The 144179-nt window shown below is 32.3% G+C and overlaps 4 protein-coding genes and 3 long non-coding RNA genes across 9 annotated transcripts in view; 2 read left to right on the top strand and 5 right to left on the bottom strand.

The window, feature by feature from the left end:
- Positions 1-10623: 10623 nt before the first annotated feature.
- LOC148172207 (uncharacterized) lies at positions 10624-35747 on the top strand. Of its 2 annotated transcripts, none has more exons than XM_088039672.1 (4): positions 10624-11022; positions 16536-16691; positions 27898-28145; positions 33465-35747. In XM_088039672.1, exons 1-4 carry the CDS (start codon positions 10986-10988, stop codon positions 35697-35699), a joined length of 2676 nt encoding a protein of 891 aa, XP_087895798.1. In that variant the 5' UTR covers positions 10624-10985; the 3' UTR covers positions 35700-35747. The 2 variants fall into 2 exon arrangements, with proteins under 2 accessions (XP_087895798.1, XP_087895797.1); XM_088039671.1 differs by lacking the exon at positions 10624-11022 and adding an exon at positions 13350-14016.
- Positions 35748-38807: 3060 nt separating this feature from the next.
- ALiX (programmed cell death 6-interacting protein-like protein AliX) lies at positions 38808-71254 on the bottom strand. Its single transcript, XM_088039017.1, has 11 exons — positions 70823-71254; positions 70655-70773; positions 70477-70604; positions 63364-63517; positions 63180-63304; positions 62682-63127; positions 56680-56860; positions 56478-56630; positions 53875-54249; positions 53525-53822; positions 38808-39416 (listed from the first exon to the last, which is right to left on the bottom strand). The coding sequence occupies exons 1-11, from the start codon at positions 71026-71028 to the stop codon at positions 39079-39081; spliced, it is 2523 nt and encodes an 840-aa protein (XP_087895143.1). The 5' UTR covers positions 71029-71254; the 3' UTR covers positions 38808-39078.
- Positions 71255-77876: 6622 nt separating this feature from the next.
- On the bottom strand, positions 77877-78820 carry LOC148172205 (uncharacterized). Its single transcript, XR_015770249.1, has 2 exons — positions 78386-78820; positions 77877-78338 (listed from the first exon to the last, which is right to left on the bottom strand). It is a non-coding gene; the product is annotated as an uncharacterized LOC148172205 (long non-coding RNA).
- Positions 78821-79501: 681 nt separating this feature from the next.
- Positions 79502-81143, top strand: LOC148172204 (uncharacterized). Its single transcript, XR_015770275.1, has 4 exons — positions 79502-79838; positions 79893-80149; positions 80213-80884; positions 80937-81143. It is a non-coding gene; the product is annotated as an uncharacterized LOC148172204 (long non-coding RNA).
- Positions 81144-91827: 10684 nt separating this feature from the next.
- LOC148172203 (uncharacterized) lies at positions 91828-102282 on the bottom strand. Its single transcript, XM_088039686.1, has 7 exons — positions 102177-102282; positions 102076-102124; positions 101874-101978; positions 100148-100249; positions 96328-96501; positions 93100-93204; positions 91828-91846 (listed from the first exon to the last, which is right to left on the bottom strand). The coding sequence occupies exons 2-7, from the start codon at positions 102098-102100 to the stop codon at positions 91836-91838; spliced, it is 522 nt and encodes a 173-aa protein (XP_087895812.1). The 5' UTR covers positions 102101-102124; positions 102177-102282; the 3' UTR covers positions 91828-91835.
- Positions 102283-109694: 7412 nt separating this feature from the next.
- On the bottom strand, positions 109695-126098 carry LOC148172202 (uncharacterized). 2 transcript variants are annotated; one of them, XM_088039032.1, is made up of 3 exons: positions 125501-126095; positions 112954-113058; positions 109695-110147 (listed from the first exon to the last, which is right to left on the bottom strand). In XM_088039032.1, exons 1-3 carry the CDS (start codon positions 125793-125795, stop codon positions 109846-109848), a joined length of 702 nt encoding a protein of 233 aa, XP_087895158.1. In that variant the 5' UTR covers positions 125796-126095; the 3' UTR covers positions 109695-109845. The 2 variants fall into 2 exon arrangements, with proteins under 2 accessions (XP_087895158.1, XP_087895159.1); XM_088039033.1 differs by lacking the exon at positions 112954-113058 and having other exon boundaries at positions 125501-126098.
- Positions 126099-144143: 18045 nt separating this feature from the next.
- Positions 144144-144179, bottom strand: part of LOC148172201 (uncharacterized) — a 422-nt gene continuing 386 nt past the window's right edge. The window contains exon 2 of the long non-coding RNA XR_015770285.1: positions 144144-144179. This exon is cut by the window's right edge and continues 295 nt beyond it. This is a non-coding gene — a long non-coding RNA (uncharacterized LOC148172201).

Genomic DNA, 144179 nt, shown 5'->3' with positions numbered 1-144179 from the left:
AGTTATTCATATAACCTTCAGCCACGGCTTGGCTTTTCCATCCGCCATTAAATCGCCTCCTCCATCAACCAAAATTGTCGCCGAAGAACGCCTAAAGCAATGGCCTGTGTATTGCTCTGGAATCTGGATGCTCCAAATTTAAAAATTTGGCAATGATTTTTGGTTGATCATCTAACTTGTTAATGCCAACCACTTGACGAGTGCATTTCCCATTATGATGGTTTAAAAAGTACTAAGAACTGTCAGCATTTGAGGGTCGGAGGCTCATATACCTCTTACAAATATCATAGAAATGTCCAAAAACAATAAAAGATCTTTCTGTTTTATTTTTACTGTCAGGGATTTTGATGTAAACTTCGTTTCCCATTTCTTTCACATGATGTACTTGCATATCTTTTAATTCCTTTTTGCGACATGCACCGGAAACAGCCAATAATCAGTGCAACCTACAAATAGATAACTATAATAAAATGTCGCGTTTATATGGATGAATTACCTTTGAAAACGAATACTTTTCGTCTGGAGCTTCCTCAATAAAACGTTTAATTTGTTCAAAATTTGGTAATGTCAACGTTTTCCTTGATGTTGAGAGTACTTCTCAACATAGAATATGTCGCCCATAATGACGAAGGTTTCAATGTTTTACCCAAAGCCTTGAGTATTAAAATAACAGAGGAGCCACGCTTATGGGAATTTTGTAACCGCCAGTATGTGGTAAGGAAGTGGTGTCACCTTTCTTTGAAAGTTCCACACCACCATCAAAATTACAGTTCCTTGCTACGAACGAAGTTTCTTTACAGGTTGGTGATAATGGTCCACACATGTAATATGATATCATGTTGGGTTGAGATAGGTTCAGGTCAGATAAACAGTATGGATTGAATTTTGCAGAACATATCGTTTCAACAAACGAATATTCGCAAGAAGTAAAAACAATTTTGGAATATGTAGGTTGTTATTTTTCAAAATATGAAATACAAGAAATTACAAATTGCGTTAAACAGACATAATATAATTTACCTAATATATAAATTGACAATTGACAATTGACAATTGAAAAGTTGCCATAATAGTTATTTATGTATTAAGGGCATAATGTGGATGTTTATGTTCGACGGCAACTAGATTACAAGGTCGAGGGCCTTCGGCCCGAGACTTTGTAAGTTGCCCGCGATACATAAACATCAAGTTATGCCCGTGGTACAGACAACGTTTTATGTCTTACCAATAAATTTTGATTTTTCAAAAATAAATAATTTCTCCACAAATACCAATTTCTGTTCTTAAATCTACATAAAGACTTTATAAAAAATACTTTACATGTCGTTTTGTGTTAGTTTAAAGATTTAATCATTTTAATTACTAATGGCTTTATATACAATTTCTGATTTCTACACTGTTTATTTGCGATAATTGAAACCACAAAATACTATTGCAGTTGATTTATAATTTATTAATCATTAGTTAATTCGTTAATTACTAAGAACTATATTATTAGCATTATTTTTATTACTGTTATTAAAACAATCTAGTGTCCTGCCAATGAAATTAATCTTAGAACGCTTTACAAAACAATTGAAAGCGTATCAAGATGGCAGGTAAAATTCCATCTAAAATTGTTGAAAACGCTGCAAAAGCCACTGAAAGTTTATGTCAACAAAATCTAAAGATTTATACGATAAAGATTACGAAAAAGTCACAACGTGGACAACCCATTTGACATAACCTCAAAAAAACACGCGCACAGTGGAGCATGGCTATGCAATGCAGCGAACTGCAAAGCATGAATGTGTTACAGCCTCAAAACGGAGAATTAAAGACAAAAAAACATAACAACCAGTTTATTTATTCAGGTACCTTTTGAATTTGACTGTTTGATGATAATTAAGTTTAAATGCAATTTGAATATAGCGGGCAATTAAAACAAGTCGATTCGTAGCCAGTCGCTGTTTGTTGTGAGGTTGCATGACACCTTAATGCCCTAGGGCGTAATTGTACCTCCAACGTACCGCCAATCCGAGCCATAAGGAGCCCATAATTAGACGGTAAGACATAAAAGTGAAAATGTCTCAGAAAACAATACATTATTTTCAAACATATTATACAAACATAACATATAATAATAAACATATTATTAGCTATTAGTTAAGATATAGCACATAAAAGTCTTTTTTAAAAATTGCTGTTATGTATGAAAAAGAGTTTTCAGTTTTCGTTTGCTCTGTTTGACATTTTTTACATTTACGTTCAGCTGTTTATTAACATTAAATAATTTAGTTCTAATTAAATTGTCTATTAAATATTGTCTATGCGTTGAACAACCTTCGTATTGCAATAACCATTGCGCTACTTTTTGATGATCATAAATAACAGATAATATGGTGTTTTTGATGTAAGAAAGACAAAGAAAGTCCCTTGAAATATTTTTAAGCAAATAAAGACTATTTGAAAAGTTTCATCTTTTGGTTTCTTCAAATATTCAATGTGTGGTCTTTCAGAATAATCGCGTTTTAATGTTAAAATTTCAATTGGAACAATGTCTTCACCATCATCTTGTAGTAACGAACTTTTACAATTGGTACATGTAAATTTTTTAATTGTCTTACAACAAACGTAACCTGTAAAATAATTTACCGAGTTAGTTTCTAATGCAGGATTGGTCAAAATTGTTTCACTGACGGTTACTTCTACAGGAGGCACTAAAGGAGATGTGGATGACAAGTCTCTTTAGTAAACTATTGAAACAAAAGGGTTTATATTTTTGGACTGCCCAAGATTTTATCCATTCCGTTGAGTCTAATAAATTCTTTTCGATTAGAGGATTATCATCGGAAATTGGCACATTTATTGGGATTTCTGTGATATTTTAAATTAGAATTAAGGTTGTCAAATAGATTGTTCATTTTTAATAAAAACTCTGCTGTGTTATTACATGTCGAAGAATTAATTTCTTTTTTGAAAATTGTTTGGCGCAATATGTTTTTCTTTTATTTTTGTGATTTTATTTAATATTTTATGTTTGCAAATATTTAGCTCTATTAATTTTTTTATAAACAAAACTGCCTGTTTATAAACTGTTTACAAAACTGGTTGTTTTGTTGATCTTTCTGTATTTTCGTCTAATCACGTGTGTTTGAAAAAACGTCTCGACGCCGTCGAAATCGTCTAGGTCGACGTGAACGCTTATTTAAAAAAATGGAAAGCACCAATTAAGATTCAACGGCTAAATTGCAAGAAAACAGCAGAATTCTGCACGAAATCATGAAAATTCTTAGAGAAAACCGCATATTTCGATGCAAAACGACGATTTCTCGCTGATTTTCGTTGTTTTCTGGCTTGAAATCGCAAAGAAGAGCACGAAATCTACAAAATCATTACTTTTTACCAAGATTCAACGGCTGAATTGCAAGAAAACAGCAGAATTCTGCACGAAATCATCAAAATTCTTAGAGAAAACCGCATATTTCGATGCAAAACGACGATTTCTCGCCGATTTTTGTTGTTTTCTGGCTTGAATTCGCAAAGAAGAGCACAAAATCTCCAAATCATCACTTTTTATTAAGATTCAACGGCTGAATTGCAAGAAAACAGCAGAATTCTGTACGAAATCATCAAAATTCTTACAGAAAACCGCATTTTTCGATGCAAAACGACGATTTCTCGCCGATTTTCGTTGTTTTCTGGCTTGAATTCACAAAGAAGAGCACGAAATCTCCAAATCATCACTTTTTATTAAGATTCAACGGCTGAATTGCAAGAAAACAGCAGAATTCTGTATGAAATCATCAAAATTCTTACAGAAAACCGCATATTTCGATGCAACACGACGATTTCTCGCCGATTTTCGTTGTTTTCTGGCTTGAATTCACAAAGAAGAGCACGAAATCTCCAAATCATCACTTTTTATTAAGATTCAACGGCTGAATTGCAAGAAAACAGCAGAATTCTGTACGAAATCATCAAAATTCTTACAGAAAACCGCATATTTCGATGCAAAACGACGATTTCTCGCCGATTTTCGTTGTTTTCTGGCTTGAATTCGCAAAGATGAGCACGAAATCTACAAAATCATCGCTTTTTACCAAGATTTAACGGCTGAATAGCAAGAAAACAGCAGAATTCTGCACGAAATCATCAAAATTCTTAGAGAAAACCGCATATTTCGATGCAAAACGACGATTTCTCGCTGATTTTCGTTGTTTTCTGGCTTGAATTCGCAAAGAAGAGCACGAAATCTACAAAATCATCACTTTTTACCAAGATTCAACGGCTGAATTGCAAGAAAACAGCAGAATTCTGCACGAAATCATCAAAATTCTTGACATACAACCGCCGCCGACTCCAAGGTGTCTATTGTTAGCAGAAAACTTGAAGCTGATTGTGAAAATTCGTTTCAAAAAGAAACAGTTGTTGCAATTAAAATTGCTTTTGCTATTTGGTTCTGATCCGGAATGGTAAATATGTTTATTATATTATATCATTCTTTTAAACGCTTTAATTTTTCAGAACGCTACTTCCTCAAGTAATTTTTAAATTTATTTAAGTTTTTCAAATGTTCTATTTCAATTTTTAATGTTAAAATAAAATATTTTTTTCTAATTTCTAACTAATTTTCTATACATTATTAATTTATGACTCCAGAGTTCATTTAAATTATATTGTATAAAATTGGCAAAGGCGGGGCCTAAATTCAGTGACTGATTAATAAAAACGTCTCATCTCATTTTAAAAAAAATCTGTACCAAATAAAATTATAAATTCAGATCATTTTTTAAAAAATCGTCCATTACAATTAAAAAAAAAATTAAAAACCGTGTAGTAAAATCTGTTTTGCTGTTATAACGCTAAATCCTATGTTTTGGCAGAACACAACCAGAACAAAGTATAAAACAATAACCAATTTTCCTTCAAAGAAATCACGTCATCACAAAATAAGATTAGCTTCTCATTATAAAATCTTGACCACTAGATGGTGTGTGACGACCATCTTGAACGATAGGTGGCGCTAGCGTTTTTTTGTGGCGCCCACTGGTGTTGAAGTCGTTCGTTTGGTTACAAAAATTAGCATTGGGTGGTTTCTCTGTTATTTTTATACCCAAAGTTACAAAATAGGCAAAAATAACGTTTTCAGAAAATGAGGTTATATTTTTTTTTCTTCTCCAATTCATGAATTTTTCATAATTATATTCATACTTTTCCTTCGACTTTGGCGGCAGCAAATTACTAATAACCATGTTGGCTTGGGCCGTCAGACATTGTATTAAACTGCGCCACGAACTGCGCAACACGAGCTATCGTTGACACTTGCAAATTATCACCCCACTAGATCTAATGCCAATCCACAAACCATACACAAACAAATTCACTAAAAGTTGAATATTTAAATCGATAATCAAGTTGATTTAAAGCGATTTTACTTTTAAATATCTCTTGCGAACGCTTTAATGAACTGACCAAACTGAATTACCAACCAAAATTTTGAATACGTCGTTGATTTGATTGTCAAATACGTAATAAATAATTTGTATTAGAAGGAGTAGAAAAATGTTATTTAATTGGTTTTCGAAAACAGTATTGCACGATTCCATGACTTGGCAACTTTTCAAAATAAATTAAATTTATGGAGCATAACCTAAAAATTTCTGAAACTCAGATTACTTCTGAATCCTAATGTCTTTCACAACATTGCCAAAACTTGTTAAATCTCTATAAAAATCATTCTTTTGCAACAAATTTTTAATTAGTTATTGATTAATACACCAAACTTTGCAACGGGTTAACCTCAAAAATCGCTAGATTCAATTTTCCCCTTATTTTCTCTCTAATGAATTGACGCCTGATTTACACAAAATTTTCGAAAATTTACACAGAAGATTGGACTGACAGCAATGAGCTGCACTTTAGATGGCGGGAAATGTTTTGATTCATTCCACTTGCGATTTAACCGCCGATAGTTGGCGCTGAAGTCAAATGTGCAACCTGCCTATATGATGAAAACTGTCTTGAAATGCAAAAAATGGAAAGCAAAAGTCCGTGTTGTGATTAGTTTTTCATAAGAGAACTTTTTGTAATGTGAATCAAACAAATCGTTCATTAAAATTTTCACAAAATTTACAGTTTGAAAAGGTCAAATTACTTGTTTTGATAATTAACTTGCAAACCTTGTCAATTTCTCCTATATTTTTTGTTTTTTATCAGGTGATTTTGATTAAATTTTTTTTAACTATTTTAAACAACTCGGATAAAAAAAATTATAATGTCAAATTATTTTATCGATTCAAGGGTTAGTTTTTCACTCGATAATATTTTTTATTTCCTCCTATCAAAGCCCTGTAAAATTTAGATTTAATTTTACAATATTTTCTTTAAACAATAAAAATGTAAATAAGGAATAAATAGTTATTTATGGTACAAGTGGATTATTTTAGATTTCAACCTACTTAAATTTTTGCAATTTTTGAGACAGTTAATAAACTTTAAATTAGAAACATCCTTAAATTTGATTCTGTGGCACTAAAATTACCAAAATTACGAATTTCAGTGAAGAAAATCGAAAATTCTTGCCTCGTTTTATGAATAAAAATTTCTAAAATTTGCGGTTTTTGCTTTATAATGATTGGTGCAACCTAATAGAGTTAATACACGCCTTAAATATAGTAATTTTCTAAATTTATTGCTGCAGCACTAAAATTACCAAAATTACGAATTTTAGTGAAGAAAATCGAAAATTAGTTTTACCTCCCTGACAGTTTTGAAATTTAAGACAGTTAATAAGCAATTTCAAATTAGTAACCTCCCAACATTTTATAGCTGTGGCGTCAAAATTACTATAATTACAGCCCTGAACATATTTTTTCAAAAGCTTCGATTAATTTTCAAAATAAAAAAATCCAAAATTTGTCTCTTTTAATCTAAGATTTTGCAATGAAGCACAGTTACTAATCAAGTCTAAATTAGTGAAAACTCCAAATTTGTTTGACGTAGCATTAAAATTAGCAGAGTTACAAGCTTGAATAATTTTTTTGGTAATTTTTTCAGATTAAAAATTCCAAAATTGGGCTGGTTTGACTTAAATTTTTGCAATTTTTGAAACAGTTAATAAACTTTAAACTAGAAACATTCTTAAATTTGATTCTGTGGCACTAAAATTACCAAAATTACGAATTTTAGAGAAAGAAATCGGAAATTTTTACATCCTCTTACTAAATGAAAATTTCTAAAATTTGTTTTGCTTGACTGACACTTTTGAAATTTAAGACAGTTAATAAGCAATTTCAAATTAGTAACCTCCCAAAATTTTATGGCTGTGGCGTCAAAATTACAGGCCTGAACATATTTTTTCAAAAGTTTCGATTAATTTTCAAAATAAAAAAATCCAAAATTTGTCTCTTTCGAACTAAAATTTTGCAATTAAGCACAGTTACTAATCAAGTCTAAATTAGTGAAAACTCCAAATTTGTTTGACGTAGCATTGAAATTAGCAGAGTTACAAGCTTGAATAATTTTGCAATGAAGACATGGATTTTTTTTAACAATTTTCCGAAGATCTATGGCATTGTCGGATCGTACAGAATCACGGCGGTGCGCAACTTTTCGGACAGCCGGTATACAGGTGTTCTAAAATTGTCTCAAAAAAAATTACAAAGAATAATAAACGGTGTCAACGTTAACGAAAATTTACAATTAAAATTTTATTTTGTTCTTTCAATCGCTTCAAGTAAATAACTAATTACTACTTAACGTGATAGTAAACATTCTGAATCGTAAATTTACATTTAAAAAGGTGGCTAAAATTGTATTTTCAACGGTGAAGTAGTTTAATTAGCGTCAAATTAAGCCTCACGTATTCAATAATCTTTGCTTTAAATTTAATTAAAATCCGTTCACAAATTACAAAGAAATTGGGCTCGGAAGTTTTAGTTTAATTTGATGATTTTGTGCAGATTTCTGCTGTTTTCTTACAATTCAGCCGTTGAATCTTGATAAAAATGGGTGGTTTTGTAAATTTCGAGCACTTCTTTGCGAATTCAAGCCAGAAAACGGCAAAAATCAGCAAGAAATCGTTGTTTTGCATCGAAATAAACGGATTTCTCTAAGAAATTTGATGATTTCGTGCAGATTGCTGCTGTTTTCTTGCAATTCCGCCGTTGAACCTTGAGTAGATTTCGAAATCTTCTTTGCGAATTCAAGCCAGAAAACGGCAAAAATCAGCGAAAAATCGTCGTTTTGCATCGAAATAAGCGGATTTTTCTAACAAATTTGATGATTTTTGGCCAATTTCTGCTGTTTTATTGCAATTCAGCAATTCAGCCGTTGAATCTTGATAAAAATTTGTGGTTTTTTAGATTTCGAGCTCTTTGCAAATTCAAGCCAGAAAACGGCGAAAATCATCAAGAAATCGTCGTTTTGCATCGAAATAAACGGATTTCTCTAAGAAATTTGATGATTTCGTGCAGATTTCTGCTGTTTTCTTGCAATTCAGCCGTTGAATCTTGTTGAAACTTGATGCTTATGTAAATTTCGAGCTCTTCTTTGCAAATCCAAGTTAGAAAACGGCGAAAATCAGCGAGAAATCGTCGTTTTGCATTTAAATAAACGAATTTCTCTAAGAATTTTCATGATTTCGTGCAGATTTCTGATGTTTTTTTGAATTCAGCCGTTGAATCTTGATAAAAATTTGTGTTTTTTTAGATTTCGAGCTCTTTTTGCAAATTCAAGCCAGAAAACGGCAAAAATCAGCGAGAAATCGTCGTTTTGCATCAAAACAAATGGATTTCTCTAAGAAATTTGATGGTTTCGTGCAGATTTCTGCTGTTTTCTTGCAATTCAGCCGTTGAATCTTGATAAAAATTTGTGGTTTTTTAGATTTCGAGCTCTTTTTGCGAATTCAAGCCAGAAAACGGCAAAAATCAGCGAAAAATCGTCGTTTTGCATCGAAATAAGCAGATTTCTCTAAGAAATTTGATGGTTTCGTGCAGATTTCTGCTGTTTTATTGCAATCCAGCCGTTGAATCTTGATAAAAATTGGTGGTTTTGTAAATTTCGAACTCTTCTTTTCGAATTCAAACCAGAAAACGGCAAAAATCAGCGAAAAATTGTCGTTTTGCATCGAAATAAGCAGATTTCTCTAAGAAACTTGATGATTTCGTGCAGATTTCTGGTGTTTTCTTGCAATTCAGCCGTTGAATCTTGATAAAAATTTGTGGTTTTGTAGATTTCGAGCTCTTTGCGAATTCAAGCCAGAAAACGGCAAAAATCTGCGAGAAATCGTCGTTTTACATCGAAATAAGCGGATTTCTCTAAGAAATTTGATGGTTTCGTGCAGATTTCTGCTATTTTCTTGCAATTCAGCCGTTGAATCTTGATAAAAATTTGTGGTTTTCTAGATTTCGAGCTCTTTTTGCAAATTCAAGCCAGAAAACGGCAAAAATCAGCGAGAAATCGTCGATTTGCATCGAAATAAACGGATTTCACTAAGAAATGTGATGGTTTCGTGTAGATTTCTGCTGTTTTCTTGCAATTCAGCCGTTGAATCTTGTTAAAACTTGATGCTTATGTAAATTTCGAGCTCTTCTTTGCAAATACAAGAGAAAACGGCGAAAATCAGCGATAAATCGTCGTTTTACATCGAACTAAGTGGATTTCTCTAAGAAATTTGATGGTTTCGTGCAGATTTCTGCTGTTTTCTTGCAATTCAGCCGTTGAGTCTTGATAAAAATTGGTGCTATTGTAGATTTCGAGCTCTTTGCAAATTCAAGCCAGAAAACGGCGAAAATCAGCAAAAAATTGTCGTTTTGCATCGAAGTAAGCGGATTTGTCTAAGAATTTTGATGATTTTTGGCAAATTACTGCTGTTTTATTGGAATTCAGCCGTTGAATCTCGATAAAAATTGGTGCCTTTGTAGATTTCGAGCTCTTCTTTGCAAATACAAGTCAGAAAACGACGAAAATCAGCGAAAGATCGTCGTTTTGCATCGAAATAAGCGGATTTATCTAAGAAATTTGATGGGTTCGTGCAGATTTCTGCTGTTTTTCTTGCAATTCAGCCGTTAAATCTTCATAAAAATTGATGCTTTTGTAAATTTCGAGCTCTTCTTTGCAAATACAAGTCAGAAAACAGCGAAAATCAGCGAGAAATCGTCGTTTTGCATGGAAATAAGCGGATTTCTCTAAGAAATCGATATGGTACTTTATTTTTATTAGTGCATTTTGGAAAAGAGCTCAAATTACCTTTTTTTTGTAATCAAAATTTTTAATTACTCTTAATAATAATTTTTAATTTAGTTCGGTTAAGTGAAATTTTTTTGAAACCGTTTTTTTAATTTTACTCAAAACTGTGTTGTCACATGTAGCGTTTTTTTGGAGAACTTGTGACTATAAAAAATTAGAAAATAAATAAAATGATAAATTATAGAACGTAGATAACGCGAAATTTAAATCTCGCGCCTTGCACTTCCTGAGTAATAAAACCGGTAATTGTCATATCGCCCATAAAAATAATTTCTCATTGTTCGTTTTCGATTAACAATAACAATCGTAATCGCAATAATTGCGAGGTACTACGTCGACCAACTGCAATTAGAAGTTTCTACGCTTTCGCGTCAATAAAATCCGTCTTTTTGAGTTGCTAATTTCCGATAAAATATACGCGAAACATAATTACTTATTGTGGCTACCATTTAGGTCAAGTTTTTATGAATATTTATGTAAATAATTCGAATTTGTGAAAGAAAATTGTGCTGCCATAGAAAGTTCTTCATGCTCTTTAAGCATTAACGAGGAAGCCAGATATCTGTTGCATTTAAGACTTACTCTAGCATGTCCTTAGAATGTGTTTTTACATTCATCGTGTCTGCTTGCTCTTTATTTTTGCGTCGTCGTTATCAAAACATTTAGTCTATCCTCGAATTTATACACGTTCAAACATGTGCTAAAACAAACAGTCCTGAAGGAAAAGAAGTGCAAAGTGTTGATCGATAAGCGGGATGATTGCAGTTGTATTTTGGATAATTACAGCCACTGGTGAGTACCAATTCGTAAGTGAAAATCAATGTTATCGCTGCCAATAAAAAGTCGTGATTTCGAACGATCGTGAGAATTTTCTGCGTGCATTAGTCAATTTAATTGTTTTAAAACCATAAATAGTTTAAACAAGATAAGGAAATTATCTGCAATATCTGATTAGGCTAGAAATAGGTCAAATTACGGTCCCAGCGGGCTTTGGAACTAAATTGTCTTGATTTCGAGAGTTTGAGGTTAGACGCAAAACGTCCAATTCGACAGGTGACAGAACTACTAACATTGCTTTTTATAAATTAATTGGATCTTCATTCTTCGTTAAAATAAAAATTGCCAAAATCTGCCCCCACTCCTCGAAAACCTTGTATTTTCTGATATTTAATAAGCAAGTAATTAGCTGTGTCCTCCCAAAATTTAATTTGCATGGCGTTAAAATAACCAAAATTAAATTCTATATTAGAAATGAAAATTAAAATTGAAAAATCAGTTTTTATAAAAAATAAACATTTGAAAATTTTTGTTTCGTCGTCAAAATAATTATTTTTAAAAATTGTCGTTTTGGCCTGAGAGTTTTGTCGTTTGACTCAGTTAATAAACAACTTATTAACTTATCATTTTCATTGTCATGGTGTTAAAATAAATAAAATTACAGCTTTTATCAAAAAAATTAAAAATCGGCCTTGTGTGTTCGTTAATGGTATTTTTCCAAAATTTTATTTCCATGGATTTAAATTTACCTAAATTGAATTGTAAATTGAAATTGAACAATTTTTATACAAAATAAATCAAATTATAGTTAAATTATAGTTAAAATTAAAAAAAAAATATGTAAATTAACACAAAAACCTGTAATTTTTGATATTTTTGAAGTTCCAGACTTGACACATAAATGGCGCCACTTTTGAATCAAAATAAGCGCTAAAATTAAAAAAAATATATGTAAATTAACCTAAAAATCTGTAATTTTTGACATTTCTGAAGTTCCAATAAAAATTTGAAAATTTTTGTTTCGTCGTCAAAATAATAATTTTTAAAAATTGTCGTTTTGGCCTGAGAGTTTTGTCGTTTGACTCAGTTAATAAACAACTCATTAACATATCATTTTCATTGTCATGGCGTTAAAATAAATAAAATTACAGCTTTTATCAAAAAAATTAAAAACGGCCTTGTGTGTTCGTTAATGGTATTTTCCCAAAATCCCATTTCCAAGAATTTAAATTTACCTAAATTGAATTGTAAATTGAAATTGAACAATTTTTATAACAAATAAATCAAATTACAGTTATAATAAAAAAAAAAATATGTAAATTAACCTAAAAACCTGTAATTTTTGACATTTCTGAAGTTCCAGACTTGACTCATAGATAGCGCCACTTTTGAATCTAAATAGGCGCCAAAATTAAAAAAAAGTATGTAAATTAACCCAAAAACCTGTAATTTTTGATATTTTTGAAGTTCCAGACTTGACACTTAGATAGCGCCACTGTTGGGCCAGGTCAGGTCAAATTATACTTAAAATTAAAAAAATATATATAATTTAACCTAAAAATCTATAATTTTTGACATTTCTGAAGTTCCAATAAAAATTTGAAAATTTTTGATTCGTCGTCAAAATAATTTCAAAAAACTTTTGTTTTTGCTTAATAATTTTGTACACTGATTAACAATATGCTCGTTGATCGTTAAAATTTCCCAAATTGGTTTTATATAAAATAAATAAAAATCGAGTTTTTGTGTTAAAATGAAAATTTTAAATTTGTTTCCTGAGCTCAATAAAACTAGTCGACAAATTTTGGATGAAATTTGTACTGGTGTAATGAAAAGTCATTGAAAGTCAATGAATTCCCGCACAAATAACTGAATTTTTAGAAATTTAGGTAGGCGCCAGAGGGCCAAAATTATTAAGCTTTAGAAATTACGACATATACATAAAAAAGTACGCTTATCGAAACCGTTTTTCTCGCACTTTTGTCGCTTAAAATTCTTTAGTTTTTAAGCGACAAAAAATTTTGAATTTGTGGTTTTTTTATCGCTACTCGTTTCTATTTGACCTATCGATCTGAGATTTGACCAGTTGATAGATCTCGAGCAGATCTTTAGATGTTCCCCACCCTGAAATTGAGAAACGTGAAATCACCCCAAAACAACCCCTTGAAAACAGTTTTTGATCAATGTCTCATTAATTTATGAAGCAAACTTAAGTTATTGGTGCTCATTTTACGCAGAATTTCACACAGATTTAAAACCCAAAAACTTCTTGAAAATGCCCCAAAAACACCCTATGAAAATCTGTTTTGGTCGATATCTAGTTTATTTGTTAAGTAAATATAGGTCACAGTAGTTTTGATTTCGAAGGAGAGGCGATTTTAAAAATAAATAAAAATTGCCCACTTTCTGAAAAATTCAAAAGTTTGCGTCTTCTAAAAAAATTGTATTGTCATAGTGGCTCTAGAAAGTCTACAAACGTCCACAAACCCATTGAAAATAGTAAACGCAAAATAAACTTTAAATTTAGCGTTTAAATATTCTAAAAGTAAATATAAAAAAGAGGTATGATAAGAAAATTTATGAAAAAGTCCTGGAATTTAAATGTAAAGAGAAAACAATAAAATAAAAATTATGAATATATTTTGCAACGTATGCAGCAGGTTTGTGTATTATTTATGTAATTTAAACATTTCTATTTGATTTTGCATTTACAACTCTAGACCGCCACATGATTCATTCATAGTTTTAAAACATATGAATTGTTGATAAATGAAGACCTTCAGGTTAATTTCACCCATTTGCATTTACCACTTTGTTTTAATGTTGCTTTGTTTATCAACACAACGAAATTTGTGGCGGAATTCAACCACTTATGTTTTATAGAACAATTTATAAACAATAACAAGTGTTCTATCAATAATCTCTTATCTTGTGACAGCAAATTAAGAAACAATGCGACAGTTATGTGTAAACGTGTCGACGCGTCAAAACAAAATATGAAACCAAGAAGTAAGAAAATAGTGGCTAAGTTACCTAAACATGAATTTGTATTGTGCGTTTATTAATATTCAGTTTTATACCATTGGCTGCAGTTTAAATTTAAAGTCAAGATGGCGGCTAGACAGGTGAGTCGCCATCTTGAAATAAATTTTAATTTTTTCGGCACGATGTTATGAGTGTTATCAGGTAAATATGAAACCAAGAAGTAAGAAAGACAGAAAGAAAAAAAATAGTGGCTAAGTTACCAAAACATGAATTTGTATTGTGCGTTTATTAATATTTAGTTTTATACCATTGGCTGTAGTTTAAATTTAAAGTCAAGATGGCGGCCAGACAGGTGAGTCGCCATCTTGAAAATATATTTTGATTTGGTCCAAATTTTTTTTGCTCTCTTGAAATTTTTCAATAATCGGTCAAAAATTTTATCAGCAGGATGTCATGAGTGTTATCAGGTTATCAGAAGCGACTGAATTATGATCTACTTTGATATTTAATGTAACTAGACCGGGTTTTAAATTTTAAAAAACCTATTAGGTAATCTGTTGATCACTTTTAATTGACTGCTTTCTATTAATTACAAATTATTATCTTCAATGCGCCGACTTTCCTATAACTAATTTTGATTACTCCTAATTGAAAATTAATCAGTTGATTACAAATTATGACACTTTCTTACACGTTCTGTATATGCTATACAGGTGTTCGCAATATAACGCATTTCTTTAGGTGTTTTTTAGGCCATCTAAGTGTCAAGTCTGGAACTTCAAAAATATCAAAAATTACAGGTTTTTGGGTTAATTTACATATTTTTTTTAATTTTAGCGCTTATTTTGACCCAATAGTGGCGCCATCTATGCGTCAACTATGGAACTTCAGAAATGTCAAAAATTACAGATTTTTAGGTCAAATTACATCTTTTTTTTGAATTTTAACTATAATTTAACTATAATTTGATTTATTTTTTATAAAAATTGTTCAATTTCAATTTACAATTCAATTTAGGTAATTTTAAATTCATGGAAATGAGATTTTGGGAAAATACCATTAACGAACATACAAGGCCGTTTTTATTTTTTTTTGATAAAAGCTGTAATTTTATTTATTTTAACGCCATGACAATGAAAATGATAAGTTAATGAGTTGTTTATTAACTGAGTCAAACGACAAAACTCTCAGGCCAAAACGACAATTTTTAAAAATAATTATTTTGACGACGAAACAAAAATTTTCAAATTTTTATTGGATCTTCAGAAATGTCAAAAATTACAGATTTTTAGGTTAATTTATATATATATTTTGAATTATAAGTATAATTTGACCTGACCTGGCCCAAAAGTGGCGCCATTCAGGTGTCAAGTCTGGAACTTCAAAAATATCAAAAATTACAGTTTTTTGGGTTAATTTACATACTTTTTTTAATTTTAGCGCCTATTTTGATTCAAAAGTGGCGCCATCTATGCGTCAAGTCTGGAACTTCAGAAATATCAAAAATTACAGGTTTTGAGGTTAATTTACATATTTTCTCGAATTTTAACTATAATTTAACTATAATTTGATTTATTTTTTATAAAGATTGTTCAATTTCAATTTACAATTCAATTTTGGTAATTTTAAATTTATGGAAATGAGATTTTGGGAAAATGCCATTAACAAACACACAAGGCCATTTTTAATTTTTTTGATAAAAGCTGTAATTTTATTTATTTTAACGCCATGACAATGAAAATGATAAGTTAATGAGTTGTTTATTAAATGAGTCAAAAGACAAAACTCTCAGGCCAAAACGACAATTTTTAAAAATAATTATTTTGACAACGAAACAAAAATTTTCAAATTTTTATTGGAACTTCAAAAATATCAAAAATTACAGGTTTTTGGGTTAATTTACATACTTTTTTTTAATTTTTGCGCCTATTTTGATTCAAAAGTGGCGCCATCCATGTGTCAAATCTGGAACTTCAAAAATGTCAAAAATTACAGGTTTTTAGGTTAATTTACATATTTTTTTTGAATTTTAACTGTAATTTGATGTATTTTTTATAAACATTGTTCAATTTCAGTTTACAATTCAATTTAGGTAATTTTAAATTCATGGAAATGAGATTTTGGGAAAATACCATTAACGAACCCACAAGGCCGTTTTTAATTTTTTTGATAAAATCTACCAATCCTTAATATTCTGTAGTCCTGAATAGCTATTAATCTAATTGTTTTAATAATTAGTTAAGTAATCAACCAATTCCTAGGTGTTAGCTATTCCCCGCTGTAATCACCCCGCTCTCATCTCTAAACTTGTCCTGTTGATTTAGTGTCAGCCGCTTTTATAATTGGCCGGTGTTTGTAGCAGGCATTCTGCGGGAGCCAGGATTCCCTATAAATTATGCGGGTTTTCTAAACAAAGAAACTGTTGTGTACTTTGAGATTTAAAGCTTTAATGTGATGTAACACCGGCTTAATAAAATTAACGTTGCGACGAAAAATTTGCCAGAAACATTTATCAAATTTGTGTTAACTTGAATGGTTTGCAGAAAACGCTGAAGTTCAAAAGGACGAAGATGAAGAAGGAAGAGGATTCTCTGTTGTGCTGCATGTGCTCTTGCCGATTGCTGGATTAGCGCTGCTTTGGGGGCAGAGGGGGATTTTTGCCAAATTGCTACTTCAGCTGGACAGAAGCTGCGTCTCGGGTAAGCAGAATTCTTTGCATTCTTTATTCGGTTTTTCATTTCTCTAAATTACATTAAATCAGGGACTTTTACATCGGTTTTTTATTAATATCGATTTTGCCAAAAAAAAATAAATTAATACATATATTTTTATTTTCGATGTATCATTGAAAATCGATGATTGCGGTTTCGATGTATGTATTTTATTTTCGATGTAATGATTGAAAATCGATAATTGCGGTTTCGATGTATGTATTTTATTTTCGATGTAATGATTGAAAATCGATAATTGCGGTTTCGATGTATGTATTTTATTTTACACTATAGATTTAGTGATATTTATAAAGAATTTCATTTAAGGAAGTTATATTTTAGAATTTTGTTTATTCTTATTTATTTATTCTTATTAGTTATTTCGACGAAAACAATCATTTCTCTAAATTACATTAAATCTGGGACTTTTACATCGATTTTTCATTAATATCGATTTTGCCAAAAAAAAACAATTAATACATATATTTTTATTTTCGATGTATCATTGAAAATCGATGAGTGCGGTTTCGATGTTGTATTTTATTTTACACTCTAGATTTAGTAATATTTATAAAGAAGACTGGAATTTCATTTAATAATATTTTAGAATTTTGTTTATTTTTATTAGTCTCGAATTTGTTATTTTTTATAATTTTTTTACTTATTATGTTGTTTATTACTTGGTGTTTTTGTTTTTCCCGTATTTGCTTATTATTTTGTTGCTTTATTAGGAATTTTACTTATTTTTGTTTTTCACAATAAACTATGCTATATTGAGTTTTTTATTTACTATTTTTTAAAATCGATATTTTGCCCGATGTATTGGAAATCGATGTAATTATGCTCTTGTTAAAATTGAGTTCAACATCGAATTTTTACTCGATGTTCCCAGATTTAAATTACATAAACGGTTTATAAAAATGTTTGAAAAACTTTAAAATTAGTCCATGTTTAATTTGGTGGAATTATTTTAATTCGGAATTGAAACGAAAATATTTAAAATTTTGGATTCTATCAAAAATGTACTATTTTTTAGATATTTTTTTTGGTCCTACAATTTTGAAAGCATTTTCTCAGTGACGTTTGTGCGAGAAAGTTGACTATAATTTTTTAGTCAGAGTCCTTTAATAAAAAAGATTATTGATCCTTGCACTTGACGTCGCGTCTTTCTGTGCAAACTTGTACTGATGACGAAAAGAGACAGCCTAGGTAATAGAAACGTTTTCTGCAGTGGAACGAATTACGCAACAGTCCACAAAAATAGCCTTGTTTGTGTGCCGCTCAAACTATAGCGAAATGATTAAAGGTCAGGTCCGATGTGGAAATAGTCTATTAACGCACCAAAACGAATGTGAAAATAGCTAAATTTAGGTTGGACTTAAAAATGAAATTTTTTGTTTTTGGTTATCAAATTTCGTAATTTATTAAAGTTAATAATTATATAAATATGTCAATGACGAAAAATTTTATGTTCTCCAAATTTGATTCTTGATTAAAATTTAAGTCTAATCAAATTATACAATTTATCAGAAAAAAAATGTGAGTGTAAATTTCAATTGTTACTTGGTTTTTCCTAGAATTTTTGCCGTTTTTAGAGAATAACATTTGACACATTGAAAAGTCACTTTTAGTGTAAATTTCAAAGGTTACTTGATTTTTCCTAGAATTTTTCTATTTTTAAAGATTAACATTTGACACATTAAAAAGTCACTTTTAGTGTAATTTCAAAGGTTACTTGATTTTTCCTAGAACTTTTGCCATTTTTAAAGGTTAACATTTGACACATTGAAAAGTCACTTTTAGTGTAAATTTCAAAGGTTACTTGATTTTTTCTAGAATTTTTACCATGTTTAAAGATTAACATTTGACACATTGAAAAGTCACTTTTAGTGTAATTTCAAAGGTTACTTGATTTTTCCTAGAATTTTTGCCATTTTTAAAGATTAACATTTGACACATTGAAAAGTCACTTTTAATGTAAATTTCTGTAAATTTCAATTGTTACTTGATTCTCTTAGAATTTTTGTTATTTTTAAAGATTAACATTTGACACATTGAAAAGTCACTTTTAGTGTAATTTCAAAGGTTACTTGATTTTTCCTAGTATTTCTGCCATTTTTAAAGAATAACATTTGACACATTGAAAAGTCACTTTTAATGTAAATTTCTGTAAATTTCAATTGTTACTTGATTCTCTTAGAATTTTTGTTATTTTTAAAGATTAACATTTGACACATTGAAAAGTCACTTTTAATGTAAATTTCTGTAAATTTCAATTGTTACTTGATTCTCTTAGAATTTTTGTTATTTTTAAAGATTAACATTTGCCACATTGAAAAGTCACTTTTAGTGTAAATTTCAATTGTTACTTGATTTCTCCTAAAACTATTGCCATTTTTAAAGTTTAACAATTGACACATTGAAAAGTCACTTTTAGTGTAAATTTCAATTGTTACTTGATTTCTCGTAAAACTATGGCCATTTTTAAAGATTAACATTTGACACATTGAAAAGTCACTTTTAGTGTAATTTCAAAGGTTACTTGATTTCTCCTAGAACTTTTGCCATTTTTAAAGGTTAACATTTGTCACATTGAAAAGTCACTTTTAGTGTAAATTTCAAAGGTTACTTAATTTTTTCTAGAATTTTTACCATTTTTAAAGTTTGACATTTGACACATTGAAAAGTCACTTTTAGTGTTAATTTCAATTGTTACTTGATTTCTCCTAAAACTTTTGCCATTTTAAAAGTTTAACAATTTACATATTGAAAAGTCACTTTTAATGTAAATTTCTGTAAATATTAATTGTTACTTGATGTCTCTTAGCATTTTTGTTATTTTTAACGATTAACATTTGACACATTGAAAAGTCACTTTTAGTGTAAATTTCAAAGGTTACTTGATTTTTTCTAGAATTTTTGCCATTTTTAAAGATTAACATTTGCCACATTGAAAAGTCACTTTTAATGTAAATTTCTGTAAATTTCAATTGTTACTTGATGTCTCTTAGCATTTTTGTTATTTTTAAAGATTAACATTTGCCACATTGAAAAGTCACTTTTAGTGTAAATTTCAATTGTTACTTGATTTCTCGTAAAACTATTGCCATTTTTAAAAATTAACATTTGACACATTGAAAAGTCACTTTTAATGTAAATTTCTGTAAATTTCAATTGTTACTTGATGTCTCTTAGCATTTTTGCCATTTTTAAAGATTAACATTTGCCACATTGAAAAGTCACTTTTAGTCTAAATTTCAAAGGTTACTTGATTTTTTCTAGAATTTTTGCCATTTTTAAAGATTAACATTTGCCACATTGAAAAGTCACTTTTAATGTAAATTTCTGTAAATTTCAATTGTTACTTGATGTCTCTTAGCATTTTTGTTATTTTTAAAGATTAACATTTGCCACATTGAAAAGTCACTTTTAGTCTAAATTTCAAAGGTTACTTGATTTTTTCTAGAATTTTTGCCATTTTTAAAGATTAACATTTGCCACATTGAAAAGTCACTTTTAATGTAAATTTCTGTAAATTTCAATTGTTACTTGATGTCTCTTAGCATTTTTGTTATTTTTAAAGATTAACATTTGCCACATTGAAAAGTCACTTTTAGTCTAAATTTCAAAGGTTACTTGATTTTTTCTAGAATTTTTACCATTTTTAAAGATTAACATTTGACACATTGAAAAGTCACTTTTAGTGTAAATTTCAAAGGTTACTTGATTTTTTCTAGAATTTTTGCCATTTTTAAAGATTAACATTTGCCACATTGAAAAGTCACTTTTAATGTAAATTTCTGTAAATTTCAATTGTTACTTGATGTCTCTTAGCATTTTTGTTATTTTTAAAGATTAACATTTGCCACATTGAAAAGTCACTTTTAGTGTAAATTTCAATTGTTACTTGATTTCTCGTAAAACTATTGCCATTTTTAAAGATTAACATTTGACACATTGAAAAGTCACTTTTAATGTAAATTTCTGTAAATTTCAATTGTTACTTGATGTCTCTTAGCATTTTTGTTATTTTTAAAGTTTAACATTTGACACATTGAAAAGTCACTTTTAGTGTAAATTTCAATTGTTACTTGATTTCTCCTAAAACTTTTGCCATTTTTAAAGTTTAACAATTGACACATTGAAAAGTCACTTTTAGTGTAAATTTCAATTGTTACTTGATTTCTCGTAAAACTATTGCCATTTTTAAAGATTAACATTTGACACATTGAAAAGTCACTTTTAATGTAAATTTCTGTAAATTTCAATTGTTACTTGATGTCTCTTAGCATTTTTGTTATTTTTAAAGATTAACATTTGACACATTGAAAAGTCACTTTTAGTGTAAATTTCAAAGGTTACTTGATTTTCCTAGAATTTTTGCCATTTTTAAAGATTAACATTTGCCACATTGAAAAGTCACTTTTAATGTAAATTTCTGTAAATTTCAATTGTTACTTGATGTCTCTTAGAATTTTTGTTATTTTTAAACATTAACATTTGCCACATTGAAAAGTCACTTTTAGTGTAATTTCAAAGGTTACTTGATTTCTCCTAGAACTTTTGCCATTTTTAAAGGTTAACATTTGTCACATTGAAAAGTCACTTTTAGTGTAAATTTCAATTGCTACTTGATTTCTCCTAAAACTTTTGCCATTTTTAAAGTTTAACAATTGACACATTGAAAAGTCACTTTTAGTGTAAATTTCAATTGCTACTTGATTTCTCCTAAAACTTTTGCCATTTTTAAAGTTTAACAATTGACACATTGAAAAGTCACTTTTAGTGTAAATTTCAATTGCTACTTGATTTCTCCTAAAACTTTTGCCATTTTTAAAGTTTAACAATTGACACATTGAAAAGTCACTTTTAGTGTAAATTTCAATTGTTACTTGATTTCTCGTAAAACTATTGCCATTTTTAAAGATTAACATTTGACACATTGAAAAGTCACTTTTAATGTAAATTTCTGTAAATTTCAATTGTTACTTGATGTCTCTTAGCATTTTTGTTATTTTTAAAGATTAACATTTGACACATTGAAAAGTCACTTTTAGTGTAAATTTCAAAGGTTACTTGATTTTCCTAGAATTTTTGCCATTTTTAAAGATTAACATTTGCCACATTGAAAAGTCACTTTTAATGTAAATTTCTGTAAATTTCAATTGTTACTTGATGTCTCTTAGAATTTTTGTTATTTTTAAACATTAACATTTGCCACATTGAAAAGTCACTTTTAGTGTAATTTCAAAGGTTACTTGATTTCTCCTAGAACTTTTGCCATTTTTAAAGGTTAACATTTGTCACATTGAAAAGTCACTTTTAGTGTAAATTTCAATTGCTACTTGATTTCTCCTAAAACTTTTGCCATTTTTAAAGTTTAACAATTGACACATTGAAAAGTCACTTTTAGTGTAAATTTCAATTGCTACTTGATTTCTCCTAAAACTTTTGCCATTTTTAAAGTTTAACAATTGACACATTGAAAAGTCACTTTTAGTGTAAATTTCAATTGCTACTTGATTTCTCCTAAAACTTTTGCCATTTTTAAAGTTTAACAATTGACACATTGAAAAGTCACTTTTAGTGTAAATTTCAATTGTTACTTGATTTCTCGTAAAACTATTGCCATTTTTAAAGATTAACATTTGACACATTGAAAAGTCACTTTTAATGTAAATTTCTGTAAATTTCAATTGTTACTTGATGTCTCTTAGCATTTTTGTTATTTTTAAAGATTAACATTTGACACATTGAAAAGTCACTTTTAGTGTAAATTTCAAAGGTTACTTGATTTTCCTAGAATTTTTGCCATTTTTAAAGATTAACATTTGCCACATTGAAAAGTCACTTTTAATGTAAATTTCTGTAAATTTCAATTGTTACTTGATGTCTCTTAGAATTTTTGTTATTTTTAAACATTAACATTTGCCACATTGAAAAGTCACTTTTAGTGTAATTTCAAAGGTTACTTGATTTCTCCTAGAACTTTTGCCATTTTTAAAGGTTAACATTTGTCACATTGAAAAGTCACTTTTAGTGTAAATTTCAATTGCTACTTGATTTCTCCTAAAACTTTTGCCATTTTTAAAGTTTAACAATTGACACATTGAAAAGTCACTTTTAGTGTAAATTTCAATTGCTACTTGATTTCTCCTAAAACTTTTGCCATTTTTAAAGTTTAACAATTGACACATTGAAAAGTCACTTTTAGTGTAAATTTCAATTGCTACTTGATTTCTCCTAAAACTTTTGCCATTTTTAAAGTTTAACAATTGACACATTGAAAAGTCACTTTTAGTGTAAATTTCAATTGTTACTTGATTTCTCGTAAAACTATTGCCATTTTTAAAGCTTAACATTTGACACATTGAAAAGTCACTTTTAGTGTTAATTTCTTCAATTGTTGCTTGATGTTACTTAGAATTTTTGCCATTTTTAAAGTTTAACTTTTGACACTTTGAAAAGTCACTTTTAATGTAAATTTCAATTGTTACTTGATTTCTCCTAAAACTTTTGCCATTTTTAAAGTTTAACAATTGACACATTGAAAAGTCACTTTTAATGTAAATTTCTGTAAATTTCAATTGTTACTTGATGTCTCTTAGCATTTTTGTTATTTTTAAAGATTAACATTTGCCACATTGAAAAGTCACTTTTAGTCTAAATTTCAAAGGTTACTTGATTTTTTCTAGAATTTTTGCCATTTTTAAAGATTAACATTTGCCACATTGAAAAGTCACTTTTAATGTAAATTTCTGTAAATTTCAATTGTTACTTGATGTCTCTTAGCATTTTTGTTATTTTTAAAGATTAACATTTGCCACATTGAAAAGTCACTTTTAGTCTAAATTTCAAAGGTTACTTGATTTTTTCTAGAATTTTTACCATTTTTAAAGATTAACATTTGACACATTGAAAAGTCACTTTTAGTGTAAATTTCAAAGGTTACTTGATTTTTTCTAGAATTTTTGCCATTTTTAAAGATTAACATTTGCCACATTGAAAAGTCACTTTTAATGTAAATTTCTGTAAATTTCAATTATTACTTGATGTCTCTTAGCATTTTTGTTATTTTTAAAGATTAACATTTGACACATTGAAAAGTCACTTTTAGTGTAAATTTCAATTGTTACTTGATTTCTCGTAAAACTATTGCCATTTTTAAAGATTAACATTTGACACATTGAAAAGTCACTTTTAATGTAAATTTCTGTAAATTTCAATTGTTACTTGATGTCTCTTAGCATTTTTGTTATTTTTAAAGATTAACATTTGACACATTGAAAAGTCACTTTTAGTGTAAATTTCAAAGGTTACTTGATTTTCCTAGAATTTTTGCCATTTTTAAAGATTAACATTTGCCACATTGAAAAGTCACTTTTAATGTAAATTTCTGTAAATTTCAATTGTTACTTGATGTCTCTTAGAATTTTTGTTATTTTTAAACATTAACATTTGCCACATTGAAAAGTCACTTTTAGTGTAATTTCAAAGGTTACTTGATTTCTCCTAGAACTTTTGCCATTTTTAAAGGTTAACATTTGTCACATTGAAAAGTCACTTTTAGTGTAAATTTCAATTGCTACTTGATTTCTCCTAAAACTTTTGCCATTTTTAAAGTTTAACAATTGACACATTGAAAAGTCACTTTTAGTGTAAATTTCAATTGCTACTTGATTTCTCCTAAAACTTTTGCCATTTTTAAAGTTTAACAATTGACACATTGAAAAGTCACTTTTAGTGTAAATTTCAATTGCTACTTGATTTCTCCTAAAACTTTTGCCATTTTTAAAGTTTAACAATTGACACATTGAAAAGTCACTTTTAGTGTAAATTTCAATTGTTACTTGATTTCTCGTAAAACTATTGCCATTTTTAAAGATTAACATTTGACACATTGAAAAGTCACTTTTAATGTAAATTTCTGTAAATTTCAATTGTTACTTGATGTCTCTTAGCATTTTTGTTATTTTTAAAGATTAACATTTGACACATTGAAAAGTCACTTTTAGTGTAAATTTCAAAGGTTACTTGATTTTCCTAGAATTTTTGCCATTTTTAAAGATTAACATTTGCCACATTGAAAAGTCACTTTTAATGTAAATTTCTGTAAATTTCAATTGTTACTTGATGTCTCTTAGAATTTTTGTTATTTTTAAACATTAACATTTGCCACATTGAAAAGTCACTTTTAGTGTAATTTCAAAGGTTACTTGATTTCTCCTAGAACTTTTGCCATTTTTAAAGGTTAACATTTGTCACATTGAAAAGTCACTTTTAGTGTAAATTTCAATTGCTACTTGATTTCTCCTAAAACTTTTGCCATTTTTAAAGTTTAACAATTGACACATTGAAAAGTCACTTTTAGTGTAAATTTCAATTGCTACTTGATTTCTCCTAAAACTTTTGCCATTTTTAAAGTTTAACAATTGACACATTGAAAAGTCACTTTTAGTGTAAATTTCAATTGCTACTTGATTTCTCCTAAAACTTTTGCCATTTTTAAAGTTTAACAATTGACACATTGAAAAGTCACTTTTAGTGTAAATTTCAATTGTTACTTGATTTCTCGTAAAACTATTGCCATTTTTAAAGCTTAACATTTGACACATTGAAAAGTCACTTTTAGTGTTAATTTCTTCAATTGTTGCTTGATGTTACTTAGAATTTTTGCCATTTTTAAAGTTTAACTTTTGACACTTTGAAAAGTCACTTTTAATGTAAATTTCAATTGTTACTTGATTTCTCCTAAAACTTTTGCCATTTTTAAAGTTTAACAATTGACACATTGAAAAGTCACTTTTAATGTAAATTTCTGTAAATTTCAATTGTTACTTGATGTCTCTTAGCATTTTTGTTATTTTTAAAGATTAACATTTGCCACATTGAAAAGTCACTTTTAGTCTAAATTTCAAAGGTTACTTGATTTTTTCTAGAATTTTTGCCATTTTTAAAGATTAACATTTGCCACATTGAAAAGTCACTTTTAATGTAAATTTCTGTAAATTTCAATTGTTACTTGATGTCTCTTAGCATTTTTGTTATTTTTAAAGATTAACATTTGCCACATTGAAAAGTCACTTTTAGTCTAAATTTCAAAGGTTACTTGATTTTTTCTAGAATTTTTACCATTTTTAAAGATTAACATTTGACACATTGAAAAGTCACTTTTAGTGTAAATTTCAAAGGTTACTTGATTTTTTCTAGAATTTTTGCCATTTTTAAAGATTAACATTTGCCACATTGAAAAGTCACTTTTAATGTAAATTTCTGTAAATTTCAATTATTACTTGATGTCTCTTAGCATTTTTGTTATTTTTAAAGATTAACATTTGACACATTGAAAAGTCACTTTTAGTGTAAATTTCAATTGTTACTTGATTTCTCGTAAAACTATTGCCATTTTTAAAGATTAACATTTGACACATTGAAAAGTCACTTTTAATGTAAATTTCTGTAAATTTCAATTGTTACTTGATGTCTCTTAGCATTTTTGTTATTTTTAAAGATTAACATTTGACACATTGAAAAGTCACTTTTAGTGTAAATTTCAAAGGTTACTTGATTTTCCTAGAATTTTTGCCATTTTTAAAGATTAACATTTGCCACATTGAAAAGTCACTTTTAATGTAAATTTCTGTAAATTTCAATTGTTACTTGATGTCTCTTAGAATTTTTGTTATTTTTAAACATTAACATTTGCCACATTGAAAAGTCACTTTTAGTCTAAATTTCAAAGGTTACTTGATTTTTTCTAGAATTTTTGCTATTTTTAAAGATTAACATTTGCCACATTGAAAAGTCACTTTTAATGTAAATTTCAATTGTTACTTGATGTCTCTTAGAATTTTTGTTACTTTTAAAATTAACATTTGACACATTGAAAAGTCACTTTTAGTGTAATTTCAAAGGTTACTTGATTTTTCCTAGAACTTTTGCCATTTTTAAAGATTAACATTACCTGAGTTAGTTTCAGTATTATTAAAATTTTTGAAAATAATTTCATAAATCTGTTCAAGCTTCAACTTGAAACATCTCTGTGTAATCTTTAAAAACTTTAAAACGGATTTTCACAAGTCGATCTCTCAGAAGTAAGTGTAATCTACAACTTTGGTAATTCCACTCGTCAAGATTAAATCTGAATTTTTTGCGTGCACTGATTCATCGGCTTCCCCAGCGTCACGTGACTTTATACAGGGTGAACCCAAAAAAAAAGTGAACATTTTTCCCGCGCCAGCCTAATGCGTTTTTTATTCACCCCATCCTTCATTCTCTCACTTCGTCCATACGAGAAATCAATATTCCCATCTAAAATTTACAAAAACTGAAAGTTTCTTGCTACAATAAATATCACATCAATTCAGATGATTGAGTTGCATCTGTACATTTCTCTTGCCCCAGTGGCTCCGGATATATCTTTTGATCTGTTTCCGGATATTAGCCGCCTTCTAAACGCTCTCTTTTGTCTTCGCTGGACGTAAAAGTCGGCCGAGCTTTGAATTTACGCTTGAATTGCATGTTTTCAATTTTTGTGTAAAATTTCTAACCTGACCCTGCAATAAAGCGAATTACGATGTAACAGGAACACACAGACATCGTGGGAAGCAGAGGATCTCAAACTTTTAATTAGAATAATTGAGTTTTTCAAAATTCGTAAGACCTGTCACTTCTGACAATTATAAATTTTGCCAATTCTGTAGTTAGTGCACAAAAAGTACACAAGATGGCGCTGTATAAAAAATTCCAATTCGATTTTAAAAATAAAAATATCTGAATTTATAAAATAATTTGAGTAGATACCACATTGTTACCAATAAAAAAAATTAAGGCACTAAAACAGTTTGAGGACTGCTGCTCCAAGCTATTGAAACGTTCGAAATTTAGTTAATTAATGCCGTTTTGAGCGAAACTAGAACTTGTCTGTTTACCTCCATCCCAATTTAAACAGAAATAACCGGGCGTGGCATGCTAGATTAATAATTTCAGGACTAATCGTAGAAACGATAAAACACTCATGTCATAAATTTCGAATTAGTAAACTAGGATGCGGTTCAAATTGGAAATCGATTTCCCTCGAAAAAAGCTCATCACACTCATCAAATTTCAATTAGCGCTTGAAGATATTAAAAAATATGTTGGTAACACTGAAAAAGCAAGTATGGATTGACATTCAATGTGTTTTTTTTTTCAGTTTATTGTCCCTCGCTCAGTAAAAGGGAGAAACTGTTGAAATGGGCAGGCGATAGATTACCAACGACATGGTCATCGCAGGCAAGAACTTTATCTAGTGGCATCCCTGAATTATGGAAAGATGGATCTCTTTTGTGCACAATCATCAATTCTGCTGTTCCAGGGGCTTGTCCGAATCCGCACAGACATTGGAGGAAATCGCCGCTTCACGCACAAGCTCTTGCATACAAATACTTGGGATTGATTCCGGTAATTACCAATGAAATCTAATTTTTATTTCTGACACTTTAGCCGAGTAATCTGTGGAAATCTATTTTATCGAACTTTGTGATGTAAGAAATCTATCATGTCGTTCCAAGAAAAATACTTGTCAATATGACTTTTCAGTTGACATTGCCCAAAATTCCATAACCGCAAGTTTACAATTAAAGTCTTAATTTTTCTCTGTCTCGTTTTTTTTTTTAGATCCGCCTCTTTATTCTTCTTTATTTTTGCTGTATTCTCCTCTAAATTATTCTTTAAATTTCCTCATTTTCCTCAAGATTCCTGGTTGGTCTGGATGTTTTTCCTTGCATTCAGCTCAACATTCTGCTTAAAATCCTCTTCTAGATTGATTTTAAATTCTGTTCCAATTTCTCCTCTAGACTACCAACTATATCTTTATTTTCTTCTAGACTTCCTTTCAGCTTCTTCTTCACATTCCTTCAAAATTCTCCTCTTAATTCAATAGATTATCCTCAATATTTGCTAAATCTACATTCCTCTATTAGTTGACTATTTTATTCTTCCCTCGATCCTCATAATTCTCTCTTTGATTTTTACTTTCTAGGCTATCCTTATGATCCTATTTAAGGTTGAGATCCGCCTGTTGATTCTTCTTAACAAGATCCGCAAAATTGTTGTCGACTTTCACCTCTCGGTTCTCTTCTAGATTCTCCTTTATTTTATATTCCTTGTCTTTTAGATCCTTTTTAGATCCTCCTCTTTACTATCCAAAAATTTTTACGGTAGATTCTTCTCTTCATTTTCTAAATTGTTGTCTTAATATTTTCCTCTCGATTTTAATCATCATTCCTGGTTATGTTTTATTCTACCACCTTTCCTTAATTCTCATTAAAATTCTCTTTTACTCTTCTACTTCTAGATCGTCTTCTAGGTCGTTTTTTAAATCCTCCTCTAGATTGATTTTGAATTCTGTTCCAATTTCTCTTTTATATTTCATTCTTTATTTTCTTCTAGACTTCCTTTTAGCTTCTTCTTTACATTTCCTTCAAAATTCGCTTCCTAAAGCTCTAGATTGTCCTCAATATTCACTACATCTACATTCCTCTATTAGTTGTCTATTTTATTCTTCCCTCGATCGTCATAATTCTCTTTTTAATTATTCCTTTCTAGATTATCCTTTTGATCCTATTTTGGGTTTAGATTCGCCTGTATTCTCTTCTAGATTCTCCTTAATTTTATATTCCTGCTTGTCTTTTAGATCCTTTTTTAGATCCTCCTCTTTATTATCTTTTGTAGATTCTCCTCTTTATTTTCTTTTTCGTATTTTATTTTCAAAATATTTTCCCTTCGATTATTCTTTCATCATTCCTTTTTCCTGCATTCAGTTCAACATTCTTTTATTAATTGTCAATGAAATTCTTCTCTAGATTTGTCCCTTCTTTATTTTTTTTAGGCTTCATTTTAGCTTATTTTTAACATTCCCTGCAAGATTCTCCTCTTAATGCTCTAGATTGTCCTCAATGTTCACTCAATTTTGTATTCTTCTATTAGTTATATTCATTATTCTTCTTTTGATACTCTCAACATTTTCATTTTAAATTCTTTAAAAATTTAAATCCTTCTGTTGATTCTTCTTAAAATTATCCCAAATTTTCTTTTAGATTCTCTTTTACTTTCCCTTCCCGGTGGTCTTTCTAATTCACTTTTAGATTCTCTTCCAAATTTTTCTCTATATTTTTCTTGTTATTTTCCTGTATATTTGCCTCTTGACTCTTCTGTAGTTTGTTCTCTAGACTGTCCTCTACATTCTTTACAAAATTGCCTTTTAGATCGTCATTTACATTATCCTATACATGTTTTTTATTCTCCACTCGATAGTTTTGTAGATTTATTAATATGTAACTTTAATTTTTTGGAATACTCAGATTTTTGCTGTTTCACTTATCTATACAATAATTTTAGAAATTGGTGACAAATAATTTTAAATTTCAGTATAAATTTTCTTCTACAATCTCTTCTAGATCGTATAGGCGTTTATTAAAATCCTCCTCTAGATCGTTTTTAAATTCTGTTCCAATTTCTCCTTTATTTTCCTTTTCATTTTCTTCCTTTTACCTTCTTATTTACATTTCCTGCAAGATTATCCACTTAATGCTTTAGATTGTCTGTAATTTTCACTCAATTTTACAGGGTGATTCATTGCAATATTAATCAAAGGCGGTATTGAAATGTTTGGGTGTCATTTTTTACACCAGTTTTTGGTAAAAATTGCACTTTTTGCAAGAATAAAAGTGATGGAAATGTTTGTCGAACCACAATAATTGATTATTTCCGCAAAAACGGATAAAATCTCTTTTGATAATCGCAATCCGTCAAATCAAATATGAAAATTCAATTTGACAGATCTCGGGAGGCATTTGCGTATCATGTAGCAACAGTTTGCCATTAAACAATTTTTTTTTTATTGTGCTAACCTGTTTTGAGTTCAAAATGGCACTCGTTCGGTGTTTTCTGTTGCCAACTGACAAATACTTAAATTACGCCCTCTGGCGCCAGTTGTTTTTACGCTTATGCGTCAACCCTTGCAAAGCCACCTTTAATTAATATTAAAAAAAATCACTCTGTAAATTCTTCTATTAGCTGTCTTCATTATTCTTCTGTCAATCTTCTTCAACATTCTCCTTTTTATGATTACTTTCTAGATTTTTCTGTTGATTCTCATTTAGTTTCCCTTCCTGATTGTCTTTCAGATTCTTTTTTAGGTCCTCCTCGTTATTATCCAAAAATTTTTATGGTAGATTCTTTTCTTCATTTTCTCAATTATTGTCTTAATATTTTCCTCTCAATTTTTTATCATCATTCCTGGTTATGTTTTATTCTACCACCTTTTCTTAATTCTCATTAAAATTCTCTTCTAATCTTCTACTTCTAGATCGTTTCTAGGTCGTTTTAAATCCTCCTCTAGATTGATTTTGAATTCTGTTCCAATTTCTCTTTTATATTTCATTCTATATTTTCTTCTAGACTTCCTTTTAGCTTCTTCTTTACATTTCCTTCAAAATTCTCTTCCTAATGCTCTAGATTGTCCTCAATATTCGCTAAATCTACATTCCTCTATTAGTTGTCTATTTTATTCTTCCCTCGATCGTCATAATTCTCTTTTTAATTATTCCTTTCTAGATTATCCTTTTGATCCTATTTTGGGTTTAGATTCGCCTGTATTCTCTTCTAGATTCTCCTTAATTTTATATTTCTGCTTGTCTTTTAGATCCTTTTTTAGATCCTCCTCTTTATTATCTTTTGTAGATTCTCCTCTTTATTTTCTTTTTCGTATTTTATTTTCAAAATATTTTCCCTTCGATTATTCTTTCATCATTCCTTTTTCCTGCATTCAGTTCAACATTCTTTTATTAATTGTCAATGAAATTCTTCTCTAGATTTTCCCTTCTTTATTCTCTTTTAGGCTTCATTTTAGTCTCTTTTTAACATTCCCTGCAAGATTCTCCTCTTAATGCTCTAGATTGTCCTCAATATTCACTCAATTTTGTATTCTTTTATTAGTTATATTCATTATTCTTCTCTTGATACTCTCAACATTTTTATTTTAAATCCTTTAAAAATTTAAATCCTCCTGTTGATTCCTCTTAAAATTATTCCTAAATCTCTTTTAGATTCTCTTTTACTTTCTCTTCCTGATTGTCGTTCTAATTCACTTTTAGATACTCATCTAGATTCTCTTCCAAATTCTTCTCTATATTTTCCTTGTTATTTTCTTCTTGCTCGGTCACATGTTCCTCTACATTCTGCTGTTTTATTTATATGTAACTCAATATTTTTGTATGATATTCAGATTCTTGCAGTTTTTTTTTCAACTTCACTTATCTTTACAATAATTTTGCAAATTGATGACAAATAATTTCAAATTTCCACATAAATTTTGATTTTCTTTTAAACTAAAGGGTTTTAAATTTTATTCTTTTTGTTTAATAACTAACCTTTAAAAACAGAGTTATATATATCCAATAAATAACCAATGAATTAATTTCTGAAAACTACATAATTTTTAGTTTTTTAAAAATTAAAAAAATCTGATTTCTGTTTTGTCTTTCCAAATAAACTTGCGAAGTAAGTTCAAAGTATTCTTTGCAAATTTATATGTCATATCTCTGTAAAATACTCCTCTAGAAAAAATCCTACTTTTCGAAAAATTTTGGACAAAAAATGTCCGGTTTTCCAAAAATTCTGCAATTTTAAGTTAATAAAAAGATAAAAGTAAAAAAAGTGAATAACGAAGCACTTTTTGAAAATTGTCTAAAATGTCTAGTTTTCTTTGTAATTTTGAAATTTTTGACAGGATTAACAGTAACTTCCCAAACTTATCGAGTTCCATATTACCTCATTTATGGAAATATTTTTGAAATTTCAAAATTTTTGGTTGTCTACAAAATCCAAAATTTGAAAATCTGCTAGCTTTTTAAATTGTTTTGTACTTTCGATATCTAAAAAGTAAGTCTATTTCAGTAATTGTAAAATGTTCGTGCAAATTACATATGGAAAATTGCTAAAATCGCGTTGTACAAACTTTTTTGAATTTGCCGCTTTAATAGGTCCATTAGAGTACTCAATTTAGAGTCGTTTATATGTATCTACAGTCCAGCTCATTGCTATCAGTCCACTCTCTAGTGTAAATTTTCGAAAATTTTTGGGTGTAAATCTGGCCTTCAATTTCATAGGGAGAAAATTAGGGGAAAATTGAATGTAGCGATTTTTGAGGTTAACACGTTGTCAAAGTTGAGTGTATTAATCAATAACTAATTAAAAATTTGTTGCAAAAAATGATTTTAATAGAGATTTAACAAGTTTTGGCAATGCTGTGAAAGACGATTAGCTTCTGCGCATGCCACAGTTGCGTCAAGGTCAAACGCTTTTGCTGCTAATTGTTACCGATAAAAGTCACTAAGGGTTGCTGTCGACTTAACTAAAAAATGTATCAATATAATTGAATTGTCCTTTGCGGCCAACAATAATTGTACCTAAATATGATAGATGTGAATACTGGCTGTGAGGTTAGGTTTAAATTCAGTGATAGTGAAACTCAAATGTCAAATTTTAAATTGAATTTGAAAATCAAGTGGCAAGTCGTGGTTACAAAACCGTTACCAATCGTGTAACACGAAAACTTATTAAAAAAAGGGTGCAAATTCGAAAAAATAGTATAAAGAACTTGTTTTATAATGGCATTGGTGCACCAAGTTGGCCATTATAAAACACGTTCTTTAAAATACTATTCAAGCACTCGTCCTTTCCCACACTCGTGTGTTAATACAATTTCGTAATTTTCAGATGTTCACAGAGGCCGACTTTTCCACCGACTTCAGCATAAATCAAGAACGCAAATTTATCCAGTATCTCCACAAATTACAAGAAGTCGTCACCAAATGGCCAACAAACCACACGTTAAACCACAAGTTTTCATCGCAATATGTCGCACGAGGAATGGGCTTGTACACGGGCGAGCAAAATCGAAAAACGATTTTCTACATCTACTCCAACGGAGGTGGAAAAAAGCGCAGCAACGTGTTTATGTACATCCGAGGGCCGTTCGGGTCGAAAGGATCCGCCACCATCTCCCCTTTTCACAGCTTGCAGAAGATACCAGTGGTCAACGTGCTGCAGAATCAGCTGGAAGCCAGTAAGACTCTACCGTTTAAAAACGAGGAGCAGAAGTCATTCCTGAAGACGATCTCGTTGGATTTCACTTCGTTGGTTGGGAACTTGGAGGAGAAGAAGGAGCAGAATGAAATTCCCATTCAAATTGACATGGAGATTGACAGGGCGAAGATTACTTACATCCCTAAAGACGACGGAATGTACGAAATTACATTGATTTGCGATGGGGAGATTTTGAGAGGATCTCCTTATAGCGTGCAGGTTTACAGCAACACTTCTGGTAAGACTGATAGCTTTGAAACCACCTATGAGAATGTTGAAGAGAAGATCATCTTCACCAAACGCAAGGTTATTTCGAAAGTCATCGACTGCATCGACGAGAAGATCTATATTGGCAATACACCAAATGCGAACAGTCTTGAGAACGACGAAGTTACGATCATGGCGGTGACCAAGAAGGAGGACGAGATTCTAAAAACCGAAATCAGTTGCACCTTGGAGGATATCATCGAGGAGATCAACACCAAGGCTGAAAACGACACTTTGGAAGAAATCAAGAAGATTACCGAGCACTTGAAGACCTTACCTGATGGTACTGACGAAACTGACCAACTCCAATTGGGGACTCTACACAAACTGGTGAAAAACAGCGAGGAAGTCAAAACGGAAATCGCCAACTTGCTTCAACCCGACGAAGTTCACTACAACGTCGAAAAGGACGTCGATAGAACTCGCGTCTCGGAATTCGACTTTGGAAGTGTGGAAAACAGAAGAGACGAAGACGAAAATAACAACTCCCCGGTCAAGAGGATTAAAAGTAAAATTTCCCTGGAGATTTCCCCTAAGATTCCTTCGGCAAGTGTTACTTCCCCGATATGCCCCAGCCATATTGCCCCAGAAGTAGAACTAAGCTATCCGAACCAATTCACTTTAGCGCAGAAACGGAAGGTCTTCTCGAGACAAAACAGCATTAACCTACCCGATAGTGACGTCACGTTTTCTTTGGAAAACGGAGATTCGTCGAGATCCCCAAATTTTGGCCAACTTAGTGTCCTCAACGTTTTGAACAGTCTTAAACAATCAAGGAAGAACAGTCTTTCGGAAGGGTCAGAGCACTCCGTCACTTCCACAGTTAGTATGTCGAATGTGGCCAGTGAGACCCACGAGGAGTCGTTCAGGGCGAGGAAAGAGTACTGGGAACGGATGTCTTCGAGGAGCTCCAGTAGTGCTAGTTTAGTCAACCTTGAGCCCAAAGCAATCAAGAGGAAGGAAACGATGGACCACGTTAAGAAGGAGAGGAAGATTTCCAACTCTTCCGCAGAGTCCAAAGCGAGTCGGTACAAGTCAGACACTTCTCTAGATGACTGTTCTCTAATACCCCTAGAGGAACGAAAAAAAAAGCTATTGAAAGAAATGTACGAAAAGGAAACTCATCACAAAAAAACAGACAGTTTGAAAAAAGTTCCCACTGTGTCCGACAGAGTGGAAACTTTGACAGACAAGAAGAAAAAATCGTCGTTCAAAACTCAGTTCAAAAACGCAATCAGTTTTTTCAAAAAAAAGGAAAACATTCCGAAAACCGACAATTTGAAAAGAAGGTTCTCTTTGGACAACCAGAGGAGAGCCCACCGGAAGGTTAGAGGAGGAAGTTTGAGTCTACCGTACATCTCCGATCGCTTCCAAGTCAGCAATTTGTACGAAGATGTCTTTGGGAATCGACGTGGAAGTTTTAAAGGAACTCCGAATAAGAACGAAGTTGCGAATTCTTTGGCTTCTTTTTCACCAAATGGGGGCTCAACAGTTCGTCCATCGCAAGACGAGGACGATATTAGCTACAATTTGTTTGTAAATAAAGGAAAGACTAAAAAACGTAAAGGTATTAAGGCCATTTTTTATGTAAACTATTGACTCGTTGTTATTGTATTTATTGTTACTTAATAAAACTAAAGAAACTAGTGTCACTTGTTTATTTGAGGATAAATTTTCTTCATTCCTCTTTGGATTTTTCCATTTAGGCTTGTTTTGTTTTTGGTCTAAATTCTCTTCAAATCCTTGACTTTTACAAACAGATTCTCTTTTTATTTTCCTTGGATTCTCAAAATTTCTTATGGAATTTTCTCAAATTCTTACTCGAATCTCATTGTGTTTTCAAGATTTTGTATAATACTAATTCTTATTGCATCTTTTCTCAGTTCTCTTTAGCCTACATTTTTTAGTTCTTAGCTAATTTTCTAGAATTTCTTTTGATCCTAGATCCTGCATAAATTCTCTTAAGCATTTTTCTGTGATTTTCTTTGATTCTTTTGAATCTTCTTTGGATTCTAAGCGGTAACTTGAGGAATACAAAAATCGGAAAATATTCTTTTAATTCTCATCCAATTTTTCTTAACCCCCTAAATTTTCCTTAAATTTAGATTGTTTCTAAGAATCTTTGGCTTTCTTTAGATTCTGTTTTGAATCTCTAAATCCATAGATTTTCCATAGATTCTCTAGACAGCTTCTTGGTTCAGTTTAAATTATCTAGATTCTCCTTAAATTTTCATTTATTTTTCCAAAAATGCTCTTTAGTTCTAGAAAGATCCTCTTGATTCTTCTTAGAAATAATTATATTCTATCAAATCTTTGAAAAAAATTGATTGGCTAGTTTTTTATTTTCTTTGGTCACTTGTTTATTTGAGGATTTGTTTTCTTCATTTTCTTTATCCTTCCTCAATTTTTCTAGTTTCTTTTTGGATTCATCCAATATTCCATTTAGGTTTGCTTTATTTTTGCTCTAAATTGTTTTCAAATCCTTGACTTTTACAAACAGATTCTCTTTTGATTTTCCTTGGATTCTCAAAATTTCTTTTGGAATTTTCTCAAATTCTTACTCGCATCTCATTGTGGTTTCAAGATTTCCTACATTTTTTCTTAGCGTATTTTCTAGAATTTCTTTTGATCCTAGATTCTGCATAAATTCTCCTTAAAATTTTTCTCTAATTTTGTTTAAAAGGGCATTTAGATTCTTGTTGTCTTGTCGAAATTCTTTTGAATCTTTGGATTCTAAGCGGTAAATTGAGGAATACAAAAATAGGAAAATAGAAAATTCAATATTCTATTTGAAATCCTCCATTCTTAATTTTTCTTAACCCCCTAAATTCTCCTTATATTTAGATTGTTTCCGAGAATCCTTGGCTTTCTTTAGATTCTGTTTTGAATCTCTAAATCCATAGATTTTCCATAGATTCTCTAGGCAACTTCTTGCTTCAGTTTAAATTGTCTAGATTCTCCTTAGATTTTCATTTTTTCTAGATTTGACCATTAAAAAAAAATTATTCACTAGTTTCTCATTCTTCTTTCCTTTTCTTGGGATTTTTCTCAAATTCTCTCCCAATTCTTTTTGCATTTCACACGATTTCTCTTGAATTTTTTTATTACTCCTTAGTTTTCCTAGATTTTCTATATATACTCGTATATATATTATATACAGGGTGATTTTTTAAAAACGGCAGGCGTTGTAGAATTTTTATTTATGAACCGATTTCAAAAATTTAAAAAACAGATTAATAAATGGTTTTAAATTTCCAATAAACTGATGATTTTAAAAATTTTCTAAATGTCTTAGTATTTTTTGGGCGATACTCAACTTTCTTATTTTAAATTGGAACCCATATTTTTTTTTTCATAATTTGGAAGATATTAATTTTCTTGATTCAGAAATGTGTAATATGTTCTACTTTTAACCAAAAATATTTTTTAAAAAATTATCAAAATTGAAAAAAAAGCAACAAAAGTTAATAAAATCTAGGTGCATGGTGTCAAATAAAAGAATGCCGTTATTGTAATGTCAAAAAGCAGCAAATAACATAAAGGATCGGCATTTTTCTTGAAATTATTAATAACAAAAGACAATAATAATTACAAATCAGAAAGACATTTAGAAAAATTTTAAAATCATCAGTTTATAGTAAATTAAAAACCATTTAATTTGTTTTTTAAATTTTTGAAATCGGTTCATAAATAAAAATTCTACAACGCCTGCCGTTTTAAAAACTCACCCTGTATATATATATATATAATATATATTTCTCTTAATCCTCTAAATTTCTATATTGTCTATGTTTTAGATTCTTCGTCGTCCCTCTTGGTTTCTTTCAATTTTGTTTCCTACATTTTCTTAATATATTTTTTTATCTAGATTCTGCTTAATGTCTTAATTTGCTTTAAGATTTTCTACTCCGTTCTATTTGTTTCCTATTTAAATTTTCTAAATTATCTTTAACTTTTTTTTATATGACCTCTTAACTCTTCAAATTCCGATTCGTTTATCATTAGATTTTCAACAATTTGTATACTTATTGTTAGCTTGTCTTTAAAATCAATAATTCTTTTCAGGTTGAATTAGGTTTCTAATGCCTATAGATGTACTAATAAATGCTTTAGATTTTCACGATTTTCTTTAAATTTTGTTTGTTTTCAAGATTCTCCTTCTATTGTATAGATTTAAATCGAATTTTCTCTAAACTGTCCACAGTTTCTTTAAATTCTTGTATTTTCTTTGGTCTCTGCGTTTTTTAAATTTTTACCACCTGTCTCTTGTTAGAATCTGTCTTTGTTCTTCTTAGATTCTGTATGTGATTTGATCTGTTTTTAACTCTTTCTTTAATCCTTCACTTTAGATTGTTTGTAATTTCTTTCAAGATTCTTGAAATTACCTACATTTTTATGACATCCACTAAAACAGTTAAAAAAGAAACCGAAGGAAAAAATCGATTAACAAACAAAGAAGTATATTATAAAAAAATGTAAAGATGATAAAACAGGTTTGAATAGATGAAAAATAAAAGAAAGAACTGTCCGAATTGGTAAAGAATGCACTCTAAATAACTGCTGATACAACTTAAAAAAAGGTAATAGATTTTCTATAGTGCTACTTGGCGATAAAACTGCTGAAGTAGAACGCAAATTGATTCCCCCTGCAGTTCCGCGTTTAGGAGGCAATAGGGAGTCAATAGTGAAAAGGTCTAATAAAACATATTTTGATTATTTTTCATAATTAATAATAATCTAACTTTATTACAAATTACAATCGTGATTCCTAACAATACTTACAATAGTAGAAAAATATTTAATCAAATGAAAAGCATTGAAATTAGGTTCTTAACCATCGATTAAACAACAATAAGTGTTCATAATAATAAAGATAACGATAAAATATCGCAAATAAATTTACAAAAACAGTTTTTATTTTATAAATCTATTTGCATGGTACAACATGAAGGCTAATCTCATCTCAATAACTTCGAATTTACCACGGATTGGACGGGTACCCACCTTGAGGCTGTTGTGGATATCCAGAAGGTGGCTGCTGCGGATAATTGCCCGGGGGTGGTTGTTGACCGTAGGGGGCGGCGGGAAAGCCACCTGGATAGTTGTATGAGCCTGGATATGGCATCGTTCCGTATGGATTGTAACCTTGTGGCATTGGAGGTGGCATGTACGATGGATAAGGAGTGCCTGCAGAGGCACCATATGGGACGGGCATTCCTTGAACGTACACAGGATACGGAACTCCAGCTGGCGCTTGTGGCGCCTGCGCCGGTTGGGATGGCTGCGGAGGTCTTGGAGGGGCTTCTTTTTTCACTTCTAAACAGAAGAAATAGTATTTTACTAGGTGGCCCTCGGAATTCTGCGGATCTCGCTTTTTTCGTGGACCTCGCTTTTCCCTGGCGTTGGGTATTAATTTATGATTGTTGATTCGTTTTATTATGAAACAAAAAAGGCGAGTGCTACAGAATTACAACGGCCACCTAGTTAATTGTACTTTGTTATTTAACATTAGCACAAAAATTTTTTCTATTGAAAATTTAACAGTACTACGTAGAAAAATCATAAATCAGACGCCTTTCATGGTTTCTGAGCCCATTGCAAATTCTATTGCAATGAAAAAAGAAAAAATATAAGACACACGGTGTAATCTCTCATTTGGCCATCACGTCATAGCAAGAAAAAAGATACAACAGAATTTCGCAAATTTATATAAACTAGGTGGCCCTCGGAATTCTGTAGATGTCGCTTTTTTCGTGAACTTCGCTTTTCCGTGGCGTTGGATTTTAATTTGAGATTGTTTATTTGTTATACTATGAAACAAAGATGGCCTCGGAAAAATTAGGTTCCCAAAAAAAACGAGTTCTACAGAATTCCGAAGGCCACGTAGTTAATTGCATTTTGTCATTTAACATTTAGCAAAGAAAGTGTTAAGATAACTTCATATTTTTTGGTCTTTGTTTTTTGAAACTCTGATACAAATAATTACGCATGTCAAAATTTGGATTTTCCTTAAAATTTTAGATTCAAAAAAAGAATATAAGGTTTTAAAAACCAACGGGCTTCGCTATTAAAAATTTAACAGTACCACGCAGGAAATTCATAAATCAGACAGGCTGCGCCTTTCGTGGTTTCTGAACCCATTGCTAATTCTATTACTCATACAATAAAAGAAAAAAAAATATAAGACACACGGTGTAGTCCCTCATTTGGGCACCACGTCATAGCAAGAAAAAATAAACGACAGAATCTCGCGAATTTTTATAAATTGTTTCTATAAAAAGTTTCTATGAATACAGGCGATTTCTGAGTTGGTGTGTGAGTTAACCTGATTTCCTCGTTGATTGTCTTGTGATTTTGTCAAACTTTCTCGATTTCCTTGTGATTTCGTCTAACTTCAGCTGATTTTATTTTGATATCATCTAACTCCTGATTTTCAAGTAATATTCTCTGATTTTCCATTGATTGCCCCCGATACTCGTATCTTACTAATTTTCCCTTATTGATATCATATTGATTACTTAATGACATAACTTGTCAGAGGTTAATGCTTCTCAAAAATTGTATACACATAACTTCTTCTTATTTCCTCGCTAATTTCCCCTGATTTCCTTTTAAATTCTTCTAACTTTCCCTGATTTTCTTGTAATTTCGTATGATTTTCCCTAACTTCCTATTGATTGCTCCTGATGTTCTAATGATTTTCCAGTGATTTCGTCTAATTTTGTTTGATTTTTTTTTATTTCGTCTAAGTTTTCCTGATTTCCTAACGAATTCCTCTGATTCATAGTGATTTCCTAATACTGATACACTGATTTTCTAGGAAATCCCAAAGGTTAATATTTTTAAAAAATAGCATACGCCCTTAAGTTCCTTGTGTTTTCGTTTAAATTCCTCCGATTTTCTTGTAATTTCGTCCAAATTTTCCAGAGATTTCGTCTTACTTTCTTTGATTTTTGTTATTTTGTCCAAGTTTTGCTGATTTCGTAACAAATTCTTCTGATTAATAGTGATTTCCTAAGACTTTCTCGGATTTCCTTGTAATTTCGTCCAAATTTCCCTGATTTCCTTGTGATTTCGTCTGAATTTCTCTGATTTCTTAGTAATGTCCTCATATTTCCCATCGATTGACCCCTGATGTTCTAATATTTTTCCCGGATTTTTTAGTAATTTCGTCTAACTTCCCCTGATTTCCTAATTATTTTCTCTGATTTCCTATTGGTTGCCCCTTATGTTTTAATGATCTCAACTGATTTTCAAATTATTTCCTATTGATTTCCCTGATTTTCTCGTAATTTTTTAAGAGTAATACATCGATTTTTCTGGGTGGTTAACCTCTCGGGTATTAATAAGCAGATCCGCTGTTTGCAAAAAAAGGTTTATTTGCGTTCTTTTTGAACTCATGCAATCACACAATAATAGATTCTCAGTTTATGAAGAAAAACTGCTGTTGATAATTTTTGTGAGTTTTTTGACTCATGGAATTCTACAGTTACCTTCCGAAACATTCTTTTTTTACCCAAATAAAGACCTAAAAACTCATTTAGCACACCCAAAGCAAATACTTATATCCCAAATATGCATGAAAAATCATATTTTTTGTAAATTGAGAGTACGGTTTCGTAATTAATTAATGTCAAATTATGTTTTTTGCAGAGCTCGGATTGATTTTAATAAGTGGCGTTTCTTTCGAGAAAAATAATCCGCTACCGTATATTATATTTTATGTATTTAAACATTGTGTAATTGTAGACGTACGTTTTGGGGTATTCAAGGGTTCTGATTTTTTTTGTTAAACTATTATAAAACGAACAGGATGTCCGGTCTTAATCTTCAGAGATTTCGAATTCTTCATTCCTTGTGGATTTATTGTTTTCTTCGAATTCATATTTATTTATCGGTTCATTCGTAGTGAACATTATTTTATCCAATCCTTATCTCCGCTTGAACAGTTGTCGGCATGACTTTATGGCTTAATTGGAGTACTCACTACACAATAGTACCGAATAGCAGATTTTGTTATCGATGAAAAACATCGGTAAAATGCCACCCGACTATCCCTGTCTGATGGTCGGTTTTTTTCTGGTGAAAAACGGTGTGAAGTGGATAATGGTCATAAATAACGAAACTGCAGTGATGGTTTACTCCTTTTGTGTAATAAGTACCCCAATTAATCATACACACTTGCCTTTTTAGTCTCTCTAATATCTAGTTACTGCCAGAGATTTGGGAATTAATAGATGGGGGGACATAGTCAAAAGTCTTAGAAACATATCTACGACTAGCTTTACAACTTTCGTCCTTGTCTGTTGCACGCATTCACTGGATACAATGTATACCTATCTCTCTCGCCAGGATGGAGAGTTTTTGATTGGCTAATTTTAAAACTTGACAACAGATTGACAACAATTGTAATGTGTGACAGTTCACAGCAAAATGAGTAATCCAACGTACTGGAACACAAAAAGTTCTCTCAGCACCATAAAACTACCGACGTCCCATACTACAGACGGCAGAAAGTGAGTTCAAAGAGGAATTTTTGGCTCAAGACGCATTTGAACAAATTTGTGCGAGAATTGTGGAAACAGATTTTGTAATAAGCGTAGAATAGAAATGGTACAAATAAAGGCTAACTAGTGAAATAAAAATCAATGGAATATTACATGTGGCATGTTTCTGAACTAAATCGTCGTCTGTGGAGAAATTGAGAAGCAAAATATGAAAATTAACCACAGACTACAAAGTGCAAAGAAAGTAAATTATTATGCGATTAGCAGATGATTTATAATTGAAACGGAAGTCACCAAACATACGGAGAGGAAGAAAAACATGGATTTTGACGAAGAGAGAAAAGATCAAGATTCAATTGAAAGAAATATCCTAGTTAATAAAAATCCAAGGTGTACCTAACTAAATTGGATGAATGGAGAAATGTTCAAAGTATTGAAGAAAAATACATGAAAGCAGTAAAAAAATACATTAAAAAGGGACAAGTAGATTGTTGAGAACATCAAAAGAATATGAAGCTCAGAACTGGTTAACAAAATAATGGACAGCTCTGACGACAAGTAAGAACAGAAAGAAGAACACGCTAGGAAACCTGTGACATTGTAGCAAATAAGATTCTGTTTAAGATTTGGACAAAGGCAAAAAGTTGACAATGAGTAGAAAGGAGTAAAAGAAGATCGTGGCAGACCGAGAGAAAACTGCGCTTTTTTCTTACACTCGGACGACGAACAAAATCAAATTGATGTAAATAGTGGCAAATACATCTTAAAAGAGACTTTCTGCATTTTCTTCTTTAGAAGTCTGGGTCTAATGTAAAGTTTTCTATGTTCTTACAATTAATCTAGGCTGTTTGAATTAAGGTGTAAGGTTTCTGGTGTCAGACTAGAAAAGTGTTAGTCACACGTTGGAAATTTTGATTTTGTCATTAGTGTTTGACCTTAAACCTATTGAAAACTATGTTATGCACACTGAGAATTGTATCAATATCGTTTAATTGTGGAGCTATAAATGATCAGTTTTACCGCATTCATATTGTGGGAGTCTCCACTTGATGTAGAAGAGCTTCGGCCTATTAAGGAATGAAAGTTTCAACATTAAAAGACAGCAAAACGAAATCAAACTAGTGATGAAAGAGGCTTGTCACAAAATTTAGCAACATAGAAGAGAAATAACGTCTAAAACCTTTAAATTCACAAAACTTTGCATTCAGAGTTCTTTACTGACATTAGCTATGACAATTTGGATTTGCCGTTTGAAATTCGAGTAACGATCTACGTCATGATCTCTGATTGGTTCCATCCTGACGAGAGAGACAATACTGCATAAGCGTATCAGCGATAGGAATCAGTGCAATAGGTAGAGACAGAAATAAAAATTATTGTTGCACATGTTTTGTGTAACGTATGTCCAAATTTCCATATGGTAACCGGATCTATTATTTTCCAAATCTCTGGTTACTGCTTTGGAACGATTAAAAGTCGGCCGAGTCGTAAATGGTACTTACGTTTAGAGGTGTTTATGATGAACGGTTTGTTTTTTTTTTGTTAAAATAAAATAAAACGACCATCAGGACGTTTCGCATTCTTAATCCCTTTTTAATTTATTGTTTTCTTTTAAATTTATTGCTTTCTTTATTGTAAGTACCACTTACAACGATTAAAAATTGACCGAGTCGTAATGGTCACCAAAATTTGAATTCGTCGCATCAATTTCATTTATCTGTTAAACTTTTGTTAACTCTAAGTAGTCTCCTTTTTACGTCTGCCTTGATTTTCGATAAAAACGTGTAAATCTGTTTTTTGATATTTTGTCAGAATTGATACTTTGGAAAAAATAGACTGTTACATGATATTGAAAGTGTAGCAATATTGCGTAGTAAATATTAAAATTAACAGTTTCCATTCTTTGTAAATTTATTGTTTTTTTCGTGTTGTTTATCGGTTCATTCATTATTATACCATCAGAACAGAATAAGTTAGGATTTATTTGTAGATATGATTTTTTTTCTAACTTTTTCCCGTACCAAAATCACACGCTTGCAATAAAATTTCCATCGGTAACTGTTTCGAAAAATATCCCAATTTGCGAAAAATTAATGAAAAATCGTATTGTCATGATACGCTACAGTTTCAGGAGACAAAAGAGTACGACTTTGTTGTAGTAGGTCGGGAATGGATTGAAATTTAGAAAAACGAAATTCATTACACGTTCCTTTCTTTAATTATGCTTTAAGTAGTAAAGTCTTCGTCACCTGAAAGGGGCGGTCTAGTTTGTTTACCACTTCAGATCCCAAGAAAAGAGGTAAAAAATACTCGGGCAGTATTTGAAGCTTCGCTGTCAAGTTAGAGTAGTTGCAGCAGGTACCAAATAGTTTTAAGGCTTAATTAGAGTTCTCACTATACAAAAGCATTAAACCGCTAAATTAGCAAATTCTAAAATTTTCTTATTTTTTACTCCTTTTGTGTAAAGAGTTTCCGCATTTTTAGTCTCTATAATATCTACGATTAAAAATCGACCGAGTCGTAATAAAATTGGATAATCGTCGCGTCCATTTCATTTATCAGTTGTACTTTTGCATAAGTGCCCTTAAAAAGAGCCTGTTAGATACTTAGTAATTATGCAAATTTTTTATACAGAGTATCAAGAAATGTTTGTCCATCAATTGATGATCTGTGTTTAAACAATGAATTCGCACTTGTAAAGAGAAGTTTCCAAACATGCTTCCAAATTTTCAAGTTTTAGTTACGCTTACATACCGAAAACTCACCTTGCTGATTACAGAGATCCTGTATTAAAAATAAGTCGAACTCGATAAATAAATCAATCTCGGACCGATTTAAATAAGTGGTAAACATCGGTAAAATGTGCCACCCGACTATCCCTGTCTGATGGTCGTTTTTTTTCTGGTGAGAAAGGGTGTGGAGAGGATGCCGGTACTTATAAATACTCATAAATAACAAAACTAACTCAAGTGTTGTGATGGTGTATAGTAGGCAGCTTTTACCATGGCGTACCTGACTTTTAGAGTCGAATATTATCTTATTGCACTCATAATGTGGAGGGTGTAAACAGGCTATTGTGTCCGAAAATTAAAATTTACGACATCTTCAAGTAGGTAGAAAAAGGTAGAGCCGTGCCTCTTCTAGGTATTAGCGCGGGGGCTTAAGATGATTGTTGATCTCTTCACCGTGTTTTATTTTTAATGACGTTGTTAAGCTTTTAATTTTTGTTTATTAATTTAAATTTTAAACAAGTTAAAAAATCGAGGGCTATCAAGTTCTCAAAATTTTACAATGAGAACGAAAAAATTAGCATCATTTTAATGTTGGAACGTGTATTTTATATAATTATAAAGAATTTTCGAATCATTTTTGACATGGCAATGTAAAGCAACCTTTATTGTCATTGTGACTGACATTCAAACTAATTTCTGACACTTGCTGTGCCGTTTATAAATTTTAAGGTTATAAAGACAAAGGACAGTTTACAATCAATTTGATGTGCGAAATTTTAATTTCGCGATAGTAATTCAAAATTTAATATCAACAATATGTTTCTGAATTTGCGAAATAAATTATAAACATTCGTTTCCTTCTCATTGTTTTTTCCCAGAACGGTACCATTTGCACTCGTATTTGACATATGCAAAATTAGATTTCTATCGCAATCCAATTTTGCTGTTTAATTAATCCACAAATAGGTACTTTCCAGAATCTTTTGTAAGAAGTCTGTTTAACTATTTGTTCTTAAGGCGGCGATTTACCCAGAGCATTCTAGGTTTGCTGTGTCGCTTCTCTGCTGTAATCTTATAGTGTTACACACACATCCATCCCTTCCACGAAATTCAAGGACAGGGTGATGCTTTCGGACATATCGGCAGTATACTAACCATTTCGGACTGGGCAAACAAAGCGTTTTTAGCATAGCATTTTATTACTTGGACAGCTCAGAAAAAGTAGACATTGAAGACAGCGATACAGCAAAAATAATAATATAAAAATAAAAACAAAAAATATAAAAGCAACAACAAACAAATTATTTAATAAAACAAAAAACAAACAAACATAAAATTAGCCGAAATTATTAAAACCAAGGCATTCCTTTGTCGCAACGCGAATTCACAAGCTCGGGTACCAAATTGGTTCAAGTAATGTTAAAAACTACAGTGAAACCTGTATAAAAAGGAATTGCAATCCGATGTTTACGTTTAAGCAGTTTTCCGTTTTATACAATTTTTTTTCAAAGCATTGTCATGTCTTCCGCAAAAAATTTCCAGCCAACAGTTTGAAGCTTTCAAATTTTGATGTTCAAAACGTTCGGCGATAAATTTGATTTGCGATTATAAAAGTAGACCTGATACATATAACTAGTTTAATTACTTCTTCGTTCTTGGTAACACAAATTTTCCGTAATAATTTTTCGTTAAACTGATTTTTATTTTTTTTTCATATTTTTAAATTTAAATTGAGTTATTTATTGTTAAACACTTAAATTATCACATTCTTGAACTCGGTGTAACTCTATTTATTCTTTTAAAGTGAACATGTTTTTTGTCCATCCATTCATTGCTCTGAATTCTCAATATCTAAATTTTTATTTGGAAGTAAAATTTTTGTTAGCTATAATAAAAAAAAATATAACCTAAAAACCTCAGCTTGAAGTACAATACGAGGTAATCAATATATACAAGACAGTCGGCGTGTGACTTGTTTTCTAAACAATTCCCAATTGTTTCTAAGAAAATTTAAAAGAGTAAACAAAAGATTTCCCTTTTAAATAAGTAATAGTCCGATTTTTGGCTTTCGTGTTTGCGTAAATTCTGCTGTTTTTTTTTAAAGGTTTCAGGTCTTTAAAATAGTCAATTTTGTAAAAATCCAAACAGTTTTACAATAAATATTTCAAATTATAAAATAAGTTATAGTAAATACAGACTTAACATAGAAACCGATCTAAGAGCCAAAAATTTGAAAAATTAGATGATGTAATAAAATAATCTAAATAATATCGCCCATATTTGATAAAAAAAACTTTCAATCCCTTAATAAATTAAAATTGCAAGGCAAGAAATATGTAACGAATACCGGAAAGAAGGTAAAAGAAGAAAAACTAAGTGGAATGTGCGATGTATTTGTTAAGTGTTGTATGCCCTCGTTCTAAAGAATTCAATCTGTAAATAAAAATTTGCTTCTTATCTAACTGGACTGTGAATGAACCGAACAACAAGCAGAAAAATTTGATGATGTCTAAATTCATAGTAAATAATAAATAAAGCCAAGACACAAATCATTTTTGTTGTTCCTGACACTTTGGCCAATGGTCAACTTTCAACAAAGACATTTTTACATCAATTAATCTCTTCAAATTTTGACACAACGTGAAAGTTATCCTATCATATCTGTTTCAATTTATTATAATTGTTAAAAGTGTTATAGGTGTATTGTAAATGTGCGCTAGCATTGGGACAATTGAATATAAACAACCAATAAAAATGCAAGCAAAATAACAATCTTCAGCAGATTTTATCATTTTTTAAGCCTGCCAACAAAGAGTTTTTTAAATAAACTTTTAAAAAATTAGTTATTAATTTTACGATTTTTTAATAAGAAGACAATATTTCAGAACTCTCAATATCAAATTGCAAGTTTATTAACAAAGCTTAATAATATAGTTTTTGCAGTCCGGTTAATGTGACAATGTCAAATGCATTTTGAATGATTTGGTGTTTTGAAGGTCATCGTATCGTTGCAGAAACCCAATGTCTAGTTTAAATAATTTCTCAAAATATGTGACTTGCTGCTGAGCCCCTTATTTAGGTATGTCAAGTCTTTAAATTTGAATGGACATCGAGTCGATCTCGAGACCAAATGGGCAAAGAAAAGAAAGTTAGTCGTTTATTATCGTACAATTCGTTCATCTCACTTCTCGGACACATGTTATTTTTTCCCCCCACCATCATGGTCACAGAGGGTTGGTTTCAACCTAAGATGTACGCAATTTATCCACAATTTGGGCGATGCAGGCTTCATGTAAATTAGATCCTACATGATTATAAAAGAATTAACAGTGGAACGAACATGATATTCTTTTTGTTAAAGAATGGTTCTGTGTCGGGACGAAGAGCTTTTTACAAAAAGAATGTTATTTCCTGAGATATTTAGTTCTAAACTTGGCCAAATTTAACGATTTTCAACTTTTTTTTTATCATACTGTCATTACTTTTTTTCAAAAAAACTCAACGTCCCGACATTAATTACTATCTTAACTGCAGTTTCACAAAATTTGAACTGATTTTTTTCACAGACAATGGAGTAATATCGAATTTTGTGAGGCCTGAAAACATACATTTTTCTGGAGGTAAATCGCCGCCTTAATTCTATAATTTTTAGAAAAGTGGGGACTTTAAGTCGAACATTAAAATGTCGTTAAACTAAATGGTTTTTTAAACAATCTATTTGGAGTGATAATATGTATAAAGACGACCAGTAAGTATGAAAAATCATTTTGATGTTAACTGTTTGGCGAATTTTGTTCACTTTGTTTTCTTTACGACCTATTTCATGATGTGGCAACCTTGGTTAGATCAATCTAATGAGGAAGTTTGAAAAATTGATGTCTCTCGGTTTTTTCAAATTAATAAACAAAAATTAAAAATTTAATAATGTTTTTAAAAGAAAACATTGAAGGGATCAATAATAATCATCTCGAGCTAATACCTGGAAGAGGCCCGGGTCCACATTTTTCTACCTACTTGAAGATGTCGTAAATTTTAATTTTCGGACACAATAGCCTGTTTACACCCTCCACATTATGAGTGCAATAAGATAATATTCGACTCTGAAAGTCAGGTACGCCATGGTAAAAGCTGCCTACTATACTCCTTTTGTGTAATAAGTACCCTAATTAAGTAATACACATTTGCATTTTTAGTCTCTCAAATACCTATTTACTGGTTTAGAACGATTAAAAGTCGGTCCAGTCGTAAATGGTACTTAGGTGTTGGGGTATTTATGATGAACAATTCGTTTTTTTTGTTAAACTACAATAAAACGACCATCAAGACTTCTTAATCCCTTGTTAATTTATTGTTTTAGTCAAATTCATATTTGTTTATCGCGACTATCGCTGTGTGATGGTCGTTTTTTTAATTGTGTGAAGGGCAATGGGGTGACGTCGATTTAGAATTAAGAATTAAATTATGAAGACTATTTTATTTATATCATCAGAACAGAATAAGTTAGGATTTATTTGCAGATATGTTTTTTTTGTAACTTTTCCCTGTACCAAAATCACACGCTTGCAATAAAATTTCCATCGGTAACTGTTTCGAGAAATATCCCAATATGCGACAAATTAATGAAAAATCGTATTGTTTCGATACGCTATTGTTGTAGTAGGTCGGGAATGGAATAAAATTTAGAAAGTCGAAATTTAGAAGGAAGGGGCAGTTTGTTTAGATACCACTTCAGATCCCAAGAAAAGAGGTAAAAAATACTGGTCATAACACTCGGGCAATATTTGAAGCTCCGCTGTCAAGTTATACAGTTGCAGCAGGTACCAAATAGTGATTTTATGGCTTAATTGCAGTAAAAGCATTAAACCGGTAAAGTAGCAGATTCTTAAATTTTCTTATCTTTTACATCTTTTGTGTAATGAGTTCCCGCAATTAAGTCTTTCACACTTGCATTTTTTGTCTCTCTAATATCCACTGCCGCCGAACAATTAAAAATCGACCGAGTCGTAATAAAATTCGATACTCGTCGCGTCCATTTTATTTATCTGTTCTACTTTTGCATAAGTACCCCTAAAAAGGGCCTGTTAGATACTTGGTATTTATGCAAATCTTTTATACAGACTATCAACAAATGTTTGTCCATCAAATGATAATCTGTGATTGAACAATGAATTCGCGCTTCCTGATTTTTAAGTGTAAGTTACGCATACATACGGAAAACACACCTTGATGTCGAACTCGATTAAATAAATCAATCTCCGCTAATGTTTCCTTCGTTGCTCGGACCGATTTAAATAAGTGGCGAGACAAAAAAAAACCGCTACCGTACATGTTGTGTGTACAAAAAATCAGACCCTTTTGAGATGTTTATGACTGAGTCTCTCGACTTAATGGTCATGGTTTTGTCCCTACGAACATTAAAGCATTTTGAAACATCTACCACGTCAGCAAAGCCGGACGAACGAAAACGATTTTTAAAAATTTATTTCTCGAAAACCAAACGGCCGAAAAGGACGAAAACCGGCCACTTTGTTAGTTTGGAAACTCGTCGATTTTTCTAGCGGAGCAAAAGGAGCGAGAATGGTACGGTTCGGGAGGAGATAATTTTGAAAGTACGTACACGCTCGAACTCGAACATCTCAACTTTTAGAGTGAGGGTTACCCTACACGTTTTAGTATAGAGTTAATTTCTATGGATAAATTCGTTAATTCGCAAATAAACATTGCAATGCAATATCCTCGATAATTAAATAATAATTAAAGGATTATTATTCATACAGGGTGTTTGAGATTTTCGCAGCCAGATTTAAAATGGACATACGGAAAAATGGCCGAGTCAAAAAACTCTAGAACATTTTGAGATTTCTGCAATGTAAATGAGCTACAATAACTCCTGATTTTCAAGTAATATTCTCTGATTTCCTATTGATTGCCCTGGATTTTTAAAGGTTTTACTTTATTGTCTACTGATTTCTTATTGATGACATGTCAGAGGTTAGTACTTCTCAAAAATGGCAAACACTTAACTTTCTCTGATTTTCTCGCTAATTTCCCCTGATTTTCTTTTAACTTTTGACTTGCTGAATTGCAAGAAAACAGCAGAAATCAGCACGAAATCATCAAAATTCGTAAAAAAATCCGCCTAATTCGATGCAAAACGACGATTTCTCGCTGATTCTCGCCGTTTTCTGGCTTGGATTTGCGAAGAAGAGCTCGAAATCTACAAAATCACCAATTTTTATCAAGATTCAACGGCTGAATTGCAAGAAAACAGCAGATATCTGCACGAAATCATCAAAATTTTTAGAGAAGTCCGCTTGTTTCGATACCAAACGGCAATTTCTCGCTGATTCTCGCCGTTTTCTGGCTTGAATTCGCAAAGAAGAGCTCGAAATCTACAAAACCACCAATTTTAACCAAAATTCAACAGCTAAATTGCAAGAAAACAGCAGATATCTGCACGAAAACATCAAAATTCTTAGAGAAATCTGCTTATTTCGATGCTAAACGACGATCTCTCGCTGATTCTCGCCGTTTTCTGGCTTGAATTCGCAAAGAAGAGCTCGAAATCTACAAAACCACCAATTTTAATCAAAATTCAATGGCTGAATTGCAAGAAAACAGCAGATATCTGCACGAAAACATCAAAATTCCTAGAGAAATCTGCTTATTTCGATGCTAAACGACGACCTCTCGCTGATTATCGCCGATTTCTGGCTTGAATTCGCAAAAAAGAGCTCAAAATCTACAAAACCACCAATTTTAATCAAAATTCAACACTGAATTGCAAGAAAACGGCAGATATCTGCACGAAAACATCAAAATTCTTAGAGAAATCTGCTTATTTCGATGCTAAACGACGATCTCTCGCTGATTATCGCCGTTTTCTGGCTTGAATTCGCAAAGAAGAGCTCGAAATCTACAAACCACCAATTTTAATCAAAATTCAATGGCTGAATTGCAAGAAAACAGCAGATATCTGCACGAAAACATCAAAATTCCTAGAGAAATCTGCTTATTTCGATGCTAAACGACGATCTCTCGCTGATTATCGCCGTTTTCTGGCTTGAATTCGCAAAGAAGAGCTCGAAATCTACAAAACCACCAATTTTCATCAAGATTCAACGGCTGAATTGCAAGAAAACAGTAGAAATCTGCGCGAAATCAACCAAATTCTTAGAGAAATCCGCTTATTTCGATACCAAACGACGACTTCTCGCTGATTCTCGCCGTTTTCTGGCTTGAATTCGCAAAGAAGAGCTCGTAATCTACAAAACCACCAATTTTTATCAAGATTCAACGGCTGAATTGCAAGAAAACAGCAGAAATCTGCGCGAAATCAACAAAATTCTTAGAGAAATCCGCTTATTTCGATACCAAACGACGACTTCTCGCTGATTCTCGCAGTTTTCTGGCTTGAATTCGCAAAGAAGAGCTCGAAATCTACAAAACCACCAATTTTTATCAAGATTCAACGGCTGAATTGCAAGAAAACCGCTGATGTTCTAATGATTTTCCAGCGATTTCGTCTAACTTTCCTTAATTTTTTTTTAAGTTCGTCTAAGTTTCCCTGATTTCGTAACAAATTCCTCTGATTCATAGTGATTTCCCAAGACTGATACCCTGATTTTCCAGAAAGGTTAATCCCAGAAGGCAATATTTTTCAAAAATGGTATACGCCAAACTTGAATTCCTTGTGATTTCGACTAATTTCCTCTGATTTCCTAATGATTTTCTCTGATTTTTTATTGATGTTGTAATATTTTCCCCTGTTTTTTTAGTGATTTCGTCTAACTTCCCCTGATTTTCCTGGAGGTTAACCTCTCGGATATTGATAAGCAGATCTGCTTTATTTGCGCTCTTGCTTGAACTCATGCAATCACACAATAGATTCTCAGTTTATGAAGAAAGACTGCTGTTGATCATTTTTGGAAGTTTACGGAATTCCACAGTTACCTTCCAAAACATTCTTTTTCCTGCCTGATGGTCGGTTTTTTCTGATGAAAAATGTCATAAATAACAAAACTAACTCAAGTGCTGTAATGGTTTACTCCTTTTGTGTAATAAGTGCCCCAATTACTTGCATTTTAGCCAGTTTGTTAGTTTGGAAACTCGTCGATTTTAGGAGCGCGGCAAAAGAGTCAATAATGTATCAAGTGCGTAAATAAAAAATGGTTTGGCGTCTCACCTGGATCCGTGTAATAAGACGGCTGAGTGGGTGTGGGCAACGGTTTTGGCCTACTAGACTCCTGGGTAAGATCCTTGAGCAGCTCCTCCTTCTCAGTTTTCCTAGCAAAGCAATAATCGGAAACTTTATTTTGAAAGGATAGCAATAACTGGGTAAGATCGTTATAGAACTTCGTCCCTTCCGTCAAATTGTTCAATAAATCCCTAAAAGCATCGTGCGCAGCAGCCAGCTCACACATTTTACTTTCCCGACCGCCAGCCGTTGATCCTCTTTCTTGAACAAACTGCGAGTGCGCTTGCTAAAACCAACCTTCCATCACCTCTATTTCAAGAAAAACAACAAAATATTACCTGCACTCTTCCAATTAGCGCCTCTTGTTTTTCAATGCTCTCCCGCACTTGTTTTTGCAAAGGACCGTACACTTGCCCAAGATTTTCCACAGAGAGAGCGGGTTCACTGACAGCCCCATCTTTGGCCAAAGCCGATAAAAATGTGGTTTTCATATCAAAATTGGTGTTCTTTAACTCCGACTCGATGACATCTCTTTCGGCTTTGATGGTTTCCACTTCTTCCATGAGCTGTCTTAATGTGCTGACCGCCGAGGAGTTGGCGACGTTGCCTGATGAGCCTTGAGGCACGGCTGCTTCTAGCTCGTTCGGTGGTTTGCTCAGTAAGAGGATGCCGCTTCGGTGGGACTCAAACTTCTCTCTGACCACCTTGTCGGCCTGAAAAAAAAATAATAAAAAAAATGTTGACACCCGAGGCAACTGAACTTCTTTCTCTCTGACCACCTTGTCGGCCTGAGAAAAAAAAATGTTGACACCCGAGGCAACTGAACTTCTCTCTGACCACCTTGTCGGCCTGAGAAAAAAAAAAACAGATGAGGCACTGAGGCAACCCGAGGCGGCTGATTAAAAATACATACTTCAACTGCATTGTTTATAATCTGCCGATATTTGGCGGCGTTGGACCGAAACGTATCGTTATGTTACATATAACAAAATCTAAAAAAACTTAGAGATTAAAGAATCGAAGGAAAAATATAAACAGAATTTAAAGAAAAACTAAAAATGTCAGAAAAAAATCTGCAGAGTATCAAGAGGATTTAGGAAAAAGAGAATTTATGCACTCGAAAAAATTATGTTAAAATCTAGGAAAAATCTGAGAAAAATTGAAAAAACACTACAGCATCTAAGGACAATAAATCGAATCTAAAAAAAAATCAAGAACAATCTAACTAAATTAAAAAAAAATAGAAACTACTAATTCCGAGAAAAATGTAAAAAGAAATAAGCAATTATTATAAACAAAATCTAAAAAAGCATTTAACAAAATTGAAAGGTTTTGAAAAGATCCAACAAAAACCATATAATCTCTGAAAAATTTAAGCCAAATATGAAGAAAATCTAAAAAATTTAAAAAGTCTAAACAAAAATATAAAGAGAATTTAAAAAAAATTAAAAATGTCATAAACAATCTGCAGAGTATTAAGAGGATTTAGGAAAAAGAGAATTTATGCACTAAAGAAAATTAAGTTAAAATCTAGGGAAAATGGAAAATCTAGAAAAATCAGAGGAAAATTAAAAAAAAAAACTACAGCATCTGCAGACAATTAGATCGAACCTAAAAAAAAAATGTTGACACCCGAGGCAACCGAACTTCTCTCTGACCACCTTGTCGGCCTGAGAAAAAAAAAGTTGACACCCGAGGCAACTGAACTTCTCTCTGACCACCTTGTCGGCCTGAGGAAAAAAAAATGTTGACACCCGAGGCAACTGAACTTCTTTCTCTCTGACCACGTTGTCGGCCTGAGAAAAAAAAATGTTGACACCCGAGGCAACTGAACTTCTCTCTGACCACCTTGTCGGCCTAAGAAAAAAAAAACAGATGAGACACTGAGGCAACCCGAGGCGGCTGATTAAAAATACATACTTCAACTGCATTGTTTATAATCTGCCGATATTTGGCGGCGTTGGACCGAAACGTATCGTTATGTTACATATAACAAAATCTAAAAAAACTTAGAGATTAAAGAATCGAAGGAAAAATATAAACAGAATTTAAAGAAAAACTAAAAATGTCAGAAAAAAATCTGCAGAGTATCAAGAGGATTTAGGAAAAAGAGAATTTATGCACTCGAAAAAATTATGTTAAAATCTAGGAAAAATCTGAGAAAAATTGAAAAAACACTACAGCATCTAAGGACAATAAATCGAATCTAAAAAAAAATCAAGAACAATCTAACTAAATTAAAAAAAAATAGAAACTACTAATTCCGAGAAAAATGTAAAAAGAAATAAGCAATTATTATAAACAAAATCTAAAAAATTTACATTTAACAAAATTGAAAGGTTTTGAAAAGATCCAACAAAAACCATATAATCTTTGGAAAATCTAAGTCAAATATGAAGAAAATCTAAAAAAACTTAAAAAGTCTAAACAAAAATATTTATAAAGAGAATTTAAAAAAAATTAAAAATGTCATAAACAATCTGCAGAGTATGAAGAGGATTTAGGAAAAAGAGAATTTATGCATTAAAGAAAATTAAGTTACAATTTAGGGAAAATGGAAAATCTAAAAAAATCAGAGGAAAATTAAAAAAAAGCTACAGCATCTGCAGACAATTAGATCGAACCTTAAAAAAAAATGTTGACACCCGAGGCAACCCGAGGCAACTGAACTTCTCTCTGACCACATTGTCGGCCTGAGAAAAAAAAAGTTGACACCCGAGGCAACTGAACTTGTCTCTGACCACTTTGTCGGCCTGGGGAAAAAAAAATGTTGACACCCGAGGCAACTGAACTTCTCTCTGACCACCTTGTCAGCCTGAGAAAAAAAAAAGACACCCGAGGCAACTGAACTTCTCTCTGACCACCTTGTCGGCCTGAGAAAAAAAAATTCTAGGAGACGAGGCACTGAGGCAACCCGAGGCGGCTGATAAAAAATACGTACTTCAACTGCATTGTTTATAATCTGCCGATATTTGGCGGCGTTAGACCGGAACATATCGTTGAGTTTGTCGGAAGGTGTCCTCGTCCAACGCTCTTTAAACTGTTGACGTAACGAGTCATCGGCTTGCTTCTCTTCGTTCAGCATTCTATCAGTCTGCAAAACAGAGTCAGTAACCAGAGGAAGCAACCAAGAGCACACATACTTCATCTAAAATGTCTTGGTTCCTTTTTAAAGCGTCCGGGAGTTCGCGGATCATCCGCTCCAATTCAGAAACTCCACCCAATTGATTGACTGTATTGGCTTTTTCCAAAATGGACGGCGGCAGATTCGAAGTGCCATCGGTAATTTCTATTGCTGCTGGTAAATTTAAGGAGGCTAATATCCTGAAATGGGATTTTATAAATTAAGGAAAATCTTAAGACAATCTAATACAAAGAGAAGCAAGTATATAGAGACTCAGAATAGAATGTAAGGTAAATCTGCAGAATATAGAGAATCTAAAAATAAAGAGGATTGAAAAAATTTAAAGAGAATTAGGAGAAATTAAGTTCATTTATGAACTATAGGAAATCGAAGAAAAATCTAGAAAACGTAAACAAAAGAAGTTATATAAAATCTAAAGAGAATTTAAGAAGGAATTAAACAAAATAGAATGGTTTCAAGAAAAGATTCAACAAAGTCCACAGAATATCTGAAAAATCTAAGCCAAATACATATAATATAAATCTGGGACTTTTATATCGATTTTTTATTAATATCGAATTTGCCAAAAAAATACGATTTTTAATACATATATTTTTATTTTCGATGTATCATTAAAAATCGATAATTGCGGTTTCGATGTATGTATTTTATTTTACACTCTTGATTTTGGTGATATTTAAAAAGGAGACTGGAATTTAGTTTAAGTGAGTTATATTTTAGAATTTTGTTTATTCTTATTCTCGAATTTGTTATTTTTTATAATTTATTTACTTATTATTTTGCTTATTACTTATGGTTTTTATTTATTTTTGTTGTTCTCGTATTTGCTTATTATTTTGTTGCTTTATTAAGAATTTTATTTATTTTTGTTTTTGAAAATAAACTATGCTATATTGAGTTTTGTATTTACTATTTTTCAAAATCAATGTTTTCTCCGATGTATTGAAGATCGATGTAATTGTGCTCTTTTTGAAATTGAGTTCAACATCGATTTTTTTTACTCGATGTTCCCAGATTTAATTTAACAAAAATCTAAAAAAAACTTAGAGATTAAAGAATCGAAGAAAAAATATAAAGAAAATTTAAAGAAAAACTAAAAATGTCAGAAAATTTATACACTCGAGAAAATTATGTTAAAATCTAGGAAAAATCTGAGAAAAATTAAAAAAAAACACTACAGCATCTAAGGACAATTCGATCGAATCTAAAAAGAATCAAGAGAAAGTAAGTTAATTTATAAACAAACTAAAAAAAATCCAAATTCTGAGACCATAGAAATCTAAGCCAAATATAAAGAAAATCCAAAATACTTAAAAAGTCTAAATAAAAATATAAAGAGAATTTAAAGAAAACCTAGAGAATCTAAAAATTAAAGAGAATATACAGGATGTTCCAGAACTCATGAGCCAGAGAGCAAGAGAAGATGCCGATATCAATACAGATCGATAGATATACAGGGTCCGGCAACACTTGTGTCCACCCCTAAAATCGTCTTTAATTTTAAAGATAAAATTTTGAAAATTTGCATACGCTTATAGTTGACAAGGCTCTAGAAGCTGACACAAAAATTTGTTTTGATATCACGGTTTCTTTGGCGTTGCGACGCCTAAAAGTTTAATTTTTAGCGAGTTTTGGGTTTTTTGAGGTAATATTAGCGAATTCAATTTTTTTCAACATAACTGTAATACAAATATTTGAGTTTTTATTTTAAATTTACTTCAAATGGTGTTTAAAATTTGCGAAAAAAACGCTGTTTTATCAAGTTAGTTTTCAACATTTTAACGGTGCAGTGACAAACTACGTTTACACCAAAATTTCACAATTCACTTCATTCACTCATATGAAGGTGAATTTTGATTAGCTCGGGTATGTTGCACGTTTTGGACACTAGAAATCGTTAATTAACATCGACAAAGCGACAATTTCGCCAAGTAAGACTTTTGTTACCTTCTAAAACGAACCAAAGAATAGATGTCATTTGTGACACAAGATGTTGACAGATGGGTGTAAACGTAGTTCCCAATTTTGACGTAATAAAATTGGAAACTAACTTGATAAAACAGCATTTTTTCCTCAAATTTTGAATACAATTTACATTAAATCTAAAATGTCAACTGAGATATTTTGAACACATTTATATTGAAAAAAAATTAAATTAAAGGTTCATTTCATAAAACTTCACAATTAGCTAAAAAATACACTTTTAAGGCGTCGCGACGCCAAAACTATAAGTGATAAAAAATACATTTTTGCGTCGGCTTCTAGAGCTTTGTCAACTATGAGTGTATGCAAATTTTCAAAATTTTATCTTTAAAATTAAAGACGATTTTGGGGGTGGACACAAGTGTTGCCGGACCCTGTATAGATATATATAGACTCTAAAAGAATATAAATAATAAAAAGATTCCCCACAGTCTGTAAACAGAATCTAAGAAGAATCTAAAGAATATAGTAAGAGAATCTAAAAAGAATTTTTAAAATCCAAGGAAAAACTGCAGTAGTATATAAACTATTAAGAGAATGTATGCACAATCTCGAAAAGATTAACATAAAGTACAGGGTGTCCCAGAACTCGCGCCCCAGAGAGCAAGGGAGGGTGCCGACAGCAATACAGATGGTAAATTTCAAAACAAAAATTGACTAAGTTTAATAGTATTCGAGAACTGATAAAAAGTTAACAACCAATCCCAAAAGCTTATTCGACAAGTGGAGTAAATGGCCATCCCAATTTCCTAGGCAACGAGAATCTAATGCTTAACTGACCAATGGATGATAGTACGTGTCCATAGTTACCAATTTTCAAATTCTGTTCGGCTTCGGGATTGGCTACAGTTTTTTTGTCTTATCTCGGTTATTTTTTGAGTTAAAAAATTATGGTTTTAAAATTTTGATTCAGAATTGTTGCCTCCATAAGCCCTTTCTCTCTGGGGCGCGAGTTCTGGGACACCCTGTATAAAAATAAAATCTAAAGCACTTAAAGAATCTATAGAAGACTCCAATGAAAGTCTAATATAATTTAGAGAATTTAAGATATAATTAAACAAAATAGAATGGTTTTGAAGAGATTTAACAAATTCCACAAATATCTGAAGAATCTAAGCCAAATACATATAACAAAAATCTAAAAAAACTTAAAGCGATTAAAGAATCGAAAGAAAAATATAAACAGAATTTAAAGAAAAACTAAAAATGTCAGAAAAAAATCTGCAGAGTATCAAGAGGATTTAGGAAAAAGAGAATTTATGCACTCGAAAAAATTATGTTAAAATCTAGAAAAAATCTGAGAAAAATTGAAAAAAACACTACAGCATCTAAGGACAATAAATCGAATCTAAAAAGAATCAAGAGAAAGTAAGTTAATTTATAAATAAACTAAAAAAAAATCCAAGAAAAATCTAACTAAATTAAAAAAAAATAGAAACCCTCCTAATTCCAAGAAAAATGTAAAAAGAAATAAGCAATTATTATAAACTAAATCTAAAAAAAGCATTTAACAAAATTGAAACGTTTTGAAAAGATCCAACAAAATCCATAGAATCTCTGAAAAATCTAAGCCAAATATGAAGAAAATCTAAAAAGCTTAAAAAGTCTAAACAAAAATATAAAGAGAATTTAAAGAAAATTTAGGAAAAAGAGAATTTATGCACTAAAAAAAATTGAGTTAAAATCTAGGGAAAAATCTAGAAAAATCTGAGGAAAATTAAAAAAAACCTACAGCATCTGAAGACAATTAGATCGAATCTAAAAAAATCAAGAGAAAGTAAGTTAATTTATGAACAAACTAAAAAAAAACAAAGAAAATCTAAAAAAATTTGAAAAAAATAGAAACTCTACTAGTTCTGCAGAAAATGTAAAAAGAATTGAGCAACTATTATAAACAAAATCTAAAAAAAGCATTTAACAAAATTGAAAGGTTTTGAAAAGATCCAACAAAATCCATAGAATCTCTGGAAAATCTAAGCCAAATATAAAGAAAATTTAAAAAACTTAAAAAGTCTTAAGAAAAATATAAAGAGAATTTAAAGAAAAACTAAAAATGTCAGAAACAATCTGCAGAGTATGAAGAGGATTTAGGAAAAAAAGAATGTATGCATTAAAGAAAATTAAGTTAAAGTCTAGGGAAAATCTAGAAAAATCTAAGGAAAAATAAAAAAACCTACAGCATCGAAAGACAATTAGATCGAATCTAAAAAGAATCAAAAGAAAGTAAGTTAATTTATGAATAAACTAAAAAAAATCCAAGAAAAATCTAACTAAATTAACAAAAAAAATAGAAACTACTAATTCTGAGAAAAATGTAAAAAGAATTGAGCAACTATTATAAACAAAATCTAGAAAAAGCATTTAACAAAATTGAAAGGTTTTGAAAAGATCCAACAAAATCCATAGAATCTCTGGAAAATCTAAGCCAAGTATGAAGACAATCTAAAAAACTTAAGTCTTAATAAAAATATAAAAAGAATTTGAAGAAAAACTAAAAATGTCAGAAACAATCTGCAGAGTATGAAGAGGCTTTAGAAAAAAAAAGAATTTATGCATTAAAGAAAATTAAGTTAAAGTCTAGGGAAAATCTAGAAAAATGTAAGAAAAATTAAAAAAAAACTACAGCATCTAAAGACAATTAGATCGAATCTAAAAAGAATCAAGAGAAAGTAAGTTATTTATGAACAAACAAAAAAAAATCCAAGAAAAATCTAACTAAATTAAAAAAAATAGAAACTACTAATTCTGAGAAAAATGTAAAAAGAAATGAGCAATTATTATAAACAAAATCTAAAAAAGCATTTAAGAAAATTGAAAGGTTTTGAAAAGATCCAACAAAATCTATAGAATCTCTGGAAAATCTAAGCCAAATATAAAGAAAATCTAATAAACTTTAAAAGTCTAAGGACAAATATAAAGAGAATTTAAAGAAAAACTCATAGAAAACACAGAGAATCAAAAAATTAAACAGAAGAAATTTGAAGAGAATATACAGGTGTTCCAGAACTCATGACCCAGAGAGCCCATCAATACAGATAGATATATATATATATATATATATATATATATATATATATACAGTATATACAGTATGTCCCCGTATTGGGTTCACAAAAGGGAAAAAAAATATTTTCCATTTTACAAAAAAATAACAAAGAAATAACATTTTTTGCTTATTTCAAAACAGATAAATCTGCAATTAAAATTTCAAAATTACTAGTTTGTAATCTTAAAATTAATTTGTTCATTATTTATTAAATTTTGTAATCGTATTTATTTTTTTAAATAATAGCAGGCTGTGGATTCACAATATCAAATAGTGCGTTAAAGATTAAAGGAAAATTTACCCACTAATGTGTAAGTATTAAAAAATTGGATAAGAAATGCAGCTGCATCTTTAACAATAATTGAGAAAATTCGAAACAGTCTTAAAGAATTACGAGTTAGAATTGAACAATGTGAGTCAATCAAATAGTGGAAATTGATTTGAATTAAGGAGCAAATTTCATTCCTTTGACATTTTTTGCAAAATTAAAAATCAAAAAGTTCTTCGTTATTTTTTGTTTTTTTCGATTTTAAGAACACAGCTTGATAATATTAAAGTTTTAATTAAATATATATATATATATATATATATATATATATAGACTCTATAAGGGTGTATAAATAATAAAAAGATTCCCCACAATCTGTAAACAGAATCTAAGAAGAATCTAAAAAATATAGTAAGAGAATCTAAAAGGAGAATTTTAAAAATCCAAGGAAAAACTGCAGTAGTATAAAGAGTTTTAAGAGAATTTATGCACAATCTCGAGATTATTATTATTATTATTATACATAAGAGGGACAATTAGACCTAAAATGATCTCCAATAGAATTTATGCAACCCAAATGAAGCCAAAACAAAAAAAAGGGAATTTTTATGTGTATTTGCGTCAACTAAACTGTTTAGACAATTCGCTTGTTGATTAAAAATTTGCCACTTAAAAATAATCGCTCAGAAGCTGAAATTCGTACCCATTTAGCGTAGTGGTGGACTCTCTTAACCGCCCAATCTCCGCGTTGACGATCTCGGTTTTCCTCAAATCGTAGGCCGCCAACGCCTGGTGAACAGCCACCGGTACCAATTCAGTGAAAAGATCCTTGAAGTTTTGACTCATCGGTTGTGCCAACGGCAGTACTTTAGCCGGCTGAGCTTTGCCGATCGCATCGATAGACTTGACGTCAGGAATTCGCTCGTGGTAGATAAAGTCATTATCTTTTTTGGCTTCGGTCAAATTCCGCTGGACTCGATGTTGCAATTCTTGGAAAAAAGTCTTCCCCGAACGCTGTTGGGCTTTTTCCAAAAGGGAGGCTGAATGCTCGAGTCTTGCGATTTCCTCGCCGATGATTTTCCCGCTTTTGCACACCAAACTTTGGTAGAACTGGGCCACTGCATGTAAGGCCGCCTGTTTTCCCGCAATCTACTTGTAACGATAATATACAATGTGATTAAAAAACAAACGGAAAACTCACCGTTGGTATCCAGTCTTTATCCCATATATTCTTCAAGTTTTCCCTCTGGAACACTTTTAGACATTCCCCGTACAAATCTTCGCATTGTGACGCTAATTTCGCAACGATTAAATCTTTCATGTTATCTAAACAAGACAATCGTTTATTAATTATTTTCATTATTAAAGAACAATTTCGTTCTTACCATGAATGGCCTTGTGTACAAAAATTTCTTGTGCTTGTGCCAACATCAGAGATGATAAGGCACCCAAAGTGTCAGGATTTAGGTCAGGAGTGGGGTCTTGTTGGATGGCCAACATGACGGTGGACTTGAGATGGGCAAAAATGCCTGAAGCTTGCTGAAAATTAAAAAGTTCTAATTATTTAAAATGCAGAAAAAGTCTAAAAAAGGAAGGGAGAAAAAGTGAAAAAAAACTAGGAATTAAAAATACACAGAATCCAGGAATCCATAGATTCTAAATCATCTAAAAAAGAATCTAAATGATGTAAAGAAAATGCAAGAAAAATAATATAGAGATCAAAGAGAATCTAAAATGAATCCAAAGGAAAGCCCTGCATGTTGACCATTTAAATAGAACCTCAGAAAAATCTGTAGAAAATCTAGAACATCACTGAGTTAAATCTAATATAAAGTGAATCAAAGAATTTACAGAATTTAGATATTATTTGAGGTAAGTCTAAAAAGAACTAGAGACAACGTAACGTTTCTTGCAATTCAGCCGTTGAATCTTGATAAAAATTGGTGGTTTTATAGATTTTGAGCTCTTCTTTGCGAATTCAAGCCAGAAAACGGCGAGAATCTGCGAGAAATCGTCGTTTTGCATCGAAATAAGCGGATTTCTCTAAGAAATTTGATAATTTCGTGCAGATTTCTGTTGTTTTCTTGTAATTCAGCCGTTGAATCTTGATAAAAATTGGTGGTTTTGTAGATTTCGAGTTCTTCTTTGCGAATTCAAGCCAAAAAAACGGCGAGAAATCGTCGTTTTGCATCAAAATAAGTGGATTTCTTTAAAAATTTTGATGATTTTGTGCAGATTTGTGCTGTTTTCTTGCAATTCAGCTGTTGAGTCTTGATAAAAATTTGTGGTTTTGTAGATTTCGAGCTCTTCTTTGCAAATCCAAGCCAGAAAACGGCGAAAATCAGCGAGAAATCATCGTTTAGCATCAAAATAAGTGGATTTCTTTAAGAATTTTGATGATTTCGTGCAGATTTCTGCTGTTTTCTTGAAATTCAGCCGTTGAATCTTGTTAAAAATTGGTGGTTTTGTAGATTTCGAGCTCTTCTTTGCGAATTCAAGCCAGAAAACGGCGAGAATCAGCGATATTTCGTCGTTTAGCATCAAAATAAGCGGATTTCTCTAAGAAATTTGATGATTTCGTGCAGATTTTTGCTGTTTTCTTGTAATTCAGCCGTTGAATCGTGATAAAAATTTCTGGTTTTCTAGATTTCGAACTCTTCTTTGCAAATTCAAGCCCGAAAACTGCGAAAATCAGCGAGGAATCGTCGTTTTGCATCAAAAATAAGTGGATTTCTGTAAGAATTTTGAAGATTTCGCACAGATTTCTGCTGTTTTCTTGCAATTCGGCCGTTGAATCTTGTTAAAAATTTGTGGTTTTCTAGATTTCGAGCTCTTCTTTGCAAATCCAAGACAAAAAACGGCGAAAATTAGCGAGAAATTGTTTTGCATCAAAATAAGCGGATTTCTCTAAGAATTTTGAAGATTTTGTGCAGATTTCTTCTATTTTCTTGCAATTTAGCCGTTAAATCTTGATAAAAATTGGTGGTTTTGTAGATATCGAGCTCTTCTATGCAAATCCAAGCCAGAAAACGGCGAAAATCAGCGAGCAATTGTCGTTTTGCATCAAAATAAGCGGATTTCTCTAAGAATTTTGAAGATTTTGTGCAAATTTCTTCTATTTTCTTGCAATTTAGCCGTTGAATCTTGTTAAAAATTTGTGGTTTTCTAGATTTCGAGCTCTTCTTTGCAAATCCAAGACAAAAAACGGCGAAAATTAGCGAGAAATTGTCGTTTTGCATCAAAATAAGCGGATTTCTCTAAGAATTTTGAAGATTTTGTGCAGATTTCTTCTATTTTCTTGCAATTTAGCCGTTAAATCATGATAAAAATTGGTGGTTTTGTAGATATCGAGCTCTTCTATGCAAATCCAAGCCAGAAAACGGCGAAAATCAGCGAGCAATTGTCGTTTTGCATCAAAATAAGCGGATTTCTCTAAGAATTTTGAAGATTTTGTGCAAATTTCTTCTATTTTCTTGCAATTTAGCCGTTAAATCTTGATAAAAATTGGTGGTTTTGTAGATATCGAGCTCTTCTATGCAAATCCAAGCCAGAAAACGGCGAAAATCAGCGAGCAATTGTCGTTTTGCATCAAAATAAGCGGATTTCTCTAAGAATTTTGAAGATTTTGTGCAGATTTCTTCTATTTTCTTGCAATTTAGCCGTTAAATCTTGATAAAAATTGCTGGTTTTGTAGATATCGAGCTCATCTTTGCAAATCCAAGCCAGAAAACGGCGAAAATCAGCGAGAAATTGTCGTTTTGCATCAAAATAAGCGGATTTCTCTAAGAATTTTGAAGATTTTGTGCAGATTTCTTCTATTTTCTTGCAATTTAGCCGTTAAATCTTGATAAAAATTGCTGGTTTTGTAGATATCGAGCTCATCTTTGCAAATCCAAGCCAGAAAACGGCGAAAATCAGCGAGAAATTGTCGTTTTGCATCAAAATAAGCGGATTTCTCTAAGAATTTTGAAGATTTTGTGCAGATTTCTTCTATTTTCTTGCAATTTAGCCGTTAAATCTTGATAAAAATTGGTGGTTTTGTAGATATCGAGCTCTTCTATGCAAATCCAAGCCAGAAAACGGCGAAAATCAGCGAGCAATTGTCAATTTGCATCAAAATAAGCGGATTTCTTTAAGAATTTTGAAGATTTCGTGCGGATTTCTGCTGTTTTCTTGCAATTCAGCCGTTGAATCTTCATAAAAATTGGTGGTTTTGTAGAGTTCGAGCTCTTCTTTGCAAATCCAAGTAACGTCTAGAGAGAAGAATAAAAAATCCAAAAAGAATTAAGAGTTTGAAGAAAATTCAAGAAAAATCTAAAGTAAATCTAGATTCACCAAGAAAAATCCTTGAATGAATTTTAGGAAACTAAGAAAATCTGAACAAAAAGTATCTAAAAAATGTTCAATCATCAAATCTACAGAAAATATAGAGAATACCATGTGATTAAAAAATCAGATTTAGTTATATTTGAAAACTTAGGGCTTGGTTTGAACTACACTGTTCTTCAACAATAAATAAATCTGAATTCGATTTAAGACAAATTGAGACAAGTAGAAACTTAAAAAAAATCAAAAAAAGTTTTCAGCAGTCTAGAGCAAATCAAGATGAAACCTAAAAAATCTAAAGAGAATCTAGAAATTTTGAACAGAATCTGAACAAAAAAAAATTCGGGTAGTCGTCGAAAAGCAAAATTTTGAAGCAGAATAGTTTTTCTTCCGATTCTTTAGCTTAGAATCCGATCCTAAATATCCCGATTTTAAAAATCTATTCTTTATTCAATATAGAAGGGTATTTTACAGTTTCTAAATTTCTAGAAAATGACCTTATAAAATGTATGCAGAATATAGAGACAATCCAAAAAAAATACAAGGATAATCTAGAAAGCATCTGAAGATAATTCGAGACAATTTGAAATTAATCTATAAAGCAGCTATGTATTTATAAGAACAACCTGAAAAACATCTAGAAATAAGAAAGTTGGCAAGCAATCTAAAAGATTTTTAAAAATGGGACATAAGTAAAATCAAAATCTACTTAAAGATTGTAGGAATCTAAGTAAAATCTAATGAAAATCGGTAGGACCTAAAAATAAGAGAATTCAAGCATAATCTATAGAAAATCAAGATCAAATTTAGAAAATCCAAATCCAAACAAAATCTAGAAATTTTGAAAAAAATGTGAACAAAATCTTAAGAAAATCTAAAGCATCTATAAAAAAAGACCGAATCCAATAAGAATCCTGAAAATCTAGAAAAACAATGACAAAAATATCATCAAGAAAGTGTAAAAAAAGCCAAAAAAAGCATCCAAAAATGTAAAGAACCTGAAGAACTTAAAGAACACCTAAAGAACCCAAAGAATTTAATAAACGTTAAAAATCTTGAAAAATTTATAGAATCAGAAAAAAGAACTGATTAATACAGGTGTTCTAGAACGCTCGCACTTACTTTTAATAAAAAATTCTCCATCAAAATTTGAGTTGATTGTCGTATCGCACAATGTTCAAGCATTTATAGAGTATTCAAGGCACAAGAATTTAAAGTTGACCATTCACAGTGCACTTTTGTGCAATTTAAAGAAAATTTTTCACATGTAACGTAGCTCTCTAGCGATTTATGGTCTCTAATTGGCCAACTTAAAGTGATTTTATTTAAATTTTAAATTTAAAGTGATTTAAAAAAATTAAAAAAAAGTGCGAGCGTTCTAGGACACCTGTATGTCAGCCAAGAAGGAAAAATTAACTGTCCAAATAAAGAATTATACAGGGTGATTTTTTAAAAACGGCAGGCGTTGTAGAATTTTTATTTATGAACCGATTTAAAAAATGTAAAAAACAAATTAAATGGTTCTTAATTTACTATAAACTGATGATTTTAAAAAATTTCTAAATGCCTTAGTATCTTTTGGTCGATACTCAACTTTCTTATTTTAAATTGGAACCCATATTTTTTTTTTCATAATTTGGAAGATATTAATTTCCACTTTTACAAAAAATATTTTTAAAAAAATTATCAAAATTGAAAAGAAATTAGCAATAAAAGTTAATAAAATCTAGGTGCATGGTGTCAAATAAAAGAATGCCGTTATTGCAATGTCAAAAAGCAGCAAATAACAGAATAGATTGGCAGTTTTTTTTTTGAAATTATTAATAACAAAAGACAATAATAATTACAAATCAGAAAAAACATCCACCTAATTTCAAAGAAAATTTATTGGATCAATTCTTGGTGTTGACAAATTATTAAAATTACAATTTTTTCCCAAACACCAAATTTTAACAAAAAATGCTGACGCGCGTTTCGTTTAATCATCGCTCTGATGATGATAGCATTGCTATCGAAACGCGCGTCAGCATTTTTTGTTAAAATTTGGTGTTTGAGAAAAAATTGTAATTTAATAATCTACCTAATTTAATTAAAATACTGTTGAAACAATGAGTTCATAAATAAAAATTCTACAACGCCTGCCGTTTTTAAAAAATCACCCTGTAGAATAAAAAAAAATCCACATGCTAAAAAATTTAAAGAACAATCTGAAGAATTTCACAAATTCAACAAACAAAAGTAGAACAAGAATCTAAAAAAAGTCGCTAATTAAAGAATCTGAAGAATTCAGACACCTAAAAATTCAAAAATTAACTAAGGGCTCGATTTCAAGTGTGACTTGCGTTACTGCAAATCCCATTTGCAACATAGCAACACCAATCACATTGCTCATACCTTGGCAACGGTTGCAAATTTGCGTTAACGCAGTGACTTGAAATCGACCCGTAAGTAAATAATTATTTTAATTTTTAACTACTATATTAATTTAGACGAATTCTTTTTCTGTTCCTTTAGCTTCTTAGATTTCTTTGATCTTTTGAATCCTCGGTCAGTTTAAGATACAGAGTGATTTTTTAAAAACGGCAGGCGTTGTAGAATTTTTATTTATGAACCGATTTCAAAAATCTAAAAAACAAATTAAATGGTATTCAACTTTCTTATTTTAAATTGGCACCCATATTTTTTTTTCGTAATTTGAAAGATATTAATTTTCTTGATTCAGAAATATGTAGTATTTTCTACTTTTACAAAAAATATTTTTAAAAAAAGTATTAAAAATGAAAAAATTTAGGCAATAAAAGTTAATAAAATAGAGGTGCGTGCTGTCAAATAACACAATACCATTATTGTAATGTCAAAAATCAGCAAATAACAGAATAATATCAGAAAGGATTGGCTTTTTTTTTAATTATTGATAACAAAAGACAATAATAATTACAAATTTGAAAAAACATCTACCTAATTTAATTAAAATACTGTTGAAACGCCATTCCGTTTATTTCATTGCACAATTGACACCATGCACTTAGATTTTATTAACTTTTATTGCCTATTTTTTTCAATTTTGGTAATTTTTTTAAAAATATTTTTTTGTAAAAGTAGAACATATCACACATTTCTGAATCAAGAAAATTAATATATTCCAAATTATGCAAAAAAATATGGGTGCCAATTTAAAATAAGAATAAAAAATAAAAAATTTAAAATAAGTTGAATATCGCCCAAAAGATACTAAGACATATAGAAAAATTCTAAATTCATCAGTTTATAGTAAATTAAAAACTATTTAATTTGTTTTTTTAATTTTTGAAATCGGTTCATAAATAAAAATTCTACAACGCCTGCCGTTTTTGAAAAATCACCCTGTATTAAGAAAAGTATTTTAGCTACTGGAAGAAGATTGAGAGGAACATCAAAATATAAAAAAATAAATTAAGAAAATAAGAATAATATGATAATCAGAGCTGGCCATGAAAAACATGAATATCGTCCTCATTTGTTTTGAAAATTTCAAGGTCATAATTTGCAAAAATCGTGGAGCTCAACGGAACACAATTAAATTGTCTATAAAAAGACAAGTAGGCTGTGGTTTAAACACTGATAAAAACCGAACTTTGACAACCGTTGATGACATCTCGTCTCAGTAAACAAAAAACAGTTCAAAGCGAACTAAGATGAGTTTCTGATTGATTGCATAAAAAAGAAAGACGATGAACTCTGCGCCATACGTCTTTTTTTCCACAGCCAACTTTACTTTGACAACTGTTGATGAAATCTCGTCTCAATAAACAAAAGACAGTTCAAAGCCAACTAAGATGAGTTTCTGATTGATTGCATAAAAAAGAAAGACATGAACTCTGCGCCATACGTCTTTTTTTCCACAGCCAACTTTACTTTGACAACTGTTGATGAAATCTCGTCTCAATAAACAAAAGACAGTTCAAGGCCAACTAAGATGAGTTTCTGATTGATTGCATAAAAAAGAAAGACGATGAACTCTGCGCCATACGTCTTCTTTTCCACAGCCAACTTTACTTTGACAACTGTTGATGAAATCTCGTCTCAATAAACAAAAGACAGTTCAAAGCCAACTAAAATGAGTTCCTGATTGATTGCATAAAAAAGAAAGACGATGAACTCTGCGCCATTTTTTTTTCCACGGCCAACTTTACCTGCAACAACTTCGCACTCAACTTGAGCCCCTCATCGTTCTCAACGCTCTGACTGGCGGCAACCGCACTTTGCAATGCCGCGATGTTGAACAGAACGCAGATTCTCTCATAGCTCAAAGAAGAAATCGCTGCAATTCGTCGAAATTAGTGATAAGGCGGCTATGATTATGCGTCATACTTAAGCTGATTCTTGACCCAAAAATGGAGCCCTTGTCAAAGGCGTCTTTCCATTTGAACGGAACTTGGAGCTCCTGGACGGGAATTTTGGTCTCCAATGCTACCAACTGATCATAATACCTAAAAATAAGACTTTTATAACAGAACTCATTGCTGGGATGATTCATACCCGTATATGACGTCCAATGAACTCTCGTACTTTTCGAATGCCTTCCAAATAGCGTTGTTTCTTAACTTGGCGAATTCGTTAATTGCTTCATTGCAGTCTTCCGGTTTGTCTGCGGTGCTGTACCTTGATTGAATGAGGTTTTTGAGGGGAGACACTAAATCAACTTCGGAGGGCTTTTTCAAAGGAACTGATAACAATTCTGCCATTGTGAGGCCCTTTTTTGTGCACTGACACCGACACGCGGGTTCACTGGTGATGAAATGGCGGCGGATTTAGCCAACTAAACATGAAAGAAAAACGCACTTCTGAACACGGCTAAATCGGTTTAATTGTTTAGAACTGATTGTTAGAGATGCAAAATAGACATGAGTCATGAACTGTCAATGTCACGTTGAGTGACAGATAGATAGGGTGGTAACCCAGTGCTGCCAACCAGCACTGACAAGTCACTAGATGCAAGAGATGCGAAAGTCGACCTTATGGTAAAGTTTGTACGGTTAGAGATTGAATGACAGAAAAGTCACTAAATTTACGCGCGAAATTTAAAATTACAAAATAAGCCCACTTACTGTCAACCCGCCATTGACTTTAACTAAATAACCTAGATGGTGCAAAGTACCCGCCATGATGTTCCTACTCACCAGCCATATTGGAAATAGTGGATTTAAATTTTTAGGCAACCCGCAATTTTCAAGTGTAATGTTTTACTCTAAGTTTAAATAAACCACCGAAAAAAGTCTAAAGAAACATGCAAAATTTGATAAATTATGACTAAAGTTGTATAAAACCAAACGACCAAAATTATAAACAAGAGCTTTAATTAATAACTAGGTTTTATTTAACCATTTTAAAATTTTTCAAAACTGATCACTCCTACAATTTTAACTATTTTTATACATTAAAATTATACATTATACATTATAAAAACTACAGACCATTTAGTATTTACACTCAATATCATTGGATTTATCAAAAATCACAGAGAATTCTACAACAAAGAAAAGAAAACAGAAAACATTGACTTCTTACAAATAAATTATTATTTAACTCATTATTTAATCAATAACGACGCTTGTCAACTTATTTTAATGCCATCGTTGAATAAACATCTTAGAAAAGTTATAATAACATTTTTTTTACCTTTTAAAATGTAAAACAAATTTTGCAATATAGGCAACATTTGATACGCCGGTGTATCAGATTTATATCATTGCATACACAAATGCTATTTCCAAGATGGCCCATGCTAGGAACACGGATTTCTACCCCCACCACTAGCTTTTCACCGTCTAGGTATATTATAACATGTCACTGCAACCCGCGTAGGAAGTTAGTGTTTTTAGTGTATTTTGTGGCATAATTTGCTGCCAACCTAAATGTCAACTGTCAAAATGTCTCAATCTCGCACCGGATACTATCCAATTCAACCTAATTTGACATTTGTCTAATATATACTTCTTTTCAATTTATAGCGAGGCCCCCATTTTAATGTCAACTAGTATACATGAGTGACCAGTATATTGTATTATGTTAGTAAAATGCATGAAAGTTGGTACTAATTGGGATGTTTTGAAGAAGAGGGGGATATCGTGTCATACGTCAATTTGTCAAAACACATTTGTTTACACTAACCTACAAACTTAAATTTTTCTGGCTCTTAAAAAGTGCACTTTAAGTTGAAAGTATGTATTAAAACACTAAAAAGTCAGATACCGGCCATTTCTTTAACTGGACCGATGCGTGAGCTGCCATTGAAGACTTCGCAATGATAGGTTACGTCCAGTACAAAGAAGTACCCCTAACTTATACAAAGGCAATTTGGGGCAAGATTATATCAAAATATATCAAAATTCTTCAATCCTTTAATTGAGTAAGCATTCCTGTTTCAAAGAGTCAGCGAGATTTTATTACTTCTCTGTTAATAACCAACAAAGAAACCACTTATTTAAAAACCATCTCAATTTGTAAGACAATAACTTCATATTTTCGGAAGAATTCAACAGTTTTTGATATTATTCCAACGCGAAATGTAAATGTCTCATCAATGTTTACAATTATGACGTTCCTGTCAAAATGCTGTCATACATGTCGGCAACTTTTGGTGTTTAAAAATGTCCCCAAAAAGTACATTCGTCGACACAGTTTTTGGGTACAGTCCCAAATTTCGGACCAGGTTCGACCTTTGGACCTCGCTAAGAACTGAAATCTAGTATAATTTTTGTAGTTTTTGTCATCAACTGTAAGTTTAAGTGTGCTCTATGTTTTACCGGAATTTTGACATTTTAGGAAATTAGAATTTTCAAGATTGACTTATTAGTATTTGATGCCCAAAATAAATCTGCTAGCGACTCTAGTTATTGTCATTTATTAAGTTGATAGATATGTCACTCTAGTTCGTACAGCAGAGAGTTGAGACTAATATTACTAGAGGATGAAAAAGTGGTGGTGGGGATGTTTTAACAAGGGCGCCATGTTGAAAATAGTCTTTCTTGAAATGTATGCAACCAAATTTGATTCAATGTACTGATTAAACAATTTATTTCCATGTTTTTAAAGATACGGATCAACCACATCAATAGACAGTTTAATTTTAAATTGTCTGGGGAAAGTTTTAGACAAAAATTAACCAAAATTGATTTATTTAAACACCAGTAATAATAAATTAAATCAATTTGATATCACTTTTATTCTTTCTACTGAGAGCGGTTCAAATTTTATGCAAAGTTTTGGTCTACAGCATGTACAAATTAAACAATAAACAAAAAAATAATTTTTTTTTCGTAATTTAAGAAGACCTGTGTATCATCATAATTGTTGCGATTCATTTGTTTTGCTACCAATTTTTAAATCAAGTAGCTTATGACTTTGTAAGTATTAAACTTTGTTGTTTGCAAAACGAAATACTTTACACTGCTTAAATCCAATTAACTCAAAAGTAATGTAAAAAGAACGAATTTTTGTGAGCGCAAAAGTTTGCATCAAAGTTGGCGGTCAGATAATTTATGATTTATGATCTGCATAATAATTTCTTTTATTTAATTGTTCTAAAATTTTCGTTTTTCTTGATATACAGTATGTCCCCGAATTGAGTTCACAAGAAGGAAAAAAAGTTTATTTTAAATTTTACAAAAAAATGACAAAGGAATAACATTTTTTGCTTATTTCAAAACAGATAAATCTGCAATTAAAATTTCAAAATTATTAGTTTGTGCACTTAAAATTAATTTTTTCATTATTTTTATTTATTAAATTTTGTAATCGTATTTAAATAATAGCAGGCTGTGAATTTACAATATTAAATAGTGCATTAAAGATTAAAGAAAAATTTATCCAATAATGTGTAAGTATTAAAAAATTGGAAAAAAATGCAATTGTATTCTTAACAATAATTGAGAAAATTCGAAACAGTCTTAAAGAATTACGAGTGAATTGAACTATGTGCTAAAACAGGTAATGGGCCAATCAAATCGTGGAAATTGGTTTGAGGAACAAATTTCATTCCTTTGACATTTTTTGCAAAATTAAAAATAAAAAAGTTCTCCGTTATTTTTTGTTTTTTTTCGATTTTAAAAACACAGCTTCATAATATTAAAGTTTTAATTAAAGATTTATTTATTTTAAATTAAGCAAAAAATATTATTCCTTTGTCATTTTTTTGTAAAATGAAAAATAACGTTTTTTTTCTTCTTGTGAACTCAATCCGGGGACATACTGTAGTTTAAATATTTATTACAATAAATTTAATACATTAACCTGCAAAAACAACCTCTTTTCTATATTTTTTAACTATTTTTTCAAATTGACATATTATGGTTGTACGTGATACGAAGGTAAAAGGTAAAAAAATTGTTTTGTACTTTGTTTAAATCACAAAACATTAACTTTCAAAAAGGGCAGATATTAAAGTTTGAATTTATCGGGCAGTGTCATAATTAGTATAATATTTTTATAAGTTTATTTAAGTTAAACAAAATATTGAACTGTTTATCAATTTTTGATAAAAAATAATAATGAATTTAATGATTTATAGACATGTTTCTTTTCATAAAACAACAGTTTTATTTACTTATCTTGTATGCACCCCCTTATTAGTAGGCAACCCCCATTTATACTATGCCCAAAACACAGCATTTGGCTATTTCCAATATGGCGCTCTTCCATAAACAGTTTTGGTTACCCCCTCTACCATCTTTTCATCCTCTAGTAATATTAGTTTCAACTCTCTGTCGTACAGAGAGAGATTGAATGACAGAAAAGTCACTAAATTTACGCGCGAAATTTAAAATAACAAAATAAACCCACTGAGTGTCAGCCCAGTTTGCGTAGGAATTTAGTGTTTTTAGTGTATTTTGTAGCATAATTTGCTGCCAACCTATATGTCAACTGTCGAAATATCCCAATCTCTCACCGGATATGCTATACATTATAAAAACTACAGACCATTTAGTATTTACATTCATTATCACTGGATTGCGATAAAGTAGAAACTAGTTTATCAAAAATCACTGAGAATTCTACGACAACAAAGAAAAGAAAACAGACTACCTTTGTCTTCTTACAAATAAATTATTATTTAAATCATTATTTAATCAATAACGACGCTTGTCAACTTATTTTAATGCCATCGTTGGAAAAACATCTTAGAAAAGTTTTAATAAGATCTTTTTTACCTTTTAAAAAATGTAAAACAGATTCTGTAATATAAGCAACATTTGATACGCCTGTGTATCAAATTTATATCATTGCATACACAAAGATCCAAGATGGCCCATGCTAGGAACACGGATTTCTACCCCCACCACCAGCTTTTCACCGTCTAGGTATCTTATAACATGGCACCGGATACTACACGGTATTTCAACTGAAACTGTGGCCCCAATTTTTGTGGGTAATTAGCTGATGTTGGCAATTCGTTTAGAGTGGTGGGGGAGTCATATTTGTTTTGTGTGATCTTAACCTAACAAGTCATGAACTGACAACTTGTGTTCTGCTATGCATTTTTCTTGGACATTTAAAGAAAAACACAATCATGGTAAGTACAAGTTTGCATTAGGACATTTCCCTTGAAATGATTGGTAACATAGTTCATTTTATTTAGTTTTCTACTTAAACAAGGTGGGGAAACTGCACGGCAAATGATTTCAAGTGGCTAAATGGAAACCAAAATGAGACAGTGGACACTATAGCTGCGAGGAACGACTTTCTAAGTACACAAAACCATCCTGGTTACAATTATACCCACATTATTAAAATTAATAAAAGCCTCCACTTTGTTAATGATTTTATTCTGGAATAAGGATCAAATCCTTAAATTTTAAGCACAATGAAACGAAAAACAATACCACTTTACTAACTGACTGGTTAAGTTCATAGAAAGTTGCAACACTCATTGTTTTGACCACTAGCTTTGAGAGCTTTGACAGCTGTCAGCTGTAGATTTGCTGTCAGTGTCAACAAAATCCATACCAACATGCAATCGTAAAAATACCCTTGCACTGTACAATCGAATACATAAATTTGACGTACAGTCCCAAAATTTGATCGTGTGTTAGACTTTGGACCACAGATTCAGTTGAAATATGGTGTATACAATTCAACCTAATTTGACATTTGTCTAACAAAATTTTTGTAGTTTTTGTCATCAACTGTAAGTTTAAGTGTGCTCTATGTTTTACCGGAATTTTGACATTTTAGGAAATTAGAATTTTCAAGTTTGACTTATTAGCATTTGACGTCCAAAATAAATCTGCTAGCGACTCTAGTTACTGTCATTTATTAAGTTGGTAGATATGTCACTATAGTTCGTACAGAGAGAGATTGAATGACAGAAAAGTCACTTAATTTACGCGCGAAATATACAGGGTGGCCCATCTAAGACTTTCGGGCTCAATATCTTTGTCATTTATGAACGGATTTTTCTAAAATTAAAAATATAATTTCTTGAATAGGTAAGGATGATGTGACATTACCAGCGTCATCCTTGTCTTAAAAATGTTAATTTTACTTGTCTTATTTTAAATTTTAATTAGTTAAGATTTATGTCATTTTATAAAACATCAATAATTATCCGAGTGTGCCGAAACTCAACCGTCTAGCTAGTCAAGTTGCCGAGAAAAAGAGAAAAAAGACCCTCAACATTTCCAAAAGATGCAAAATCATAGTCGGCTATGAAAAAAATAATTTCCCACGCCCAATTTTGGACATCCCTGCGTTCGGTTTGTCAATAATCGCTGACGTCAGTGACGTTCTTGACATTTGTAATATTGGGCAACCCGAGAGATCGACGCGTCGTGCAGCGGAAAAAATCTGAACTGTCCGTTGAAGGATAAACACGTGTTAAAATTTCGCGTTTTTTGCTGTTAATGTGTGTTTTTTCATGTGAGGAGAGTTCTGTGGGGTTAGAAGTGGGTTTATAACTTGATTTTTTGTGTTGTAAACGTCCGGAAAGTGCATCCTTCAATGGGCCGACATTTTGTTAAGGTCACTAGATCAAATTGTCTGTTTTATAAGGTACCGCTGTTAGTTTTCCAGTGCGCAATTCAAGAGAGACAGACATAGTCCATAAATCAATGGGTTAGAACGAGACGCAAGATTCTAGGGAATTGTCATAAAATTGTTGACGTAAAATTTGTCATTGACAAAATGTAAGGTTATCTTAAATTTATTTGTTTAAAATACACTTAAATAAACCGTGAGTACAAAAAGAAAATTGGTTCCAACATTATAACAGACTATGTGAATACGTAAGAGGTGAGCGAACCGACATTAGAACCGATTCCATTTTAGCACGTTAAGGAGGTGCAACACTCAGAAACGGTCTCGGACTTCAAGCACTGTCTTTTCTAATCTTCAACGATTCGACTTGTATGCAGTAACGCCCTAATTAGAATATGCTATTAGCACTTATTATATTGTAGCTTCTCCCGACGATGTAGTAACAATGATGAGATGTTAAAGTAACTGAGAGAAAGCATTGCACAAATGGAAGTAGCAAGTACATGAGCAGAAAATGAAGTACATGAGATATTTTAAAGGGGCTATTAAGAAGAAAGAATTTACAAGTTTGAAGAAGTAGACATGTTTAAGATCTTGAATGAGTTTATGCAAAACAACTGCAACAAAATGAATGAATATCAAGAACAAATATTAAGGTTATGTTAAAATTATTTACTTAAATCACCCTGAAATACAAAATTACATCTATTTTTAACACTACAGGAGACCATTTGAATGCGTTTTAGGACCTTCGTACGCCACATTAAACTATAGAACCAGTTTTGCATATCTTATGTATATTTCATGTCCCATTGCATTTTCAGTTTTCACATTCATTATGAGGAGGTAGCAGTGGCTTCAAACCAACCATCTTCTGCCGCTGATGTTGAAAGCGATGGTGTGTCTTCCTTATGAGACTATGTATCTGCACTGTTCAAGTGATGAGTGCAATGACTGTGTCTTGTCCACCTGCTAGTTTATGAGGCCCCGCTGTTACATTAAGGATAGCAGTCAGTTGGTCCTACAACACATTTTGAGAACGTTTACCGTTGAGGCCGATATACTTACACTTTACAATATCATTGCTTGTGTTTTAGGCATTTGAAATAATATTTCTGTCCATAACGCAGGTTTTGTGATGTACCACATGTGAGTGGCCTTCCTTCTTCCATTTTCTTGCCCATAGATTTGATTTTCAACTCATATTAACAATAAGATGAACGAGTTATTCGCCTGAATGCAAGAAGTTGGTATTGGGGCTATTGAAACACAAAAGCGATTGAAGACAAATTGGGGGTACATTATTTAAATTTAGTTCACGGAATTCGTAAACTAGCAGGTACAAAATTCCATAACCTTATAAGAAGTACTCAAGGGTTCATATACAAAAACCAACTTTAGTATTCCTCCAGTACGTACTGCTTAACCAATGTCACAATGATTGTCGGCTTCGATAGGGCCATCTACCTTCTATTTGGAGTTTTCTGAAATTTGTGGAAAGTCGTCGTACATAAAACGTCAAATAGTATTAACTTACGGCGGAGGAAACAAATACACCATAACGATTCGTGTTGAGAAATCGCACATTCAAACCATTTTATTACAAACGATATTTGACAGGAATTGACAGTTCATAAAGCAATGTGTCCACACAAACAACACAAAATTTAGTGCGCATGTAGAGATAGACAGAAGATATCGTTGTCTTTCATTTTGTCACTAACAGCGGTACCTTATAAAACAGACAATTTGATCTAGTGACCTTACATTTTGTTGTTTAACAGCTCCACCTATAGCTAGTTTGCAAGCCCAATTTCTTATTTGAGGTTATGTTTACTTTTGAGCATGATGATGAAAATCATTGATTTAAACTTGCGCAGAACGATTTATCTCGATCTTTTGGAAATTGGAAACTAATCACAATGCATCAGGCAACGTTTTGGTGCAAAAAATGCGTAGGCACAAGGAAATGTGAGTAAAAAAACTTGTTGAAAGTTGGTTATCACCAGAAAAATGATTGCAGATTGGTTTGCTATGAGGTGCAACTAGAATTCACGACTTCTTTAGAAATGTCACTGGTTTATTGGAAATGGAAATTCAGTGACACGTATGCAGTGAAGCGATTTGACTCATTTATGATTGCATTTCCGTGAAAACAGTTATTTCAGTTATGATGGAGACAGAATTAGCTGATTTCATCCTTTTTCGGCAAACTTCTTTACTGCGCCTATAAAATGTATGGTACTAGATACTTTTAACATTTTTCTTTTGTTTAATAATGTCATTAATCCAAAGTAGATTAAGCTCGAAGCTCCAATATGTGAACTGCCGTAGTCAAGAAGTCAAAATTGGTTCACAATACGTATGAAATCTAGGACGTAGTGCTGCTATCGAAAAATGCTCGTGCAGTCGGTATAGTTGGTATGCAAAAGTAACGAAGAATGCTGTATCGTTGAGTGGCTTAGAACCTACAAGAGCAACGGCAAAGACAAGCTTACCCATGTCAAAACGGAGTTTTGTGGTATTTAGTGGTTATGCGACTAATAAATTCGTATGTTTCAATTATGATTTGTAGAAACAAAGTCGAATCGACAAATGTAGGCACAATTCTGCACACTTTCAAGACCGCCATGCTAAAAGGTGTTATCATGAAAGTTTTTTCAAGTCCAAATTGGTCGTACAGTACCATTAATATTCCGTTTCGAAAGATTAGCAAATGAAACTTTGAATAGGAAACCAACTAATGATACCAAGAAGTATAAGTAATATGGAAGTCAGATACATGTACTTACCGACAACTAAGCGGTTTTGGATCACCAAAAACGCATAATAGTGAGTTACATTTTCTAAGGTCATTGCAAATTGTAGGAATACTGTTTACATCTGATATTTCAGATTCGTGTTTTCGAACTGAATATGGTGCATGATGTTGCGAGTTGTATTTGTTGCTTCAACAAGCCTTGCGAACTACCTAACGATCTAGGACCACTATACCCCCTCTATTATCATATGAAAAATGTGCTTGCACGGTATCAAGACAATTTCTCACTAAGAAAGAATAACGAGTCAAAGAAGTAGTGCAAGAAAAAAATGAAACAAAATGACAATGAACATCATTTATAACTGCGTTCTAATGAAAATTGCACACATGATATTTCTAACAAAGTATCGTCGGTCGACTCTTTCAATGGGATAATTCTTTAAACAACCAATTAATAACTTGGACGAGTGAAAAAAGACGAACAAGACTGAAAGCAACACACTGAAAATGATGCAGTACTTCAACACGGACTGTTACTTTCAATATTGAACCTGTTTTTTCTCAAGGAACCGCCAAAAGATGCAAACATGTAAATGACTCTTATTGACACCCTATCGTACCCTGCTGCAAGCATTAAGAACGATTGCAGAACGTTCTGGACGGTGTTGTTGACTACCATGAACGACTATGCCACTTGGATTCTTCTAACATGGGTGGATATGTTTGACGGACAGTAACCAAGCTGCTAAAAGTGCAAAACCCTGCTTGTTGATGAATTCGATGAAGAGTCGCCGCAACATTACGTGGTAAGTGTTCAGCGAAGGAAAATGACTAGTATCATCGAAGCAATTGTTTCAGTTGAAAGCGACAAGCGATTTGCTCGGACCAAGGGGCCTCAAATTCATTCTTCGCCATCACAGAACATATCCAAAAACTTATGTTGCCCCTAATTGTTTGTGTCCATTTCGTTACAAGAAAGTTCAAGAAATGAGTTGCTAGTAAAAAAAAGCCAAATCTCATCGCATCGCCAACAAACAAAATGACAGTGACCAAACGCTTACAATATTCCAGCATTATTTGCACTTGTTATAAATGTTCAAAGTACAGACACATGTTGTAACAGTGTAAATATCTGATTCATTTGTAAATTTTTGTACATTCGTTCATTACTATTGTAGAAAATATGGTGTTACATTGCTATAATTGTCACTGGTATAGTTTATTCACTGTTAAAACTTTGTACCTTACAATAAAATACCTTGTAACAAATTATTTGTTAATCAAAGTAAAGTAGTTTCCTGAAAAAGGACGAAATCTTGTGATCATCTAATTCTGTCTTCATCATAAATGAGATTACTGTTTTAACGCAAATGCAATCATAAATGAGTCAAATCGCTTCACTTCATACGTGTCAATGAATTTCCATTTCCAATAAACCTGTGACAGTGCTAAAGAAGTCGTAAATGCTAGTTGCACCTCATAACGAACCATTCTGCAATTATTTTTCTGGTGACGACCAACTTTCAACAAGTTTTTCGCTCACATTTCCTTGTGCCTATGAAATTTTTGCACCAAAACGCTGTCTGATGCATTGTGATTAGTTTTCAATTTCAAAAGATCGGGATAAATCGTTCTGCGCAAGTTTAAATGAATGATATTCATCATCATGCTTAAAATGTCTATGGCTTAAAAGTAAACATAACCTCAAACAAGAAATATCACAAATGTCGAGAAACGATGCTCGGTTCAATGCATTGTGATTAGTTACTAAAAGATCGAGATAAAAAATCGTGAATGTGCATGTTTAAATCAATAGTCCTCATCATAATGCTCAAAAATAAACATAACCTCAAATGAATGTCACAAATGTCATGAATGTCACGCATAGAAAAGGTTTTTGTTTATAAAATAGAACGTCAGCTTCGTAGTTACCGTTGTCTTCTATGAATGTGGCGCCACCCAATTTTTGGATATGGAACTAAATTGAAAAAAAACTGTCAAAAGTACGCGCTCTCGCCGGGATTCGAACTTGATACACTTGTACTGCGCTTTTGCTATTGTCTTCATTGACTCCTCCTTCCCTCCTTGCTCCGTTACAGATTCTCCCTAATAGTAATATTTTCATGGAAAATAACATGCTTCAATTTTTCCCATAAACATGAACATATCAAGTAGCCTTTTTAGCAGCGCCACATATTTTTTGGATATTGCACAATTTAACAATGGAACATCAATTAGGTATCTCCGTTTTGGATTTTTTTTATTGCTTAACGTAGAATAACATTAAATACTGCACGCACTAATAAAATAGGAAGAGGTAAGCATAACAATAACACAATAGATCAATTTTGGACATCCAAAAACGGAAAACTTACCATGTTAAATTAAAAGGTGTGGGTCAAAATATCGTCAGGTTTCTTAATAATTTTTGCGGGAAGAGTAAAAGCAATTTTGGGAGAAAATGTCTTTATTAGCCTTTTTTACTGTTTTTGAATCAGCAATATCAATTATTAAAAACTATAAAATAAAATCCTTAATTTTTAAAACTAAGTCCGGTTTACAAAAACCAAATTTAAAACTTAAATTTCAATGAACTATACTTAAAATCATGTTAAAGGGATCGTTTTTCCGACAATCAAATGTCAAGAATAATCAAATTAGCAGGATTAACTTAATTTTAATTCAATTATTGTGTAAACCGACTCTAAATGTAAAAACTAACAACGAACAAGTGCTTAGATATAAAACAGTTAATGTGTATAATAAATGTTTAACACAATTAATTAGGGGCAAGTCCAGCTCAGGTGTCAATATTTAAACGTCGCAATAAATACCAACGATTGAACAAAAAAATCTTTTATTTGGGGGCTTTTAGAACAGAATGTTTATTATCTGAATGTTGTCTGCAATTGAAATTGATGTGTCTCCCATGGTGCGTCTGCGTAAAATGTTCTAAACTCGTTTTATGTTACTGCGCAGGACAGTCATTTAAATTTGAAGCATTTAAAAATTTTTTCTTTACTACATAACCTAGTTCACCAAATTTAGACAAAAAGAAACTGATTTGCTAATTTAAAGCGTTTAAGTCAGTTAGAGCGTTCACAGGTATAAAAATGTCGTTAACAGACGTTAATTTAATTTTTTGACATTTTATCCAGAATAAAAACCTGCATTACCGACATTTGACATTTAGATAACGTGCAGCGCCCCCAATTTTTGGATATTGAACTAAATTCCTGGCACCGAGTTTTCATACTTTGAGTTGACGGACCCTGATGTCACGGATTCATCAACAAGTCAGGGATGTCTAAAATCTAAACTCGCTGTAGAAGTCAATTGTTTCATAGCCGACTATCAGTTAGTATCTTTTGGAAATGTTGAGGTCCTTTTTTGTCTTTTTCTCGGCAACTTGACTTGCTAGACGGTTGATTTTTGGCACACGCGTATAATTATTGCTGTTTTATAAAATGACATAACTTTTAACTAATTAAAATTTAAAATAAGACAAGTAAAATTAACATTTTTAAGACAAGGATGACGCTGGTAATGTCACATCATCCTTACCTATTCAAGAAATTATATTTTAAATTTTGGAAAAATCCGTTCATAAATAACAAAGATATTGAGTCCGAAAGTCTTAAATGGGCCACGCTGTATATGTCAACTGTCAAAATCTCCCAATCTCTCACGGATATACTCAAAGATGTTTAAGTATAACAGATTCGGGGATAAGGTCTTAACTCTGGGCCAACATCATCGAACAATCTCAGAAAAGCACCATTGGTTTTGTCCCTTTCTAACACATTGAAAACTGACAACTAAATAAGTCTATCCTTTTCTACAGTATCTGAGAATTGATTGGTCAAGAGAGTTGGCGCGTGATTTGAATTTAAAAGCTGAGAAACCTTTAAAATAAGAGATTAATACAAATTTAGCGTAAAATTGCTCGCTTTAGCGTTACACACTACACACACTAACATAGTTTTTAAATAAAGTCAAATCCAACACAACACAACACAAAACAATCAAATATTATGTTAATCGGTTTGCAAATGAACCCAGAACAAATGAACGCAACCTCTAAACGCAACGGAAAGACGCTGTCCTGTCCAATCCTGTCACATTTTTGGCGTCAAACAGAAATAAGTCACGACTGACGAGTTCCAACGTTATTGGCTGGATCTTATAGAAAAGGAAAGACTGAACATCGATGAAAATTTCAATGTGAAAGAAAGAGAAGTTTTATAAAAGTACGTTGTACATGTTGGAACTGAACGTAGGTTCTATTTACACTGTATGCCCGAATCTGTTATACTAAAACATCTTTGGATATACTAGTTCGTACAGTGAGAGTTTGAATGACAGAAAAGTCACTAAATCTACGCAATAAAAAGTGTACCATACGCGCGAAATTTAAAATAACAATATAACCCCAGATACTGACAACCCTGTCAACCCATTTGATTGATTGATTTTGGTGATATTTATAAAGAAGACTGGAATTTAAATTAAGAAAGTTATATTTTTGAATTTTGTTTATTCTTATTAATCTCAAATTTGTAATTTTTTTAAAATTTATTTATTTACTTATTATTTTGTTTATTACTTAAAGTTTTTATTTATTTTTGTTTTTCTCGTATTTGTTTAATATTTTGTTGCTTTTTTAAGAATTTTAATTATTTTTGTTTTTCACAATAAACTATGCTATATTAAGTTTTTTATTTATTATTTTTCAAAATCGATGTTTTGTTCGATGTATCGGATATCGATGTAATTGTGCTCTTGTTTAAATTGAGTTCAACGTCGATTTTTTTTACTCGATTTTCCCAGATTTACATAAATCTGGAACTTTTATATCGATTTTTAATTAATATAGATTTTACCAAAAAAACGTCGATTTTTAATAGATATATTTTTATTTTCGATGTATCATTAAAAATCGATAATTGCGGTTTCGATGTATGTACATATTTTATTCGACATGCAAGTTAACTAGTAATAAAATGGCCGGCGGATTAACCCAACTAAACATAAAAGTAAAAATGCACTTCTGAACACCGCTAAATCAGTTTAATTATTAAGAACTGATTGTTAGAGATACAAAATAGACATGAGTCATTAACTGTCAATGTCACGTTGAGTGATAGATAGATAGGGTGGTAACCCAGTGCTGCCAACCAGCACTGACAAGTCACTAGACACAAAAGATGCAAAAGTCAACCTTATGATAAAGGAACTTACAGATCGCGCGCATTGACGTAATTTGAGTTAATCAACGAGATGCAAAATTCCCTGCAATTAGTGTCAGATTTGAATTTATTTTGTGAGACTCCGTCATTTTTCATTACATTTGTGCGCCTCCGTCATTTTTCATGAGATTTGTGATACTCGTTTGCGGCAAGAAAATCACCTTTTGAATGTCTAGGTAGTCAAACGTGACGTTTCGAATAGTTGGTTTTATTTTGCAGGTTGACATCGCTGCATAAATGTCAATTTGTGTGCCGATTTAAAGGCCAATGACCTTCGAAAATAATAAAGGTAAATTAATTAAGTAGATAAGACAAAATTATGCTGAAACACATTTGAATTTAAATTAATCTGCAATCTTTTGTTTTGAATGGGGTGCTACCAACCTATTTCCCAGCTGATAAAATTCCCCTAAATGGGGGATTGATGTTTCAAATTCAAACCAAAAGTCAAAATAAATAACTATTAATAATTGTCGGCGCACAAAATTTCGTGTTTGACACGGCTAGAAAGCCCGGGCTCGGATTTCAGTACTTTCCTTGCATTTTCAAAAGATCATTTTCTAGCCTAGTGAAACAAATAACTATTGTGATTCCCATTTGCGACAAGAAAACCACCTTTTCGAATACATAAAGTCCGTTTTTTTTTTTTAAAAACCACCAACACCGCAATTTTCCCCTGCATTACAACCGGCAACGTTGCATAGGGAGATTTTTGGTGAGAAAATAGTTGTCAAATTTTTGACATTTCTGAAAATTAGGCAGTGTTTCCGTTAAAAACGTTTCTTTTACAGCCTGCTGGATTGCAAATCAAATGATTTAATAGTGAAAAGACTCGGCACAGCCTGAAAGGCCGATTTGTGTAATCAAATTGTCAATTTTTAATAAAAAAATGGACTTTAGTTGGTTTTATTTTGCAAGTTGGCATAATGCATAAATGCCAATTGTGTCAATTTTGGCCGTTTTGGAGATCAATGACCTTTGAAAATGAAAAAGGTAAACTAAATAAGTACAGTTACAACAAAAATCTGCTATAACACATTTGAATTTAAATTAATTTTCAATCGTTCAATTTGCCAACCTATTTCCCTACTGATAAAATTTCCCCAAATGAGTGAATAACGTTTCAAATTCATACCAAAAGTCAAAATAGATAATAAAAAACAACAAAATTTTGTGTTTAACACGCTTGAAATTAGTATATTATGATACGAGTTCTATACTTAAGATTTTGTCGCAAGCACGGGTTAGTGTATGAGTAAGTGCGACAAAATCCAGTATAAACGAGCTATCATACACTATTTTTTTTATTTTGAGTATTTTTAAACAAAACAAGCATATTTCAAAATTTAGGGAATTTAAACACCTTTCTCGCATATCCAACAGAACATTTTCCAGCCATGTGAAACAAATAACAATTCTGTTGAATAGAAAAGTACTGCCTTTTTGTCAAAATTTGCTTTTTCTCCAAATGTCACTATTTTTTAGTCGTTTTTGGGCAATAAAATGGGCAATTTTGGTATAAGTAATGAAAAGCGCCCGTTGTTAAGGAAATACTTCTTCCGCCTAGGCAGGAAGTTATTTAAGCCATAAGTCATAAGGGACGTAAGGACACTACAGGGTCCAGCAAAATTTGTGTCCACCCCTAAAATCGACTAAATTTTGGAAATTTGCATTCGCTCAAGCTCTAGAAGCTGACACAAAAATTTGTTTTTTATCACCGATAGTTTTGGCGTCGCGACGCCTTAAAAATGTAATTTTTAACTAATTGTGAGAGTTTGTGAAATCAAACGCTAATTTATTTTTCCGGCGATGGTCTGTTTTTAGGTACTATTAATGCATGATTCGTCGGCTTAAATCATGCATTAAAGTGAGCTATTAATGAATGATTTAATGTGTTTAATTTAATGTTGCATAAATTGATTGCGAGCACCGCCTAGCGGCGGACTTTGACATTTGTGCTTAGCAATCACACCAATCTCACAATAATCCGTTTTTTAAAGTAAAAAGGAATTTTTTGAAAATATAACATAAAAAAGTTGATGTTTTTTTGTTCCATTTTTCGTGGTAATAAGTGGGCAAATAATGTTTGCCTTTGCATTCAATTTAAAATAAAAACCCAAATATTTATATCACAATTGTGTTGTCAAATCCTGTATACCTACAGTTTATCAAACGCTCTAGTGCGGTTATGGCTTTGACTTTTTAAACCGTTTATAGCCACCTTACCGCAAACCCCCATAATCATAATAACCCTCAAGTGGTTGGGTCTCATTTGGCTTGAAATGAACCGTAATAAATATTCTCAATCTCTTTTCAAATATGCAATTTAAAGCGCATTGCGAGTTATTGATGACTATTTATTTCAAATCCTGCGTAATAGTCGTAATTTTTGATCCAAAAATATTTTTTGGGCATATTTTTACACTAGGTTCCTTATGCTTCTAAGAAAAATTAGATTATTTAAACCTAAGTCCCTCTTAGTAATAGAAACTTTCAAAAAAAATTAACAATGTTTTTACAAAAATAAAGATAATACGTTATTAGAAATAATGGCTAACAAAGATATATTAAAATTAACTAAAATTCAACAACTTTTATGGACTATTTAACCTTAAAAATAACTGGAGCCCACAAATTTCGTTCTTGTAACACCAAAAATGTGGAAATTAAACCGCGTTCAAGTTTTTTTTTGTAATTTTTTTTAGCTACTCGAAATAAAAATTTCTACAAATTCTTCTTTTCGCTCTAAATTTTTGTAAATCGGCACTGTAAATAAGACAGTCAAGAGTGATAATCTTCACAAATTTCATTAAAATCACATAACAAATAAAGTATTTGCAGGATCTTAAAAAAAATGGTGGCATTTTTATGGTCTTAAAACGAAAATTTGTAAAAATTTGACTTTTTAATCAAAATTTTTGCAAATTAGTGATATTACTAAAACAAACAAAAGAAACAACATGCATAAATTTCGCTCCTGTCGCACTAAAAATTACAAAATTACAGTGTGGAAAAAATTGACATTTTCACTGTTGTCGAAATAAAAATTTCTAAATGTACTCCATTTTGGTTAATTTTTTTTTAATTGGTACTATTAACAAGACAGTCAAGACTTATAAACTTCACAAATTTGGTTCTAGTGGCATTAAAAATGAAGAACTTACAGGTTGTTTAAAATTTTTGGTCACATTTTTTAAACAAAAATTTTTCTTCACTCCTCGAAATCAAAATTTCTAAAAATTCTCTTCTTCGGTCTAAATTTCTCTAAATCGATGCTCTTAATAAGGCAGTCGAGAGTGATAATCTCCACAAATTTCGTTAAAATCGCATAAAAAATAAAGAAATTACAGGAATAAAAAAAAAATGGTGGCTTTTTTTGGTCTTAAAACGAAAATTTTTAAAAATTGGACTTTTTGATCTAAATTTTTGCAAATGAGTGATTTTACTAAAACAAACAAAAAAAAAAACATGCATAAATTTCCTTCCTGTCGCACTAAAAATAACGAAATTATAGTGTTGAAAAAATTAACATTTTCAGTTGTCCAAATAAAAATTTCTAAATATACTCCTTTTTGGTTTAAATTTTTCTAAATTGTTACTATTAATACGACAGTCAAAACTTATAAACTCCACAAATTTCCAAATGTTCCAATACACGTTTTTTTTTCTTTAGTATCCCCAATTAATATAATTGCGTTTATCATCAATTTGAGTAAGTTTGGGTCAGTTGAGTAACAAAATCACCTCGAAATGTAGACCTGTAAGGAGTTGGTTTGTAAGACTGACCAGCTGAGAAAAAATATTTATTAGATGGGACCCACCCATTTGAGCGTTATTATGTTTATGGGGGTTTGCGGTAAGGTGGCTGTAAACGATTTAAAAAGTCAAAGCCATAACCGCACTAGAGCGTTTGTTAAACTGTACAGCTCATTATAGCAGGCAGCTTTTACCATGGCGTACCTGACTTTTAGAGTCGAATATTATCTTATTGCACTCATAATGTGGAGGGTGTAAACAGGTTATTGTGTCCGAAAATTAAAATTTACGACATCTTCAAGTAGGTAGAAAAGTATTGACCCGTGCCTCTTCCAGGTATTAGCTCGAGATGATTATTATTGATCCCTTCAATGTTTTCTTTTAAAAACATTATTAATTTTTAATTTTTGTTTATTAATTTGAAAAAACCGAGAGACATCAAATTTTCAAACTTCTTCATTGGATTGATCTAACCAAGGTTGCCATGAAATAGGTTGTAAAGAAAACAAAGTGAACAAAATTCGCCAAACAGTTAACATCAAAATGATTTTTCTTACTTACTTCGTCTTTATACATACTATGGTGGACACAGAATCTTGGACAGTACTTTCCTGTCATTTCAAAAAGTCTTGATAATCCTAGCTTTATTGTCATTATGATTGACGTTAATACAAAAGTCAAACAAATTTTGAAAACGTATTTCTGCGATATGCCACCAATAACACTTGATGTGCCGCCACAAGGAAGACAGAATTGGTTTTGCGCTACAACACTTGGATATGGGCGAAGAGTCGAGTGGTTTTATTATTGCTAAAATGTCAAAATGACAATTGAATCAAAAATTAAAAGTTTGGTTATGAACAAACGTCCTCCGTAAAGCCCAGTTTAGAAACTTTGACAATCAAATGACAATTCTGTCCCAAGATTCTGTGTCCACCATTGTATTACCACTCCAAATAGATTAGTTTTAGATTAACGACATTTTAATGTTCGACTTAAAGTCCCCACTTTTTCTACAAATTAAAGAATTAAGAACAAATAGTTAAACAGACTTCTTACAAAAGATTCTGGAAAGTACCTATTTGTGGATTAATTAAACAGCAAAATTGGATTGCGATAGAAATCTAATTTTGCTTATGTCAAATACGAGTGCAAATGGTACCGTTCTGGGAAAATATAATGAGAAGGAAACTAATGTTTATAATTTATTTCGCAAATTCAGAAACATATTGTTGAAATTAAATTTTGAATTACTACAGCCAAATTAAAATTTTGCATATCAAATTGATGGATGTTTAAAAATTGTAAACTGTCTTTATAACCTTAAAATTTATAAACGGCACAGCAAGTGTCAAAAATTTACTTTTTATGTCAGTCACAATGACAATAAAGGTTGCTTTACATTGCCATGTCAAAAAGTGATTCGAAAATTCTTTATAGTTATGTAAAATACATGTTCCAACATTAAAATGATGCTAATTTTTTTGTTCTCATTGTAAAATTTTGAAAACTTGATAGCCCTCGATTTTTTTAACTTGTTTTAAATTTAAATTAATAAACAAAAATTAAAAGCTTATCAACGTCATTAAAAATAAAACACGGTGAAGAGATCAACAATCATCTTAAGCCCCCGCGCTAATACCTAGAAGAGGCACGGCTCTACCTTTTTCTACCTACTTGAAGATGTCGTAAATTTTAATTTTCGGACACAATAGCCTGTTTACACCCTCCACATTATGAGTGCAATAAGATAATATTCGACTCTAAAAGTCAGGTACGCCATGGTAAAAGCTGCCTACTATATCCATTCACGCCTGTTTTCATACAATAATTTTGTATATTTCATTGCAATATTTAGCTTGATGTTAAAATAACTTCTCCACCAGTAAAATAATGTCAGGAATAATCAATTGAAATACAGTAACATTTTTTTATTCCTATTTAACGAGATTAATTATACAAAAATTCTGAAATGCATTGTTTATTGAAAGTTTTCTCCAAAGGAGCGGCTAATTTCAATTATTCTGTGCGTTCTGTGTTGAACTGTCCGGTGCGTTCTGTCTTGGTTCTGCGTTGAAATGTCCGTCGAACAGACAAGATGGTTCGTGCATTTGAACCAGTACAGAAGGTTCATAAATTTATTTTATTTTATTTATATATCAAGTTACTTAGTTCGTGGATATGTCTGGTATGTTAACTTTCACTAATATTCAGAAAATTTAATTCATAGAACAAAATTAAAAATTCAAATCCTCAGGTAATAACTGACCAAATCCACAAAAATACAGACCTGTCGGTTATTTCAAAAGGGTAAATCCACTCACAGAAATAAGCAACGTACCTACCTGCATTCATTCGCTCCTGTTTTCATACAATGATTCTGTACATTTCAATGCAGGAAATAAGTATGTTCATCTACATTTATCAGCATATTTATTAAAATTAATCAACATTTATATGTGTTATTTACCTTATTAACATTATGATAAAAAATTAGTGTTCAAATTAAAAGAATTGGAGTAATTAAAACTTACGATCAAATGTAGCAGTCCGTGTGGTGGTTCGGCGTTTCAACCAGCTTGTCCGCCCGAATCGGAACAGAGGATTGTAAACCAAGGGTGCAATAGGATTTGCAAATTTTCTGACCGCAAAATATGGTGCAATATCTCAAATTCCATCGTAAATCAAATTCTGTTCTCTCTAGAACGGACCGTGGAAATGAGGCTTAAGATACACATACATACCTTGACGGTCAAAAAGATCCTGTATTAAAAATAAACCGAACTCAATTAATAAATCAATTTCCGCCAATGTTTTCCTTCGTTGCTCGGACCGATTTAAATAAGTGCCGAAAAAAAAAGCCGCTACCGTACTTGTTATGTATACAAAAAATCAGACCCTTTTTTTAAACGGTAATAGATCTTTATGACTTTCTCGACATAATGGTTATGGTTTTGTCCCCGCGACAACCGACTTACGGCGATATTTAAAAAAAAATTGCGAAAATCAAACGGCCGAAGAGGACGAAAACCCGCCACTTTGTTAGTTTGGAAACTCGTCGGCAAAAGGGCAAAAGGAGCGAGAATAGTACGGTTCGGTCGTGAAAACTGTTCAAATTCTGTTCAAATTTTTGACGTTTGAAAAAAATAGTAGATTTTGTTAGACGGCAGAAAAGTGGTACTTTTTGTCGAGCAATTAAAATGTAGTTGCAAGGCGAAGCGTAGCGTATGCAAAATTGCGAACAGCAAAGCCAGTTTTCGGAGAAATAACAAAATTTTATAAAAAATAACCTATTATTTGATGATGAAAGTGTATCAATGCAAAATTTTTATATTAAAAAAATAAGCCTAATAGTCTATAAACCGAGGAAAAAAAATCAGTTCCACAAATACGTTCAGTTTAATTCAGAGTATTTCAATCAATCTCCGATCATGTTTTCGTCGCCGTTGGGATCGATTTCAAGTGGCAAAAAAAATCACTACCGTAAATGTAAACCCTTTTGGGTGGCCGCTTCTCAGTCAAGAACGGTGTTTACATCTCAATCCCCCAAGAATTTTTCACTATGTCGACGAACATTTCTCTGTTTCAAAACATTTTGAAACGTCTAGCACGTCAGCAAAACCGGACGAACGAAAACGATTTTCAAAAGTCTCTCACGCGAAAAGCAAAAGTCGGAAAAGGACAAAACCACACCCACCGTAATTTCGGGAAAGTGTACATTTGGGAAAGCTCGGCGAAAGTGTCGAGAAAAAATCGGTCCAAGAAGGTATTCGCGCAAAAGTACGTCACCCGTTCGCGGGTATTCTCGTTTTAAAAGAGGGGTTCCGCCTGTACACGTTTTATATATATAGTAATGAGTCTTGACCTAATGGAGCAAAACGGGCTTTGGATTTAGAATCAGGAGGTAATTTTACGTTAGAAATGATTTTCCAAATTTTGTCCAAAATTTTTTGAGTAATGTTATTAAAACTTCAACTATCCAAAAAACCTCTCACTAGTTAATTAAATTTTTATACCTTCCGCTTCAACCTGACTGATAGCAATGGCCACACGCAACTCTGTTTCTTCTCTCAACTCATCGGGATTTGTAGACGAAGCTTCAGGCTGGTAACCAGAATATTCTGGAAAAAAAAACCTCATGTATAAAAAGTAATGCTCCCTTGCAGAGTGACCCCGAATAAAGTACAAATATTTTAACCACAAAATCAGACACCCCTGTAAATAATAGTTATGCAAAGAAATGAAAATTCAAATAGGGTAAAACCCCACCGGATTCGACGCTTCTGGTACTAAATTTAACCACTGTTTCCCAAAGACTGCAAAAACCGTACGAACAAAATTCACGCTCGCTTTTATTTCAAAAATTCGGTATGGCAAAAAATTAATTTGTTTGAAATAAACATAAAAGCGCCAATTTTATTATTAGAGTTTTTCAGACACGCTTTGTGAACCAAACTGAAATTTTTATTAGAAATGAAATAATGAAAAAGTTACCTGAAGTTATTACAAAAAATGCCCTCCATTGGACAACCCACAATGTCATCACGCATAAATTCAATTTCACCCGTAAACAAAAGTCTTTTTATAACTTTAGGTTCATCACAACACTTTTGAAGAAACCATTGGCAAGGAATAATAAAAATCTAACTCAAAATAATCAAAATTTGAACAATTTGGCACTGTAAAACCTCCATAATAATTATTTGTGTACCAAAGCCAAAATTATTTTAAAGGCTGAAGCGACAGCCGACGCCAGAAAAAAGACTAGAGCAAAAGGGCACTTTTTGAGCGTGATACACACAAGATTTTTTAGACGACTTCATTAAATTTACAAAATTTTTAATTTTTATTTATGATTTATTGATATAATTATTATTTATAACAACTGAACAATTGTTATTATATATAAGTTATCTAAAATACCAGCGGCGTAGTTGATATACCCTGTGTTTGGGCACAACGCAATTAATTAAAAATAATCCTGTAAAAAATAATTGACTAGTTTTTCATAACACTAGTAAGCAAATTTTCCACTTTTGTCTGGAACAAAAACTGTGTAGGCTGATTCTTGTAGATTTTGACCTGTTAAACAAAAATCTGCTTTCAGTTTTTTTCCATCACCCACCAGTTTTTTGTGTTAGGTCAATAATTATCACACTTGGTTAAAAAACCATATTTAAAAAAAAATAACGAATTTAATTAAGAATTTCAAACACAATTCAAAACGCTTTCAGTAAGACAACTTGCAAAATAGATTTAAAAATAAAAACATAATTGTTTGTTTCTTTTTCTGTTTGTAATAATTTTAGCGGGACTATTTAAGATTTGTTGATAAAATCTTTCTCCATGCTCGTCCAAAATGGCACCTAAATTTTCAGGAAAAAAAAAATTTATATTATTTGTTTTGAAGACGAATCAAAATTTTCCAATCTTTTTCATTCGGAGGTGTAATTTTAGTAATTTTGATGCTAGGGCAATGAAATTTGGAGAGATTACTATTTTTGGCATGTTTATTGTATGCTTTGGATCCAAAATTTTTTGAGCAACAGGGACGGAGTTTACAAATTTTTGTTTTGAAGACGAACATCAAAAATTTTTAATATTTTCCATTCAGAGGTATAATTCTAATAGTTTTAACGCAAAAACAATGAAATTTGAAGCGATTATTAATTTTGAATTGTCTAGTATTTGTACAAAATCCCAATTTTTTTGAGCGACAGGGAGGGATTTTTATTTTTCAGGCAAACCAAAACTTTTAATATTTTACATTCGGACTTGTAATTTTGACAGTTTTGACGCTAAAGCAATCAAATTTGTAGCGATTACTATTTTTGACTAGCTGACTGTCTATTTTAAATCCCAATTTTTTTAATAGCAGAAACAGAGTTTAAAAATTTTTGTTTTAAAAACGAATTATCTTTTTTATTCGGACGTGTAATTTTGGTAGTTTTGATGCTTATTTATTGTATGTCCAAAATTTTTTGAGCAACAGGGACGGATTTTAGAAATTTGATTTCTTTATACTGATAAAAAAATTTCCAATATTTTTTATTCGGACCTGTGGTTTTGGTAGTTTTAACATTATAGCAATAAAAATTGGTCTGGTTACTATTTTTGATTTGTTTTTTGTTTGTCAACAATTTCTATTAAGAAGACGAGCGAAAATTTTACAATATTTTTTATAAAAATAATTGTGTGTAATTTTGGTAGGGCAATAAAATTTGTAAAAATTATTTTTTTAACTTACTTATTGTCTGTTCAAAATCCCAATTTTTTTAAGCGACAGGAATTAAATATTTCATTTTGAAGACGAATTTAAAATTTACAATTTTATTGTTGTGTTATAATTATTATTATTTATTTATATTTTTGTTTTGTTATTTTTATGTGTGAATGGAGAAAGTGGAGCTTCAGTGACATATTGCACTTGAGAGCACGGAAAACGGTCACTAAATTGCAAACAATTTCCTTAAAATTTTCTGTCTTTTCGTTTCCAAGAAACTTATCACACACTTCTTTAAATGCATTCGACGCTCGACTTTCATTGGCACTTGAAATATGCAAAAATATGCATACATTTATTACTCGATTAAAATAATAACAATAATCACAATGGAAGATTTCACATAAATAAAGGGCTAACAGCCAATTTATACTCACTTGTAAGTTAATTAAACATTATCTTTAGACTAAGCATTGTCATATTAACGTAACTGCAAAAATTATATTATTTGGTTTTAGGTAAAGGACTTGCAATATAATTTTTGCCGTCAGGTTAATATGACAATGCTTAGTATAAACGAAAATGTTTAATTATCTCAAAATATGATTTAACGTTTAGCCCGTTATTATGCCAAGTCTTCAATTTATTTTATTGTTGGATTACAACTACTTGATTAACTTAAATATTAATTAAAAATAGTAAATTGTATAACTAGTGCTGAAAGTTGGAGATTTCACACGAATGTGACAGTTGACCCACGAGCCGCAGGCGAGTGACTTAGTCACAGGAGCGTGAAATATCCAATCGGGACGTGTTATATACTATACTTTTCCAACGATCACGTCTGCTTGGTTGTCTCATACATCAAATACAATGATTTCTACTTTTTTTTGTCGAAAGATGAAAAGAACACGCGCCGAATAATTTCTCAAGAAAATGTGACAGTAGACTACTAGATTTTTTTGAATCGCCTGATTCGAATTTAATAAAACGTAGTAAATAAAGTCTTCTTTATTCTTACCTTCTGTTTCTAACTGACTCATAGCAATAGCCAAACGCAAATCCATTTCCTCTCTCGACTCATCGCTTGAAAAATCTTGAGCCCGCTGAGTAAGAGGAGAAATTAAATGTTCTGGAGGGAAGGCGTTGCTTGTTGATGCACTTTGCACTTGCACTTTGTTGCGGCAAACAGCACCTAATTAATGCATTGACTGGTTGTAATATAATCACTTATAATTAAAAGTTTATGTCATGCAACAAATTATTCATTGATTTCTCAAATTTGTACTGAAGAAGTGAACAGATATTTCGAAAGCGAAATGGCGTCCTGATTCTGAATCTGAATCTCTGACAGGTCCGGATTTAAAGATATTTTTAAAACTCTTACTGTAAAAATGTATTTTTCGAATTTACCGCTTTAATAGGTCCATTAGAGTACTCAATTTTAAGTCGTTTATAGGTATAGTTAGACAGTTGAAACTAATATCACTAGAGGATGAAAAGATGGTAGAGGGGGTAACAAAAACTGTTTATGGAAGGGCGCCATATTGGAAATAGCCAAATGCTGTGTTTTGGGCTTAGTGTAAATGGGGGTTGCCTACTAATAAGGGGGTGCATACAAGATAAGTAAATAAAACTGTTGTTTTATGAAAAGAAACATGTCTATAAATCATTAAATTCATTATTATTTTTTATCAACAATTGATAAACAGTTCAATATTTTGTTTAACTTAAATAAACTTAAAAAAATATTATACTAATTATGACACTGCCCGATAAATTCAAACTAATTTTATCTGCCCTTTTTGAAAGTTGATGTTTTGTGATCTAAACAAAGTACAAAACAATTGTTTTACCTTTTACCTTCGCATCACGTACAACCATAATATGTCAATTTGAAAAATATTTAAAAAATATAGAAAAGAGGTTGTTTTTGCAGGTTAATGTATTAAATTTATTGTAATAAATATTTAAACTACAGAATGTCCCCGGATTGAGTTCACAAAAAGAAAAAAAACGTTATTTTTCATTTTACAAAAAAATGACAAAGGAATAATATTTTTTGCTTAATTTAAAATAAATAAATAAATCTTTAATTAAAACTTTAATATTATGAAGCTGTGTTCTTAAAATCGAAAAAAACAAAAAATAACGAAAAACTTTTTTATTTTTAATTTTGCAAAAAATGTCAAAAGAATGAAATTTGTTCCTTAACTCAAACCAATTTCCACTATTTGATTGACCCATTACCTGTTTTAGCACATAGTTCAATTCTAACTCGTAATTCTTTAAGACTGTTTCGAATATTCTCAATTATTGTTAAGGATGAAATTGCATTTTTTTCCATTTTTTTTTTTACTTACACATTATTGGATAAATTTTTCTTCAATCTTTAACGCACTATTTGATATTGTAAATTTACAGCCTGCTATTATTTAAATACGATTACAAAATTTAATAAATAAAAATAATGAAAAAATTAATTTTAAGAGTAAAAACTTTTGAAATTTTAATTGCAGATTTATCTGTTTTGAAATAAGCAAAAAATGTTTTTCCTTTGTCATTTTTTTGTAAAATGGAAAATAAACTTTTTTTCCCTCTTGTGAACTCAATCCGGGGACATACTGTATATCAAGAAAAACGAAAATTTTAAAACAATTAAATAAAAGAAATTATTATGCAGATCATAAATCATAAATTATCCGACCGCCAACTTTGATGCAAACTTTTGCGCTCAGAAAAATTCGTTCTTTTTACATTACTTTTGAGTTAATTGGATTTAAGCAGTGTAAAGTATTTCGTTTTGAAAACAAAAAAGTTTAATACTTACAAAGTCATAAGCTACTTGATTTAAAAATTGGTAGCAAAACAAATGAATCGCAACAATTATGATGATACACAGGTCTTCTTAAATTACGAAAAAAAAATTATTTTTTTGTTTATTGTTTAATTTGTACATGCTGTAGACCAAAACTTTGCATAAAATTTGAACCGCTCTCAATAGAAAGAATAAAAGTGATATCAAATTGATTTAATTTATTATTACTGGTGTTTAAATAAATCAATTTTGGTTAATTTTTGTCTAAAACTTTCCCCAGACAATTTAAAATTAAACTGTCTATTGATGTAGTTGAGCCGTATTTTTAAAAACATGGAAATTGTTTAATCAGTACATTGAATCAAATTTGGTTGCATACATTTCAAGAAAGACTATTTTCAACATGGCGCCCTTGTTAAAACATCCCCACCACCACCTTTTCATCCTCTAGTAATATTAGTCTCAACTCTCTGGGTATAGTATATCCGGTGAGAGATTGGGAGATTTCGACAGTTGACATATAGGTTGGCAGCAAATTATGCTACAAAATACACTAAACACACTAAATTCCTACGAGAAATGGGTTGACAGGGTTGTCAGTAACTGAGGTTACTCGCGTATGGTACACTTTTTATTGCGTAGATTTAGTGACTTTTCTGTCATTCAAACTCTCACTGTACGAATTATATCTATTTATAAGAGAACTCAAAGTAGAAAATTTTGTTTTTAAAGAGTTGGCAGAACTAATTAGTCTGGCTGTTACCCGTTTTCTGTCAAGTTCTTGGTCAATTTTACTTTACGGATTTTACGATTCGTGTTTAATAAATTGCTGCGTGATTAAAAATGTATCAATATAATTGAATTGTCCTTTGCGGCCAACAATATATGTACCTAAATATAATAGATGTGTGAATGCAGGTTGTGAGGTTAGGTTACGTTAGGTGAAACTCAATAAATGTCAAATTTTAATTTGAATTTGAAAATCAAGTGGCAATAGTGGTTACAAAACCATTACCAATTGTGTAACACGAAAACTCTTAGAATAGGAAAATTTAAATTTTTTATTAAAAACAGGGTGCAAATTGGAAAAAATAGTATAAAAGACTTGTTTTATAATGACATTGATGCACTCGTCCCATACGTCGCCTACGGCTCGTTTTGTACACCGGGCACTCGTGCACCAAATTGGCCATTATAAAACACGTTCTTTAATATACTATTTTAACGACCTAGAAAACTTATCGCCAGAGTAAGCACTGTAAGTGATGTTTTTGAAAAATTGACCTCATGTTCCAAAAAAAAACACGCGATAGGCATTTGCATATAATAACCCAAGAATTATTACATTGATTTTTTTATTGTAAAGCATCATTCAAAAGATTGAGATCTTGTCTTCTTGGCGCGCTGACAAATGCATAGCTATACCTTATCGTTTAGAAGTTACAGAAAACAAAACATTGATGATTTTCAAATAAAATTTTCAAATTAGTACAAAAATCCATACCATTGCTTAAAAAAATCTTGTTTTAAAATTACTTTAATGCTAACGCAGCCAATAAGAATAATACATTTTTGAAAACTTGAAAATCGGGACTTCTTAGTTTGCTCAAGGACCAAAAAAAATAAGAGCGTGGAAATTCTGGTTCAGAGTTTTTTGAAATATTTTTTTTTTAATTTCTCGATATTCTTTTTCATGTAATTTCTAAATGACAAGATATAATAATTTGTTTAACACCACAGAAAGCAGAAATCTCAACCTTTACAATGACAAATCAGTTTTTCTCAAATATCAAGTGATGTATTATAGAGTTGATTTTGCAAGTTGTTAATCTAAACTTCAAAAATTCAAATAGAAAAAACAAATATCTCCTGACCTGATGAAGCAAAACTGTCTTTGGATGTAGAATCAGGAGGCAATTCTACTTTAAAAATGACTTTCTAATACTTCAGTACAAATTTCGTCCATAATTTGTTGACTAGTGTTATAAAATAACTTTTTTTTGTTTTAATTAAATTTTTATACCTTCCGTTTCTACCTGACTGATATCAATAGCCAGACGCAACTCTGTTTCTTCTCTCAACTCATCGGGATTTGTAGACGAAGCTTCAGGCTGGTAAACATGTTCTGAAAAACATCTCATGTATAAAAAGTACTCCTATATAAAATCTTACAAAAATAAATAAAAAACAAATTTTTGAATGGAATTTTTTACAATGTAGCAACAATGAATTTGTCAAAAAGTTATTTTTTGATTTTTTTTAAATTCTAAAATGTTACAGCACAGATTAAAGAACTAATTAAGAAGCGATAATATTGAGCTCTAGTACAAGGTGTTTATAAATATTTCTAGCATCAAGAGTGGCTATGAGATCTTAAAGAAATTTGCCGCTCATTATAAATGTGGGTTTAGATTCTTCAACTGACATTTGTAACCTCAATCATAGAGCAAAGTAAGTTTTGAGAAGAAAACTGTTCTAGTTGTAGTTTGAAACCTAAAAATCAAAAATTTGAACACAAAATCGTAACTGCAACGTGGTTGACGTAAGTGTCATTATAAATAATTTTCAAGATAGTTATATTGAGTATGAAAACAAAGCGGCAAAGTAGTGCACGACAGGAATTCCAGAGCCACCCTTGATGCCAGAAATACAAGGTGTTTATAAATGTTTCTAGCATCAAGCGTGGCTTTGGAATTTCTGTCGTACACTATTTTGACGCTTTATTTTCATGGTGAATATAACTATCTTGAAAATTATTTATAATGTTACTTACTTCAATGACGTTTTAGTCACGGTTTTGTGCCCAAGTTTTCGATTTTCGGGTTTTAAACCACAACTCGAACAGTTTATTTCTCAAAACTTACTTTGCTTCATGTTTGAGGTTAACTGCAAATGTCAGTTGACAAATCGAAACCCACATTTGTAATGAGCGGCACATTTCTTTGACATTTCATAGCCACCCTTGATGCTAGAAACATTTATAAACACGTTGTATTTTTAAACACCTTGTATTAGAGCTCATTATTATCGCTCGCATTATTATTATTAAAAAGTTAAGTTGGCACCCAAGGTTACTAAAATTAACAGGTTTGCTACAAAGTTTTGAGCCAATAGGAGCAGGCCTCTTGAACTGGCGCGAATACGTCATCGGAGAGCTCTTTTAAATTCCAATTGAATTTTTTTATTGCTATTATTAGTTAAGACAGCAATATTTAACACTCTGATGCTTCTACAAGAACTTTGTTAAACAAGATTGGCGATCAACAATGTTTTTACACCCCAAACCAATTGACAGAACTTTCTTGTGACGTCATTTATGGTCACACGTCCCTAGTAACCAAAAGAGGGTGGAGTTTCAGCCTTAGTAACGAGCAAACCTGCTTAATTTAGGAACCTTGGTTGGCACCAGCCACCAGCGATTGACCTTGAAGCAATTGTGACATGCGTAGAAGCTAATCGTCCTACGCAAGTTTGCCAAAACTTGTTAAATCCTTATTTTAATCTCTCTTTCTGGACTACCCTTTGATTAATTCTTAACTAACGTGAAATGTTGATACACTAAACTTTGGCAACGTGTTAAACTCAAAAATCGTTATTCAATTTTCCTCTAATTTTCTCCCTAAAGAATTGAAAACCGAGTTTACACGTAAGCATTTTAGAATTTACCCAGGAGAGTGGACTTTATATAATAAATTAGTTCCTTTAATTAGAAAGTTGAAGAAAACCAGGCTCTAATTAAATTTTTATACCTTCCAATTCAACCTGACTGATAGCAATGGCCAGAAGCAACTCTGTTTCTTCTGTCAACTCATCGAGATCTGTAGAGGAAGCTTCAGACTGGTGATCAGAATTTTCTGAAAAGCATTTCATGGTATAAAAACGGAATGAAACGTCCGTCAGCGTTTTTTCACAAAATATATTGTATTTTTTGAGCTGCCTATTCTTATTTACCTGCTGTAGGACCAAACAAATCCATCCGTCGGCCTGTTTTCCGTAATCCCTGTCATAACATAAAGTTTAATTTTTCGGACAACAGAGTGTTTATTACTGACCGTAATGAAAGGTTGTCTGAATGAAGAGTCAAAGTGGCCAATTTTGCCGAGGACAACTATACCTGTCACCACTTTCTCAGTTGCTTTTACTGGTTGTAGTGTTATCAGTCACTATCATTATTAATAACTAGTATTTCCTCAGTAGGATTGAGTTATCAGTGGTACTTAAATCAAAATTATAGATAAAGTCTGTCCAACGAATAAATACGTCTGCGCTATAAAAATTAGTACCAACAACCGTCAAATATAAAATATACCAGAGCTCATTACTATCGGTCCACTTATTAAAAAGTTAAGTTGGCAACAGCTCTTAGCGATTTTTATCGGTAACAGTTGGCAGTAAAAGAGTTTGACCTTGACGCAACTGGCATGCGTAGAAGCTAATCGTCTTGCACAAAATTGCCAAAACTTGTTTAATCTCTGTTAAAATAATTCTTTTGCAACACATTTTTAATTTGTTAATTTGTAGTCGAGTTGCAATTTCTTAAAATGTATCGCCTTAATGATATGAAATAATATAAAAATGTCAAAATCTTATATAACCAACTTTTAATTGTTAATAAAAAAATCATTATTCTAGTCAAATAATTAGTTCGGATAATAAAAGAAAAACTGTATGGAATATTGTAATTGAAGGTGACCCCCAACAAACTGCTTATCAATTTAATGATTATTTATTAAATATTTCGTCCGAATTGTTAAAAAATAAATGTTCTTATAAATTTAATAATAGAATTACTTTTAAATCTGGGAATATCGAGTAAAAAAATCGATGTTGAACTCAATTTCAACAAGAGCACAATTACATCGATCTCCAATACATCGATTTTGAAAAATAGTAAATAAAAAGCTTAATATAGCATAGTTTATTGTGAAAAACAAAAATAAATAAAAACCTTAAGTAATAAACAAAATAATAAGTAAATAAATTATAAAAAAAATTACAAATTCGAGATTAATAAGAATAAACAAAATTCTAAAATATAACTCCTTTAAAATAAATTTCAGTCTTCTTTATAAACATCCCCAAAATCAAGAGGGTAAAATAAAATACATACATCGAAACCGCAATTATCGATTTTTAATGATACATCGAAAATAAAAATATATATGTAAATCGATTTTTTACGCTTAATAAATGCTGAATTTACGAAACCAACCCTCATTACAGGGTTGTACTCATTTTCTTTCCTTGAAAGGGTACTTCTAACTACCAACACAATGCTACTTGACTCACCCCTTCCGGAACACCCTTATTTAGTCAGGTCCGGGCTTAGCTCGACTGGGAAGTCACGGAATTCTCGCAACAAAACATATTGCCACCTGCCTTATCGGCCTTAATCATTTATTAGTGAAATAACTTACCGGGGGAGCTCCGCCCCCTGCCCCATCGCTGGATAGCGGCTCGGATTACTGGCATTGACCCCTTTTTCTGCAACTGAAGGACACCCATGTTCTCACTCCGACCCTGGTGACATCTTGACCTCTTTTTCTTTCTTCGAGTACGGCAAAGTCAACCATTACCGTACCCACCCGCGTACTGGAAATTAACCATCCAGCACGCTACCTGGAAGTCAGCCATCCAGGCCTTCTGGAAGTAAACCATCCAGGCCCTCTGGAAGTCAGCCATCCAGCTCTCTGGAAGTAAGCCATCCAGCCCGACATGTAGCCCCTCGCCTTCTGGAAATCTACCATCCAGAACACTTCCTGGAAATCAGCCATCCAGGCCGCCTGGAAGTCAACCATCCAGACACCACATGTCCCTCACTCAGCGCATTCTGGAAATCTACCATCCAGAACACTTCCTGGAAATCAGCCATCCAGGCATCCTGGAAATCAGCCATCCAGGCCCCGCACCGCGCACAACACTCAATTTCCACCTTCCTCTCCTACGGTCAATTCTTCACTGCCTTAAGCCACACATTCTGACGTCATTCACCCCAACCCGGGGTGCGCACAAGTTACTGAGCCAATCCAAGGGCTCTTAATTACAACATTAATGACTCCCAGTTACGTCATCACCATTATTACAAATACCACATTTTTATCGTCTTACATATATATTAAAAATCGATGTTTTTCTGGCAAAACCGATATTAATAAAAAATCGATATAAAAGTCCAAAATTTATGTAAATCTGGGAACATCGAGTAAAAAAATCGATGTTGAACTCAATTACATTACAGGAGCACAATTACATCGATCTCCAATACATCGATTTTGAAAAATAGTAAATAAAAAACGTAATATAGCATAGTTTATTGTGAAAAACAAAAATAAATAAAAACCTTGAGTAATAAACAAAATAATAAGTAAATAAATTATAAAAAAAATTACAAATTCGAGATTAATAAGAATAAACAAAATTCAAAAATATAACTCCCTTAAAATAAATTCCAGTCTACGTTGCCAACCAACTAAACGAAATAGTACCAAAATCAAGAGTATAAAATAAAATACATACCTCAAAACCGCAATCATCGATTTTTAATGATACATTGAAAATAAAAATATGTATATGTATTAAAAATCGTTGTAAAAGTCCCAGATTTAATAACTTTTAATTGCAAGTCGATGTTTGTCGAACCAGTGTCAAAAGTCGAAATTTTGAATATATACTCAACACACTAAAAAATTTTGTAAGTAGTTAAATTAAATTTTATGCTCTAGAACTCTGCAGTATTTTAACATATACCATATGAGCAAAAAAACTTTAGATAAAGGGTGGCTGTCTACAAACTTTTGTTTTGGAAACGTATGTCGGCTTTTGTTGTCATACCCAATCATATGTGCTTGAATCTTTGATGTCTTCGGCTCTTTGAACTTCTTGTTCTGCCAGAACCATTGCTACGATGCACGCTCCCGATTTCTTCAAATAACTGCACACCAATCCATACCATAATAAAATAATCACCATCCAAAGATGCCATGCCGAGAACTGTCAAATTTTGACGGCTTAGTTTAGACAATCAACGACAAATTCATTTGTTTTTCATGGCCTCCTCTTATCTAAAATTTTGTTGCTCATACGGTATAATTTATAATTCTTTAATGTATGGAATATTTCCCGAGCAATTGTAACTGGCAGTTATTCAGTTAATCGCTTAATAATTTTTTTTACAGCCTGTACTCTTTTTAGCCCAACTCAACATGGATACTTAAAAGGGAAATCAATAAACATTGCAGTTTTTGATTTCACTAATAATATTCTGTCTGCTTTTGAAAATAAAGAATGTGCTCTAGGGTTATTTATTGATCTTTCTAAAGCTTATTTGTTTGACAAACTTTACAAATATGGCGTTAGAGGACAAGCGATATGTTGGCTCAGGTCTTATTTAATTGAGTATGAGAAAACCATATGTTTCAGTTACTGATAAAAAAAAACTACTTTTCAGATTTAAAAAATATTACTGTAGGAATCCCTCAAGGAAGTGTTATTGGCCCGTTGCTTTTTGTTATTTATATCAATGATTTAAATAATGCTTTGTCTAATCTTAGTAATTCTTTTATTATAAATTATGCGGACGACACAAACTTATTAATAACTGGAATAGATATAAATAGTATATTATAATACAAGTTTATAAGCAAGCCTTTAAAACACGCACGCCGAGTTTAAGAGCTTTTAACGTCATAAGTGTTTTAAAGGTTTATGAACGAGTGTTATACGCTATTTTTTATTATACCTATCCATTTACAATCCTTTATGAGCATTGAAAAAATGTGAATTTAAATAATAAAATTGTTAAGCACATTTTTTCACGTTTGTAAAAATCCGTTCAGCAAATGAGTGAAGATATTAAAAGACTAGCAGAACATGCAGAACTGCGATTAATTCTGAATCTACCCGACGCTGAGAAATATACTGGTCATGCTAACCAGCTTAAAGCGGCGGATTTTGAAATTTCAAACAATAGTAATTGTAATTTTCATGTTTATTTATATTATTAATAAACATTGGTCCTGACATTTCTCTATTTCTTGTTACCTAGACAACTTTAAAGCTTTAGTGTTTTAAAGACCCCTTTTTGCATCAAAGGTGGCTCTGGAATTCCTATCATACACTACTTTGCCGCCTTGTTTTCATAGTTAATATAACTATCTTGAAATTTTTTATAATGTTACTTACGTCAATGACGTTTCAGTTACGATTTTGTGTCCAAGTTTTTCATTTTCAGGTTTTAAACCACAACTAACACAGTTTATTTCTCAAAACTTGCTTTACTTTATGTTTGAGGTTAACTGCAAATGTCAGTTGAAAAATTGAAACTCACATTTGTAATGAGCGGCAAATTTCTATATAATTTCATAGCCACCCTTGATGCTAGAAACATTTATAAACACCTTGTATAAACGGAAATATGTAGTTTCATATGACGTTAATTTGCGCACGAATTTCAAATTCCGAAGAAAGAATGCGCCAAAATGACTTGTGAAACGCGTGTTTATACTATTTTTTCTACGACGATCTATTTTTTCCGTTCTGTCTTAATAAAGTGAGGTTAGGAATATAATTAGTAAGGTCAAGTGCCATTTCAACATGAGTCATCGGACAATAATATCGTCCTTAAATTTGATTCTGTGGCACTAAAATTACTAAAATTACGAATTTTAGAGAAAGAAATCGGAAATTTTTACTTCCTCTTAATACATGAAAATTCCTAAAATTTGTTTTGCTTGACTGACACTTTTGAAATATAAGACACTTAATAAGCAAGTTAGTAATCTTTCCAAATTTGATAGTTGTGGCGTTAAAATTACCAAAATTACGAATTTTAGTAAAAACAATCGGAAATTTTTGGTTCGTCTTATAAATAAAATATTTCTAAAATTAGTTTTACCTCACTGACAGTTTTGAAATTTAAGACAGTTAATAAGCCAGTTTCAAGTTAGTAACCTCCCAAAATTTTATGGCTGTGGCGTTAAAATTACAATAGGTACAGCCCTGAACATATTTTTTCAAAAGTTTCGATTAATTTTCAAAATAAAAAAATCCAAAATTTGTCTCTTTCGAACTAAAATTTTGCAATTAAGCACAGTTACTAATCAAGTCTAAATTAGTGAAAACTCCAAATTTGTTTGACGCAGCATTAAAATTAGCAGAGTTACAAGCTTCAATAATTTTTTTGGTCATTTTTTCAGATTAAAAATTCCAAAATTGGGCTAGTTTGACTTAAATTTTTGCATTTTTGAGACAGTTAATAAACTTCAAACTAGAAACATCTTTAAATTTGATTCTGTGGCACTAAAATTACCAAAATTACGAATTTCAGTGAAGAAAATCGAAAATTTTTGATTCGTCTTCATAAATAAAAAATTCCAAAATTTGTCTTGTTGGACCTACAATTTTGCAATTTGAGACAGTTAATAAATAACTCCAAACTAGTAACCTCTCCAAATTTGATTGCTGTGACGTTAAAATTACGAGAGTTAAGGCCGTTAACATGTTTTTTCAAAAGTATTCGAGTCATTTTCAAAATGAAAAAAAATCCAAAATTTGTCTCTTCTGAACTAAAATTTTGCAATTTAGCACAGTTAATAAGCAAGTCAAAATTAGCATATTCCCAAATTTGATTATTGTGGCGTTGAAATTATGACAATTACGAATTTTAGTGAAGAAAATCAAAAATTTTTGCTTAGTCTTATATATGAAAATTTCTAAAATTTGTTTTACTTGACTTACATTTCTGCAATTTAAGACAGTTAATAAGCAACTCTAAATTAGTAACTTCACAAAATTTGATTGCTGTGGCGTTAAAATTACCAAAATTACGAATTTTAGTAAAACAATCGGAAATTTTTCGTTCGCCTTAAAAATAAAAATTTCTAAAATTAATTTTTCATAGTGAATGTAACTATCTTGAAAATTATTCATAATGTCACTTAAGTCAACGACGTTTCAGTTATAGTTTTACGTCCAAAATTTTGATTTTCAGGTTTCAAACCACACTTTGCTCCGATTCTGAACTACAAATGTCAGTTGAAAAATCTAAACCCATATTTATAATGAGCGGCAAATTTCTTTGACATTTCATAGCCACCCTTGATGCTAGAAACATTTATAAACACCTTGTATAATAAAAAGTTATTAAAGACTGTCTTACCTTAGCCTGCAATGTAACAAATTGGTTTAATAATAATCACCTAATTATGAATAATGAAAAAACTGATTGCATTCTGTTTAAAACTAAGCTCTCTAACATTGAGGTTCTTAATAAAATTACTATTAATAATCTTTTGTTAAAAATGTCGAAAGATACAAAGTTTCTGGGTATCAAAATAGATGAAAATTTAGATTGGATTTCACATATTGCAGAATTAAAATGTAAATTAAATAAAATCTTGTATTCGCTGCGTGTTATTAAGTTTCATGTGAATATTGATATTCTAAAAGTAGTTTATTCTAAAATTAACGAAGATAAAAAAATTTAAAGTACAAAGCACTGTAATATTTTTTCGTCTAATCTGCAAATATTTTAATTTTCATCGTCAAGCGACAAACGCCTGTAACTTTTTTTATGTGATTTTTAAAATATCAAATTTGGAAAGTCGTTATTCGTTGGCGTTTTTGGACCACTAATTACGCCAAAAGTGTCCCAAAATAAACAATTACTCAATGGCAGTATAACTTTTCACTGGACCTAGAAATGACTTATTTAAAATGCCTTCACAAATGATTTTAATATTAGATTTGTCATTTATCTTTTTGTTATTTAAAAATCTTCAGACAATGACAAAAGTAGAGTTCAAATCATTTGTGAAAGCGTTTAGGCACAGTAAAAAATTATTAAAAAGCTGTGTTTTTTTGCCTGGAATTGAAGACAATTTAACAAATGTGACAGTTCTTGTTTGACATTATAGAGAATTACAGAATGACCAATCACAAAGCCGCATTTTAAATTTAGCGCTTACAATAGTAATTATCAAAAATACAATTTATTCCCAAACACCAAATTTCGTCAAAAAATGCTGACACGCGTTTCGATAGCAAACTAAAAACTAACAAATAAAATTTTGTTTCGATTTATTGTGTTTCATATGCTAAGCACTTTGGTTTTATTTTTTTGTGTGATTAGAATGTTTTTTTTTAGAATTTGTTATAAACATTTTCAGAATAGTACTGTATGTTACAAAATGCATTGTCTTATGTGAATTCTTAATATCCCTAACTTTTTTCGACCAGTTTATATTAAAACACCAAGTTTCATAAGGCAAATTTCAAGGCATAAATCGAAGTGTATAAGAAATGAGTGTCATAATGAACGATTTTTTTTAAACTATTTTTTCTAATTTGCTGTTGTAACAAAGCTATTTCCATCATTTCCGCATTCGTTTTGAATGCGTTAATGAACCATTTCGACACCGAATGGTATAATATCTTTGTTTCCATAGCAACGTAGAAATGTTTAAAATACAAATTAATTTACCACGGAGCAATTTTAGACATCATCAGAACTTGAACGAGATAATTTAGATACCTGTAGTGGATACATGTCAATTTTTATCAATAGATGGCTCCACAACTAAATGTCAAGTTTATTAATAATCACATAACAAAATGATGATAAACATAAAGTTATAATAAAATATCTGCCAAATCACAGAATCGCATTTTAAATTTGGCGCCTAGAAAAATTCTCTGCGCCTTCTGGTGGGTTAATTAGCATTTTTAAATGTAGATTCGTGCTATCTTTTCACTATCACAACGACAAACTGGACACGTCATTGATCGACGTGCCAATAATTCCTGAACACAATCCTCGCAAATGCAATGATGACCACACGGTATAAAGGCACTTTGGGCGTTATTTGTGCAGCAAATTACACACAGATTTGGTTCCATTGTACTTGGTGACTGGGGTTCATTTGGAATCCTGTATTCATCGTAGTGTCTAATGGTATCGGTTAGTTCTTCCAGAAGTTCCGCAACGTTTCGTTCTTCGGTTTCTTGTTGTTTTTTTTGAGCAATTACTAAAAAAAATATAAAAACGTGTAATAAAAAGCGATACACAAGGGTTCTGGGGGGAAAAATGGTTATGTTTTTACAGCTTTCGCAAAAAGCGTAGATTTTATGTTACGAGGGTGAAATTTATTTGAACGAGTATGAGTTAAACCTGTAAGAGTCCAGGTATTAATTTGAAAATAACTTAGATATTTCCTCCTTTAGACCAGTGTCGAAGCCTTCAAAAAAAGTAAAAAGTGCAAAAAAATCGTAGTAGAATGAAACCTATTGGAAAATGTTTAGAATATTACAAAAATGAAAGAAAAAATAAATTACGGTCGATTCGAGGTCGGGAAGTGGGAGAGGGTTGGTTTTTAAGGGTTAAAATCGGTTTATCTCGATTTCCGGCAAAACTACAAGTCTTATGAAAAAAAGTTAAATAGCAAAGTTGTAGGTAAAAAAGATCTACAACTTTTGTATTTACACTTTTTTCTCATAACCTCAAAATTCACGTGAAAAACTCAAAAAACCACGTTTTTGGTTTTTTATTTTTATCTTTTACAAAAAATTTATTTTTTTTATGAAATTTGGTGAGAACTTACCTTTGTACATACCAAATACACAAGAATTTTCTTAACATATTTTTTCCAAAAGTTCATAGTTTATTCCCAAAATGAAAAAATCCAAAATTTGACATTTTTGATCTGTAATAGCATTTTTTTTCGCAGTTAATTGTATATTAATTACTGTACGTCTAAATTAGTAATCTCCTCAATTTTCATGTTTGTTAAAAATACAGCCCTTAATACATATATAATTTAAACAGTTAACGGTTTAATAAAAAAAAAAAATTTGCCAAAATTAGTACGTTTTGCTGTAGAATTTTGAAATTTAGCAGACTTAGTAATTAAGTTCAAAGTAGTAATTTTGCCAAATTTGATTGCTTTGGCATTAAAATTGTTAAGAGATGCAGCTCTTATTAGACGATTCTTTCAGATTTCGGTTCCATCAAAAAATTAAATTTTCAAAAATTTTGCTGTATAATTTTGAAATTTGGCATATTTAGTAATTAAATCTGAAATAATAGCCTTGCTAAATTTCATTGTTTTGTCATTAAAATAGACCCATACATTTTTTTCAAAAGTTTTTGGTTCTTTTTCAAAATAAAAAATTCCAAAATTTGACTTTCTTGGTTTATATTTTTGCAATTTAGCACAGTTAATAAATAAGTCTAAATTAGTAACTTCCTCAAATTTCTTCCTCAGTTTTTGGTCCATTCAAAAAAATTATAAAAAATTTTCAAATTCAGTATCTTTTGCTGCATAACTTTAAAGTTTCGTACGGTTAGTAACTAAGTCCAAATTAGTAACTTTGCCAAATTTGATTGCTTTGGCATTAAAATTGTTAGAGTTACAAGCATTAACATATTTTTTCAAAAATTTCTAGTTCCATCATCAATTTAAAAAATTTCGAAATGTGTTTCTTTTGATCGATAATTTTGTAATTTAGCACAATTAATAAATAAGTCTGGATTACAAACCTCCTGAAATTTCATTGCTAGAATCGGAAAACGACGAAGGAATACCATCAAAGAGACAGAAATTATTGAACTAAAAAATATTCCGAAGAACATTTATATAGTATGAGATTTTTTTTATGAGAAAAATATAATAAAACTGCAATAAATCAGCTTTTTTACTGAAAAAAAAATTATAACATTCTCATTTTTTAGATAAAATTCCCTTTAAATCCTATCTTGAATATTTTTAACAACCATTTTCCCATGTTTTATCTTAATGTTTGATGAATTGAAAATTTTTTTGTTTATCAATGTAACATAGAATCATACCCTAAATGAGTAATTACAGTGTTAATATTAATAAATAGCTCAAAATTGTACATAATGATAGAAAAATAATTTTTCGATTCGAGTTTTTTTCGTTTTTTAAATTTTTTGAAAATATTTTCCATAGTGATGTATATTTTTTATTACACTATCAGAAAGTAGAGATTTCAACGAATAAAAATCCCACAAACTTTTTTAAAAGAGCTGATATTTTGACGCGTAAATTTTCGATTGAAAATTAGGGTGCTTTTTCGGTATTAAATAAAAATAATGAGAAAAAATGAATTTTTCAAATCCAAAAACGTGGTTTTTTGAGTTTTTCATGTGAATTTTGAGGTTTTGAGAAAAAAGTATAAATACAAAAGTTGTAGATCTTTTTATTGCCTACAACTTTACTATTTAACTTTTTTCTATAAGCCTTGTAGTTTTGCTGGAAATCGAGATAAACCGATTTGAACCCTTAAAAACCCACCCTCTCCCACTTCCCGACCTCGAATTGACCGTAATTTATTTTTCCTTTCATTTTTGTAATATTCTCAACATTTTCCAATAGGTTTCATTCTACTACGATTTTTTTTGGTTTCAAAAATTATCGACCTTGGTCTATTGCTTTTGGATTTTTGACAGAAAAACAAATTTTGTGTGAACGGCTGTTGGAAAGTTATTTCTAAAATGAAATGGCCTCCTGCTTCCAAATCTGAAGTCGAAATGTTCATACATTTTTCTCAAAAATCTTGCCAAACATTAACTCTCTCAATGATGAATGCGGGAACTCAAAAAATCTTATTTTAGAAATATCTCTGAGTCATGACCTGAAGGAGCAAAAGCACCTTCGGATTTCGAATCAGGAAATGGAACTTGCACTGCTTCAGTACAAATTTCATCTAAAAATTTATTGACATGTGTTATTAAATTTTCGAGCAGCGAGTCAACGCAGAAGCTGTTAAGACAACAAAACTTTTCTTTATGTTTTAATTAAATTTTTATACCTTCCGCTTCTACCTGACTGATAGCAATAGCCAGACGCAACTCTGTTTCTTCTCTCAACTCATTGGGATCTGTGGACGAAGCTTCAGGCTGCTGAACAGAATGTTCTGAAAAAGATCTTAAGTATAAAAAGTTATTTGTACTCCTATATAGGGTCGGGCAACACTTGTGTCCACCCCCAAAATCGTCTTTAAATTTAAAGATAAATCTTTAAGTTTGCTCAAGGCTCTAGAAGCTGACGCAAAAATTTGTTTTTAATGTAATTTTTAGTTAAATGTGAGGGTTTGTGAAATCAACTCCTAATTTTTTTTTTCAATATAAATGTGTTAAAAATATCTCAGTTGTCATTTTAGATTCAATGCAAATTGTCTTCAAAATTTGATAAAAAAAATGCTGTTTTATCAAGTTAGTTTCCAATTTCATTACGTCAAAATTGGGAACTACGTTTACACCCATCTGTCAACATCTTGTGTCACAAATGCCATCTATGCTTTGGCTCGCTTTAAAAAGTAACAAAAGTCTTACTTGGTGAAATTGTCGCTTTGTCGATGTTAATTAACGATTTCTGGTGTCCATAAGTGCAACATGCCCGAATTAATCAAAATTCACCTTCATAAGTGTGAATGAAGTGACTTGTGAAATTTTGGTGTAAACGTAGTTTGCCACTGCGCTGTCATAATTTTGAAAACCAACTTGATAAAACAGCGTTTTTTTCGCAAATTTTAAACACAATTTGCATTAGATTTAAAATAAAAACTCAGATATTTGTATCACAGTTATGTTGAAAAAAAAAGAATTCGCGAATATTTCCGCAAAAACTCAAAAATGGCTAAAAATTATACTTCTTAGGCGTCGCAACGCCAACAAAACCGTGATAAAAACAAATGTTTGCGTCAGCTTCTAGAGCTTTGTCAACTATGAGCGTATGGAAAATTTCAAAATTTTATCTTTAAAATTAAAGGCGATTTTAGGAGTGGACACAAGTGTTGCCGGACCCTGTATAAAATCTTACAACCGAACTTTTTGAATATGAATTTGTCAAAAAGTCTTGCGAGAACAAGTTGATTTGAAACTTTTTTTTATTCTAAAATGATGTTATAAGAAAGATCAAACTATTACTTTAGACTTACTCTAAATAATAGAACATAGGGAACAGATTTATTAATATTATCTTATGTACAGGGTGCTATTATGGTCAGTTCAAAATATGTGAACAGTTGAATGGAAAAACCGCGAAAAGAACATCAAAAAATATCGATTTTATTGGACTTGGCATGCATTTTTCAAACTCCAATATCTCGTTTTCTTTTCAAAAAACAAAAAACCATCATTAAGTAGGATAAAACGCATCCATCATAAAAAAATTAGTACTGATCTGAATTTAGGACATCCGAAAATAAAAAAAATAAATCTTTATTAATTATTTTTTTTATAATACGATAACGTAAACAATTATAAATTTTCAGACATTTTCTACTACTTTTAACTTCTTTATTTCTCTAGACAGCAGAATTATTCAAAACATTGTTTTTGAAAACAAAAATTTTTGAAATCTTCAAATTTAATACTGAAAATAATTTTTGTATACAGGTGGCCCAGAACTTGTGACCCAAAGAAAAAAGACTTTTGAAGGCAACAATTCTTTTAAGCTGAAAAAATAATCGAGTTAAGACGAGATAAGACGAATAAATAGTGGCCAATCCCGAAACTAATTTGAAATTTACCATCTGCATTGCTGTCGGCACCTCTATTGCTCTATGGGTCTTGAGTTCTGAGACACCCTTAAAATAAATTTAGGACTTTATAGACCAGGGTCGATAATTTTTGAAACCAAAAAAAATCGTAGTAGAATGAAACCTATTGGAAAATGTTGAGAATATTACAAAAATGAAAGGAAAAATAAATTACGATCGATTCGAGATCGGGAATTGGGAGAGGGTGGGTTTTTAAGGGTTAAAATCGGTTTATCTCGATTTCCAGCAAAACTACAAGGCTTATAGAAAAAAGTTAAATAGCAAAGTTGTAGGTAATAAAAAGATCTACAACTTTTGTATTTACACTTTTTTCTCATAACCTCAAAATTCACATGAAAAACTCAAAAATCCACGTTTTTGGTTTTTTATTATTATTTATCTTTTACAAAAAATTTATTTTTTTTATGAAATTTGGTGAGAACTTACCTCTGTATATACCAAATACACAAGAATTTTTTGGATTTGAAAAATTTATTTTTTCTCCTTATTTTTATTTAATACCGAAAAAGCACTCTAATTTTCAATCGAAAATTCACGCGTCAAAATATCAGCTTTTTTAAAAAAGTTGGTGGACTTTTTATTCGTTGAAATCTCTACTTTCTGATAGTGTAATAAAAAATATACGTCACTATGGAAAATATTTTAAAAAAATTTAAAAAACAAAAAAAACTGGAATCGAAAAATTATTTTTCTATCATTATGTACAATTTTGAGCTATTTATTAATATTAACACTGTAATTACTCATTTAGGGTATGATTCTATGTTACATTGATAAACAAAAAAATTTTCAATTCATCAAACATTAAGATTGCAAAATAAAACATGGGAAAATGGTTGTTAAAAATATTCAAGATAGGATTTAAAGGGAATTTTATCTAAAAAATGAGAATGTTATAATTTTTTTTATCAGTAAAAAAGCTGATTTATTACAGTTTTATTATATTTTTCTCATAAAAAAAATCTCATACTATAATAAATGTTCTTCGGAATATTTTTTAGTTCAATAATTTCTGTCTCTTTGATGGTATTCCTTCGTCGTGTTCCGATTCTAGCAATGCAATTTCGGGAGGTTTTTAATCTAGACTTATTTATTAATTGTGCCAAATTACAAAATTATCGATCAAAAGAAACACATTTCGAAATTTTTTAAATTGATGATAGAACTAGAAATTTTTGAAAAAATATGTTAATACTTGTAACTCTGACAATTTTAATGCCAAAGCAATCAAATTTGGCAAAGTTACTAATTTGGACTTAGTTATTAACCATACGAAACTTTAAAGTTATGCAGCAAAAGATACTAAATTTGAAATTTTTTATAATTTTTTTGAATGGACCAAAAACTGAGGAAGAAATTTGAGGAAGTTATTAATTTAGACTTATTTATTAACTGTGCTAAATTGCAAAAATATAAACCAAGAAAGTAAAATTTTGGAATTTTTTATTTTGAAAAAGAACCAAAAACTTTTGGAAAAAATATATGGGTCTATTTTAATGACAAAACAATGAAATTTAACAAGGCTATTATTTCAGATTTAATTACTAAATATGCCAAATTTCAAAATTATACAGCAAAATTTTTGAAAATTTAATTTTTTGATGGAACCGAAATCTGAAAGAATTGTCTAATAAGGGCTGCATCTCTAACAATTTTAATGCCAAAGCAATCAAATTTGGCAAAATTACTACTTTGAACTTAATTACTAAGTCTGCTAAATTTCAAAATTCTACAGCAAAACGTACTAATTTTGGCAAATTTAATTTTTTTTTATTAAACCGTTAACTGTTTAAATTATATATATATTAAGGGCTGTATTTTTAACAAACATGAAAATTGAGGAGATTACTAATTTAGACGTACAGTAATTAATATACAATTAACTGCGAAAAAGAATGCTGTTACAGATCAAAAATGTCAAATTTTGGATTTTTTTAATTTTGGGAATAAACTATAAACTTTTGGAAAAAATATGTCAAAACTGCAACTCTGTTAATTTAAATGCCAAAGCAATCAAATTGTAGATGTTTTATCAAATATACACATTATTAACTTAGTTGTTTGTTAATTATAGTAGTATCTTTTGATTGAAAATTTTTTTGTTAATCAATGTAACTTAGAATCATACGCTAAATGAGTAATTACAGTGTTAATATTAATAAATAGCTCAAAATTGTACATAATGATAAAAAAATAATTTTTCGATTCGAGTTTTTTCGTTTTTTAAATTTTTTGAAAATATTTTCCATAGTGACGTATATTTTTTATTACACTATCAGAAAGTAGAGATTTCAACGAATTAAAAGCCCACCAACTTTTTTAAAAAAGCTGATATTTTGACGCGTGAATTTTCGATTGAAAATTAGGGCGCTTTTTCGGTATTAAATAAAAATAAGGAGAAAAAATAAATTTTTCAAATCCAAAAAATTCTTGTGTATTTGGCATGTACAAAGGTAAGTTCTCACCAAATTTCATAAAAAGATTAAATTTTTTGTAAAAGATAAAAATAAAAAACCAAAAACGGCGTGGTTTTTTGAGTTTTTCATGCGAATTTTGAGGTTATGAGAAAAAAGTATAATTACAAAAGTTGTAGATATTTTTATTACCTACAACTTTGCTATTTAACTTTTTTTCATAAGACTTGTAGTTTTGCCGGAAATCGAGATAAACCGATTTTAACCCTTAAAAACCAACCCTCTCCCACTTCCCGACCTCGAATCGACCGTAATTTATTTTTCCTTTCATTTTTGTAATATTTTCAACATTTTCCAATAGGTTTCATTCTATTACGATTTTTTTGCACTTTTTACCTTTTTTGAAGGCTTCGACACTGGTGGTCTATTAATATCGACTTTTTATTAATATCGATTTTGTCAAAAAAACTTCGATTTTTAATACATATATTTTATTTTCGATTGTAAGTCGATTTCTTTACACTTAAATGCTGAATTTGCAAAAACAACCCTCATTACAGGGTCGTACTCTTTTTTTTCTTGAAAGGGGTACTTCTAACTACCAACACAATGCTACTTGACTCACCCCTTTCCGGAACACCCTTATTTAGTCAGGTCCGGGCTTAGCTCAACTGGGAAGTCACGGAATTCTCGCAACAAAACACATTGCCACCTGCTTTATCGGCCTTAATCATTTATAATGGATTAACTTACCGGGGGAGTTTCGCCCCCTGCCCCATCGCTGGATAGCGGCTCGGATTACTGGCACTGACCCCATTCTCTGCAACGGCAGGACACCCATGTCCTTACTCCGACCCTGGAGAGTTACTCCAACGGCTGGTCGGCACCCTCGTCTTGGCAGCATCTCGGCATCTTCTTCTTTCTTCGAGTACGGCAAAGTCAACCATTACCGTACCCACCCGCGTACTGGAAATTAACCATCCAGCACGCTACCTGGAAGTCAGCCATCCAGGCCTTCTGGAAGTAAACCATCCAGGCCCTCTGGAAGTCAGCCATCCAGCTCTCTGGAAGTAAGCCATCCAGCCCGACATGTAGCTCCTCGCCTTCTGGAAATCTACCATCCAGAACACTTCCTGGAAATCAGCCATCCAGGCCGCCTGGAAGTCAACCATCCAGACACCACATGTCCCTCACTCAGCGCATTCTGGAAATCTCTCATCCAGAACACTTCCTGGAAATCAGCCATCCAGGCATCACACCCCACACACACACACACACACACCTCCCCCCTTTTCGTCCCGATCTTCTTATATCGAGAGATTACCAAGCGAGCCCCGACCACGTCGCACCACGGGAGGCCTGTCACTGTCCCTTTTCCTTCAGGCGACCCTTCAGGCTCTTTTCTCTCTCCCTCTTACCCATCGTAAATAAAACATCTGTTTATGGTTAAGAGATTTATTGACTAACCCAGAATATTTAATTGTGGTCGTATTACATTCGGCCAACCTGACATACAATCTCGTCCCGAGATTATTATTCGGTACTACAGGTACCCTCTACTGAACATGCCTTACACTTCTACCAATTACTTCTACATGCCATGTACTTAACCCAAGCACATTAACCACCGTGTAATATACTACTTTTGCATTAGCCGGACGCTTTTCAACCTTGAGTGACCATTTTCACCTTTGTTACTCTGAGCTCATCGTAATCAGTACAATTTCAACGAATACAGATAAAGGATGACAACAAAAAAAAAACAAAAACAAAAAAAAATTTCTTAGCGTTACTCATAATTGTTAAACCTAATCTAATCGAACGACACTTATCCTATCCTCCTATTTGAATTAATTATTTTAAGTTTAATTTCAAGTTTGCGCACTCCTTCACTTTTATTTGCGGAACAGGCCATGTTTACCCGCACCCACTTTATTTCACTCCGATTCGTCTTCGGAACTATCCGACACACCCCCTGGGTGGGTGAATGGCCTCATTCGTTCCGCTGCCACCACATTGTTGTATTTTGCTCTGGCGCTTCGCACAGAACCCGGAAGATCTTGAACCCGGTATCGGTCGTTGGGTAGAACAGCTGTTACCACTAATGGCCCCATAAACTTGTCAGCTAGCTTACGGCTGGATCCATCACTGGGGCACTGTGTCACTATAAGCACTTGGTCGTTGACCTGATATTTTCGGGGTGCTTTCCTCCTCTTATCGAACTGTCGCTTCTGTCGCACCTGTTCTCGAATGATTTGCCTGTTCGCTTCTTCTCTTAATGCAATGAGATCTCTTTGTATCCGTCCGATCTGTGGCACTATTTTGTGCAGGCCACTAGACGTTGGTTTGTACCCCATTAATAATTCGCTCGGCGCCTTCTTCGTCGTTTTGTTAACCGTATTATTGATGGCGTATTGCACTGATTGAACCGCACTGTCCCATAGGTCCTCACCTTTGCTGCACGTACTTAGTGCACTCAGAATTGATCGATTTAATCGCTCCACCTGCCCGTTTCCTCTTGGCGTTCCAGCCGCAACTTCAACGTGGTGCACCTGATTTTTCGCACAAAATTGTCGGAACTTTCGTGCTGTAAAACAAGCACCTTTATCCGTAATCACGCGCGTGGCGGTACCATAGACACTGAAAAGCTCCTCAAGGAATCGTAGCACAGGTTTCGTTCTCGTGGATTTCACCGCTTTCATCCAGGTGAATTTGGTGAATCCATCGACGACTACCAACAAATTGGTGTTACGGCGTTTTGTTCTTTTGAATGGGCCGAGATGATCAACATGAATGGTGTGAAACGGTAATGGTTCTTTTTGGATGGGGTGCAAAAATCCTTCGCGCCGCCCCGATGGCATTTTCTTGAATAAGCAGGGGATGCAATTAGCTATGTATTTATCCACATATTTGCCCATTCCAGGAAACCAAAACTGCTCACTGATTTTGAGAATCGTCTTTTCCGCACCGAAGTGTCCACTCTCGTCGTGGGTTTGTTGCACGATCTGGCGTCGCAGTCCCCGCGGCGCCACCCACTGTGCTCCTTGCTCGGTAATACGGTACAGTCGTCCGTTCCGCAACGCGTACTCTTCCCGCAATTTTCGTTCGTATTCATTTGTTGCGGGTCGATTGAGGACTTCAATAATGTCTTGTATTTTGCGGTCGGCCATTTGCGCTGATAGAACCCAGTCTGCAATATCCAGGTGCAGTACTCTAGGTGGGGGTTGATCGTCTACTGGGTTGCGGCTCAACGCATCCGCATGCTGCATTCTGGTTCCTGGGCGATATTCGACTTTGAAGTTGTACTCCTGCAACTGTAACCACCATCGCCCAATCCTTGGCACAAGGTCACGTTTGGTTCCAGCTGTTTTTAGTGCGTTGCAATCGGTGACAACCGTGAAGGGAACTCCGAGCAGGTACACCCGAAACTTCGCCACACTTTCGACTACTGCTAAACATTCCAGTTCGTAACTATGCCATTTGCGCTCAGTGGGTGTCGTTTGTCTGCTGTAATACGACACCGGGTGTAACTTCCCATCTCGTTTCTGCAGTAGGATACCTGCGATTCCATCTTGGCACGCGTCTGTGTGCACTTCCGTTTCACTGGATGGGTCGTACAACACCAGTACGGGTCGTTGAACCAGCATCTGTTTAAGGGTCGTGAAGGCGTTTTCAGCCGCCTCGCTCCAGGTCCATACCTGATCCTTTTTGGTCAACGTCGTCAACGGTTTAGCGATTAGGGCGTAGTTTTTCACGAATTGTCGAAAGTATCCCGTCAATCCTATGAATTGTCGCACTTGCCGCGGATTTGTCGGTGTGGCAAATTCTTCCACTGCTTTTGTTTTTCGCGCACCAGGTTTCACTGTACCACTTTCGATTTCGTACCCCAAATACTCGACCGACGTTGCTAGGAACGTGCACTTGCCTAAATTAAGAGTCAACCCTTCTTCTCGCAAGAGTTGGAGTATTTTCTGTAATTTCTGCAAGCCATCTTCGACATCATGCGAGGGGATTAGGACGTCATCGAGGTACACCATTGCTAGATCCTTGTGTTTGTCTAGCACCGTGTTCATAAGTCGCATGAACACCGACGGTCCATTTGCCACTCCAAATGGCATCCTGTTCCACCAAAATTGTGCGTCTGGCGTGACGAAAGCCGTGTAGGGTTTCGAATCTTCGGCGACAGGTATTTGATGATAGCCGGACAAAAGGTCTAGTGAAGTGTAGTACTGATACCCGCTTAGTCGGTTCAGTTGATCGTCGATCCTTGGCAACGGATATCGATCCTTGACGGTCAGGCTGTTTAATTTGCGGTAGTCAATACACATTCTGTCCTTCCCGTCTTTCTTTTTTACTAATAGTATCGGCGAAGCGTACGGAGACTGGCACTCTTCGATGATGTTTTGTTCGACGAGTTCCTTCACCATCTTCCGCACTTTTTCCTTCTCTACTTCTGCCATACGATAAGGGCGATAGGTAAAAGGTTCCTCTTTATTAAGCTCGATGTGCAGTTGTACCGATTTCGCTTGTCCAATTTCTGACAGATTTTGAGCAAAACAATCGCGATATTCACTTAAGAGTCGCACTAGTTCACGTCGTTCTTGCTCATTAATTGGTCCAGTCACTATTTCGTGTTCTGGTAAATCTGCTAGGACAGTTTCCTTTACACGACTGACACGTTGCGGTTCACACACACCCTCACTGTTGTCCGGAAAGCACGGCACGCCCCGCGCAAGAATGTTTTTCTTGGATATTGCAAGGTCACGTCCCGCCAAGTTAATTACAGGAACATAACACTTTCCTGGCGACGCCGTCGGCGTAACAATTGTTCGTGGGACAAGATGTTCCTGCCCTTCTTTGGATCGTACGCTGGCTTCAATTAAAAGTTCGCCGGTGTACGGTTCCAGCGGATTAACAAGGATATTGGCAAAGTGATTCGGCGGTACGATTGTGTTATTCACTGGGTACAGCGCGACTTTCAGCACCGGATTCACTTCTGCAGCGCTTAATCTCTGGAAGAAATTCACCGCTTTGTTGTCCTTGACCGTGATGACCGATGGACACTCTGTAAATGGATGACCTATCAAGAGATCCGTATGTTGAGCCCAGTCTGGCACAACTTGAGCATTTACGTCTCTCTGAATTTCGTCCACCTGGAGTCTGATGACAACTTCCCCTAAGCCAAACACGATTTTACCGCCAAATCCCTCCAAAGGTAAAGAGGAGTTATTATTGCACTGTAAGTTCAACTTTTTCGCGACCGAATCCTTAATGGTTACGCACCGACTCCCGAAATCGATGTAACCCCGAAGAGTTACACCGTTCACTCTAATGTCTTTGTGATATTTACTATCTGCGCTTTCAGTGGTACCTAGTCACATCACCTTACGTTTAGGAACGGTGTTGTTTTTAGGACAATATCTTTGGCTGTGTCCCTCCTGATTACAATTGTAACAGACCCCCGAGAACCCAGGAGTTGGCTTTCCTTTAACATTCGCCTGATAACCGTCGGAATTTCTCTTAGGATTAGGTGTGTAACCTCCCGTCTTGAAGCGTTTCCCTTTGTGGTGTCCGCGGAATCGGTGGCGGGATGCTGTTTGATCGTGGGGTCGTTTCCTACGTTCCCCCGTGAGGGATGAATTGGCATCGCAGCGTTTCAGGTAATCAACCAGCGCCATTGGGTCCTCGTATCGTCCTGATTCAGCACCCGTGCTCACCACCGAATCTTGTAGGCCATCAATTATACAAGAAATCGCCTTTTTCTTGAATATTCCGCAGTGGTTGATTAATGCCAACTTTTCGTAAAAATAACGTAGGTATGTCTCTCCCGGTCGTTTCACTCTTTCGAGCATTCGTCGCAAACGGGATGCATACCCCTCATCAGACGGGAATGCCTGGAGTAGTAACGTCTTCCACTCCGCCCAAGAGTATTGGGTTGACTCCAAACTTTGGTACCAGGTGGATGCCAAGCCTTTTAATTTGGTTAGAGCGTTGTGGACAACTACTTCATCGGTCCATTTGTAAACAACGGCCATTTCGTCCACCTTGCCTATCCATTTACTCATATTGGCACCAGGTACTTCGGGGTCGAATGATGTTAGCAGTTCGGCGTTCATCATCCTCGTGGGTGGGAGAGTTCGTAGTTTTTGGACGAACTCCTGCAGTGCGCCGGACATGTCTGAACTGGTTGACGTGGCGGGTTCAGCCTGATTGATTTGCACTGGAGCAACTTCCTCTTCCGAAGAAGAGCTGCTTGAAGATAGTACTCTCGTACGGCGCCTAAGCATCTTGACCAAAAACTAATTTTTCGACACGACAACTTTCGACACGGCGACTTTGCGATTTGAGGACCGAAATCCAACTGACGCAACGTCAAGGTTTTCAACCCCTGTACCCCTCATTACGTCTTCCACTCCCCTGTCACCGTCGTCAATTTTGTGTCATGGCGTTAATTACTTTTCCCAAAACCAAGTTTTCAAGACCACTTGACTTTACGCATTTCACCACTCGTTTTTAACTTATCGTCTACCCCACAGGAAATGACTGACATTAATTACCAATAACTCTGGTAAGATATGGTCGCTAAGATTGGTTTTTACACTCTTTCTCACCCTCAAGTGGTGCACTAAGTGCCCCCTTACGTGAGAACGTCTGGCGGTTCCGATTAGATGCGCATGCATTCTAGGTCTACTTTCATGCATATTAACGGCATTTTTATCATGGCATATAAAACTCATGTCAAGTTGGACGCGAATTATAATCAGTCAATTAGCACTTTGTTGGTTCTCGATAGTACCCGTCAGGTGTCGAAAGACACGCAAATTCACATCCCACTTCTGAATTGTAAGTCGATTTCTTTACACTTAAATGCTGAATTTGCAAAAACAACCCTCATTACAGGGTCGTACTCTTTTTTTTCTTGAAAGGGGTACTTCTAACTACCAACACAATGCTACTTGACTCACCCCTTTCCGGAACACCCTTATTTAGTCAGGTCCGGGCTTAGCTCAACTGGGAAGTCACGGAATTCTCGCAACAAAACACATTGCCACCTGCTTTATCGGCCTTAATCATTTATAATGGATTAACTTACCGGGGGAGTTTCGCCCCCTGCCCCATCGCTGGATAGCGGCTCGGATTACTGGCACTGACCCCATTCTCTGCAACGGCAGGACACCCATGTCCTTACTCCGACCCTGGAGAGTTACTCCAACGGCTGGTCGGCACCCTCGTCTTGGCAGCATCTCGGCATCTTCTTCTTTCTTCGAGTACGGCAAAGTCAACCATTACCGTACCCACCCGCGTACTGGAAATTAACCATCCAGCACGCTACCTGGAAGTCAGCCATCCAGGCCTTCTGGAAGTAAACCATCCAGGCCCTCTGGAAGTCAGCCATCCAGCTCTCTGGAAGTAAGCCATCCAGCCCGACATGTAGCTCCTCGCCTTCTGGAAATCTACCATCCAGAACACTTCCTGGAAATCAGCCATCCAGGCCGCCTGGAAGTCAACCATCCAGACACCACATGTCCCTCACTCAGCGCATTCTGGAAATCTCTCATCCAGAACACTTCCTGGAAATCAGCCATCCAGGCATCACACCCCACACACACACACACACACACCTCCCCCCTTTTCGTCCCGATCTTCTTATATCGAGAGATTACCAAGCGAGCCCCGACCACGTCGCACCACGGGAGGCCTGTCACTGTCCCTTTTCCTTCAGGCGACCCTTCAGGCTCTTTTCTCTCTCCCTCTTACCCATCGTAAATAAAACATCTGTTTATGGTTAAGAGATTTATTGACTAACCCAGAATATTTAATTGTGGTCGTATTACACGATGTATCATTAAATATCGATAATTGCGGTTTCGATGTATGTATTTTATTTTACACTCTTGATTTTGGTGATGTTTATAAAGAAAACTGGAATTTAATTTAAGGGAGTTATATTTTAGAATTTTGTTTTTATTAATCTCGAAATTGTTATTTTTTTTATAATTTATTTACTTATTATTTTGTTTATTACTAGGTTTTTATTTATTTTTGTTATTTTCGTATTTGTTTATTATTTTGTTGCTTTATTAAGAATTTTATTTATTTTTGTTTTTCACAATAAACTATGCTATATTGAGTTTTTTATTTACTATTTTTCAAAATCGATGTTTTCTCCGATGTAATTGTGCTCTTGTTGAAATTGAGTTCAACATTGATTTTTTTTACTCGATGTTCCCAGATTTAAATTAAAACTGTCTCCATAAATCAGGTACAGTCAACAGCAAAAGAAATGAAAAAAATAGCCTAGTCTAAAAACATATTTTTTAGGTTTCTTCTGTTAGTATACATTGTACTAACAGTTTATGACTTTACGTTTTCCTTCTTACCTTGTGCTTCTAACTGACTCATAGCAATAGCCAATCGCAAATCCATTTCCTCTCTCAACTCATCGCTTGAGAAATTTTGGGCCCGCTCAGCAAGAGAAGAAATTAAATGTTCTGGAGGAAAGGCGTTGGTTGGTGGACTTGTGTAATGAATCTCTTCTAAAGCTACGTCGTTGCTTGATGAACTTTGAGACTTATGGCAAATAGCACCAGTGATACGAGTTGTAATTCTACAGAGTCGCTCAAAACAATTACGTAAACAGCGAGCTATGCGCTGCCACCACTTTCTCAGTTGCATTGACTGGTTGTAATGTAATCAATCACTATAATTAAATTTTATTAAAATCACTCGTTTTGCTTCTATGTCACTTAGTTAACACGTACAATATTATGACAAATTGTCGTTATCAAAACTACTCAAATCTAGATTACAGATACATAGTATTATGTTATCGATCAATATTGTTGATTGAGACAATAGGTATAATAATTACTTGGTAAAATAAATCCCCAACAACTGACTGAAAATAAGCGGATTTCTCTAAGAATTTTGATGATTTCGTGCAGATTTCTGCTGTTTTCTTGCAATTCAGCCGTTGAATCTTGATAAAATTGATGGTTTTGTAGATTTCGAGCTCTTCTTTGCGAATTCAAGCCGAAAACGTCGAGAATCAGCGAGAAATCGTCGTTTAGCATCGAAATAAGCGGATTTCTCTAAGAATTTTGATGATTTCGTGCAGATTTCTGCTGTTTTCTTGCAATTCAGCCGTTGAATCTTGATAAAATTGATGGTTTTGTAGATTTAGAGCTCTTCTTTGCGAATTCAAGCCAGAAAACGGCGAAAATCAGCGAGAAATCGTCGTTTTGCATCGGAATAAGCGGATTTCTCCAAGAATTTTGATGATTTCGTGCATATTTCAGCTGTTTTCTTGCAATTAAGCCGTTGAAACTTGATAAAAATTGATGGTTTTGTAGATTTCGAGTCTTTCTTTGCGAATCCAAGCCAAAAAACAATGAAAATCAGCTAGAAATCGTCGTTTTGCATCGAAATATGCGGATTTCTCTAAGAATTTTGATGATTCTGGGCATATTTCTGCAGTTTTCTTGCAATTCAGCCGTTGAAGCTTGATAAAAATTGGTCGTTTTGTAGATTTCGAGCTCTTCTTTGCGAATTCAAGCCAGAAAACGGCGAAAATCAGCGAGAAATCGTCGTTTTGCATCGAAATAAGCGGATTTCTCTAAGAATTTTGATGATTCTGGGCATATTTCTGCAGTTTTCTTGCAATTCAGCCGTTGAAGCTTGATAAAAATTGGTCGTTTTGTAGATTTCGAGCTCTTCTTTGCGAATTCAAGCCAGAAAACGGCGAAAATCAGCGAGAAATCGTCGTTTTGCATCGAAATAAGCGGATTTCTCTAAGAATTTTGATGATTCTGGGCATATTTCTGCAGTTTTCTTGCAATTCAGCCATTGAAGCTTGATAAAAATTGGTCGTTTTGTAGATTTCGAGCTCTTCTTTGCGAATTCAAGCCAGAAAACGGCGAAAATCAGCGAGAAATCGTCGTTTTGCATCGAAATAAGCGGATTTCTCCAAGAATTTTGATGATTTCGTGCATATTTCAGCTGTTTTCTTGCAATTTAGCCGTTGAAACTTGATAAAAATTGATGGGTTTGTAGATTTCGAGTCTTTCTTTGCGAATCCAAGCCAGAAAACAATGAAAATCAGCGAGAAATCGTCGTTTTGTATCGAAATAAGCGGATTTCTCCAAGAAATTTGATGATTTCGTGCATATTTTGATGTCGTTGAAGTTAGCTTGGGATTGGCTTTTTGGTTGCGCCGTAACATAGGCAACACAACGTGCACTCGGCTATTTTTACAGTAGACCAGACAAATACTGAAATTTCATGGGAATTTTCATGTTTTCGCGTACTTTTCTTACAAATTTATGGCAATTTGACTTTGGAATAATAACCTCCCATTGTGACAATCAATACTTTGGTGTAAAATATACAGAAAAGGGTTAATCAAAGTGGGTTGTGCTGCCGCCATTTTCATCACCGTTATCGTAAAAATCCAGCATCTACCCCGGTCGCAGTGATCCCAAAAAATAGAGAAAAATGCACTGATAAAGCTCCCATATCAAGTTTGTCTCCACCAGCCGTCAGAGGGTTGTAATCTCGCCCCATTTTAATTCACCCTGAAAAATGTGAAAAGTCGAAAATGTACCCCAACGGCATTAGACCCAAAAAATAGGGAAAAATTCACTGATAAAGCTCCCATATCAAGTTTGTCTCCACCAGCCGTCAGAGAGTTGTAATCTCGCCCCATTTTAATTCACCCTGAAAAATGTGAAAAATCGAAAATGTACCCCAATGGCATTAGTCTCAAAAAATAGAGAAAAATTTATTGATAAATCTCCCATATCAAGTTTCCCTCCACCAGCCGTCAGAGGGTTGTAATCTCGCCCCATCTTAATTCACCCTCTCAAAATGTGAAAATTTGAAAATGTACCCCAATGGCATTAAACCCAAAAAATAGAGAAAAATTCACTGATCAATCTCCCATATCAAGTTTGTCTCCACCAGCCGTCAGAGGGTTGTAATCGCGCCCCATCTTAATTCACCCTGTCAAAATGTTAAAATTTGAAAATGTACCCTAATGGCATTCGACCCAAAAAATAGAGAAAAATTTATCGAATAGTCTCCTATATCATATTTGTTTCCATCAGCCGTTAGGGGGTTGTCAGGCTTATTAAATAAATTAATTTTTTTTTGGCAACCCATAATACACTATGTGTGTATTGTATAGTGCTTATTTAGATTTTCGGAATTTTGAATTTAACGGCACATCGTTATTTTCTATTAATTAAATTTAGAATTTTTAAATTATCTCACAAGTAGATAAAGTTAGGCATCTAAGCATATTTTTTTTTAATTCAGAATCAGTAAAATGTGTACATATTCTGTTTTTTTCTCGGAGGAGGCCGTTTCAGTCATCTTAGCTCTGTGTTTTTTAAAATAAATAGAAAACGTAAAAAACACAAAATTTAGAAAATACAGTAAAACTCATTACAACATTAGCATAAAATTATGGCTTATCACTTATCACTAATTTGTTTTGCGATGCATGAAACTCATACCTGGCGTAATTTTGTATTTAATTTTTGAAATATATTTTTTGAAAATAAAAACTGAACAGAAATTGGAAATTGTAGCTCACATTTACACAAAATTATAAAGTTTAAACTTATTTTGCGATCCTCGAACTGGATTCACCTAAAATAAATTTAGTTCATCTCAGTTTTAAACCCCTCATTTGTGATTTTTTTTTTAAAGTTTTCAACCAAATATGTAATTTTTCTGATAAATTGGTGTTACTCTATCCTGAAGAAAAAACAATTTGCCGGTAAATTCAAACTTAAAAAAAATGACACTGCAACTTATTACAAAGAAAGGTGTATTCTGGGTTGCCAGAAAAACACTCTCTCTTTTGTTTTAAAGGTAAAATAATTAAACATTACAATCTGATAGTTTTTGGAAGCAAATGTGATTAATGGAATTAATTAGGATTTTTTTTTCTATTTTTTGACATTAATTTCCATTGGGGTACATTTTCGATTTTTTACATTTTTAGAGGGTGAATTAAAATGGGGCGAGATTACAACCCTCTGACGGCTGGTGGGGACAAACTTGATATGGGAGATTTATCAGTGAATTTTTCTCTATTTTTTGAGACTAATTGGGGTACATTTTCGAATTTTTACATTTTCAGAGGGTGAATTTAAACGGGGCGAGATTACAACCCTCTGACGGCTGGTGGAGACAAACTTGATATGGGAGCTTTATCAGTGAATTTTTCTCTATTTTTTGAGACTAATGCCATTTGGGTACATTTTCGATTTTTTACATTTTTACGGGGTGAATTACAACGGGGCGAGATTACAACCCTCTGACGGCTAGTGGAGGCAAAGTTGATATGGGAGATTTATCAGTGAATTTTTCTCTATTTTTTGAGACTAATGCCATTGGGGTACATTTTCGATTTTTCACATTTTTCAGGGTGAATTAAAATGGGGCGAGATTACAACCCTCTTACGGCTAGTGGAGGCAAAGTTGATATGGGAGATTTATCAGTGAATTTTTCTCTATTTTTTGAGACTAATGCCATTGGGGTACATTTTCGATTTTTCACATTTTTCAGGGTGAATTAAAATGGGGCGAGATTACAACCCTCTGACGGCTGGTGGAGACAAACTTGATATGGGAGATTTATCAGTGAATTTTCCTCTATTTTTTGGGTCTAATGCCGTTGGGGTACATTTTCGACTTTTCACATCTTTAGAAGGTGAATTAAAATGGGGCGAGATTACAACCCTCTGACGGCTGGTGAGGACAAACTTGATATGGGAGCTTTATCAGTGAATTTTTCTCTATTTTTTGGGTCTAATGCCGTTGGGGTACATTTTCGACTTTTCACATTTTTCAGGGTGAATTAAAATGGGGCGAGATTACAACCCTCTGACGGCTGGTGGAGACAAACTTGATATGGGAGCTTTATCAGTGCATTTTTCTCTATTTTTTGGGATCACTGCGACCGGGGTAGATGCTGGATTTTTACGATAACGGTGATGAAAATGGCGGCAGCACAACCCCCTTTGATTAACCCTTTTCTGTATATTTTACACCAAAGTATTGATTGTCACAATGGGAGGTTATTATTCCAAAGTCAAATTGCCATAAATTTGTAAGAAAAGTACGCGAAAACATGAAAATACCCACGAAATTCCAGTATTTGTCTGGTCTACTGTAAAAAAAAGCCGAATGCACGTTGTGTTGCCTATGTTACGGCGCAACCAAAAAGCCAATCCCAAGCTAACTTCAACGACATCATATTTTGGCCGGTTTCTTGCAATTCAGCCGTAATTTTATTATTATTATTAAATGTTTGCTTAATATGACATTGCTGAATCACGAAACGTACGTCTTGCCTTCAAATATTTAAGTCATGTTTTCATTAATTTTATATAATTTCAATTGGAACAAATTTGTACTGGAGAAGTGAAAACGCATTTTCAAAGTGGGATGGCCAAATGTGAAGACCGTTTTGCTCCGATAGGTACGGATTCAGAGATTTTCTTAAAAAATTAATAGCTTTTTGACAGTTGTTGCATAATATTGATCCATGGTCTTCCATTCTAAGCAGTAAAATCATTTGTAAACGCGAGATTTATCGAAAAACTACAATTTTGTGGATATTTAAATTCAAAGAATCAAGAGAAAATAATTCTACTTTAAATAACACTACTCCAGTACAAATTTGTTGACTGGAGTTTTCGTTTTATAATTTTGAAATACTTTTCTCTCAGATTCTTTTCTTGATTCATCTTTACATTCTTTTGTAAATTCAGTTCTAAATTATCTCAATTATCTTCTTGGTTCTCCTCCAGTTTTTTGTTTCTCTTCCAGATTATTTTTTCGATTATTCCAAAGACCATCTGCAGAAAATCTGTGAACAATTTAGACGGAGTCTGAAGTAAGAATCTAAAGACCAACCAGCGAATAACCAAAATAGAAAGAATTCGAACATTCCAAAATGATTTGGAAATAGTGTTGCATATATTTCTCCATATTTTTTATTATTGTTTGTTTGCTCTTTAGATTTCTCAAATTCTGGGACTTTTATATGATTTTTTTTACGAGTCTCTTATTTACATTTCTTAGAATCTTTAAATTCTAATTTTAAAGTTTAAAGTTTTTTCTATTTGGAATTTCTTCCTTTAATGAAAAAGCATTATTAATTAGAAAAGGCTTTTTTGTTTCTTTACTTATACAACAAAATATCAGCAGAAAAAATATGTCCGCCTACTTTACAAAAGAAAACATTTAAAAATTTTACGCCGTTAAAACAAAAGATTCGTAAATATCAGACATAAGTAAAATACATTTCTACATAAAGTTTTTATGTTATTGTTTAGAATTATTGTATCTGATGTTCATATTGTCTAATAGAGTAAATATTAACTTTGGCACATCGTGACTAATAACATTAATGTTAGCACTGAGATCAGATGGTAGGTAAATCACAATTCGTTAAATAAAATATAAATAAAGAAAAAGTATGAATAAACAAAACGACTTGATCAAGTCAATTTGACTCTAAATATACAAAGAAACATAGCAACAATTAATAGTTTTGGGATGCAACAAGTTTTTACAAATGTTTCGTTGCAACACACATTTTAACTTTTCGAAATTTTTTTGAGTTTCCAACAAAACATCACAGAAAAGTTACAATGCGAACAAAATATCCCCAGAAAAATCATCAAACAGAAATTCGTATTGACTGATTTGAACTGTTTAAACGGAATGACAAGATGGCCGACAAAATGGCCGACACAACTTACGTTAATCAAATTTGGTCATCTACGTGTACAGGTAGAATGTTACTCAGCGCCTTATTTCCCGCCAGTTCTCTATAAGACGCCGCAATAACTTCCTTAATGTGTTTGAAAACTTCTAAATCAAAAACCGATCTCCCTGTATTGACCAAATCGAACGGTTCTTCGACACATAAATATTTCCATTGGTGAGGATCGTTTTTAGGGCTCTTCGCCTGCTTACATACTTCAACTGGTAACCCCGAACCAGTTCGTACTGAAATGGCGTAATGTTGATAGTTAAAATAGGAGTAATAGTGGAAAAAACCGATTAATAAATCACCAAGACATCGCGGATTCTCCGAACGAAACTCTTTCAATCCTCGAATCTCCCCTTGGACGTCCATACTGCGGCTTTCTTGCGATGGCGTGAACTCTTCAGGGTAGAGGGTGTGCAAGCAGGGCAGAACTGGCGGAAATACCCCACCTGCCAAACAAGAGAAATTTTGTTAGCAGTCGTGCGAAAAAAAATTCTCGGGCGAAAAAGTTTCATTGCACGCACTTGTTACACAAAATATTGCTTATACGTCTTTTTTTTCTGTAGATTTTGAAAGAGATAAGTTAGATACCTGTGATGGATGTATGTCAATTTTGATTAATAGATGGCGCCTGTCCTTTCATAAGGAAATCAGAGGAAGTTTTACGAAATTACAAAGAAATGAGGGGAAGTTGGACGAAGTAACAAGGAAATGAGGGGAATTTAAAGGAAATCACAAAAAATTAGGAGAGTTTGGACGAAATCACAAAGAAATGAGAAGAGGTGACACGAAATCGTAAGGAAATCAATAAAAAAAGGAAATAAGGGGATGTTCGACGAAATAACAAGAAAATGAGGGGAATTTAGACGAAATCACCAAAAAATAAGAGAATTTGGACGAAATCACAATGAGATCAGGGGAACTTTTACGAAATCACAAGAAAATAAGGGAAAGTTGGACGAAATCACAAGGCAATCAGGGGAATTTAGACGAAATCACAAGGAAGTAAGGAGAGGTGAGACAAATTCATAAGGAAATCAGGGAAAGTTTTACGAAATCACAAAGAAATGAGGGGAAATTGGACGAAGTAACAAGGAAATGAGGGGAATTTAGAGGAATTCACAAAAAAATTAGGAGAGTTTGAACGAAATCACAATGATGAGGGGAAGTTTTACAAAATCACAGGGAAATCAGGGGAATTTAGCCGAAATCATAAGGAAAAAAAGGAGAGGTGAGATGAAATTATAAACAAATCAGGGGCAGTTTTACGAAATCACAGGGAAATCAGGGGAATTTAGAGGAAATCACAAAAAAATAAGGAGAGGTGAGATGAATTCATAAGGAAATCAGGGAAAGTTTTACGAAATCACAAAGAAATGAGGGGAAGTTGAACGAAGTAACAAGGAAATGAGGGGAATTTAAAGGAAATCACAAAAAATTAGGAGAGTTTGGACGAAATCACAATGAGATCAGGGGAACTTTTACGAAATCACAAGAAAATAAGGGAAAGTTGTACGAAGTAACAAGGAAATGAGGGAAATTTAAAGGAAATCACAAAAAAATTAAGAGAGTTTGGACGAAATCACAGGGAAATGAGGAGAGGTGAGACGAATTCATAAGCAAATCAGAGGAAGTTTTACGAAATCACAAAGAAATAAGGGGAAGTTGGACGAAGTAACAAGGAAATGAGGGGAATTTAGAGGAATTCACAAAAAAATTAAGAGAGTTTGAACGAAATCACAATCATGAGAGGAAGTTTTACAAAATCACAGGGAAATCAGAGGAATTTAGCCGAAATCATAAGGAAAAAAAGGAGAGGTGAGATGAAATTATAAACAAATCAGGGGCAGTTTTACGAAATCACAGGGAAATCAGGGGAATTTAAAGGAAATCACAAAAAAATAAGGAGAGGTGAGATGAATTCATAAGGAAATCAGGGAAAGTTTTACGAAATCACAAAGAAATGAGGGGAAGTTGAACGAAGTAACAAGGAAATGAGGGGAATTTAAAGGAAATCACAAAAAATTAGGAGAGTTTGGACGAAATCACAATGAGATCAGGGGAACTTTTACGAAATCACAAGAAAATAAGGGAAAGTTGTACGAAGTAACAAGGAAATGAGGGGAATTTAAAGGAAATCACAAAAAAAATTAAGAGAGTTTGGACGAAATCACAGGGAAATGAGGAGAGGTGAGACGAATTCATAAGAAAATCAGAGGAAGTTTTACGAAATCACAAAGAAATAAGGGGAAGTTGGACGAAGTAACAAGGAAATGAGGGGAATTTAGAGGAATTCACAAAAAAATTAAGAGAGTTTGAACGAAATCACAATCATGAGAGGAAGTTTTACAAAATCACAGGGAAATAAGGGGAAGTTGGGCGAAATCACAAGGAAATCAAAGAAATTTTTACGAAATCACAAGGATAATTAGGGGAATTTAGACGGAATCATAAGGAAAAAAAGGAGAGGTGAGATGAAATAATAAAGAAATTAGGGGAAGTTTTACAAAATCAAAATAAGGGTAAGTTGAACGAAATAACAAGGAAATCAGGGGAATTTAGACGAAATCACAAAGAAAAAAGGGAAGGTGGATGAAGTAACAAGGAAATGAGGGGAATTTAGAGGAAATCACAAAAAAATATTAAGAGAGTTTGGACGAAACCACAAAGAAATAAGGAGAGATGACACGAAATAGTAAGGAACTTAGTAAAAAAAGGAAATGAGGGGATCTTGGACGAAATAACAAGAAAATGAGCGGAATTTAGACGAAATCACCAAAAAATAGGAGAGTTTAGACAAAATCACAATCAGATCAGGGGAACTTTTACAAAATCAAAAGAAAATAAGGGAAAGTTGGACGAAATCACAAGGAAATCGGAGGAATTTAGACGAAATCACAGACAAATGAGGAGAGGTGAGACAAATTCATAAGGAAATCAGAGCAAGTTTTACGAAATCACAAAAAATAAGGGGAAGTTGGACAAAATAACAAGCAAATGGGGGGAATTTAGATGAAATCACAAAATAATTAGTAGAGTTTGGACGAAATCACAAAGAAATGAGGAGAGGTGACACGAAATCGTAAGAAAATCAGTAAAAAAAGGAAATAAGGGGATGTTGGACGAAATAATAAGAAAATGAGGGGAATTTAGACGAAATCACCAAAAAATAGGAGAGTTTGGACGAAATCACAATGAAATCAGGGGAACTTTTACGAAATCACAAGAAAATAAAGGAAAGGTGGACGAAATCACAAGGAAATCAGGGGAATTTCGACGAAACCACAGGGTAATGAGGAGAGGTGAAACGAATTCATAAGGAAATCAGAGGAAGTTTTACGAAATCACAAAGAAATAAGGGGAAGTTGGACAAAGTAACAAGGAAATGAGGGGAATTTAGAGGAAATCACAAAAAAATAGGGGAATTTGGACGAAATCACAAGGAAATCAGGGGATGTTGGACGAAATCACAGGGAAGTGAGGAGAGGTGCGACGAATTCATAAGGAAATCAGAGGAAGTTTTACGAAATCACAAAAAAAATAAGGGGAAGTTGAACGAAGTAACAAGGAAATGAGGGGAATTTAGAGGAAATCACAAAAAAATTAGGAGAGTTTGGACGAAATCACAAAGAAATGAGGAGAAATGACACGAAATCGTAAGGAAATCAGTAAAAATAGGAAATAAGGGGATGTTGGACAAAATAACAAGAAAATGAGGGGAATTTAGACGAAATCTCCAAAAAATAGGAGAGTTTGGACGAAATCACAATGAGATCAGGGGAACTTTTACGAAATCACAAGAAAATAAAGGAAAGTTGGACGAAATCACAAGGAAATCAGGGAAATTTAGACGAAATCACAAGGAAATGAGGAGAGGTGAGACAAATTCATAAGGAAATCAGGGAAAGTTTTACGAATTCACAAAGAAATAAGGGGAAGTTGGACGAAGTAACAAGGAAATGAGGGGAATTTAGTCGAAATCACAAGGAAAAAGGGGAAGTGAGACAAAATCATAAAGAAATCAGGGGAAGTTGGGCAAAATCTCAAAGAAATCAGGGAAATTTAGACGAAATCACAAAGAAATAAGGGTAAGTTGGACAAAGTAACAAGGAAATGAGGGGAATTTAGACGAAATCACCAAAAAATAGGAGAATTTGGTCAAAATCACAATGAGATCAGGGGAACTTTTACGAAATCACAAGAAAATAAGGAAAAGTTAGACGAAATCACAAGGAAATCAGAGAAATTTAGAAGAAAAGTACAACGAATTAATAGAATATTCTAAGTTACCACTTATCAAAAAATTGTCATTGCATAATAAGTTTTTTTACAAAAAGTAATCATATGAAGCTGTGCAGTGTTCAAACGTGTTTCAAACCTGGCCCTAAATTCCACCGATATCCAAATCCTGACAAATATTTTGAGAGGTTTATAGTCCGGTCAAATTAGACATTCGGTGCTACATAAATTCGCAACAAGCTGAATATTGGTACAATTGTTCAAAATACAATTACAAACAAACCCTGAAAGTTTCATATCATTCCCGTGTATGGAAATTTTTTTATTCAAAGTCAAAAGTCAGAAAATGAGTTTTTCGCGATTTTCAGCAAAACGGTAAGTTTTATCATAAAAATACTTCAAACTAAAATTGTAGATCTTAAAATTATCTATAAAAAATACATTAACATTTTTTTCACCATTTCAGAGATATAGCGATTCAAAAAGTTAATAATAAATAATATGTGACCAGGGCCAAAACAATCAAACGGCTATGAATTTTCTTGTAAAGGAATCGACAAAATTTTATATCGACTGCGGAGCTACCAATGTTCCAGATTTGTTTAATATTCGAGGATTAATAAACAAAATGATTAATTTTTGCTACGACCCGACCGAAACTGATGTAGAAATTTTTAATGTATGTAAATATACAGGGTGATTTTTTTAAAACGGCAGGCGTTGTAGAATTTTTATTTATAAACCGATTTCAAAAATTTGAAAAACAAATTAAATGGTTTTTAATTTACTATAAACTGATGATTTTAAAATTTTTCTAAATGTCTTAGTATCTTTTGGGCGATACTCAACTTTCTTATTTTAAATTGAAACCCAATTTTTTTTTTCATAATTTAGAAGATATTAATTTTCTTGATTCAGAAATGTGTAATATGTTCTACTTTTACAAAAAATATAAAAAAAAATCAAAAATGAAAAAATTTAGGCAATAAAAGTTAATAAAATCTAGGTGCGTGGTGTCAAATAACACAATATCGTTATTGTAATGTCAAAAAGCAGCAAATAACAGAAAGAACAAGTTTTGTTTCAACAAGATGGGGCTACACCTTACAATGCACAATGCATTTCTCGTAGGTGTCAATTGTGCAATGAAAAAAACGGGCTGCCGTTTCAACAGTATTTTAATTAAATTAGGTAGTTGTTTTTTCTGATTTGTAATTATTATTGTCTTTTGTTATTAATAATTTCAAAAAAAAAGCCGATCCTTTCTGTTATTTGCTGCTTTTTGACATTACAATAACGGCATTCTTTTATTTGACACCATGCAATAGATTTTATTAACTTTTATTGCTTATTTTTTTTAATTTTGATAATTTTTTTAAAAATATTTTTGGTAGAAGTAGAACATATTGCACATTTCTGAATCAAGAAAATTAATATCTTCCAAATTATGAAAAAAATATTGGGTTCCAATTTAAAATAAGAAAGTTGAGTATCGCCCAAAAGATACTAAGACATTTAGAAGATTTTTAAAATCATCAGTTTTTAGTAAATTAAAAACCATTTAATTTGTTTTTAAATTTTTGAAATCGGTTCATAAATAAAAATTCTACAACGCCTGCCGTTTTACAAAAATCACCCTGTATTTCAAAATTACCAAATTATGAATTAGAAAAAAAATCTACACAGGAACATTATTGGTTATGTTTCTGGGTGGTTAGTCAAAAAAATTCAAAATATAATGTGCAATGAATGTAAATCTGCAATTATTAACACCGAAGGTGCTAATGGACATAAACAAATTTAATTACCGAAAGAGACTACGATATTCTCCTTACTTATTTTTTAGTTTTTTTGGCATGAATGAATTTAAAAAAGTGTGAAAGCGACAAAATCTATGGTCATAGAAGGCTTCAGTCATTTTGCACCTCACTCAACTCAATAGATGGAGTTAAACGGGATCGAAAAAATTACGGGAAGTGGGCGTTCTATAACCTTTATTTCTTCTATGACTAAATTTTACAGACATTTTCTTCGATTGTTCACTTTAGTAATAAATAATTTCGATTAATGAATGGTTAGGAGCGATAGCGACATACGTTCTATGTCTATGAATCATCTTTGCAAGTCCCGCGCGTCATTGCTTCATTGTTAATCTAGAGCAAATTTGTTTTATACGTAGCAGTTTTTAGCGCTAATACAAATATGCACACCGAGCAGTGTTCCCTGGAGCCATCATAACTCAAAAACGGTTTGGACTAGAAAACTGAAATTTAAAATATACAGGGTCCGGCAACACTTGTGTCCACCCTAAAATCGTCTTTAATTTTAAAGATAAAATTTTGAAAATTTGCATACGCTCATAGTTGACAAAGCTCTAGAAGCTGACGCAAAAATTTGTTTTTTATCACGGTTTGGTTAGCGTCGCGCCGCCTAAGAAGTATAATTTTTGGCGATTTTTGAGTTTTTGCGGAAATATTCGCGAATTCAATTTTTTTTCAACATAATTGTGACACAAATATCTGAGTCTTTATTTTAAATCTAATGCAAATTGTGTTTAAAATTTGCGAAAAAAACGCCGTTTTATCAAGTTAGTTTTCAAAATTATGACGGCGCAGTGGCAAACTACGTTTACACCAAAATTTCACAAGTCACTTCATTCACTCTTATTAAGGTCAATTTTGATTAACACGGGCATGTTGCACTTTATGGACACCAGAAATCGTCAATTAACATCGACAAAGCGACAATTTCACCATGTAAGACTTTTGTTACAATCTAAAGCGAGCCAAAGGATAGATGTCATTTGTGACACAAGATGTTGACAGATGGGTGTAAACGTAGTTCCCAATTTTGACGTAATGAAATTGGAAACTAACTTGATAAAACAGATAAAACTAACGTTTCAGTTTTTGAGATGATAGCTCTACTCTGGCTTCGATGTTAACGCCGTGATGTTATGAACCCAAGCATCTGAAGAAGTCCCTAAAGTATTTCATTATTGATTATGCCCTTCTTCACCGGCAAATTTTGAAACGCTACAATACCTATCAGCGAGGCTAGCTTTGTGACGTCACATCTCAGGTTCGCTCTTAGCAGAGCCGTGCGTTTGTATTGCTCTAATTGGGGTAATAAATGGGGTTGAAACAGTGGTGTTTTGCGCCAGGATGTAAAAGTGCTAGTATTAATGAACCTGAAAAAATATTTATAATAGTTCCTTAAGACAATAAGAAGAAATAAAAATGTTTTTCGGCCGCGAGATGTTCGATGTCTGTTGTTTCTATAAAGTGTAATATTTTAAATTTATTGTATTTAATTATACAAGGTGTTTATAAATGTCTCTAGCATCAAGGGTGGCTATGAAATGTCAAAGAAATTTGCCGCTCATTACAAATGTGGGTTTCGATTTTTCAACTGACATTTGCAGTTAACCTCAAACATGGAGCAAAGTAAGTTTTGAAAAATAAACTGTTCTAGTTGTGGTTTTAAACCTAAAAATCAAAAACTTGGACACAAAACTGTAACTGAAACGTCACTGATGTAAATAACAATATAAATAATTTTCAAGATAGTTATATTCACTATGAAACAAAGCGGCAAAATAGTGTACGACAGGAATTCCAGAGCCACCCTTGATGCTAGAAACATTTATAAACACCTTGTATTATTTACCCATGGTATACATATGCAAGTATTACATTTTTTGATTGACTTTTACTCTAGTCCACATGCTACATACACTGACTTTATTTATTAAAGTGCTTTATACAAACTTAAAAACAATGAATTTTTTGCTTAAACTGAAGACTTTTGTTACATCCGAAACAACTGCCAATTGTACATTTTCTCAAAGACTTGAAGCGTTGGGGGTTTTAATAAAAAAATCCTTTGGCCTAACGAAAAAACTATTCGAAGAAATTTACCAATTCAGTTGCGACTTTTATTCTATAGAGAAGTCTACAGTATGTCCCCGGATTGAATTTTCAAAAGGAAAAAAAAACTTTATTTTTAATTTTACGCATAAATCACGGAATAATAGTTTTTGCTTAAATTAAAACTTATCAGAATGTGTTTCTAAAAACGTAAAAAATTAAAATTAACAAAGAACTTTTTTATTTTTAATTTTGCAACAAATGCCAAAAGAATAAAATTTATTCCTTAATTTAAACCAATTTTAAATATTTGATTAACCCACACCTCTTTCAGCATCACATAGTTCAATAATTCTAACTCGTAATTCGACTGTTTTGTATTTTATCGGATACAAATGCATTTAATATCCGAGTTTTTAATACTTACCCATTATTGAGTAAATTTTCCTTTAATCTTTAATGCACTATTTGATATTTTGAATTCACAGCCTACTGTTATGTACTTACGATTAGAAAATTCGATAAATAAAAATATGAAAAAATTGATTTTAAGAGGACAAACTAAAAATTTTGAAATTTTAATTGCAGATTTATCTGTTTTGAATTAAGCAAAAATGTTATTCCCTTGTCATTTTTTTGTAAAATGTAAAATAACTTTTTTTTTTTCTTTCTTGTGAACTCAATCCGCGGACATACTGTATCGTGGATTGTATATAAATTAAAAATTAAAAAAACAACAAAAGCTTTGGATCAGTTATTGTTATTAATTTGGTCTGATTATAAAAAATCCAATACAGTAAACCACCTATTTAATTTCTATCAAATTATTGAATTATAAATTTTCTTGCGAATACGGAGAGCATATTCTTCATACGAATCATTTCCGAATATAGAAAAAAAATATATGGTTATTATACAGGGCTAGTCACGAGAAGATTACTTCTGAAAATGATTTTTTTGCAACCCAAAATACTAATTTCTTGCGTCACTTGATACAACACGAATCAGAAATGAAATGCTGAATCCACGATTGCTTAGGCTTTGACAGTGTCACTTTGACAATTACGGAAAAGGAGGTTACGCGAGTGTCCATAGACAACCCAGTTCAGTTTCGATGTGGATATCTTTACGACAAAGGTCACAGCATTTTTGGCATTCTCCGTAAATGAGAATCATGTCAGTTTTCTCATCATTTGAATAAGACATTGTGACGGGTTTCTCAACTCAACCTAACATATCAATCATGCTTGTTAAGGAAAAAAATTATTGGTCGAGCACTTACAGCTTCAGTATAGGACAGATTAATAGAGTTACTTCGAACTAATGGGGCTCTAATGGAGCGGAATTTAGAATAAGGACGAAATTTAAATAAATAATGTCAACGTGACATTGACCACCCCAAAGCAATCGTGGATTCAGCATTTTATTTCTAATTCTGGCAGTATCGAGTAGTACAGGATATTAGTATTTTGGGTTGCGGTAATACAATTTTCAGAAGTAATCTTCTCGTGATTAGCCCTGTACATAAATAAAATTCAATCAAATTCGAATAGATCAAAATGTAAAAACCATATTTTTTCTACAAAGGTGTGATGAGAGAGAAAGAAATAATAAATCTGACTGTGTTTTCGTAGAAATTATCGTTAAATGCGATAAATGCGCCCGCCGACCGAGAATGATGCCAAAGCAAAAATGTGAATAAACGTGTGAAAGTATACCGGTTGAATAAGAAACATCAACATAATAATTATAATTGTATTTCTCTTGGATAATAAAAATCCAACCATTCATTGTAAACTCAGTAAACTGACATATCAAGTTAAAGAAAGATGTGTTACCGCGACACTTTCACCGCAGAGTTAGGATTTCTTGATAAAAAATCCCATATCATTCGCACATCTACGTGTCTCAAATTTTGTGTGTCGCCATTTGAACTCCCGTTTCCATTGTGTATAAATTCTTTTGCAAAAACAACCATAAATTGCAACGCTGGTGTTAAACAAATGTTTTGCATACGGAGTTTTATCAGTAGGCGGAGCGTGCAGCTGAGATGTGACGTCAAACCAATGAAAAAGTGTTTAAGCTCCCGCCTGAATATTTAAATTTCTTTAGCCAATTTTGGCAAAACCGTCATGTATTTTTCAAAAATGTTTGCACCACTGCGTTATTTGAACAAAATTTGATACAAAAATATATAGGTTACATTTTTTGCATTCTCCCTATTACAAGGTCGCGTGGAGACACTCGCGTGTTGCCAGACGAGTTTAAGTTTTCTCCTTTGAATTTTGTATAAAGAATCTGTTTCACTGTAAACTTAATTGACGTTAGAATGACAGGCTTCAATAAATTTATAACTCATATTGAACTTAATGTGCAGAAACGGCTCAGCGTATTTTAGGGATTGACTAGAGGTTCAAGGTTACTGGTTGACGAGCGTTGAATGACAAGAGACACCACGGCAGGACAACTGACACAGTGAAAAGCCAAGTGGAGTGTGAAACGGTTTTCATCTGTCAAATTGACATTAGATGTCAGTTATAAAATTGTAGTGAACCAAATTAACTTATCCTTTTTAGGATTTAATTATGAAGCCTAGCAACATTAATATTATTTGTGCTTGAGCGTCTAGGATTGGTCATTTTCGTTACGCAATTTCTCAATTTTAATGCACATCAGGACAAAACAAATTGCATTTTTGGCGTCCTGATTGCTGTCGGCATCCGCCCTTTTTCGGCTAAGCGTGAGTTCTGGGACACCCTGTATAGTCGTCTTTTGCATTTAAAATTTGTATTTTTTTCCGTGTCACTAATCACATCGTCTCTTATCGTTCAGAAACAAAATCACACTCCAGGTGTGAATGAATGCCTACGTTTCTTATCTCTGTGAATGGATTTTCACTTTTGAAGTAACCGTTCACCACGCCCTTTTCCCACGCCTTTTCTAAAACATGCAAATTTGGAAAACTCCTCGAAAATCGACATGCGCCTCCCCAACATTAAGTATTTCGTCGTCTAAGCGGCAACATCCGCTATCTCAGTTGTGAAAATATTTTGTTTCTACTTTTTCTCAGATGAATTTTTCACGGTAATCTTGCTGGTGGAAATTATTTTTCATATTTTTGAATAGATTTAATCTTAAGCTAAAAGCTAAAAAAACAGTTTGTCTGCGCTCCCGCTTGATTTTGTAAAAATTAAGACGACGATTTAATCACCTAATTACAAATACAAGAGAAAGTAACAAGTTTCCTGGGAGTACCACCCACACTACAAACCCCATTTTCCTCAACATTTGAATGAAAACCTCCCAGAAACCTGCTAACAAAGAAAACTTCGTCAACCGAGAAAAAAATTAATGCGAATAAGTAGTATAGGACGCGGGGTTCTGGGACACTTCGATGGCCTATGCCATCCGCATCTGTCCATGACCTTCATGAAGGTCATTCTTTGTCGGGTGAAGAAGTCTTCAGGAGCCTCTGGTATTGTTGGTCAATTCCGGAGGCTGCTGAAGAGGTGGTGTTGGTGGTTGTTGTTGCCGAGGTGGGCGTGGTCACCGAAGGGTGTGGTCACCCGAAGGGTGTGGTCACAGGTGTAATTAAAGGTGTTTTCCAGGTAGGTTGAAATCAATGGAAAAAAATGTATTTTTTATATTTACCTGTATCGCTTAGGTGACAGTTACCTGTGTTGGATTGATCTTTGAAAAAATGTGAAAGTGTTGTTGTGGATTTGTGTTGGTTTCGAACCGTGAACCTACGAGTTGTGAAGCCGAGACGTACGCCATGCACCAATGTGCTCCACATACGTTTGTTGATGTGAAAGTTGGGTAGATAACAAACAAATAATCGAAGTAAGTAGGTGGGTAGGTAGGTAGTTAGTTAGTTAGTTGGTTGTTTAGTTAGTTAGTTAGCTAATTAGTCAGTTAGTTAGTTAAGTAGTTCAAAAGAAAAAAGAAAATCTAAAGATAAACCAAGAAAAAAAAAAAATTGTTTGGGTGAATAAAAAGATAAGAAAAAGAAAAAAAGGGGAAAAAAGGGGGTTGGAAGCGAAGCAACTGACTCGCCTAGCCTAGCCTAGCCTAGCCTAATTTTCCAGGAAGATTAAGAAAAAAGTCAAAGTTAGTAACTATTTTGTTTATTATTGAAATGAATAATGTTGCATTTGCTCC

The sequence above is a fragment of the Gnatocerus cornutus genome, chromosome 6, assembly GCF_029298725.1.
Source record: "Gnatocerus cornutus isolate USDA-ARS CGAHR chromosome 6, icGnaCorn1.1, whole genome shotgun sequence".
Taxonomy (NCBI): Eukaryota; Metazoa; Arthropoda; class Insecta; order Coleoptera; family Tenebrionidae; genus Gnatocerus; species Gnatocerus cornutus.
Note: the sequence above shows the minus strand (reverse complement) of the source record. Positions and strands in the feature narration are given on the sequence as shown.

Coding starts and splice junctions, on each gene's coding strand:
- LOC148172207 (XM_088039671.1), top strand. CDS start 13,971: ATGTGTAAACGTGTCGACGCGTCAAAACAAAATATGAAACCAAGAA. Junction 14,017..16,535: donor ACAAAATATGAAACCAAGAA/GTAAGAAAATAG, acceptor AATGGTTTGCAG/AAAACGCTGAAGTTCAAAAG. Junction 28,146..33,464: donor AATACTTGGGATTGATTCCG/GTAATTACCAAT, acceptor CGTAATTTTCAG/ATGTTCACAGAGGCCGACTT.
- LOC148172202 (XM_088039032.1), bottom strand. CDS start 125,795: ATGCAACTGAGAAAGTGGTGGCAGCGCATAGCTCGCTGTTTACGTAAT. Junction 113,059..125,500: donor GAGTCAGTTAGAAGCACAAG/GTAAGAAGGAAA, acceptor GATCTTTTTCAG/AACATTCTGTTCAGCAGCCT. Junction 110,148..112,953: donor CAGTCAGGTAGAAGCGGAAG/GTATAAAAATTT, acceptor TATTTTTTTTAG/TAATTGCTCAAAAAAAACAA.
- ALiX (XM_088039017.1), bottom strand. CDS start 71,028: ATGGCAGAATTGTTATCAGTTCCTTTGAAAAAGCCCTCCGAAGTTGAT. Junction 63,128..63,179: donor ATAAAGACTGGATACCAACG/GTGAGTTTTCCG, acceptor CGTTACAAGTAG/ATTGCGGGAAAACAGGCGGC. Junction 54,250..56,477: donor TTATAAACAATGCAGTTGAA/GTACGTATTTTT, acceptor TTTTTTTTTCAG/GCCGACAAGGTGGTCAGAGA.
- LOC148172203 (XM_088039686.1), bottom strand. CDS start 102,100: ATGGATTTGTTTGGTCCTACAGCAG. Junction 101,979..102,075: donor TTTGTTTGGTCCTACAGCAG/GTAAATAAGAAT, acceptor AATGCTTTTCAG/AAAATTCTGATCACCAGTCT. Junction 93,205..96,327: donor GAGTCAGTTAGAAACAGAAG/GTAAGAATAAAG, acceptor TTTTTTTTCCAG/AATATTCTGGTTACCAGCCT.